Source organism: Amphiura filiformis, chromosome 5, assembly GCF_039555335.1.
Source record: "Amphiura filiformis chromosome 5, Afil_fr2py, whole genome shotgun sequence".
NCBI classification, from domain to species: Eukaryota; Metazoa; Echinodermata; class Ophiuroidea; order Amphilepidida; family Amphiuridae; genus Amphiura; species Amphiura filiformis.
The window spans coordinates 59,353,742-59,497,920 of record NC_092632.1 but is presented as its reverse complement, the minus strand read 5'-3'; the positions used below and the strand labels follow the sequence as shown (position 1 = coordinate 59,497,920).

At 36.8% G+C, this 144,179-nt stretch overlaps 4 protein-coding genes and 1 long non-coding RNA gene across 5 annotated transcripts in view; 1 reads left to right on the top strand and 4 right to left on the bottom strand.

Annotated features, from left to right (window-relative positions):
* LOC140153453 (uncharacterized) overlaps positions 1 to 4,511 on the bottom strand; it is a 6,857-nt gene extending 2,346 nt beyond the window's left edge. Inside the window, exons 1-4 of the long non-coding RNA XR_011859110.1 lie at positions 4,260 to 4,511; positions 1,445 to 1,728; positions 876 to 949; positions 1 to 487 (exon numbers count right to left, since the gene is read on the bottom strand). The exon at positions 1 to 487 is cut by the window's left edge and continues 2,346 nt beyond it. This is a non-coding gene — a long non-coding RNA (uncharacterized lncRNA). The remainder of the gene's footprint in view (positions 488 to 875; positions 950 to 1,444; positions 1,729 to 4,259) is intronic.
* A 26,750-nt stretch (positions 4,512 to 31,261) lies between these two features.
* On the top strand, positions 31,262 to 101,646 carry LOC140153459 (nephrocystin-1-like). Its single transcript, XM_072176216.1, has 15 exons — positions 31,262 to 31,342; positions 33,368 to 33,462; positions 39,283 to 39,358; positions 40,127 to 40,179; positions 42,468 to 42,542; positions 43,129 to 43,201; positions 44,086 to 44,123; positions 45,194 to 45,279; positions 45,926 to 46,002; positions 93,708 to 93,807; positions 95,639 to 95,751; positions 96,532 to 96,605; positions 97,753 to 97,797; positions 99,971 to 100,087; positions 100,832 to 101,646. The coding sequence occupies exons 1-15, from the start codon at positions 31,285 to 31,287 to the stop codon at positions 100,979 to 100,981; spliced, it is 1,230 nt and encodes a 409-aa protein (XP_072032317.1). The 5' UTR covers positions 31,262 to 31,284; the 3' UTR covers positions 100,982 to 101,646.
* LOC140153452 (uncharacterized) lies at positions 55,467 to 59,988 on the bottom strand. Its single transcript, XM_072176210.1, has one exon. The coding sequence runs from the start codon at positions 58,732 to 58,734 to the stop codon at positions 55,615 to 55,617; it is 3,120 nt and encodes a 1,039-aa protein (XP_072032311.1). The 5' UTR covers positions 58,735 to 59,988; the 3' UTR covers positions 55,467 to 55,614.
* A 5,342-nt stretch (positions 101,647 to 106,988) lies between the features above and the next one.
* On the bottom strand, positions 106,989 to 117,994 carry LOC140153451 (2-Hydroxyacid oxidase 1-like). The gene is given in 8 exon segments (XM_072176209.1): positions 106,989 to 107,396; positions 107,871 to 107,940; positions 109,467 to 109,628; positions 111,866 to 111,957; positions 112,946 to 113,238; positions 113,521 to 113,776; positions 116,398 to 116,549; positions 117,629 to 117,994. Coding segments are annotated over 8 exon segments (1,230 nt in total). The 5' UTR covers positions 117,763 to 117,994; the 3' UTR covers positions 106,989 to 107,325.
* An 8,255-nt stretch (positions 117,995 to 126,249) lies between these two features.
* On the bottom strand, positions 126,250 to 142,594 carry LOC140153450 (JNK1/MAPK8-associated membrane protein-like). The gene is made up of 8 exons (XM_072176208.1): positions 142,396 to 142,594; positions 137,884 to 137,999; positions 135,933 to 136,090; positions 135,254 to 135,336; positions 134,321 to 134,441; positions 130,007 to 130,176; positions 127,485 to 127,561; positions 126,250 to 126,873 (listed from the first exon to the last, which is right to left on the bottom strand). Exons 1-8 carry the CDS (start codon positions 142,490 to 142,492, stop codon positions 126,664 to 126,666), a joined length of 1,032 nt encoding a protein of 343 aa, XP_072032309.1. The 5' UTR covers positions 142,493 to 142,594; the 3' UTR covers positions 126,250 to 126,663.
* Between the last annotated feature and the right edge of the window lie 1,585 nt (positions 142,595 to 144,179).

The window sequence follows — 144,179 nt, the reverse complement described above, 5'->3', positions numbered from 1 at the left end:
AAGATTGTGGAAAAGCAATACTCATCTGATGATGCGCAATTTTCCCACAACAGACAAGAGTTGGGTCAAGTTTGCTGACCTCAATTCTTCTTGTCAGCAGTTTGTCAAAACTTCTGCAGACAAGATACCTGTATGCACAAGCAGATGCACCAACAAGAAAAAGCAAACACTATAGGGATGCAAGTTTTTAGGCTTGCCTGAAGGCAGTTTTTTGTAGTCTAGATTTGCACAATTTCTCTCCTTACATTCTATGATAAATGCTCTAAACAATTTTCCTTGAAGACTCCAGAAGGAGTTACATGTATTTAATGTTCTCCTGCACATTCCAAAATACAGTCCCTGTTGGTTTTAGTGATGTTTACAGGAATGTAAAAGCGCTTTGGGAAATCCTGATGGAAAATTGGTGCAAATACTGCAATTAATGCAATTGAGCATAGTCCCCTGAGCATAGTCCCCCGCGCATAGTCCATGGTCATTCCATTTAATCCTGTTGTAAAAGACAAATAGAGAAAAGAGAGACCAAGAAATAAGTAAATCGTCAAACCTTCTGAGTGAGATATCTATTGAAATTAAAAACTTATCTTACATCTAGGATATGTGATTTATTTATTTTGCTGGAAGCTCTAGATTGTTTCCATTATTGGATATCTCAAGTGTACTGTACCTCCATATAGTTTGTTACACAGTCAATCCAATCTGGTCATCAAACAGCTCAAACCATAGATCCTGATAAACCAGAATCTTTGCTCAAGCCAGGATCAAATATAGATGGTGGATAATTCACTTTGTAGAACAAACATTCAGAATATGTATGGTCAACAGCAAATTATTGCCTGATTAAAATGAGTGCTGCATGGTTTGCTGTAATGACTTACCTAATTTCTCTTGTTGCAATTACCATGTTTGCATGTGTAATTCTTCATTTGCACATATGTGTTAATGGCAGGTCCTGTGATAAAAATTTGAAAAAATGATGATGTCACATCGTTTAAAATAGTACACATACCATTTGTACATCAATTGTAGATAAATGAGTTGTTATTTCAGTGATTCTGACTGCCTGTCAGTTAGGGTCTCCTCATGGGCCCATAAGTAAATAAAATAAATAGCACCTTTTTATCAGACCTAAAAGGATTCAAAGCACTTTACCAGTTCAACTAATCTGCACTGAGCTTCTCTTTGATCTGTTTGATGCCATAGATACACTGAAATGGTAGTTGGGCCCAAATGGTAAATTGCAAACTCATTTGAGTATATTTTATTCTTTTTCACAACAGGTCAGCATTACAGTATTACTGGTCAATGACATCATGAGATGCACACCATGAAAATGTTCACTCCATGCATCCTAAAGTGACCCCTGATATATGACATAGACCTTAAATTGGGCTCTTGGGTGTCCATAGCTATGAGCTAAAAATTGGTACATGGAATTGAAACTTACCATATTCAAGAATATTGGGCATTTCATTTGGACCATTGCAGGACCGCATGAAGCCAAAAAAATTTTCAGACCTGTCCTGGTTGATGGTAGCTGGAGCAATACCTGCCTCTGGAAAAATGGCTAAAAGCTCTCTACAGTACGATTCAAATCCTATTACCATTGACTGGAGGTCAAAATAGGTCTTTGTGGAAATGAATGACTTGGATGTGTGACACAGCTCATTCCAGTCTCTAAACCAGGCCATGCTTGACTGGTTTTCAGCCAATCGTGGGTCATCCAATGATCTAGGATACAAAAGAAAGAAAAGATCCAATTTAAATATATATTCGAATACTACATCACTCGTTTTTAGGTTAATAAATGCATATCAAGTTTTATCAACTGTTGAGAGTAGGATGGCCACAATGCCAGACTATTGTTGTACCACTGCCTACATACACAAATGTATGGTAGAAATGTAACAGAATCTGCAGCAGTTGGAAAATTGTTGGGCACTTTGAATTCCATATATTTTGTCTCCTAGTAACTTCTGTGCAAACCCGACTACCTAATTAGATAGAAAATATTCTGCTCGGAATGAAGGTGAATATAGCATTTTTGTACGGTCGGTCACGCATGAAAAATTTACGCACAAAATTTTGTTTGTCATCAAATAAAACTATTTTCCCAAAGATGTGCAATTATGCAATCAGACAATTTGGTTATGTGGTTTAGGAAATACAGGCCTTTGAAGGTCATAATTGGCACATAATAGTGCCCTCAACGGTGAAAATCACACATATTTACCTTAAAAGTCCTGGCAAAAGAGTTATTTTTGTGATTTCAGCCATATTTTAAAAATGTTGTAAAGAAGAAAATATAGCAATTAAGACCCTGGATTTTTAATATTTGCATAAAAGAACATCAAATAAATAAAAAACAATATGCCTTCTTTAGCTTTATTCCCACAATTATCGCTCCATGAATATGCAAATTTATGACAAAATCAGGATTTTCCTAAAAAGGGGTAAAAATGGCCAATTTTATTAATCTTTAGAAGGCCATATCTTCGCAACGGATTGTCAGATTCAGTTGATTCAAATGGTTTTTAAAATCATTTTGCAGAAGGAACAATACTGACCGAAAAAGTCATTCCAGGGGTGGGTTTGAAATTTTCACATAGCCCCCCCTATTGAGAGTGAAATTGTACAAAATATTGCGCGCTATGGCCTACTGAGATGCGTCTAATGCACAAACTCGAAAGGGGGAGTGCATTAGACGTATCCACAACATATCAGTACATTGGTTTCTACATGCCGTCTATCACACGGAAAACGGCAGCAATCGCATCGTCACGGAAGATGCGCGTCTAAAATACTTCAACAAGATCGCAGTTCGTGCAACTAAAAGGGTAAACAAGTTTTGTTCATTTTTAAAGGGGAGCCATGACGACAACTAATTTTTCAGGCCTTGCCGTCTAGGCTAGTGGTTAATCACTCGTTAGCAGGATGCTAGGCGAGTGGTCGAAATTGCACAAATACCACTTATTTGGGTATACATAATATATTAAAGTAGAGCTTCAGTATTAAAACAGTATTTTTGTTGAAATGCGCGCAAAAGCTTTGTGACTTCTCCTCTTGGAGAGGGCACGGAATCAATGGCTGATTCTGGGATAGTCACAGCGAGCGATGTAAAGTGTCTATGGCGAGTGAAAAATCGCTCACTAGAAATAAAGTTTGGGCGGCGAGAGGCCGAGAGCGAAAGATAGCCGGGGGTACTCAGTACAAATGACCATACGGGACGTGCATAAACATTGGTAGCATTTTCAGCCTTCTGGTATATCAATGACCCCTTTTTCAAAGCCTATTTTGGTATATGAATGGGTCCTTTTTCAAAAATTTTCTCAATTTTTTCGAAAACAGCCCAATTTTTCCTTAATCTAGCCAAAATTTCCAAAATTTTGGGAAAATTTTTAAAAACTAAGACAATTTTGGGTAAATTCGGCGAAAATTTTGACTTTTGGTATATCAATGGGTCCAAATTTCTTGAAAAATTGGTATATTTATGGGTCTACTTCCAAAATCTCAGCGCACGTCCCTACCAAAACCAAACTTGAGTACCCCGGGTAGATAGCCTCAAATGGCAAGGCGTGATTTTTGCTAATTAAAACATGCTTTATTATTAAAATAATATTTAACTGACTAAGAATGAGAATAAACCAAAGGGACAAAATTTTTATCGTAGTGGATACCACCTGTGCCAGCATATCTACTACTCAAAATATTGGACCTGCTTGTTGTCTATCACGTTTGGTCTGTACGTCCCATAAAAAATTATCTAATTGGTTTAATTTTTCTTTTGAGCTTTTATGTTATCTATTTTTTGATCAATCAATAAAAAGAATAAAAAACAACACATGAAAGCCTGACTTCTCCAACACCGTACTCAAAGAATACCAACTCAAGATTACACCACCAATAACACTATATATTCCACCATCTTGGTTTGTCACTCAAAATGGAGGCTACATACCAGTATCGGGAAGGGCCCAAAATCAAACAATCATGATAATTTCTGTCTTTACTTCGAGCATTTGCAAAGATTTGCGCATGCTGCTCATTTGTGATACAACTTGTTACAGAACAAGTTTTAACTACAAATTTTTTTTATCAAAGTTTGTCAGTTGCAAGGGAAACATGATAACCCTTATATTGAATTGCCCTCAGAATGACATTTCAGGAAAAGTGAGTATAGGCATGCTAGTACATATTCAGTTGAGTATGGTCTTTGTATTCAACTCAATTGTTAAAAGTAATTCATTGAGAACTACACATACTTAATTGGAGAAGTGTTGTGGAAGTTTTTCAACAGCACAGAGGTGACTTGCAAAAGTTCTATGGCTTTCTCCAGGTCACTCTGGGTATGAGGCTGGTAGTTCTGTATAGAAGATAATAATATAGAGATTTTTCAGTGGCATGGATTATTTATAATTAAAATAAATACAAGTTCCTTAGGCCAAATGAAAAATAGATTTGTCTCATGTCCCCAGAGCGCTTTTGATATATGCTGCACATGAGACAAATCTATTAATTTTTGGACCTAAAAACAAATATGTGACCCCTCAGCACAACTGAGCCCGGATGTCGCCAATCATCATTTTTGAGATATTCAACCAAAATATTCTGCTTGAAATTAGCATTAAAATGATGTATATCATGTCTATAGTACTTGACATTTAAGTAGTGAAAAATCAATAAAACATTCAATAAATCCTTTGTTTCCTATTTATTGTTAAGTTCAATGGAGCATATCTCAATAGTGGCACTGGTGACATCCGGGCTCAGTTGTGCTGAGGGGTCACATATTTTGAATTATTTGTAAAACTGTTATTGTTGTGTGTAAAATATATTGTATTGAACATAATTCACTTTAATGTGCACATAAGTGAAATGAAATATTTATTTGGGGTGTAGATTAAGCCATGTGTAAATTAAAGCCATAATGTACCATCTTTAATATAATATGGAATATTAAAACATAAAAATTGTTAATTTTTTTCAAACCGGATTGTTTATAATATTCAAACATGTCCCAATGTACAACTGAATGGAATTAGTCAAATTTGTTATATACACATGTATTTGTAAGGTGAACAGAGCAATTTTGACTTAATGTCGTATGACGTCACGGCGCTGACAGCCTCTATTCGATAAGACGATAATAATTATACATTATGGCTTTAGACACATTATCCATATCGTAAACTTCCATGTGTACAAATTTAAGAAATATTTAGTCATGAATATTGATACTTGTATTGTCATTTTAAGGCGGGTCGGAAGAAGCACGACCAAGCAAATATTCAGACAAAAAAAGCCAGCATCAAATGAATGAATGGCATGGGTTCGAGCTAAGAGATCTAAAGGCTTGATTATATTTCTGCATGGGCTTTGATTTTTCTAAGGAGAGGGAAAATGCCCCAGAATTTGTTTACAAAACATTTTGGCCTTGATTCTAGAACCGCAGCACATTGAAATTTAAATGACATTATTGGCTTTGTTGACTAAGCAGAATTTATTTAGTTAAATATCTAAAACTGGGAAATATGACTCCTTGTCATCCCACACGCCTTAATATGTCCAAATTGTTGACAGTTCAAGAAAGATGTAGGTACACATTGACAATTTACATTGTTAGTCACAAAATGCCTTTTCTTTGTAAACAGAAAAGAAAAACATGTTTGAATGAAATGTTAATGAAATAAAACTAATAATATGAAAGCAATGAGAAATCAATTTCATGAATTGGCAATTGACTACAACTTTTTTGAACTTCTATGTGAGCCGTGTGTGCGGCCACAAATTGTGTATAGAATTAGACATTTCAACAATTGGAAGATCATGATAGGCTCTTACAATAACCATTTACTGTTCCATTCAGCATATCTAACTTTCTAGGATATGGATGCACCACCGATTGACTTCAATGACTTGAGAGGCATTTGATGCACCCTAAGCTCCTCTTTTTTTTTTTTACTGAGGACTCCCATATCAAGTTGTTAATCAGAATACAATGTGACTACAACTATATTGAATTTTAAATATTAATTGTTTGGTTTTAACCATACCCACCTGTAGGACTTCAATCATTCCATCTCCCAGGACATCATAGGCAAGATGGTTCCTCATCCTGGATGAGGAAGTCAAGTGGAAGTGGTCTGGTGTGAGTCGGTGGTTCGTCTTCAACGTGTTTGTATGTTGGTCGTGTGTGAATGCGCCTCTGAATTGCTCCCAGCATATGGCATGATCTCCAATCTTAAGGTACCTTGTTTTTGAATTGCAACCACTTTTTTCGATATTATTTCTAATTTTTTTGAAGTTGTGCTGGAATTAACAAAAATAGAATATTAATCTTCATTTACTTGTTTTTAAAATTTTACAATGTTAGTTGATGCATTCAGAAGACATTGCAACAATACACATAATATGAATAATGGTGACCTACACACAATACCCTATCAAATTTTACATGTATGTGTGAGGAAAGCTAGAAAATGTTATGTCTATTTTCGGAATATTTAATTTTATTTAAAGGTAGGTGAACTGATATATTTGGAAAATGGAATTCTTAAAAAATGATGTGTAACATAAAATGTTGTCCCTTTAAAGCATTTGTTTAAAAAAAAAACATGTACATTTTTCTTGTAAATGGGACTAATTCCCTATGGAATTGCTGACATTTATACAGTGTGATGATCATGATAATAGTCTACAATGTTATTTTGTTAATGATATTCATATAATTAATTGGTATCAAATGTGATTAACAAATAATTGAAAATAGGATTTCCCAAATTGGTGTAATTTTGAAGATATCATCAGAAACTTGTTAAATTAGTCTCAAGACATTCAAGACTAATTCAACAATTTTTTTATGATTTCTTAATAAATATACTGATTTGGAATGCCTAATTTCAATACGTCATTGAGAAATCTGTAATTTGATGGGTTAAGTGGGGGGGGGATGAGGCTGTCAATTATGTTACCAATACACCTTTAAATTTAGTATTTAAAAATAGATTTGTGTACGGATATGTTTAAACTTGGATCAAATACCACAATCTACTCACAGATGGATCCATTAAGAATATATGCGGTTCTCCTGTAACTAAATTGGGGATTGTAAACTGCTGGTCGACTGCTGCTGATTCGCTGCCGAAATGGTTCGTGATAAAACTCCGGTTGGCTTGTGCCCCATCACACACACTCATGTGTACATGAAATCCATGTTGTAGCAAAGCGTAGACTGCGTCCCAATATAACGTAAATAATGTCCCGCAGTTTATCTGAGAAGTTGGCCAATAAGCGAATGGAAAGTGAAAGCCTTCACAGCCATTAAATATAAACTGCAAGACATGAGTTGCAACCTCAGTTTTGCCATCACCTGAAATTATGAAATAAAGAGTCTTATAAATGAACTGTGATAAAGGGAAAAGAGAGAACTGTTTCGAAAATATATTATATAATCATCTCAAAATAACCTTATACCTATTGGACTTTTAATTCAAAGTGTTAACAGTTATGCAGGCCTTGCCATCTAGATTTTAAAGGCGAGGGGTTAATCACTCGCTAGCATGATTCTAGGCGAGTGGTCGAATTTTCACAAATATCACGTATTTGGGTATAATCAAGTGAGCTGGATAGCTTCGGTCTTAAAATGGTATTAACTATTAAGTATTCATGTTGAAATCCGTGCGAAGCGTGCTAAAATTTCTACGCTTGGAGGGGCACAGAATCGATTAAATGCTGACATTGCTGATTCGATGGCTGATTTTGGGGAATTCGCAGCGAGTGATGTTTATTGTTTATGGCGAGTGGAAAATCGCTCACTAGAAATCGAGTTTGGGCGAGCGAGAGCGATCACTCGCCTCAAACGACAAGGCCTGGTTATGACTCAACTTTAATAATTGTAATCTGTTTGAATACTTTTTTTCCCAAATCACAGTATAAATGTACGGCATAATTGGACAAACCTAAGCAACACAGATTGAATTTAATGCCAGAGAGAGACGTTTAATAGGTGAGATTTTCTTTTTTATTATTATATAGTTTGAAATAAAAAACATGAACTGTGTTTTAAAAAGAAAAAATATGAAGATCTTGCTTCATAGAATTTTGCTTTGACAAGTGCCTGGAATCCTGGTAAATTTATTCTGTAGGGAATAATTTCCCAGGTGGGAAACAACCGGGAAACACAGGTATAGCTATTGGTCAAAACACATCAAGGCATATTAGAAAAGGGACAAATAATCTTTCCATTGACACAAAGTCTTGAGGTTGAATGAAGAGCATAAGACAGTGTTATAATGCACCATGGAATGTGCATAGGTTCATTTGGTATAAGAAATTTGACATTATTTTTTCTCTCGGATCAGGGTTTGCTTTAAGCATTTTGGTGAAGGAGTATTTTCAAAATTTGTGGACCCTTTCAATTGTGAATTTTTCCTCTGAAGGGGTCCAAGGCATTGCTCAAGGGGGTTTTAAGCATAACTGTCACCCAAAGACCCCTCATTCTTCTCTTGGTTATATAGAAATCAAGGCATACCTTGTTTCTGCATTCAAATCATGCAATATTTGAACATGTACGGTTTCAAGATTTTGTACGCTTTGGACTCTGTACTAATTTATTTGAAGGGGTCCGTAGAAGTGCATGAACGCTTAAATACGTGTGATTTGTGCGCTAAAGTAAACCCTGTCTCGAATATAATAAAGGACAGATGCATGTTGTAAATACATGTATCCTATGCTGTATTTCAGTCGGTATTGAGCACTCATTTGCGCTTTCGTTGTTTCACATCCGGGATTATTATATACCGGTACAATAATTGTTGTGTCAATTTACTAGCTAGTCTTACCACTCTTGATTCGCTGTAAATTGTCATTTAGTTCTCCTAGCTCTACCAAACCGGCTAAAATGAATTTGTCACCATCTTTTTTCAGTTGCAGTTGACCCTGTTAAAAAGTGTTTGAAATATAAAAAACAATGAATTTGATTTATAAAATAATGAACATTAAAGAAACATGAATATGAGAGATGTGCTGTGACATTATTAAAAGTCACAGGAAATTATTACTGTATTCCACTGGTATATTCAAAAATGAGCTATAGTTAAAATTTTATCATGAATTACTTTACAGAATTTGAAAATTATTAAATAGTCAATATTAACATATTGGTGAATTGATCATCAGTAAACTTAATGTTTACTATTGAAGAGTTATGTCAAAGGTAGGATAAATGGCCTTCTCGGTACAGTAAATGCCAGAAGGTATGAGAAGAACAGACCACCATATTAAAGCAAATTAATGTGGAAGATAGTAAAACTGTAGTTATTAAAAAAATGCTGTACACCATAGCAAATAGCTAAATGGACATTTGCACAATATTTCAATGCATTTTACAAGTTATGTATACATACCTGTATTTTCATTTCATCAAATACTACAAACCCATGCCGACCTCTCTCACACACATTCTGCTTGTTAGCAATTTCTTCCATCCACTCTAGCATAGGTTTGTTTAAGCCCGGTTGCTGCTGTACCTTGTTCTTCTTGTACTGCAGTAGTCTGGTTGATGGTAGAACAAGAAACCCACTGTCTTTGAGGTCTGAATAGCCCGCCTTTGACCGGTGCCATATCTGCAGACATAGTTCTATTATCCTGTAAATGAAACAATTTTTATTTTATTATTTATTCCTGCCTTCCTGTAGTTACAGAATGAAGTTCTGGAAGTTTGAGTATTTTGGGAGCTGGCCTTACATAAGACGCGACCATACAAACAATGGTTCAAATACTACACGGTAAGGTTTTCACACAGTTTTATATTGCAGATTTCATTTATCTTTATCAGTTTAAAACACCATTCTAATGTGCGCCTTGTCAATATTTGCAAGAATACAAGCAAAATGGCGGCCATTTTGAAACTGGCTGGTTAGACCCTGCCCACATGAAATAAAAAATGTGGCAAATACTTTTTTTTTCTCTGGTTGTATATTGTACAACATATCCAAAAAAATCAATAAAACAGTCAATAAATCCTTTGTTTCCTATTGTTTATTATTAACTTCAATGGAGCATCTCAATAGTGGCACTGGCGACATCCGGTTCAGTTGTGGTGGATGGTCACATATATTAATTTATCTGACATATACTGTTCAAAATTGACACCATGGAATATAAAAATGATTCTCAGATGTGCACATTGTAGTGCTTGAGCGGTTACTGTACCATAGCTGAACCACAAACTTTTGGCAGTAAAAGTAAGGTGGAAGCCAAAGGGAGGGTATTTGGATTCTGAATTATAAAAGGACCCATAAGGCGACGAAATAAGAAACCCTGTTCTACGAGAGGACGGATGGACCTTTGAAGTAGGTCGGTCAGCCTCTTTTTAATTTATGAAAATGACCCAAAAATATAACTAAAAATCTGTAAATAATTTGCAATTTACAAATCCACCTAAAAGCATACATGCCGCTAAACAAGTGTTTTTGCATGAAATGGGCAAATCCACTGCATCCCCATTTACACAAGCGAACGCAAAATATTTCACTGGTATGTGATCATTCATTGCTGTGTGACATGTGTAATAACCCAATCAGATAGCAAAGATTACTAGTTTATTACAACTAAGTGAAACGCAACTTACTCTGGGTCCCAGCGATTTTGTTTTCCGTGAACACATTTTCGTTGGGCCTCCCATAGGGCAATTTGCTTTGTGGACAATTCATGGTGCTTAGTTGTGTTTGTGTCTATATTCGTAAAAATATCCATCATGTCTTTGTTGTCAGCTTCAGCTAGTTTAATATCCTTCAATTTGTCCACATAGTATTTTACTTTAGCTTTCATGTTTTTGATTTGTCTCTTGAGGTCTTTTGTTGTTTCTTGTTTATTGTTTGTATTTTCATGATTAGACTTTCTTGAAATTCTCTTCCGCAAGGCATCAAACACATGTATGCATTCTGTACATCTCCTGTTTCTCTGAATTGACGTATATGTACATTTGGTTGATCTGACTGTTTTCATGCCTGATGTTGATTCTATTTTGTAATTGCCACATGATTCGGCTTCAGCTAGATACAAACTTCCCTCCACTCCAATGCATATTTCAAAATTTTCCACATGATTAAGTATTGAAACAAGTTCTAAGTTGTTTTGTATGTGAGTGAAGGAAGTTTGACAGGATTCTCCTGTATGTGTCCATAACAGTCAGATTTTCACAATTGTGAGTATGTGTCCTGCAAACAAACCCCCAATGGAATGACTGTCATAAAGTGTCATATTTATTTTGTTGCGATGTTGTTCTATTTTCCATTGGGGGCTTATCTTCTCATTCGTCAACCAATCTTGAATGCCTTGCAGATCATTGAAATTTGTAATGGTATTCATAGTTGCGTCCTCTGTAGACAATGATTTGAAACGATCACAGATATCGTCGATTTCTTTATCCAAATTTTTGGACAAGTGACACAGGTCACTATATACATATGTAATACCATCGTTAAGGAAATAGCATTTACTAGAGAGTGTGAAAGAGAGACCAATTTTTTTATATTGATCATTGGATTATCATAATATCTTTCAATGTCATGTTCCATACCATGAGATGGTTAACAATTAAAGCCATAATGTGTGATTTGCTTCACAGCGACGCCCTCAATTTTACTCGGATTTCTACTTTTTGCATAATTATAATGCCCAATGGGGTACTAAAATACCACGTAAAAGACCAAGTCTGAAGTGCCTCAATAAGAGTAAAATTTAACTTTTATATTAAAACCGGTCAACCCGGTTTTATTCAGAGTTCATCGATAGACTGCTTGCTAACATCTCCAGTGGATGTCAGCTTATGTACACACGTCGAGCGCGGTCCTCCGTGTAGTATTGCACGTTACGATCAGCGAGCGTAGTACACGCATTGTAGGTGCTGGAATGAAATTGCAATTTTCTCTGTTATACCTCATTTGTTTGGCTCGAAATCTAAAGGGGATGATGTGATCAGTGATTGTGAAAACAAACATTTAAATAGGATTCTATTTTTTATGCAAATCACACTTTATTGATTTAAATTAGGACAATCCACCTTAAACACAGTTAAATAATCTTTAACATTTAAGGACCATGATGATGAAAAGGCAAGTACAATGTATGAGTGATATGATATAATTATGATTGCTAGTTGAAACACTGCCAAACATGCCCCCTAATTACTCTTCAATTATATTATTTAACTTTCAGATCACACCACCATGACCACTGTACTTCGAAGCCAATTATTGCACTTGGATCCACAAGAATGTTCAGAACATTATAATTATTGTAAGGATATTTCCTTTCACCATGAATTGTTTTCCTCAGCTTTACAACTCCAAACAGGTCACTCATCATGTTTCCAAATACGGACCGGCAAGCCATCCCACCTGCATCTTGGTATATTTTAAAGGCATGCGAGGCCTCCATGCTTTCTCCTTTCTTGATAGCAAACAATGACGTAAGCAGCCTGTAAAATGTATAAGTGTATATTGTTATCTTCAGGATCATATTATAAGTGTAATGGCCAAAATGTAATAATGAGGTGAAAGCTGGATTGTTCCATTCATTGAGCCAGGACAGTGAGTGTGTACAGGAACAATTCTTTCATCGAATGATATAGTTTAACCATTACACACTACACTGCACAGTATATAATGTATATTGACTCTTTACTTTAATATTTTCCCGGGGGCCACTCACATAAATGGTCTGTACGCATACGTGACCAAAAAAAACAAGTAAAAGCTGGTGTTTTTTAAGACAAGGCAAGTTACGCGTGTGACGCATTTAGGGTCTAAAAAACACTGATTTTCAAGAGTCCAAAAAGGGTACATTGTTTGCATTTCTACTATCCAAAAACTCATTAGGGGGTAAATTCTATATTAAATTACCTTATCAAGGGCTAAATTTGCTGGTATGGTAAAACTCGTTTAGGGGATGTTTGAAAAAAAATTGGTCACACATGGGTACACTGCCATATCTGAGTGGTCCCCCAGGGAAAATTTTAGGGGATAGTAACCCCGGATGGTAACTCAATACATGTATGTGTTTTATATCGCTCATTCATAAATTAATCTATTACTTGATATTATCTTTTTAAAGATACAATATTCATCATGTAACACCATGTTTGCCATCACACTTTTGGGGTGCACTCATAACTAGATCGTTTAGTTTACTAGGAATCAGTGCATGGCCAGTCACAAACAGTGATGGTAAAAACTATTATCACACAGAGAGGGTGATTGTGAAAATGATTAATGGCAATCAACAGCAGCTAATGAACTGTATGGAATTTATTTATGACGATATAATTTGGAAGAAGGGCAAATACAGTTACTCAACTTGAATATTATCAGTAATTGAAACAGTGGCGTAACTAGGGTTGGTAGCACCCGGGGCAAGAAACCAGAGAATTTTTAAATCTTGAAACAATTGCTGCGCGCGAAATTTTGGACAAATAAGGCCTACAACTAAATTGTGACTTTCATCATTTGGAGGGGCGCAGAATCGATACTGAATTGGTCAACCCCCCTAAGGGTGGCGCTCGGGGCATGTTTCCCTCACCCTGCCCCCCTAGTTACAGCATTTACGATCTATCTGTATAATGATTGTAATGCATTCAAGATATATTTGAATAACAGTTCTGACTCGTAGTTGTAGTGACATAAAAAATGTAGGGGAAAGTGGGGTAATGCCGGACTGTGGGGAATCCCGGACACGCCGATTGCAGCTAAACAGAGAAGGGTGGCACTATTATACTACCTTAGGGTATTAGCTACCTCAAGGTGTACCTCACATGTACTACTACCAGCGCTTTGGGTCTCGTCTTTCTTTGTGAAAATTACGAAAAAACAGAAATTGTCATTTTTGACTTTCTATCTGAAAAGTGAGTTATTACTGGGTGACAGTTAATGTGACAAGGGACACAGATTAAGTATGGATGAAAATTATGTTTGATACTTGATTGTTAGCTGGATGTATGAATTCTGGTATCTTTGAAATGGATTAGTAGAACAAGAACTGAAAAAATAAATCGAGACCGTGAGGGGTAATCCCGGACACACATACGTCTCTATACAGATGGGGTAATGCCGGACACTTGTTATTTCGAAAATATAATTAACAACAACAGCCCCCATAGTTGTATGCTTGAGGTAACAGAAGTACCTAATACATTCAGGGGATTATCATTCTACTCCACTTTCCCTCTTAGCAACAATCATGTGTCCGGGATTACCCCGTGTCCGGCATTACCCCATCATTTTTTTCCATTTTGATTTTTAATTATAACTTATTAACTATAGATGTTGAGTTATTAAAACTGGTTACTAGTTAGAACATTACTCCTACTTTGCATTGATATGATTTTCACTGATGAACTTTATTTAATCTTGTACCTGTGTAGCCTTAACGAAAGGTGCCCGGGATTACCCCACTTTCCCCTATGAGTGATTTGATACCCGACTTGGGTCATCATTGTCATATAAAATGGTTTTACAGAAGCATTAACAGTAATTTGCATTGATGTGTATAGAATGTAGTTAATATTAATGAATTACCGGAAGTAGTACTAAGGGCTCAAGAAGCCTTAAACATGTTAAAGAGTTGGGTGGGGCAGGCCTGTATGCAGGATTTTGTGTGGGTGTGGGGGGAGGGGGTGCTGATTTTGAATAAATGGACTTTTTTCCAAGAGGGCAATTGTGTGAAAAGTGGACTATCTTCACTAAATTAGGACCATTTTAAACCAAAAAAGTGTAAAAAACCTGATTTTTAAAAGGCTTGCTGTGCTCGCAAATTGTGATTTTTTTTTTTAGAGTTTCTATATATTTTGGGAAATTTAGAGTGGTGCTGCAGCCACACACCCACCCACTCTCTTACGTATGGGCCTGGTCGAGTGCTATTAAAGAACCCATCCGGTGTGCCATGATTAAACTACTGATTTTGCATGAAAAACTAGGGACAGCCCTACTTAATTGGGCATGCCACTTGGTAAAATAATGTTAAGAATGATTGACAATTTAAATGGGAATAAATGTCTTAACTTTTTACCCTTTCGCTAATAAATTAAGACTGATTTTAAGATCAGTTCTATTATTCATGATCATCTTTGTTAATTTGATATTTTGCAATTAAATATTACATTTTAGATGTTGAAGACTTTGAACTTGAAGTTTATCTTGTTTGCATATTCAAACGTTTCTGTAGTGTTTTCCTAAGCGTGTTATATAAAAGTTGTCCCGCACATGTGCGCCAATAATGCCCCCTCCAGCATGCCAACAAATCCCCACCCCAGCATGCCAACAAATCCACCACCCCAGCATGCCAACAAATCCCCACCCAATCCCCCACGTCATCCCCACCCCGTTCATAATTATTGCACAGCCCCTAAAGTGTGTGTTGCAGAAATATTCTTGATAACAAGATCAAGTTTGAATTGTCCCCCCTCTCGGCTATAAAGGTAGTGAGTTTTCTTTCATTGTACCTCATGACCAGAAACAATTACCAAGTGAATAAAATTGAACGCAAGTCGAGATATAGACATCGGAATAAAATAAAAATCAAATCAAAAGCGCATAGCCATTTTCTTGTGCATCACATACTAAAATGTTATTTGATTCGTTGACTGTTAGGGAAGAAATGAACAATTACATTATATGCGCATCAATGCAGTTCATTCCAAGATTCCATGATCAACAGGCGCTTTTTTCATACTCGCTCTCCGCTTCCTAAAGTTTGTGTATCTCATTAAAGTTAGTTCACATAATCTATTTTATAATCCGACGGTGTTGTGTCATGCATGCTTTCACTGAAGATGAATAGCAATTTGTCAGAGAAAACTTTGATTTCTGCAATTGGAAGCTTTCCAACTTTTAATTCTTTAGGTTGTGATATATTTTAACTTTCCAAAGAACATTTGAGCCAAGAATGAAAATGATTAAGTGCCTACACCTTTAGGTATGATTTTGATACAAAATACTCCTTTAACCACCAGTGCGCATTGTGTTGAGTGATCTTTCTTTTAAACTTGGAATGAAGTGAATTGACGTATGCGTTATGTAATCGCTAAATTCTTCGCAATCAATCAAACGATTCCAGTAAAATTGGCATATATGATGCAGAATAGGATGGGCTGAATGCTGATGTTCAGATCTTTGGATTTTTATGTACATTTTTTGACTTGCGTTCGAATTCATTCACCTGGTAATTTTTTTTATTGGACACTCTGTATATGAAAATTGACACCACGGAATATAAAAAGCATTCTCAGATCTGACTTTACCCATTGCGACTCTGATTATAATTATGACGAAAATTGACACCATGGAATATAAAAATATTTTTCAGATGTGGCTTTTGCACATTGTAGTGCCAGAGCGGTTAGCGCACCTTAGCTGAACCATGGACTTTTGACAGTAAAGTTATTGTGGGAGAGGATTTGCATTTCGAATTTTAAAAGGACCCTTATTGACTCGGGCCAGACTTTATACACCAATACAATGTGGCTGTGTAGGAGAAGTACCGTAAAACCCCGTCTACAAGCATATAGCGTGCTTCTGATGAAAGCTACATTAATCCAGTCGCCATTATGGAGTTTGAGCAAATAAATTACGGATCCAAGCATATACAAACAAGTATTATTTTAAGACCGATCAATTGTATTGGTATATTAACGCTTGCTTCAATTAATTGAGCTTTTATAAAAAAACTATATATGCTTGTTGACGGGTTTTAGGGTATATTGACTCGGTTTATTACGGGAGTGTCATCCCCATGGTGAAATTATTTGGATTAGGAAAAAAAGTTTGTTTTCTGTAGCGAACGCATTTCGCTTTTGACGGCTTATTGTGCGCATTTGAATTTTTGTTTTCATTTACAAAGAAAAAAGTCTGGAAAAATACAAACAAATAATATAAAACACCACTGGAGTAAACATTTACACATTACACAAACGAGCATAGTGAAAAACTACTGTAGTTTGAAAGGGGTCGAAATATTATTGAATAATTATGAATATGATTTTTCTGAGAAACTCACTGTAAATTCACATTCCAAATTTACAGCGAAAAGGGTATTTTTTCCATTTCAAGACATGGATTTAATAAAAAACGCATTTCGCATTTGACTTTTACACCTGCTACAGGAAACAAACATGTTTTTTTCTTTTGGCATTATGTTCTTACCTTTCCTCTTTCATTTTACACCCAGTGGCGCAACTAGGGGGAGGCAACGTGCCCCGGGCGCCACCCTTAGGGAGTGGCTAAATTAACTAATTCAGCAACGATGTTGCGTTCTTCCAGCAGATGAAGGCAAAATTTTGTGCGGATTTCAGCACAAAATCAATTGAAACAACATTTTATGACCGATGATTAAACTTCTAGTAACCAAAATTAATTAGTAGTAGGCATTGCGGTATTTGTCCAAGATTTCACCCGCAATTGTTTCAAGAATTGAGTGGGGTGGGGGGGGGGGGCATTGTGTATCCTTATAGCCCTGTGCGCCACAACCCCTAGCTCCCTGCCCTAGCTACACCACTGCCCGCATCTAAGGTATTCTCGGGGGAGGGGTATGGGGCGCCAATTTTGTTTCTTGCCCCGGGCACTACCAACCATAGTTACACCACTGTTTATAGCTTATTGGGATTTCGAAAAGGACCAAAAATAGGAAAATTAACACTGGCCTTATATTCATCTTGCATTCCGGGCTTGCATTTGGCCGTTCAACTTGAGGCGCACAATTGAGTGACAAGTAAACATCTACTAAAAAGTACCCCTCCCTCAGATTACTCAAAATATACGCATCAAAAACACTGTAATAGCAAAAGGAAACCAAGTTTTAATTTGCAGATTTTGATGCCTCATTAATGTCTTAATAGCTTAAAATTTGCTACGAGGACCCTTCAAATGAAAAAGGTGCGTTATTCAAAAACTTTTGAAAGTGCATCTGTTTTAATCAAGGAGTTACAGTGGCTACAAATTTTGTGCTATCAAGACAAATGAGGTAGGCCTACTGTACAGGTATCAAAATTAGCAGAATTCACCTGCGTTTGTTTTGGCTATTTCGGTTTTTAAATTTGATGCAGATTTTGAGTTTTGTCTCAGTAAAATAAAGGGGGTAAATAATTTTTGGTAGGTGTTTATATCCCTAACACAAAAACTCAGGATGCACAGGGTAAACCATTACATGAAATTGTACCACATTATAATAGGGTTCAACTCTACAAGACTGCCCTCCCCAAACCCTAAACTCCATACACGAAGACTGGACTCAAGAGTCTAGCAAGTTGCACCATATTCGGTATTCGGTAATTGTACCGAGGGCACGGTAACGTTGATTGGTCAGTTTCTGCGACTTTTTTAGACCTTTCTTAAATTATTCGTTTTAGGGATGTGTGTGCAGAAGTGGTGGACATAAACGTGTTCAAGCTCCACATAAGGTATCATAAAATAATAAACCGACTTGTCACGGACATATGGGTCCCTCCCGGTCCCTCTTATAGGAAAATGAAAGGTCATTATTTACTGCACTCAACAGGATCAGGAGGCATGCCGACTGGTCATAATATTGCACCATTGGCATGATTGGCAGTAGGAGGTGCATGTGATGTTTTCGCGGTCCTGGCGACAGTCCGCGCCACGCTCCACACACACCCGTATTCTTTGGCAAAATCATCACACTTTGATAAGTTGTGGGTCCTAAAAGCTCTTCCTCCCCCGGCCCATGGGTTAGAAGATAGAGTAACTTATTAGAAAACTAAAACTAAGATAATTGTGTGTGGGTGTATGTAGAGGGTTCAACCGATAAATAAACCACCAAAGGAAATTAACCCCCTCCCTCCTAAAACCAAAGCCAAGAAATTTTCAACCTCTTGAGCACCCATGATGAGAGCAAAATGTAAAAAAATATGGGGTCATTGGGTGAGAACATCTTTGGGTGAGAACCAAAACAGCGCCACAAAAACATCGAAAATCGAATTTCTAGTTCTATTAATGGCTTCAAAATTCTTTGTTTTGTTTTTTCAAATTAACAAAATCAGTGATAAATGAAATTTACTATTCAAATTGAACTTGTAATGGTCTGTGGGTGACATATCAAATGGAAAAATAGGGTCTTCGGTGGGTGATAGAGCATGTGTTCGTAAAAAACATGGGGTTTTGGGTGACAGCGATGCTGAAAAGGGGGTCTTAACAGCCCCACGCGTCAACTCCAAATGCCCCCGGCCATTATATTAACACTATACATGTATTAAAATAACATCATACACACTAAGGAGCAAAAGAGACTGTTTTAAATTTATTATTATTTAATAATGTTTTGATTTTCATATCACACACAAAAAAACACGTTAAAAAATACACAAATACTAAGTAGTTATTCCGAAGGACCGTTTTTCGGAATTAGTTTCCTTCTGAAGGCCCACAGAAAGCTCAATAAGCTACTCTGTAGGGTCCAATAGGGTCACTCCAAAATTCGGAGTAGAACGAACATTCAGAATAACGAGACATAATAAATAATGTACACGGTGTAACAATATAATTTATACAATTGCAGTTTACTTCTCAGGAAAAAGCGTAAAAGAGTTTTGACACAACTGTTATGCAATACAACCTGTAATATCTTGGCTAAGAGAAAATGTTTAAAGCTATGTCCCATTTAATATCATCCAGAAATCTTGGTGGGCCACTTTTGCCATGTTTGCGCATCAAGTTTGCCACCGCGTCATAATAACATAACAGAATTGTAAGTAGTGTTTCTTAACATGAACTTAATAACAATATGATATTCCTTTAAAATTTATAAATGAAGTCATCATATTTCTTACAAATTATCTATTTGATTTCTCATATCCCTGAGCTAGCAATGGTAAAACTAAGAACAGTTTTTGCAGTATACAAAACAATACAATTTTGAAATTAAGTTCAGGGCTTCTAGTTGTTTTGGAGCGACCACTATTGCCACTTTTTGCCACCATTTCTGTTGGTACTCTTAACAAATTCTACATGTATACTTCTCATAGTTATACTGAAATTGTATGCCTTGATATCGGAGTTGACGTTAAAATTACCTATCATATAAGAGCACCGACCAACTGTATTACCATGATTACTGTTCCACTCGGTTCAATTATTTTATTCAGTCACTTTTGTCTAATAATTGAAGACAAGCGTGTTTACTGACCCTCAATCAACATTGGGCCTGTAAACAGGGATATGAGACAACTGTAAGTTCATTCATAAATAACTCAAATAATATAGGCCCTCTCTTAAATTGGCCGATTGAGATATGTCAATCTTTTAACGATTGGTGATAAGAATCAATCTAAAAGATTGAAAAATAGATTGAAATAATTTTTGTGTTTTCACTCTATAACTCTCTTTATAGACTGATTTCACTTCACTAATCAAGTGTCCTAGTGTACTGCCAAATGACATGAGTTGCATATGTTTGGATGGAGATTACAAAATGTTTTAGAGTGAACATTTCAATCTTTTTTTCAACTGTAAAGGACTTGTCCCTAATTTGTCAGGGCAGAAGATTGAAAAACAATGTAAATCAATTCTTATACACTGAAAATTCAATCGAAAAAGATTTGCCCATAACTTTAATCCCATAAAAATATTGTAAAAGATTGAGAATCACTCCTTTCGATTATAAAAAAACCGTTTGAAAATTCCTAATCACCCGATTGAATACAGTCGAAAACAATTTGTTCCTAATTCGGACGGCTTGAATATTCAATCGGGCAATTTAACCTCAATAATTATTCCTCTGGTCGTAAGAATTCAGATGTGTAGTATATAATACGTCATGTGCCCATGAAAAGACCACGTTATTTTTAGCAAATCCTACACCCAATGACACCGTTTTTTCTGTAGCCTACACTGAATGACCCTTTTTTGAACAATTAGTCCTCAAGACCGAAGCTTCGGCACGCTTAGCGCGTATTTAAAAAATAAATAAACGAGTTTTGCCGTTACTTTGTACTGTAAAATTAGGTAAAAAGCTATTTTTGATTGTTAATATTAATAATCACCCCGTTTTTGACATTGACCCCTGAAATTTTTTACACTGATAGACCGCCCCCTATAATTATAGTTCCGTACGCTGCTGGGCACAGGGCTGTCACAGATACGTCACTTTCATATTCGAGTGCCCCATACGATCAGAGGTTGGTAACATTTTCAACATTCGATCAGGTATGAATTAGTTCACCTCGGTGTCATGAATTTTAAAATGGTACCACCAAAAATATTTAAAAAAACAACATTTTGACCGATAATTACTTTTAAGTATGATTAACACCACGGAAACTATATATGTACATTTGATATGTCCCTACCTACCACCGAAAAAAAATATTTTCAACAAATTGTTTTTTTCTGGTAGTGAATATCAAAGGAAAAAAAAGGAAAAAAAGTTCAAATTTGCATTGATCTTTTCAGTGTGTTGAAGAATTCAAATATCACATACTTTTAATAGGCCCTGCAGTCAGGGAATTTATCGGGAATTGCCTGTCACACATGATCGCACACAGTGACGAAGGCAACATATTGACCCAGGTCAGCATACGGCCATATCCTTCAAATTCAAATATCACATATTACTTTTGCAGGCCTTGAGGTTCTTGAGGTATATTGTAAAGAGGACTGAAACAACAACACTTTTGTGTAAAACACACATAACTCATTAACAACAATAAAATATCAAAGTTTTATTTTTAACAGTGGAAATCTCCAAAAAACAAGTTTCAATCGATTTTCATTATCTAAATCAATATATGTTATTGCAAAATAACACATTATCATAATGAGTTATGTAGGCCTACGTCTTACATAAGTGTTGTTGTTTTAACCCTCTTTTCAACATACCGTAACTCAAGAACCACTAGACCTTCAACCGTAGGCCTATATCGCTATGAAAAGATCAATGCAAATCATTTGCCAAAACCTCAGTATTATTCGCAATTTAGATGCTGTGAACTACAAAATCACAATAGTTTAAAATAGTCACGATAGTTGCTATTAAACATTGTTATATCCCTTGTCATTATTACTGGGGAAATAGATGCTCAAATAACCTAGTTTCCTCGTGAAATTCATCATGTTATATTGATTTATTTCAGCCCCCCCCCTTTTTGACATGAAAATTATGGGTCAACCCCACAGAAAAGCATATAAACTCAATTTTCCAGGATAATTTTTGGTCATTTTTTCAGGGCCCCCTTAAGAGGTTCAAAAATTTCAGCCCCCTCCCTTTTTACATCAGCCCCCCCCCCTTACAAGTGTTTGTGAACGGTTCCTTATTGATCAGTATTACACTCAAATGAGTTTAAGAGCTAGAGCATCAAGTAATTTATCTAAAAATAAAACGATACCCAATAGCGCAAAGTAAAGCGGCATGAGTTACCGGTACCATCATGGAATTGCCCGTATCATTGGCTTAAGAAGATTTTCACCATGGGGGTAGGGTGGGGCTGAAAATTAGATAATATTGCAAAAAATAGGTCAGAAACAGCCATTTTCCATCTACTTTGCCACCATTTCTTAACTTCACCTAGGATAACTGGGGGGGTGCGGAATGGTATTACAGCCCGCACCAATTTATTGAGCCCCAGCACCCCGGTTCCTAAGCCTATCATAATGCCTATACCTGTCATGGAAAAATTAAATTAAAAAAATACAATTTGGGACTGACTGTTCCTTTAAAAAAAAACAATAATCCTTATCTGACTGTTGCTTTAAAAGTTTAATTAACACCATGGATTACATAAAATTAACACCATGGATTATATATATCTTTATTAGATAGGTTCTCTACCTGCCATCGAAAAAAAAAAGTTATATATTAGGCCGTATAAAATTGATGTTTTGGTTCTCGTCCAGAGGATTTTCATGAATTGATGAGGGAGGGAGGTTTTTTTTTTTTTTTTTTTTTTTTTTTCAATGTAAAATTAGCATTGTCAGTAGTTTTCGGTCTTCTCCAACAGTGCTCGAGGAAACGATGAGGCCCTTTTTTTTTTTTTTTTCAAATGTGAGATTCTGAGGATAAACCCCTAGAGTACCACAAAAAGACTTGGAAGTGATGCTTGTTCTCTAATAAACTTATTTATATGTATGAAGCTTTCCTAAATCATTCCAAACTCTAAAACACTTGAAAAATCTAAAAAAAAAAAAAATCTGACAAATCCCAGAAATTGAGGAGGGAGGGACGAGAACCAAAATATTAATTTTACACGGCCTTAAATGTACATTCCGGTAGCGAATGTCCTTTAATAAAAAAAAAATAAAAAAATAAAACGTCCTTGATTAAATAAAAAATAAACAAAATAAAACGTCCTTGATTTGATTAAGGATCAGGGCTGTCAACTTTGCATTGGCTTATCAGATTCTTGAACGCCGTGGCGTGGCTCAAATAATCATGGCTCAAAATGAACCTTGTAGCCTAGTCTGTAAATCCAGGTGCACCTTTGTCTCACGCCAAGCAATTCCAAAAAAGGTTTTTTTTTCAAATTGATTTTTATTCAAAAACAAGAAGGAATTAAGACAATTAACAACAGATCACACATAAAAAAAAGAAGAAAAAAAAGTACCAAAAATGGTAGCAATTCCAAGAAGTTGACAGCCCTGCAACGTTCAACGATGATTCCTCTCAATGTCTCTCTGAAGAGTTCTGTGTAGCGCGCGTAAGCATATCAGCAGCCACTGCACACCATGGTTGACATGATTGGGAGCAGAGACGTAACCAGCTTTTTTGGTCGAATTTTGCCCTTTTGTTTTCCTTAATAGCCCTCGCGATTTCATCTGTTATTTTTTTGTCAGAGGGCACCTATTTCTTATTTTTTTTTTGTCGGGGGGCACATTGTGTTGTTTTCTTTCAATTATAAAAGGATACTTGACCAGAAAATGCATATCGGTAACTTATTAAAAAACAGGTGTAATATTTTGCTCAAATTGATGTTAATAGGGCACTCTAGTGAAAAAGGGAACAAAATTATTTATAATATTTAACACCACGGATACTATAAATGTAAATTGGATATACCTCTAATTTGCCACCCCAAAAAAAATAAAAGTACCGGTATTAAAAAAAAAAATCAGCTCTCAATATATGCGGGCTTACCTAGGATGGGCGTATTAACATAAATCAAGATTTTAAAGATTCTGAATCTGAATCTGAATCTGGCCTGTTTCATCCGGCGAAACTAGATAATAGTTTTTTGGTATCCTGTTTCATCCGGCGAAACTAGATAATAGTTTTTTGGTATCCAAACAAATTAGTGCTGCATTTTTCTGAAATGGGGAGTTTAATCAAACAATTTTCATATTCCTGGCGCACCTCTTGTATTTTCTTTGAAACTTTGTAACATTTTGCCCTTATGGTCAAACAACAAAATCTGAAGTATGAGGGCTGTACATTGATATGAGAGCTTCTCAAAGTTTTGGATGGGGGGGTGTCAATTATCAACTAATTTGTGACCAGATTTAAACAATTCTAGTCAAAAAGTTGAATTTTTGAAATTTTGAATTTTTTTCTATTTACCATAAGGGCAACATTTTAGGAACTTTTGAAGAAAATTTATGGGGTTGAGTTGCAGCTGTGTGCTCTGCCATGGAATGACCCATGGTGGAAGTTGTACTAAACTGCACAGTAGCCAGAGTAAATAAGTCTATACCAAGTCACTACACCATTTTTCACTCTGGCTTGTTGACAGTTTCCAGTGTTAAGGTTGCTGTACCGTGCGCCCAAGATATAGATGCGCATCATGCTTGCGTCTATGCGCTCAAGATATAGATGCGCGCATCTATGCGTTGTCTAATGTGTGTGCAGTACGCCAGCAATTGACTTTTTCAGTAAATCTCACAAGCCTTGGCGAATACACTTGAGAATTCGTCATTTTACGCCACCACGATCTGCGCCGCTGCACACATTGTTTATTGAACATACGTTACTGAACATTGACGTTAAATGATGAGTTCCTAGGTGTACTCGCAAAGGTTTATGGGATTTACTGATTTGAACATTTACACGTCGTCAATTCCTCTACGCCATATACACAAATACCACTCGTCACCACATTCCTACACCTCGCTGGCGGTCATAGCTGGGGGCCTTCCATCCATTTTACGCAACGCCAGTATCACAGGCGTGCAGAGTTTACCGCTCCTGTAACGCGGCACAAGTGCTACGCACTCCGATGCGCGCACGATAGTGGGTGCCTTAGATCGCAAAGACAAATGAACTAAGCTAGTTTGGCGCGGATGGCCCCCAGCTATGGCCAACTTAATCCTGACCATCACTTGGCTCGTCGGATTCGTCTAAACCGATTAAAAAAGAAAAAATTGGGGTAACCCGATGCTGACTGTCTTACCCGGTTAGTGAAATCTTGGCTGGTTACCCGAAAACCTGACCGAAAAAACCTGCCTTAACTGCAATCTCAGGCTAAATCACATGGCGCTGTGTATCGTGTGATACACGGCAAGCACAAACCAGTGAAACTGAGCGCTTGCCACCTAAACTGAGGTCATTGACTAAGAATGTGCCTTAAATGTCAACAACGCCGCAGAAGTACGCACATACTGACATGACTAGCACTCATTTAAAGTTTACAGCAATTTATAGTATTATTCAACTAGAGTGGGAATTCCAATTGAATGAACGCAGCTTTCAATAGCATGACGAATATTTGCGTACACTCTGTGATGTACGCAAGCGTGTGCAACTGTGCGTGAGTAACACGGAAGTGAATCCAACCATGCCAACACACTTATGATTGGTTAGCATTGTATCCAAGGTAATGCCTTCGTGTTGCAATTTGAAATACGCAATATACGATCGCTGTTGGATCGAGTACAGCAGCTGAAAGCTGCGTTCTTTCAATTGGAATTCTTTCTATAGTCCCTACAGCCATGACAGTTTGTTCAGCAGTTTGTTCAGTTTATATAAAGCGGAAATTATTTGCTTAATTGTTACTGCGCGCACCAATAAATGTGTGTTGATCACACATTATGCGTAAGCATTGCGCCCAAAAGTGTGCATACCATTCTAATTCAATACATATTTTTTTCCGCCATTAAAAGCCAAACAAACTTTAGGTCATGCGTTGCAACGCAGCTTAATCGGCGATGTGATTATGACATGACAATCAACCAATCAGAACCCCACATATGACAGTGGGGTCATATTTACGCTAAAGCAACAGCACCAAATCAGCAAAACGATGAAGAACCTTCAGACCGTGTGGAACACTAGTATACTCAAAAATTGTATGAATGAACACAGCTGCCAACAACGGTACATGATCCGACCGCCATTGTATCTGTGCATCAAAAAGTCTAGCCACAAATTTGCTCACCGATGAGCTTCACATTCAAGGCTAGAGACCATCGCATTCCAAACCTTGTCGGATTCGCTGAGGCATGTTATTGTGTAAAAGCAATGGAACTTTAGAAGTAAACACAGCCAATCATGACAGGCGATCACATCAAAAATGTTGCCAAAATTGCACTTCAACAAAATTTTGAATTCAACCGCCCCCAAAAATTATAGCAACGTACTGGTACTCCAGCATCAAATGCGTAACTTTTGTCTGCAATTCAAAGCTAGAGGTCCCAAGTAAATTTCAATATACACAATGCGACCACACAACCTTGGATACAATAATTTAAAACTATATAATCAACCCGAGTGACATGGTTGGAATTTAGCACACACAATTTTTTTGCTACACTTCGCGTTGTACGCCAGCGTGTGCGATTGTGCCTGAGTAATGCGGAAGTTAACCCATGCCATAACGCACTCATGATTGGTTAGCATTGTAATGTATTGTAGGCCTATCCAAGATTGTGTGTTAGCATTTTAGGTTGAAATTAGTACAACAAGTCATACCTAGGATATTTTCTCAATTTGAATTTTATCCTTTCTAGGTATGACTGCTTTTACCGTAAAATTTGCGTCAAATCCCAATGACAATGTCATGATATGTGCGCCACATTTTTAGGCTCCGCGATTGCAAATTACATAGACGAGAACAACTGGTAACCTGCGAACCTGTGCAGTACCGGTTGTTATTCAATTCACCTTTTTTTTGGTAATCCCATAACCTTTGCGAGTACACCTGAGAACTCGTCATTTGACGTCACACCGACTTGCAATGTGCACTAACGATGTTCCATAAGCGATGTGCGCATCGACGCAGATCGGCGTGACGTCAAATGACGAGTTCTCAGGTGTACTACCAAAGCGTTATGGGATTTACCGAAAAGGTGAATTACGTGGTGCATGGTGACATGTATTTTTAATGTAAAATGCATATAGACCTTTTTCTGATGACGTCACCTAATCGATATTGGGATCTCAGGTGTAAACAAACAACATGTGCGTTTCCCACATGCCCAGTGTGAAAACGCTAAATATTGCGTATTTTCTCCACTGTTTTGTCATCTTTCACTTTAGCCATAAAAATTTTTTTAAAGGGAACTGTATACTGGTTACCTTTGTTTCAGATTGTTTTTATACCACAAAATACACGAAAAAACCGTCATTGAATGCTATTTGAAAATTAATCTTTGTTTTGTTTCAAATGTTTGTTTACTTTTACACCGTGATGAACGAAACGCGTCAGGGCGCCTAGCGTGGCGCTAAAGTTGATCACGCCACGGTAGCGGTATTTGCGTTTGGGTGCTGATGACTCAATGCTGGACCCCAATATCAATTGATTGGTGACGCCTGAGAAAAAGGTCTATAGGCTCACGGTGATCCACCTAAAATAAAAAAATCACCATATAGATCCCTGTACTAGGTTGAAGCAATATACAATCGTGGTTGGATCGAGTACAGCTGTTGAAAGCTGCGTTCATTCAATTGGAATTACTACTATAGCTAAAATAATATTTTCTTGATCGACATGAGAGCTCCAGCCTCAATAGGCATGCAATGACAATTGCGTCCGAGTACAACGCCTACCACACACGCTTTGGGTAGCCCTGCATTTCCTGTGCGTGCACAATTGATCGCGCTATCGTGTCATTCCACTAAACTTGCCATACATGTCATACTCTCACGATCGAGAAACTGTCATTTTAGCTAGTATAGTAATTTAGTATATATGCTCAAATGTATATGCATGATAGGGCGATTGCACATCGAAAGGTCATTTTTAAGTTCAGATCGTCCTCCGTTCTGGCATGCAGATGCATGGCGTACAAACGAATCAATACCACTTTAACGGGTAATTGTAACCCATTGATTTGCATGTCCTCCAATGTCCTCAGCAGATTCAGAACTGAATTTCTGGAGGACGATTTGAACTGATGATGACCTTCCCAATGTGCAGTTCCGTCATGCCTGTGCAACCATCCTAATTAGACCTACCTTGTTTTCATATAGCCTTTTTTTATATCAACTATCGTACATGTTTAATTAACCCTGGTCCGAAAGGTCAAGGAATGAGGAATATTTACGGGTAAGCTTACAAATTCATGAAGGTATCCAGAGGCAGGCATTGCATAAAAAACCCTCAGGCCTCGCTCAAAATTTGGCAGTACTTCAGTCACCTCACATGCTCAACAATCAGAGCTCACAGCAACAATCAGTGGTGGTTTGGACTTTGGATGTAAGTCAAATGATGTATTTCGATCAGGGAAATATAAATGACCATCCGAATTTTACCTCCACAGCTTGTTTTTAATAATATTCTTGACATTTGACATGACCCCGGACGTAGAATTTTGATGTAAACATGGTAAACGGCGTACATGCCAATCTACGGGCGGACACCATGAAATTTACCGTGACGAACAACACCACGCAATGATCTTTAAAATCAAGCTCCATTTTGCATTATTTTATCACTTTATAAAATTAAATCTTCAGAAACTATTTAATTATATTACCATCGTTCTCCTGTGTCAATCTTCCGCTTTCTAATCATCTTATTCTACGTCGAAACAATACAAATTTCCCAGTCAGTCACTCAGTCACTTTTCGCCGTCGTCGCCCTGATTGCTAGCCCCGCCTACAATTTCTCAAAACTTTTTACAGATTTTTATCTGTCCAGGCTCCGACGTCACTCTGCCCTGGCGACCAGGCTGCCCTAGCGACAGTGTGACATTTTGGTCAGATAAAAACTGCCTTCGTTGCTCACCCCATCTATCTAAGAGATCAAGATTTACGGTGAAGTGTTCTGATTGGTCCGCAATGTGAATATGAATATTTATCTCGAAATGTCAATATGAATATTAAGTAGATATCATGAATACGTAATGAAGTTCGGTCGTCTTTCATCTTTGTCAGGTCGAAGTATATACATACCAACATACCATATTAGTGATTGTGAAAAGTTCGATCGGGAAAAGTGGTGGCGCTATATTAATAATTAATCAAACCAGCAGGGACGCGATATGATTATTCGATCTTTATTGAATATTTTTTATGATATTTTCTGATTACTTGTAACAAACAGAAAGAGACAAAATAAGATAAATGAACACATAATATTTTAAAGATGTATTTTATTTGACAAAACATTTTACAAACAATACAAGAATGCCTACAGCTCTTGACCTAACTTCACTTAGGGTTGCTTGATTTAAATCACATTGATTTAAATCATGGCTTAAATCGCAATTTAATTGATTTTGAAATTTGATTTTCTTTTTTATTAAAAAAAAAAAGAATACAAAATCAGCAACCCTGACTTCACTTGTGTTTTCCAATGAAGGAATGTGTTAGATAAATCACTGCTTATATAGACATAAATTTTAATCACTAATTATCTCATGAACATCTCGTAATGAAGCCTCCAAGAAGGAGACAGAATATGGGCGCTGGTGCAGGAGGGAGAAAATTTGCCATACCTCTTCCAGTAATAATGGTGAGATTGTCTATATTGGCCATGATTGATTGATGTACAGCTTGCTTGAAGATGCTTATCAGCACACATGGACACCATCCATACCCCTCCCACCCTCCCCTCTTTCCCTCTCTCCTCCCTCTCTCCCTCCCTCCACAGATGTTCCTTACATAAATATTATGTTAATAATTGTAATCGTGGCATGATTTTCCCCTTGCCTCCTTCATAACTTGTTGCAATCACATGAGTAGCATGGAGCTGGCTTTTGAAACCCTTCTTTGTTGATTTGTTCTTGTTTTTCCTCTGTTTTATGTCGTAATTGGGATTATTCCTTGACTTCCTATGTTTGCTAAGAGGATGTGGGAATGATCTTCAATTGTTTGTGTACATTAAACCTGTGAAGGGAAGTTGCATGTCTGTTTGTATTGCTGGAATGTCTGTTTGTATTGCTGGAAGAAATGCCCTTAGTTCAATTTCTCAGGTCAGACACTTGTGATAGCTAATCAGACAGCTTTGCAGCACATGATGCACATCATGTCCTGTCTGAAGTGAATGACACTTTTGATCCATCCATTTTTTCTGCCCATGTCCATGTGTGTTGGGGTGTAGGTGCGTACGTGTTTGCGGGCAAATGAGGACACACACAAGATTTTTCACCCTGATACTGCGGACAGTCCGCAATCTCAAACTGCTGCAAAAGACCTCAAATGCATGCTAAATGCTTTATAACGCTATTTGCCTGAAACCGAGGACCACACATGTAAAAACTACCGTCCGCAGTTGATGGCTAAAATTCTGTTTCGTATTATACACACAAAAAAATCCGCCATTTTAGTCCACGGTTAGGCGATGAAAACATAATACACATGTCCTCGGTTAGATAGCAAAACACAATGTCCTTGGTTGGCGACAAACACACACAGGGGAGTGTGTGGGGGGGCACAGCAAGTATCCTTGATGATCCCCTATCCCTCATCCTCTTGCCAAGTTGTATGCCTTTGGATGGAATGCTTGATATGCTCCTGGCTGCTTTCATTTCAGATATCTCCATTGGGTTTTGGTAAAGGAATGATCCTGTGTTTCTGTCATTCTCCATTGAAGAAATATCTTCCTGGTTGTGGGAAACTTTTGTGGCTATTGCTTGCAACTTGGTCTATACAGACTTGCAAGTAGCTGTGTCTGTGTTTGTTGTGTATGCGCTCTATTGCAAAGCTGATTTTAAAAGTGATCCTTATGCGATGCAATGAATCTATGTTTCCCTGTCTGACTTGTGTAAAAAACCAGTTGCTCAGATGTTCTGATCAATGGTTTGCTGTAGTGTTGTTGTTAATGTGTGCATCTGTTTGCTCAACTATAAGAAATAAGTTGCTCATTGATTTCTTTGTTTTTTGCAGACAAGTGTGACAGATGTGCTGACCGCCATGGGAGCTATTCCATCTGGATTCAGACCTTCAACAACTGCAAAACTACTCAAAGATGGTATGCCAATTAAAAAAAAAACTATACTAGCAACTTGATTATTATTATTTTTTTTAATCAGACCCATCTGAAATCATTTGTACATATACCGTATTTCGTAAAATAGTCGCGTTGCGCACATGGTCGATAATATTGTCAATAATTGGCGAAAATCTGGATCAGAAACCCGGAAGTGAGCCAGAAGTCAGTGTTTCTAGTTCACAGTTCGTCATTTTCGTGTGTGTTTTTACTTTACCTAATGATTTTAACGGGAATTATCGTTCTAAAATTGACCTTGAATAAACGCCCCCCCCCCCTTGGGAAAATGTAACGCCCCCAGGGGCGCTTATTTGACGAAATACGGTATGTACAGTACAGCAATATAATCAAAGGACATGCCATAGCCAGAAATAATCATTCAGCATTTCAATTCTGGTTTAATACTGTAATTTACAATCATCATATAGCATTTCATTGAGGATAATTGTAAAATATTTTCTTGAAGATAATTGTAAAATGTTTTTCAAAACCCCTTTTTCTCTTTGTCAAGGTATGTGTGTGCCATTATAGATAAATCCAATTTCACACATTTCTACATCTCATGGTAGACGATGGGATCCGTCCCATATTCTGACCATCACTTTGCCCATGAATTTGTCTATACCCTTGTCAATATGGTTAGAGCAATGTTGATCTGTCAGTGAGTGTGTAACAGATGTGTAGTAATGCTCAATACATGCTGTATGCTTAAGGTGGCTGCATCGGCTACGGTGTCATGCTCAGAATTCCTTGAAAATGATATAGGATGTGTGTATTGATGAGAAAACCTTACTTGCCAAGTTTTAATTTTTTCCAACAAAGCATTTTTGAGTTACGCAATTTTTTGTCATCTCAAAATCCCATTGAATTACTACAGGGAAGAGCTTTTGGCACTTTGCCAATTTCTCAAAATAGCAACATTTTTGAAAACAAAGATTTTATTAAAACTGATTTTTCTCTCCTTTATAGCAGTTGTATATAAAAGTTTTAAGTTTCATTTTGCTGCCAATATATCACAGAATAATACAAACCAAGTTTATTTTCTGACTTAGTGTTACTTAAGTATATATTTAACAGGAATGTTGGTACTTTTTTATGATTTTTTGATTTTTTCTAGAAACACTAAATTACCTAAATTCTAGGATTTTTTTAGCCAACAGGGAAGAGTGCTATGGTTACCAAACTTTCAGGGATGGTAAATAAGATTAATATCTAAATTCTCTCGTCAGTTTTTTCCAATTAAGTGTTTCTATTTTAAGCTACAGTGTTTTGAACATTCCTAAAATTAAAAATGGAAAAAAAAAATTTTTTCAAAAAGTAAACACTTAATCCAAAAAAACTGATGAGAGAATTGAGATATTAAGCTTATTTACTATCCCTGAAAGTTTGGTAACCATAGCTCCTTCCTAAGTGGGCAAAAAAAATCAAAAACTGTCAAAATTAAGGAAATTTTCAAAAAATAAAGAAAAACATAATAATTGTTACAATTCTTATAACACTTTTCTTTGTTATGTTAAAGATTTAAATGAATAGACCTGATTGATCAGACACAGGAGCTATTTTTCTGCAAGGGTGTTGTATCCGAGGCAGCTACCTTAAGCATACAAACCTGAGGAACAAATATTCAGGGATGCCAGTTTTCAGTTCGCCTGATTTCCTACTTTTTGTTACTCCAAATTTCCACACTTTTATTGATTTTCAGCCCATTTCAAGGCTTTATAGCCCAAACTTGCACACTTTTTCAGGCTTTTCCTGCAAAGTCACTTCAGGCCACTAGCATCCCTGAATATTGATATAATCACCTGCAGAGATAAACTTGGAATGTTGTGTCCTATGTCAAGGCAGATTGGGGATTGGTTGCTGACCTGCACATTGCAACATATTTCATCTGATTGACAAGACGTCAAACATTACAGTGCAAGTTTATCTCTGCCAGTGATTATAGCAGTGTTATTATGTAAATTCCTATGCTTGTTGTGATAGCAGTTTTGTTATTTTGCTTTTCAGATCAGTGCTGCACACTGTCTAATTTTCTTAAACCTGAGTTGAGTGAATCCAATCTTGCATTCAGAGATTTGTTTTGGAGCCCACATGAAAACCAGGTGAGATAAAAGGTCATACCTTGGTTCCTGTTTCATACTTTATGATCTGGAACGAGGTGACTGTTTCATTATTCATTACTTTCATTAATTGCAAATTACAATGGAAGAAGGGAGTACCAGAACCTAGATTCATGAGTAAAACATATTAACCCTAACACCCATAATTACCACAAAATACCACAATGAAAACCACTGCGCATGCGTGAATCCCAGGGTCTACGATGATGCAATCACCTTAAGTGTTAAATGCTCACAGAATTGCTGCCCGGGGCAGCGTTACCTGTGTAGCTACCGGTCCGTGATCGTGTGCTTGGCATGCAAGGGGTCTAAGTTTCGAATCCTGGGGGTGCCAAGTGACTTCTTTCTTCATCTTCTCTCCTTTTTTGTTTCTTCTTTAACATCCGATAGCAAAAAGCAGGGTTGGGTGTTAGGGTTTTAATGAACATTTGGGGAAGTGTTTGGCAGTAGTACTTAATCATTGATACCTTTTTAAGAATTTTGATGGAAACATGAACCAGCTTCAGGAATGCAAGAAGCATGTGTGATGGCATGCTTAAAATGTCCTTATTATTAACCATATGTTATGCCCCACTGATATATAACTCTGTTAAAATGATTAACATTAACAGGTATCATGGCAAATTTTCCTTCAGGACAAATAAAATAATGAAAATGTTGGCCAAATCAAGAATTGGTGCATGTGTGAAATACAAACTAAACTAGAAACCACAGTTGTGTTTGACCAAACACGAATATCTATGCCCGTGACCCCACCCCTTAACCAAGCACCCCCTTGTCCCATCATGAAAACCTTTTGAAGTGGTCCAAGGAATCAAAATCAAAATGCCTACACATTCCCTTTTAAGGGAGTTTTTGTTAAGTGATTCTAGGTCTCGGCTGCCCCGGTCTCAGCTACAACCAAACGATATTTTATACAATCAAATTATTTTAAGGCCCCTAGCTAGCCTAGCCTCCGTGACATCCCAGTGAAGGTGTAAAAATACAAATTTGTTATTGCTTAAGTGTACTTGAAGGATAAAGTCATTAAAATTGCCAATTAGATATTTTTGAAATGAAACATTTGCCCCCCCAAAAAAAACATGAGGAAAACAGCAGTATATATGGTGGACTATTGACAAAATTGGAAAATAAATCTTGTATTTTGTTTGTAAAATAAATTACACATCCGGCTTTCGGCTTTAAAACCACTAACAAAATCTGAATCTTGATTTTTAATTATCATCCGGATGAGAAAATTACTGAGTATGCCTATTTATTATTTTGTATGGTAATTTGAAGCTCAAATTCATTGCCCTATAATAGTCATGCTGGCCGGGCATGCTGGTTGTTCTTTCCCATGTTCCTCACAATATAAACAATGAATTTCTTCAGGTATTTATTCACAATCATTTTGTAAATGGTAGGCCTAAAGTCTTATTCAGATTTCATTTGACAGCTTAACCATCGCGTACGCACGCGACGTCAAGCGTGTGCATTGGACCTTGTGCAAATAATACGCGCTGGACGGCTAGCAGTACGCTTAATTTGTAAAAGGAAATCTGACTAAGACTTTAACAAATATCATGTAGCCGAAACATCATGGCACAGGGGGCCTAGCATGCTAGCTAGGCCTAGCATTTGTCGTTCCTCACCATAGGAAATCAGTCATCGTAGTGACGGAGGTGTGACGATGTGAGTAGGCTACCTCGGGTTAGGTAATTTAAGGGTTGTGTATAGCTATATCAGGTGGGTAGGGGTAAAAGTAAGATTATTGCCATTTTGACCAAAACACGTACGCATTTATGATTTGCCAAACAGAAACTAACAGAATAACACCTAAAAGTATCATTTTTGATCATTTTGCATAAATACGACTTTCCACGATTTACAAAATGTTTGTACCGGGTGTGCCTGTTGTCAAGTCGATGACAGACACGCATACCAACCTTGAATAATTATACTGAATTGTGATGTAACATTCCGTACAGAGGGTATTCAATACGGCGTGACAGAGCCATTATCATTCAAATAAAAGTCTGGCCTCCATAAGGTAACAATAAAACAGGTAATATGTATGACTGGTCGTGAAATCGATCTTGAAACCTGGCTCGCTGTCATCTTAAGCTACAGGGTGTCACTTGCATTTATTATGGAGTGCAGAATTAACTATCCATTTGTTGCGAAATCAGTAACATGTAATTGTGGACATAGCTAGTTCTTGCTCTGAGCCCTCGTAATATTGAAAACACATGAAAAGGTCACTTAATCCAATATCAAGAATTATACAGTGTTTTAAGCTCTACATCTGTGCCAAATTTGGTGTATCTCCTATGACAACTGTATGATGTCTACACATAATTGCAAAGTAGGCCTATGCGATAGTGATAAAGCAGCAATGTCTTGTGCTTATGAAGCCTTTGCGCTGTAAGTTACACACATGCAATTTTTACACGTGCAAAACATCCAGTTTTAAGAATATCAATATCACGCCACTGAAACGAATGAAGTTTTTGCAATGAAAGTAACACAATAAGTAGGTGACATTTATGCCATTGTATTTCACGTACCGTATTAAAATAAATACAATGTTGATTAATGTTTTCAAACACGGTCACGATAGATCATTCTGGAACACCCTGTATCTTAGAACCGTCCTTCAACACAGGTGACAGTATAATTGTTATATTGTTCCGGTCCATTTACGACATAGCCTTCCTGATTTTAATACACGATGATACAATAAAACACGAGCTCGGTTTGAATGGTTGTGGAATCAAACTAGAGACCTGTTCCTTTGTCACATTAATAGACCTAATAAATCAAGCAGAACGATTTCATCCCAAATCCTTTCACAGAATTGACCGTGTTTCCAGCGCTGCAGTGTTGGTATTAACTTTGGGCTTCTTATGAATTGATTGTCAATACATTACAGGTATATACATTAAAACTCAAACGGGAGAAAGAATTGCGCATACGAACGTTAGAACATATTAAACATTGTTTTAAAATTGTATATTACAATTTATTTACATTAACATTGTATCCTAAATAACATGGATGGTGATATATTGATGTAGTTACGGGCCATATTTAGTGCCGATTTGTCCCAATTTGCTTTTGACTTGCCTGGCAACACATGGCTTGTCGTGTGAAGAAGCTTGAAGACAAAGTTGGAGACCCATAAGGAATTATATTTGTTCTCAAACGGAATCATGATAAAAATCGTAAGTAAAAGTAATTAAATAACATAGCGCTATTAGCTCGCCTATGAACCTTGGTATTCGTTAGTTAAGCGGATAAATAACTTTGGCAAAACTGACAAATTTGTACCAAAATTGGCGTTAACTCGTTATTGTCGAAAATGCACAAAATATGGCTTCCGTGAATCTAAACAAATTGATATTTAAAAATTGGTTAATTGTATTACCATAAATCGAACATGGATATGCAGGATGGTATCTCTAGAAGTCTTTTTGCCTAAAAAATGGAATTTTGTTGAATTTAAAGTAACAAATAACATGCGCCAGACAGTGGTCGACGAGAGTGTAAAATCAGGTAGTATTTTGTGTATTGATGAGCTTCGAACATGCATTCGTTGCTCTCCTTAGTCGCAAAGATCTATCATAATTCTTATTTCAAGGTCCTGTAAATACCTCAGCAAAAAGATAGGGTCATCGTCCAACACGGACTGCTCGAAAAGAGTTTACCTATAAAAAACTGCATGGGCTGTTATGCGTCGTTATATGTACAGGCATATTTGAAGAATTTCCTATCAACTAATAATATTAAGATTGCTAAAATATTAATCTAAAGACTTCAATCTTTCATGTGCACCATAAATTTTGCACCTGAGATAGATATTGCTAGGCAAAATTTCACAGCAAACATGGCAGTTTTCTCCCATTTCGGAGATATTTGAGACAATACAGCTCGACCCCTTAAACCTGGAACTGTTTTTTAAATTCATTTTTAGAGCATCGTTCCATTCTATTTTTCTCGGATCATTCTGCAAGTTTGTTTAAACGGTCCTCGGTAAACGGCCGGAGGTAAAACGGTCGCGCCCGTGCAGAGCTAGACACTTGCATGCTCAAGCTCATGATGCCGGGCATGATGCTTGCTTGGGTCCTGATATTGACCAGCAATGCCAGGCTTAAACAAAATGCTCAAGCAAGGCTAAAGAGCGTAGTAATCATGATGATATAGCATGCTGGCAAATATGGAAAAATAGGGCCTACAGATTTGAAGATACAGTGCAAGGAAAATTAGAGCTCTAGGCCTATTTTTACTGTCAGCCACCGATGCGGTATTGTCAGCCTTTCTTAAAATATTGTTCAGTATTTTACATTTTCATATATAGTTTTCTACATACAAATAACATGCAAGATTATTACTTACATTTTTTTGCTGAAAATACACGCTTGCGATGAACACAGACGTAATGCATCTTGCTAGCCGGTAACACACGGTAAACAAATTCATTGTAGGTATGCCAGGCAAACCTTAATTAACACATTTGCTACTCAGCCAAATTCGCCTAGAACACAACACATATTTACATAGAAATTTAAAAGAACAGGTAGGTCAAGGAAACCTACATAAACATGTTGTCTATACTTCACTTGACCCACATATATGATTTTTTATGGTGATGAGATACTCGCACATGGAATTTTAGAGGGATTTTGATAGCAGTTCCACATAGAAAAGCTGCTATCATCATGAGACTAAGATCTACAAACACCACCGATATGCTGTTTTGTTAGCTGAATCTTTTGATGAAAGTCAATCTTTGACAAGATGTAACTTCGCTACGGAAAGTGCTATGACAAAAAGGTTTTCAGTTTTGGCTTTCTTTACTCAATGGCTTTAATTTGATATATAAAATGATGCAGTTTGATGGCAAATTTGAATTCACCTGGCATACATACAACATGGCAAGTTTATTACTTACGTTTCTGTGTGCACGAATCTCCGCTATCGCTACAGCGAACGACGCAGAAATATTCTTTTGACAAAACAGCTGACCAGCCTGCACCAATTCTTCCCCGCAAGTTCTTGATCAGTCGCGTGGGGTATGAAGAATGAAAACCAGCTAAAAGTAAAGGTGTTGCCAGTAGAAGGTGATAGCTGCTCTATACTGAGAAATGTAATAGCGGCCCTTTGTTGTTTTGCAGTTTACATTTGGGCCCCAGGGGCCCAGGATCTTTGACCTCTGTGGTCAAGGCTACCCTAGGATTTTGTAGGGCTCACGGGCATCATTATACCAAGTATGGGCCCTCGGCTAATTTAGGTCTTAAGCGCTAGGATCGCAAAGACCTTGGTCTTAACATGTTTCCAATTATTCTCACTTTTCCAAAATCGACGCGATTTTCAGTAGCTAAACAGATTTATGAGGTAATCGACCAGAATGCCGACTACAACGTGCCGCTTTCTTCTCGATCTGGCCCTGAAATGTATTAATCGGCCCTACTACTAAGTGATGTAAGAACGGAAAGGTATAATCGGCTCTTCCATTCAAATTATTACTCCCTTATTGATGACTCGATCTATGTAAAAGCGTATTATGCTTGACCTTACTATTCGACACAGGAGTGTGTATTTCAAATGCCAGTATCCGGGCCCGAAACAGCCAACGAATACAAAATCTCTGCCCCGTTCCACGGGCATAGATAAGAATCAACTTTCATTGGCCTAATGTAATAAGCTAGAGAAAAACAACAACATAAAGAAAATAAGAAGAGCAGTTGGAAATATTCTATTTTGATCCAAGAAACATGTGTATTACATATTGGTTTTTCACTTGTACTGCATTCCTCACAGATAAGAAGTCAGCCTGTCAGGATACAGAAGATGTTGTCACTTATGATGGTCAAGAATATGCCACAAGTTGGAGTTGGTAAGTGACACCAGATCTTTTATGCATTAAAATAGAGAGCAAGATCAATTCTATGGCCCTCATCGGTTATGATTATGTTCAACTCTTCAATATGATTGTTCATGTTTACTCACAGTTGATCCTGTGAAATTTTAAAGTTTTAAAATTTTATTTAGATTTTCTAAGATTAATTGTTTTAGGTTTTAGCTTTTGCCTCAGATCTGAACCATAGGGGCAAAGATGTTGATCATAAAGGGCCAAAAGTTAGTCTATTTGGCTATTCCAGTTCAAATCCATATACTCCCTGTGGAAGACATGACCTTAATCTTCCACACAGGGAGTGTGTGTTTCAAATGGGGTGACTTATATGGGTGGCTCCATTTTAAATCTACATCCCTGCATTGGAGATTAATTTCACCTGGAATAAGTCCATTTCAAACATATTTCCTTTCCAAGGACCACTATTTTGACTCATAATCAATATTAACTTTGTATCGATATACATTTTTGTTTATTATGTACTATAGGCAAAATATATAATTCTCAATCATGAGAGCCAATTTGGTTATGCACAGATATGTGTGTCGAGCATACTACGCAATTCCACATGCTTACGGCATAAGCACATCTTTTGAGAATTGACCAATTACCATCTTTAGTCATGCGATTGTGTTGTTCCACAAAAAGCACGCTGACGCAACATACGCAGAAGGTACATCCTCTCTTGATCGAGAATTAAATATTTTGCTTATAGTAGGCCCTATATATCTTGATTGTTCTTTTCTGTAGGAATAGAAATCAAAAGCCGACATGTGAGACTAGCAATATTTGATGGAGAAAAGGTAAATGATCCACTTCATTAAAATTAACTAATATTATCTGAACTAAATACATATATGTATGATACCTGGCTTAAGGGGGTACTACACCCATTGGGTTTTTTTGCATTTTGTGAAGAAATGAGAAAAAAAATTGGTCAAAGTGGTATGCAAAATGAAGGGGCAAATCTTCTCGTTCTATTGGTGGCATCGGTATCAATGTAGCTTACATGCTTTTAAAGGTAGAAGCCCGGAAGAGGTACATAGGCCTACATTCACGGAATCAAGTTTCTTTAGAATTTCAGAATTGCTACCGTGAATCCAATTACACACACATGTTAAGCATTTATGACAGACGCTAAAAGTATCAAAATGATTTTTTGGGGGGAAATTAATTAATTATGCACAGCTTTGAAAACATTCATATGCATCAATTTCATGTTATCAATGAAATTAAACTTATTTTCCACCTTCCAGTTGACAATGATATGCAAAATTTGTGTTCGCAAGGCAGCATATTTGTTTCAGGTTTGATAAGGTTGAAATTAAAGAACAGTCAATGCCTTGGTTTTTAGTATTAGGTGATTTTTAGGGCCGTCATCTAAGTAAAACACGAACATTGACATTCATTGAATATAACGTGAAACGATACGCAAGTACATGTGTTTGGGATAAAATGTTAATTTGTCGCAACTTATTGCACAAAATCAACTAAAGTGGGAACGTTGACAATGTATGTTGGAGCATAATTAATATGCCACCTTTTTTACTTACATCGTACACGTCAATCCAGTCCATTTCACTTGAAACAACCTCTGCCAGTGTATGATATTTCCGAGAAATTAAAGCGTCGCCATTTTAATTGAATTTTGCATTTCGGTGTTGGGCGATACTCTTTGACATACTTTTGACATATAGCAAAAATAAAATGTAGGCCTACTATAGACGAATCCAACGAACCAAGTCATGGTCAGGATTTGGTCGGACATCTTTGGGTAGCCGCTAGCACCAACTTGGTGTTTTGAGCGTCCAATTGTGCAAATAAAAGCCGCCTAACACCTAAAGAAGATGCAAGGATGAGGAGGGTTAATAGAATAATATATATAATAGAGATAATTCCGCAGGTAATCCCATCGCATCTATTCATACATAGTCCTTTTGTTCGCAAGTACATCAATGCATAGATACCGCGTGTAGTTAATCCGATTATTATGTATTAAGGTGTAAAACGGGTGATGGAATGCAGTTTAAAATTTCCGCCAAGGCCGAATCATTTCACATTTTGAGTGCATTGTAGCCGACGGCTACCCAACTAAAGGCTGCTAGTCAGGTGTAGGAATGTGTGAATTTAGATTTGTCTATTATGAAACGTATTGAAAACAAAAATATTTGAAAATTGAAAACAAATATAAGCAAATATTCTAATCTTTCATTCTCTATTAGCAACTTCAGGTAGCGAATAAATTTTTTGTGGTATAGTGATTTAATTCCAATGGATTGTCCCCGGGATTGTCTATGGGATATACACTCATCGGCATACCATGGCGTGATATTTCGAGTGATAGAGGTGAAGTTTATGATGTTTTTTTTTTTCAAATTTCCAATGTTTTTCACATCCAAATGTATTGGGAACTTTCATAATGATTGCATATTAAAGACCCATTCAGTGATCCCATCGCAAGTGTAAAAAAATTAAAAATTGTTTGAAGGATAAGTCATTCAAATTGTCATTTGGTATTTTGAAATGACAAATTTGGCAAAAAACGAAAAAAAAAAACCCAGTAGTACTGACGGTTGAAGCCACATTCAAATACATCAAGCGAATTTAGATACTATCAGTATCTAAATTACAGATTCGTGTAAAATGTCTTCGGCTGAACCACTCGAGGCTATGTTTAGCACATCTACATGTATGACAATGACAAAGGTACCAAAATCTGAATTTTGATGATTTTTACTATCGTCCGTCTGATAAAATCGCTGAATGGGCCTTTAACTAGGCCTATTTTATCATTTTTGAAGAAAAAAAAAGAAAAATTTAAAAATTTAAAACGATCGTACAAGGCTTTAAAAAGAAAGTTGTAAACTTGTTGCATCTAGTTGATTAAAGTGATGTTTGCTACTGGTTTTATTATCACCTGTGTTGTTTGTGTTTACGATGCGTAATCCCACGAAGAGTAAGTTTAGTTCATTAATGATTGGTCCTCTCTGCTCTGGTTTGAATATAACAATGCACGGTGTGAAGTTTCCACTTACTAAGAAATCACTGTTGATTCATAATTTGTTATATTTCTTGTATTTTTCCAATTTAGATTTTGAGCAATATACATACAGTACAAGCAACTTATAATGAGGCTGATGGCAAAACATGGAGATTTTCACCTAAGGTGAGTATAGTTTGTGCATGCCCATTGCCAGGGGGTGCAATACAAAACTGGCAACTGGCAACTCCCTATTTTTTACAGCCCAATTATGACAATTTTAATCTTTTCCCCCTGGCAACTCCCCATTTTTTACAGGGGCTGGTCTCCTTTGATGCAATTAGCCTTTTCGAAGTATGGCGTACACAAAAGGAGGGCAATCTTCAATCTAGGTAAAACCTGGCAAATTCAAAAGACTTTACCCACTTCGTGCAGCGCCATCCTATTGTGTCCACATAGCTCGAAAAGGCTAATGGAAAATACACTGTTTATATATGAACAACATGGCAATGTCAATGACAAAAATTGTAGGTAAGTCATTTTATAATGGCTTGAACTTATTTTTTTTCACAATAAATTTGCTATCTCTAATCTACAGCATATTTATCCAAATTGAATGCACATATATTGAAATGCAATGTAAAGTGTTTTCTTCTTCACTGGCAACTCCTCATTTTTACAGCCCAATTATGACAATTTTAATCTTTTCCCCTGGCAACTCCCCATTTTTTACAGCCCAATTATGACAATTTTATCTTCTTTTTTCTAACAGGTTGCAAGCATGCTGCCAAGTGCAATTGATGGAGAATGTTTTGTACGCACAAATTACACAGAGCAAAAAATAGGTGAGAAATATTTTTTGAAACAAGTTGAGGTTAAAAGTGGGTCACTGTTTGCCAATGTTTAGGTAATATGAGCCACCTGACTCAGCTATATGACCTCCCTCAGCATGTATAACATTACATACATCACAAGTTTCAAATAAAGTAATCCATTTTGACTCCTTGCATTCATAATCCTTGGTATTTTGTGATTTCTACTTGTCACCAGATTGCATTTATACCATTTTCCATCCTGATGTGGCAGTTACGTCAGTGCATATTTCATTGGGTGCAGATTCCAATTGCAAGATTGCAGATTCGTACACATACACCTGCTTAAAAATGCCGCACATATGCGAGCGCAAAACAACTGCCTCAACACATTGACGTCGCTGGTACATCAGGGTGAAAAATATGTAGCAGGGACAAGTACACTTACAATAAAGCCACGATTTCTCCGTGATACGGAAAAACAGACAAATTCAGGTTTGCTCACAGATATTTGAAAATGCCACAAAATAGTGAAAAAACTGTGTAAAATGTCTAACTTTTGTGTTGATTTGCAAAATAAGTAATTATTTAGCAGTAATCAACCATTAAACAATCCATTTTAGCATTAATTCTAGGCCTATGATGCAAGATTCTGGCCATACTACAGTAAAAGGTAAGACAAATTATGCTTTTAAAACAGGTTTGATTTAACTTTTCAGTGCTTTATAGTGGAAAACGGAAAATCACAGAAATAATCCAATTTGTAACACAGATTTTAAATTTTGTAACATGGAGAAATCGTGGCTTTACCTTACAAGCCATAAATGTATACTTTTTGTTTATGGAAAAACACTTAAATAAACTTGTTTTAAAGTATTATCAACTGATTGATTCTGATGTGTGATTTTTTATTACAGGTCTTTTGTTTGAGCTTTGTCTTTCATATGTGAGAACGGTGAGTAACTTACAATATTTATTGTACTATAGTCAGATAACAGCAAATTATGATAATTGAACAGCAAAATGAAAGTGTATGGATGTATAAATATCATTAGTTGTCTGTATGTTAACGTTGTTATTCTGTATTTTGATTGAACCATAGGCTATTATAAACCTCAATTATCATGTTAAAATCCAGAATTTTCCATGCATGTTGATCCCTATTGGCTGTTAATAATGATGAGCAGTAACCAAGCACCATACATTGATGCAGAACAATGCTTGTAAGCCAAGTTTGTGCTTTGCAGTGACTGGCATGGCTAAATTTCCCGGGCTGCGATTCTATACTCTGATCAGCTTGTAATAGGTGGAACTCATAACATTGAGGATTGATATAGAATGGCGCGCACACACAGCTTGGCGCAGCACTTCCGCGAACTGCACTTTGCATATTGTGTGACTGGCGCACACTTTTGTGAATTTATGCTGGCGTAAGTTGGGACTTTATTGACTCGCGCAGTAACAAAAACCGAATAATTCTCTGTTAAGAAAGAAGCGCCAACAAAATGTCAGAATCAGACGGATGCAAATGTTAATATTTTTGTACTTGGACTATTGATGTTTTACTATTCAAGTATATGGGCACTGGGCAGTTAGTGTGCTATGTGCGCAATATTGCATGACCCATGTGCATTGATGTATGACGTCATTCTTCAAAAACCAAAAAAAGGTTAACACTTATTTTGGAGATGTTTGATAACTGATGAGTTTCAGTAGCAAAGTTCCATATAGAGGGTATGCAATACAACGTCACTCATAACAGAGTCATACTCTTTTAAATAAAATTCTGTCCTCCATAAGGTACCACGGGAAAATTCGCATGATAATACAATAAAACATGTGATAGGTATGAATGGTGTGGAATCGATCTAGAGACCTGTCCCTCTGTCATCTTAAGTTATCTTAGAACTGTCCTCCAGCATGGCTGCCATTTCAATTGTTATACCGTTCCGGTTGGTTTATTGCATACACTCTATTGCAATCTTTTACAATTGTGTAATTTGGACTTATTTCATTTTTTTACAGAAAACTGGTGAGAAAGGAGAGTTTAGCTGTGGCTGGGTACATCTACCACTCTATGATGAAAATACAGGTGCACCCATCTTTAACAAGTAAGGATAAACCTATGAACTAAGTGTCTCAATTAAAATAATACCCATATCATGTTACTGTGTAATAATTGTTTTAAATCAAATCAGCCTTAATTTGGAAAGCAATGAACATTAAACAACACCTTTTACCAAGCCGTCATGCTTCTTGGGGATACTCAAGTTTGGTTCTGGTGGGGGTGTGCTGCTGAGAATTTGAAAGTGCACCCATCAATATACCAATTTTTCAAGAAATTGGACCCATACCAAATGTCAAAAGTTTTGACCAAATTTAACTCAAATTGTCTTAGCAAAATTTCAAAAACATTTGTCTGGATTGAGGCAAAATGGGGCTATTTTCCAAAAAAGGACCCTTCCATATACCAAAATTGGCCTAGAAAAGGAGTCGGTGATATACCAAAAGGCGGAAAATGTTTGTGGCACATCCCGCATGGTCACTTGTACTGAGTACCTGCCCCCAGGACATGCTACAACATCCAAAACAAAAAAAATCCAAGTCAAAATTTTTAAATACAAATTCTGCGTATGCATTTTGTATATTCATTGTTTTTATTTTGAAAGTAATGGACAGAAAAAAACTTTCTTTACCAATCCCAAATAATGGAATTTTAAATAGAAACTCTATATGTATTTTGTTAATTGTTTTCAGGGTATATGACTTACCTGTCAAAGGTGGGACTCCATATGAACAAGATGTAGAAGTGGACCCATCCATTAGTAGAAAAGGTAAGTCATTTTATCAGCTCTATCAAAAAAAGGTCTAGTGAAGAAGTGTAGCTACATTATCCCCGGTGTCGGGGGTGGGGGGTGGACAAATGCCACCACCCAGTTGGAGATCTTGCTTCCCCAGTTGCCTCCCTGCCTCTAATATAAACCAAAACAATCTAAAATGTACCATTTTCATGGCATTTTGTGGAAATTTCATGATTTTTGAACTCCCTGAAATTCACTTTGCCTCCATACCCCCCGCTAAACATTTGGTGCCACCACTGCCAATGTGTTAGATAATTGTGACTTAATCATCATTATCGTATATCAAACAATCATACAACACTGAAATAAACCATGTACTTGTTTTGCAATATCTCGTATATATATTTTCTCCACAAGAGGTTATGTTACAGCCAGGTTTCTCAGTGTCGAAGGTCTGTAAGCTGGTCCTTGTGACAGCTTTTAAAGACTAATATTTTGACTTTTTCAATTAATTAGGAAGAGGGTAGTTTAAAAATACCGGATAGTTATCTTTGTGTGTTTGTGTTGGGGTGGGGGAGGGGGAGGGGAGACCATGTAACCAGCTGTGTAAGTACATGGCATCATAAAAAGCCTCAAAATGTTAAAAGTGATTCTCTATTGGGGGTATGAGTGAGTCAGTGGTTGACTGGGTGCAAACCGATTCAGTCCGTGGTTTGATAGTAAATTACTGGCCATGTTTGCAGATTGTTGTGTGTTACTGTTAGTCCATGGTTGATGGGTCTTACCATTGGGGGTGTGGGTTTGTGTGTGTATGGATTGGTGTACAATTTGCATGTATTTATTTGTAGGTATTCCCAATCAAGGATATATACTTAATTTTTCATAACATAAACAATGAGGTATCTACAATGAGAGACTTATATTACAAATTGTTGACTGTTCACAGTCGCCTAAATTTTATTATTGATATGTGCTATGTTTTGTTTCTTAAGGTCTATTGATGCCAATGTTTCTTTTTCCTCTTCTGCAACAAATGCTGAATGTTAAATTCTACCATTTGATTGTGTAATAAAGCTAAAAGTAAGAAGTGTTCCTTGTAATAACATACCTGCCCACTGTGGCACTGTCCCTATTTAATAGGGACTGGCCCTATTTCTACTGAAACAAAAAGCATAAAAGAGAGCGATTTTACCCTGTGTCCCTATTTTTGCAAATATATGACTATAGTAATGTATAGGAAATTCAGGAATGTCCCTATTTTCAGATTTTTTCTCCCATTTGTCCCTATTTGTGAGATTTTAGGGTTGGCAGGTATGTAATAATCATAATCACAGTAGAGTTGTCAAGGTTGCACATGTGGTTGGAGTGATAGCACACTAACAAATGATGGGTGTATTTAGGTCTAGGCTACACGTTGAATGTAAGATAAGAGGCCAAGCCTTGCAAGATGATTGATATAGTTATGTTGTGTTTTAATATGTCTAACCCAATGCACTTGAAACTAATCTGAGAAGCGGTTTCCTCCAGTGCACTGCTTGCATCTATATGGATTATTCAGAAATTAGCATATATTACTTTGCTCCTGAGTACCCTTTGCACATTATAAGGTACCATATTCACCCCTCTTCCTACTAAGCACCCCTTACAAACATTTTCGAGTGACAACTGTCTATGTGTCCTCTTTTCTATGCACCTGTACAGCTAAATTCCATCAAATCTGAATAAAATTACCTTCTAAACCTTCCAGTTTAGGATTATGATGATTTGACTTGAACAGTATAATCTGTTTATACCATGAGGCATGATCTGATCCATTCAAACTAACTTTGGAAACAGGGTGTTAGCTAGCCAACCCGGGCTAGCCAACCATCCACCCATCAGTTTGGACAGGCAGTTTGCTCCCAGTACAGGCAAAATTAATGTCATTGACAGGAGCTAAATTCTACTAAACACAATTCTTTAATATGTTCTGTGAACTCAATTGCTAATATCCCTTGGGTGCATTGACATGTGTGATGTCAAAATATTTGAGATCAAAGGTCATCTAGGGGTCACAGGTCATTTTGCAAATATGTAAAAAAAAATTAATTTGTTTAAAAATTAATTATCCATCATGCTTTGATGGATTTCAATAGGACTTGGATATGATGACCCTTGGGTACATTGACATGTGTGATGTCAACAGGGTTGAGATCAAAGGTCATCTAGGGGTTTCTATGCCTTGTTTGGTCAAAAATGGTCAAAATTTTGGGGGAAAAGTCCACTTTTTCAAAATCCGCTCCCCTAGTCCAAAAAGATCCAAATTTGAAAAAAAGGAAAGTCCACTTTTTCAAATCACCCCCCAAAAAACATATTTTAAAATTGCTGCCTTTACCCGGATGAACTAGATTGGATTACATATATACATATGAATGCATTTCATCTATTTGAACTATGTTCAGAAATAGTACAATTTATGAACAAATAATGTAACACAAATGACACAATAAAGTTATACTTCAAGGGTATATTTTATTTATTCAACATATTTTCACAAAAGCATACTATACAAGCTTTAATATTGATATAATTTTATATCATGTGTCATATTCATGTTATGTACATTCAAAAATATACTCACAAGCCAAGCAACATATAAACATTTCACCTTGTAAGACCAGATAAAACAATTTCTTAGGGCATACTTGAAAGTTATTATACAAGTGATATATGCATGACATACCTTAGATATATTTCGTCTACAACTTGTGGTCCAGGACCACAATGTAAAAACATAACAGCTGCTGACTTCCATAGTAAAAACTAAGGGCTCATATTGAAATACCCTACCATGTTTTCACACAGAAAGAAGGCAGGATCCCCCTCGCTAAGCGCGCGCCTCAGGAGAGCTCGGTCATAAAACGGATGGATTATATGCATCAGTGGTACACCCTGCCCAGGCTTTTAACAAAAAAGGCTAGCACAGGAAAGCTGCAGGATGGCGCACACCTTCCTGTGTAAGGGAATTTCAATATGAGCCCTAATGGTGTGCCAATATAGAAGAGCACTCAAGATTCTAAATAGCATTATGTTTCTGTTGCTGACAGACTTTGATTTTTGTGTTACATACCAGTCAAATAATATATAAAATGTACATTTTACACTTAAACACACAATTTTATTAGATTCCACTACACAGTGTTTCACACAGTGGCGATCATCAGGTGAATGACACTATTAAAATATACTAATTACAAGCCGACGACAAAGTCGGCTTGTTCTGTCTTACGCCAATTCTTTCTTTCTTTCTGGCAACCAGCCTCTTCTTCTACAAACAAAATGTGCTGAAGCTCTAATTAATGCATGTTAGTCAGTACTGGCATGGGTATTCAGGGTGTTCACAGCTTGACTATTTCTTGACCTTTGACCCTGTATGCAATACAAACTAAATTTGAACAACAAGATATGTCAAGTCATAGTGCTGCATATGATAGACCTTAGTGAGACAAAACAAAAAGTCAATGGTGACCTCCTTGTACAATGTTTACTTTGGGGTCGAAAGGTCAAAATGTGTAAAATTTCAAACAACAAGGTACTGAGCAAATCTGAGTGCTGTATATGATAGACCTTAGTGAGACAAAATAAAAAGTCAATGGTGACATCTTTGTACAGTGTTTACTTTGGGGTCAATAGGTCAAAATGTGTATAATTTGAAACAACGAGGTATGGCAAATCTGAGTGCTGCATATGATAGACCTTAGTGAGACAAAACAAAAGTCAATGGTGACCTCTTTGTACAATGCTTACTTTGGGGTCAAAAGGTCAAAATGTGTAAAATTTGAAACAACGAGGTATGGCAAATCTGAGTGCTGCATATGATAGACCTTAGTGAGACAAAACAAAAAGTCAATGGTGACCTCTTTGTACTTGGAGTCAAAAGGTCAAAATGTGTAAAATTTCAAACAGCGAGGTCAAATTTTGATATTGGTCAAAATGGACCCATTAATGCAGGCGCGATCCAGGCATGGGCACACCGGCCCGTGCCCCCCCTTCGAGGGTCCTAATTTTTTAATTTTTTTTTACAATTTTGTTGAAAAAAATAAAATAAAAACCCTTTGTTTGGCTTTACATTTTTACATGTTTTATGGACGATTTAAATCGCAATTTGATCATGATAAACGGCCTCCCATGCCGTGGCGGATCCATGCCCCGGACCGTGTCCCCTTTCATGGTCCATGAAATGGCTTTAATTCGGCCTTTATTTTAAATTTTTTCCAAATATTGAGGGGGTGCATCTTCCCTCGGACACCCTCCCTCCGCATATGGATAAGGAAGTGCCCACTTCTGTTTTGGACCAGTCGCGGGGCAGGTGGAAGGGCACACTGGCCCGTCGCCCCACCCCTTTCATGGCTAAAAAAATCAGGAAAGAGAGAAGAGAAGTGGCGAAAAGCTGTGAAAATGAGAGAAAGAAAAAAAGAGAAATGAAGAAGAAGAGAAAAACAATATTTGCACGTAATTGAGTAGGCCCAAGCCTTCATATCCATGTTATCTGTGATTTTATAGGCATTGCTTGAAGGCGGGTCCTCTGCCCAAAAGCCTGTGAAATTACTGTGGGCCCGCGACGCAGGGCCCGTCACATTTTGTCACCAACATCTGTATTAAGACGACACAATGCTGATTGCTGACTTCAACATCAATCCGCGCATGCTTTGGTAGGCCTAAGTCCAATAAAGTGTGATATTTAAAATTTTGCAAATTGAGTTAAACATGTTAAAGCAATGATAATAGTGTAAAAATATGCACCAAATGACTTAAAGGGGACCTTCATTTTGCACATTATTTTCCAACTTCTGAGGGGACTTAAACTGGTAGCCGTTTTTGCTTTTGTTTTGGACATCCGTTACACTTTATGTATGTTTTAACATGTTTAAGCAATAATAACCTAATAATTAGGCCTACAGTAATCATGGTAATAGTAGTGAATAATGGTCTACGAGTGGTTTCAATTGGGCTTTCATTTTCACACATTTTTAACTCCTCAGACACCCCTGCGTATGCATAAAGAAGTTGCCATTTTCACTTCTGCTTTGGACACCAGACCCTTTATGTTTAAAGCAATAATTTACACATTAGTAGTGAAAATGTGTCGATGAATGACTTTAATTAGGCCTTCATTTCACAAATATTCGGCCTTTTCAAATTGAAACTTTACAAAATACACAATTCTTGCTTCTGAGGGGGGGGTCCTCAGACACCCCTGCGATATGCATAAAGAAGTTACCCTTATCGCTTCTGCTTGCTTCGATTTTCATTATTTAAATCAATAGGCCCCTATGTTATTGAAAAATAACACTTTGATGTTTTGCAAAAGTTCATTCTACAAATTATATACTTTGAAAACGTGCTTGATTTTGTTGTTGAGTTATGTACGTTTTACAAAAGTGTTGTTATTTCGTCAGCCCTCTTTACAACATAACTCAAGAACCACAGGACCTACAAAAGTATATCTGTGATATTTGAATTCTTCTACACGCTTGGTATGAAATGATCAATGCAATTTTGGCCAAATCTCACTACCCATAAGATGCTGTGAACTACCAAATCGCAACAGTTAATTTACACAATAATAGTGAAAACTTGTCAACAAATGACTTTAATTGGACCGTCATTTCAAAAATTTTCGGCTTTTTCAAATTAAAATTTTAGACAATAATAGTGCCAAAATGGTCCACCAAATGGCTTCAATTAGGTTTTCATTTTGCAAAAGTTTCTCACTTCTGAAGGGGGCACATCCCCCTCAGACACCCCCTGAGTATGCATAAGGAAATTACCCTTTTCGCTTCTGCTTTGGATACCAAAACCAAGAGTTCTGTTAAAACAAATTTTCACCTTTTTCAAATTAAAAATTTTACACAATAATAGTGACAAAATGGTCCACCAAATGGCTTCAATTAGGTCTTTATTTTGTAAAAGTTTCTCACTTCTCAGGGGGGCACATCCCCCCTCAGACACCCCCCTGCGTCGCGCAAGCGCGACGAACGATTATGTTTGTGCCCCCCCTTTTCAAAAATCCTGGATCCGCCACTGCATTAATGTTATATTTACTGCCGGCGGCTTGTACTCAGAATCTATTGACTCTAGTTATAATATAGTTCATATGTAATCTGCTTCATAATATATACATTACAATCTACTTCTTACTATATATCCTAGCATCCTCTTTTTATGACATTTTTCAGTAGATATCCACAAAAAAAGCCTATTCCCAAAATTTCAGTTCATACCGATTTTGCATTTGTGAGTTATGCATGATTACTGCTCCATAGGCCACTGTTGTAATTTCGTTCTGTTATACCAGAACGAAATTCAAATTTGACGATATTTTTGCTAATTAATCTGCAAGAAATATTTGGTACATAAACATGTGACCAGAGATTTCCATTGGTCTAAAAATCTCAACATTTTTTGAGAAAAGTGGGGGATGAGGCTGTGGATCACGAAATGCGCTTTTAATATATACATTTTACTACATTTACACACTAATTATAGTTCATTATCCTTAAATATACGTCTAGCCCTTTTCTATTCACAGATTATCCATTGTATTTCTTTTGTTTATGGTTCGTTGCCCCAACCATTACCTAGAGTAATGGAGGTGGCTAGCTGCCCAGAGACCATTATCAACACAATAGCTCAAGATAACGGTCTCGGGCTGCGAGCTAAACAAAAGGAATACCATGGACATACCAAAAAAGTTTTGGACCTTAAAAGAGGGGGGACCAAAAAGTTTTAGGTGGTAGGAAAGGGGGGTCAAAAAGTTTTCCGCTTTAAAACCCAAAATTTTCGCGCGCTTCGCGCGCATTGAGACCCTACATATCACTTTTAACATGGTCAAATTTGGGTTTTCAGTGCTTTTGTTTGAAAAAATGATGGCACTTAGTGTACACATATATCTATTACTTAATACAACATTAAAGTTGATCAGCAACATCTGGGTTGGTCTAAGAAATACTGACACTTTTTTATCATAGAATTTTATATCTCTTCAAAGTAGGCTACAAACATGATTATGTACCAATCTGATCAAAATACAACTAATTCAAGAAAATATTGCAAATAAATTGGATTTCTTTGCATGTAAACTGCACACTTCAGTTTACTATATTTCTCATTGCAAAATTATTTTGTACACATAGGCCCATGGGTTAATGGGTAGATTTACCATCATAGGGCAGTGCAGAGTGGGCACAAGCCCAGGTGCCACGGTCTTTGGGGCCAAAACTGATACCTGTCTACATTTGCATGACCAAATTAATCTCATATTTGACCATTTCAGCTTTTTGCATAAATTAGTTCCAATTTTAACAATATTTGACCGATCGAACTTCAATATGGCCAAATTTTTTGCGCGGTTTGCGCGCATTATTTTGTACTATCATAATAGCCATCCAAATTATGCTGATGTGCCTATAAACCTCTAAATAAATCCTCTATTTCATTTATCCCTGTACAATCAGATAAACACCCTGATTTGGGACAAGTCTAAATTAAGTATAAAATGAAAATTTCCTTGTGCTTGCATTTCATGCGCAATTGTCCCACCGAGAATGTTTCAAACATTTGCCTCCCTCAATGACATGTGACCCAGATACCACACCACTGGAAACAACACTATTAAGTTTAATGTTTGTTATACGATTATGAAGGGGGGGGGGTCAAAAAAGTTTTGTCTGTCAAAAGAGGGGGGTCAAAAAAGTTTAGCGGTCCATCGAGGGGGGGGCAAAAAAGTTTTCGAGCGAAAAATGTGACGAAGACCAGCCCCCTACCAAAGTATTAATGAACACTCCCTTATTATCATGTACATATAACATTGTTTATTGTGTCTGTGCTGCCAAATTGTTTCTGTGTTGTCAAGGCCTTGCCATACTGGGTAGTCCAGACTCCAAAATCAGATTGTTTCTAAATTGCGTTCAATTAAGGGATCTGGAATGAGCGTTTCGACAGGATTTGTTGTGGGACATGTGAGCACATCAGACATATCAAATTCCATTCTGAATACGAAGAATGTCTTTCTGATATCAAATAATTTTCATTTTTTGAAATTCATGATATAATACAAATTTTATGACAAGTTATTAAAATTTGATATTTTTCACATTTTTGATATATAACAGTCCTCGAAATAAATTTTATTAATATCAAACCACTAACACAGAGCTCTCGGTCTGTGGGTCTGTGGATATCTCTGTCTTTACTCTAGGGGAGTGACTTGGCAGAAATATGGCTAAGGGGAGTGAGTTGGCAGAAATATGGCTAAGTGGGTTATAAGGTCAGGAGAGTGAAAACTATTTATGCAGGACTTACTTCTATGTTCAACTGCAGTAGTAGTGGAAACATACCTCTGGCAGTCACTAGAGAAAGAGTTCAAGTAACACATGCATGCACCGTAATGTCTACCCAGAATTCATTGCTGCACATTATTTTTGAATTTCAAACTTTGTCCGAATGGTCTGCAAATGGTACAGATTTGTCATTTCTGTCTGTTGGTAAGGGTATGGAAGTGGTTGTGTAAGCCTACCCATAATGCAATGTGAAGTGGTTGTTTACCCATAATGCAATTTGTAAAGTTGCTCCAATCGGGTTGTAACTTCGGGGATAGACACTCGGGAGTATAAAACCGCAAAGGTCATCTAAGGTCAAAGGTCAGGTCAAATTTAAAGTTCCTCTGATCGGGCTTTAACTCGGGTAAAATAATCCCTACCAAACTGCAAAGGTCATCCGAGGTCAAAGGTCAGGTCTAATTTGAAGCTACTCCAATTGGGCTGTAACTCGGGGAAAATGATCATCCTCAACACTCGGGAGTCTAAAACCGCAAAGGTCATCCGATGTCAAAGATCAGGTCAAATTTGAAGTTGTTCCAATTGGGCTATAACTTGCGGAAAATAATCCCTGACTCCCGGAGAGTATAAACCAGCAAAGGTCATCCCAGGTCAAAGGTCAAGTCAAAGTCTAATTTTAAGTTGCTCTGATCAACAAAGCTCATCACCAGGGAACAGTTTGGAACATTTAGCAGGAGTTGTGTCAAAGGTCAAGGGTCCACCTCCCCCAACTTAATTTACGGTCTATCAGTAGACTATCACCAGGATGTGGCTCTAGTAATGATATATTCTTAAAGTGTATATAGCTGGGAGGAAAAGCAGACGATCAATTGAAAATTTTGACCTTTCATATTGAAGATATGGATTTTTTCCCAAAAAGACCAAATTTTTTGTGTGTTTTGGGAAAAGAAATTCATATCTTCAATACAAAAGGTAAAAATTTTCAATTGATTGTCAGATTTTCATCCCACCTACATACACTTTAAGTATAAATCATCAGATTTATAAAGTTTACTTTGAGTACTGTTAAGTATCAAAAATATCAATTTTTAATCATTTGCCATAAAATGTGTATTACATTGCGAATTAAAAAAGAAAATCAAAATTATTTGATATCATAAGGACATTCTTCGTATTCAGAATGCAATTCGATATGTCTGATCTAATGTCCCACAATAAATATTGTCCAAACTTTCATACCCCACCCCTTAACTGACACATTTTTGTTTTAATTATTTTGTACAAAATTGTAACATCTTATTGTTTTAAATAGAACAATAGAATAGATCTATATTATTGCGTCCATTTCGTTATAACTGTTTGGTCGTAAACGATCTGGAAAATATTTTGACACACGATCTATAATAGCATACAGATATGGATTGAGTACTGCATTGATTGGCAAAGCAAATGTTATAATCCATGGAAACCATTCAGGGGGAAGTACCATTTCTCCAGTCTGTACTAATATACCCAAAATGGCAACGGGAATCCAGCATGCGAGGTCAGTCAGCGTGATGAAACCTATCTTTATGGCATCAGTTTTCAGTGAGGAGGATCCATTCTTAACAGTATATATGAATAAAAGTATATAACACGTTGCAATGATCACACATAACAGAAAGTTAATGCCAAGAAAGAGCGCAAGTGAGAAATAGTTTCCATGGGTGGAGCCAATTAGTGTAAATATTTTGAGCTGGAGATGATCATCTGGTCTGTCGAAGTCATATGGTATTGTAACGTTTGAATACGTTATATCAACTATTTCATGTCTAGTCAGTGGTAACCCAATACACACATCAGATCGGTCATTGACGATCGTATTTGCAATACTTAATGCAAGAGCAAGAACCCAAGCAACTGTTGACAATATTATTTGTGTCTTTTGGCCAAATAACTTGGTTATTCGAAATGCCCGTAGTCTGTCTATGGCAATGAGGGTTAGGAACAGAAGAGAGGCTTCACTTGATAAGACTGCTAGAAATCCTGCTATTTTACAGAATACATGGTTTCTCCAATATTGAGCATATGAAGGGAAATACTCATTATAATATTGATCAACAGATGCAATAACTAACAAATACAGACCCATAAGGAAGTTTGCTAGAGCTAAGTTGGTGATAAAAATGATTTGGTTCACTTGTTCATCTCCTGCTGATAGAGTTTTTATCTTTTGGCATCCCCAAATGAACACTACAATGTTGGCAAACAAAATACAAAAGCCAAAAACCCATGCAAAGCATTTGACTGCGGTGGTAGGGAGAAGCTGCTTGCATGTCAGGTAAGGAGATGCCACATTTTTGGGGATACATTGTGACCAATATGATGGTTCAAGAAAGCAACATGTGGCTGGGTCTTCTACAGCAATATAGGTATAATTTTGGGGAGCTAAGCCTGTGAAAGAGGTTTTAGTTATCTTAGTCAGACTATTATTCAGAAGGCTTATATATTTCACTTTGGTTAAATTATACAGTGAGTTACTGTGAATTTGTGTCAAGTGATTGTCCGTAAGTTCCAGAACTACCAAATCAGTCATATTTGAAAATTGATACGGATTCAGTTGGGCAATTTTGTTTGATTTGATTGTTAAAAGCTGGAGCTTTGTCAGTCCATTGAAAAGGTCAGTTTGAATCACTTTTAGTTTGTTGGCATACAGATACAACTCTCGCAATTGATTAAGATCGCTGAATGCGCCTGATGGTAATGATTCAATGGTATTGTTACCAAGATTTAACGTTTGTAGCTTTGTCAAACTATTAAAAAGGTCACCTTGTATCACATTGAGTTTGTTGGCATACAGATACAACGTTTTCAATTGACGAAGGTCTCTGAATACACCTGATGGTAATGATTCAATGTTATTTTCATGCAGACCTAATATCTCTAGCTTTGTCAAACTATTAAAAAGGTCACCTTGTATCACATTGAGTTTGTTGGCATACAGATACAACGTTTTCAATTGACGAAGGTCTCTTAATACACCTGATGGTAATGATTCAATGTTATTTTCTTGGAGATTTAATATCTCTAGCTTTGTCAAACTATTGAAAAGGTCACCTTGTATCACATTGAGTTTGTTGGCATACAGATACAACGTTTTCAATTGACGAAGGTCTCTTAATACACCTGATGGTAATGATTCAATGTTATTTTCATGCAGACCTAATATCTCTAGCTTTGTCAAACTATTGAAAAGGTCACTTTGTGTCACATTGAGTTTGTTGGCATACAGATACAACTCTTTCAATTGACGAAGATCTCTGAATACACCTGATGGTAATGATTCAATGTTATTTTCATGCAGACCTAATATCTCTACCTTCGTCAAACTATTGAAAAGGTCACTTTGTATCATATTGAGTTTGTTGGCATACAGATACAACTCTTTCAATTGACGAAGATCTTTGAATACACCTGATGGTAATGATTCAATGGAATTTTCATGCAGACCTAGCATCTCTAGCTTTGTCAAACTATTGAAAAGGTCACCCTGTATTACATTGAGTTTGTTGGCATACAGATACAACTCTTTCAATTGACGAAGATCTCTGAATGCACCTGATGGGAATGATTCAATGGAATTGTTACTCAAATTTAACACCTCTAGTCCCGTCAGACCAGTGAAAATATCTGTGTGAATCATATTGAGTTTGTTGCCATACAAATAAAGCTCCTTCAACTGATGAAGGTCTTTGAATACCCCAGATGGTAATGATTCAAGAGAATTGGCCTGCAAATTCAATGATACCAGCTTACTTAACCCATACAAGAGGCCTGTTTGGATTTCTGTCAACATATTGGCATACAAGGTTAACCGTTTCAACTCATGAAGATGAGTAAACGTATTATTTGGTATGACAGATATGTTATTGTGTGACAGGACTAGTGATATCAATCTTGATCTACCATCAAATATCGTTTGGTTGAGGAGGGAAAGCCGATTGTTATTTAATGATAAATGGGTCATATTCTCAGACAGATCATTGGGAAAGCTTTGTAAGATATTTGATGAAAGATCCAACAAAAGCAGTTTGTTAGTAAGGGTCACTTGGGATAAATTGCAGTTAGGTAATGTTAAGACTTTCAAACTTTCCATTTCAGAGAATAAATCTGATTCTATTTCATTTATGGTATTTCCACCTAAATACAGTACTTGTATGTTGACTAAACCATCTAACCAACTATGCGATATATAGGTTAACTTATTTACATTTAACAGTAAACGTTTCAGTGTATACAGGTAGGAGACTGAATCAGCTTCTATACTTGAGATCTGGTTGAATGACAAGTCTAAAGTATGAATGTTCTCTAATCCTGTGAAATCATTTCTTGCAATGGTACTTATCTGATTCTGACTCAGCAATACAATGATAGCATCCGATAGATTGAAGAAGCTGTTGGATTCCATGCGCGTAAGATGTCTGTTGGAGAGATCAATTGCTGTCGATTGTTCAGGAACTAAACCAGGAGGTTCATTTACCAATAACGTTTTCTTTACAACAGGTGCATCAGGACAGTCTGTATGAAACACTTGAAAGCTCAGGTAACAGAAGCAGTTGACAGGACACTGCGAAATGCAGCCAGATACACATGATCTGGAAGTCCAAGATCAAATCCAGGCAATTCTTCTGGTTTGAAGTATGGATCACCTCCTAAAGTTATCTGGAGAGAAGGGTCAAGCTGCTGTAGTCTCGCATAGGGAATGTCATTATATGGGATTTGATAAATCTCATCGAAGATGTGGACATTGTCGCATGGGTCTTCTGTTGATGATATCTTGCTACTCTGCTGTATTTCCAATATAAACGAAGCTCTCATTTTGACATGGATGACACTGCAGTTAAGAACCACCATGCACGACTCACCGGCAAGAGATCCAATCCAGCCATAAGATCGATTGAAGCATTCTTCTCCTGATTCTTGCAGAATAAAGTAGTCATAAATAGACCACGAGGACAAATGAAGTACATTCAGGGCTATTCCTTGGTCATTAGAAGATGACACGCGAAAGTCGCAAGTCTCATTTCCGTATGTCTGAATGGTAATGGGATTATTCTCCTGGAGAATGAAGTGCTGATTATTACATTGGACAATGTCGTTGGTTTCATCCACTTCTGATGATGCTGCTACTTCTATATAGATCACCATAAGTGTAGCCAAAAGAAGGTACTGATAGGATTTGGATAGTGCCATCATTGGAACTGTCATGAACTGAACATAAAATTAAAATATGTATCTTTGGAGCTCGTCTATGGAGCTGGCATCAAAATTCTGTATAATGTTGCTTCTGCTTCGTTATTTAGTAAAAAATGACATAGTGCAATCATTTGTGGGCCAAGGGTTTTGGTGATATTACTGTTTGATGCTATATTGTCGACTGCACAGTGTTCTACCAATAGTCAGATTTAGTGTTAAAGTGCTAGCCTTATTGAGCCACGACCATCCGGTAGTCTTTGTTAAAACTTGGATGCACCACTACTGATGGAAAGGGTCGGTAGTAGTGCATATAATTGAAGTTTTCGGATGCACTGGTTAACAAGCGATACAATTGATTGATTTCTCACAACCAAAGTGAAGTCCCAGAGGACACCAGATGTGCCTTCTGAATAAAAATGCTACAGTATATGCGACAGATGAACAGTCCACGCTAAGACTAAAGAAACAATACGTACTTCAGGGTTGTGATGGCGGAATCAAACAACTCATCAGTGGTGCCCCGTATCTTTGGAGAAGCTTAATAACTTCAGCCACTTTTGAGTTCCAATGCTTCAGTAGATGATTCTAAATTGAATTGTATGATATCAACAAAAAGTCTCCTGCTTCAAAATACGTATGTATATTGAGCGGCAGGTGTACAGTAGTCTGCACGCCCAGCTTGTGCTGACAATAATAACTCACATGATTTGTACAATGTCATCAGAGGCACAACTGTTCAGCTTTGGGTTTCTCCAATTGCTTCTTTAAACTTCTCGGTAGGAAAGTCAACACATCCTTTGTGCCTGTCACTTCCAAGCTGTATGTGCTCCGATAAATGAGATATTTTGGTAGCCAAAGTGTGATTTCACACTTGTGTCAAAAAAGTCTATCAACTGTTCTCATTTGGGTATTCCCGGTAACTTTTTCATTTCCTTATATTACACAACATTCATTCTTATTGACACTATTTATTTGAATAGTGTTGGGATATCACACAAATCTCTGAATCTACATTGATTCAGATTCATGTAGATCCAAGTTGTAGTAAACCATGATGTACTTTCATATGCAACAACAAACCACATCAACCCAAATTTGACTTTGAAACGGGGGGTAATGGGTATATGAGGTGAATATCAGGACAAGTTAATGTGTACGCAACTTTGATCCAGATATCAGCAATCCAGATTAAACTGAATCTACAATGTCATAATGCTTCCCCCATAGATTGCACTGAAGCTTAAACTCCCATCACAAGCAACTTAATGGTTTACATTGACCAATGAAATGAATTGTTCTTTCCGAAGCAAGAAGAAACGATCAAGGTCATTAGTCAAATATCTAATCGCTTTTTAGTGCGACTGACATGTTTAATTCAGCCTATTTGGTTTGTTACAAATAAAGAATAATTTGCACAGTCTACCAACCACATTCAATTGTGAATGGTGATACAATGATCAAGTTCATAGGAAATAACCTTGATATGTTTCCTCATGTAACACAATAGGGCATTGTTGTTCAATACTATTCTACTAACAAAACGCATGATCATAACACCGTGCATTTCAAACTATGGTATGTCAAAACCATAAATTAGTGATATGCATGTATACTTTGTATTGTGATTTCACTGATTTTATTTTCTAATTTCCTTAGATTGCACAATATTCTTGGTAAAATAATCAAAGCACCCACCAAAGCATTCAAAATTATGAGCATGGCCATTAGAAATGATCTATTTAAGTGTAACATAATTACTAAATTTTTATCGTTACCATTCTCCAAATAATTATAGTACTTATATCTGTCTTAGTATTTGTCATATTGCTTTTTACTTTTGTAACTTATCTTTGTAATGATATAGATGGTATACTGCGCTCAGAGGTGGCGCCAGGAATTTTTTTTCAGGGGGGCATTGAGGGGGCAAAGTGAATTTCAGGGAGAGCAAAATCAACATATTTTGTGCAAAATTACCACAAAAAGGAGAAATTTTCGTAATTTTTGCCCCTCATGCCCCCTGTGGCGCTGCCACTGACTGCGCTGCATTATTTATTGTAGTAGCAAACTAAAAACTGAACTCAGTGAGCTGAAAATATCTATGCACCTGCATAATAGAACATTAGAAGTTGGTTGTAATTTTATAACTAATTTGCACCCTTTAAAGTTCATGAATACATTGTTCTCAATTAACTTTTTTTCATGTGGGTATTATTTGAAAGCCTATTTGAATATGCACTTGATGTAAGGGAGTATTCATAAATACTTTGGTGGGGGTTGAATAAGTTAAAACCTCAGACATCATTTTTTTTAGACAGCATTAAATATATTGCTGTCTACTGAAGATAGCAGATATCAAATATAATGCTGTCTACTGAAGATAGCAGGTATCACATATAATGCAGTCTACTGAAGATTGCAGGTATCACATATAATGCTGTCTACTGAAGATTGCAGATATCAAATATAATGCTGTCTACTGAAGATAGCAGGTATCAAATATAATGCTGTCTACTGAAGATAGCAGGTATCAAATATAATGCTGTCTACTGAAGATAAAAGATATCAAATATAATGCTGTCTACTGATAGCAGGTATCAAATATAATGCTGTCTACTGAAGATAGCAGGTAACAAATATAATACTGTCTACTGAAGATTGCAGACATCAAAAATGCAGTTATACTGATATCAAAAATGCTGTCTACTGAAGATGGCAAGTATTTAAATAGCATGCAAATAATGCAATGTTCAAAAATAATATCTCACAAGGTAAAATCATGAAAATGGAACAGTTTAGATGTTGGCTTATATACTTATAATGCATATGAAATGTTTTAGTAACATTCAGAAAACATTTTAGAAAACTTGTGTGTGTTTCTCTGTAACATTCGCTAGCACAGCACTCCATTTACCATGGTTATTACACAGGCAGTTTTCATGAATTAAGTGCTAAATAGGCTTTTAGGGCATCCTCAGCAAATGTTACAATATTGCTTTAAGGTAATACACTATTTTAAAGTGTTGCGATTTGGTAGTTCACAACATCTTGCGAATGGTAATGAGCTTTGGCAAAATTGCATTGCTCATTTCTTTGCGGCGTGTAGAAGAATTCAAATATCACAGAAATAATTTCAGAGGTCCTGTGGTTCTTGAGTTATGTTGTAAAGAGGGCTGAAACAACAACACTTTTGTAAAATGTACATAACTCATTAACAACAATAAATTAAGCAAGTTTTCAAATTATATAATTTGTAGAATGAACTTTTGCAAAACATCAAGGTGTTATTTGTCAATAATTTATTGATCTAGAGAATGAAAATCGCTTTTTTTGGTTGCTTCGACCAACAACACCTCGTCTACCCTTAAGACAACTTTTGAGCTATGGCCACCTGAACAGCGCCACCCATTTTTTCAGCTTGCACGAATGCCTCCTTGCCATGTCTGCTCCCGGATAAATTTTGGGTGCTCAACTTTCTTACTAGATCAAGCTGCACCGTTTTGTGATATTTTGAACATTGATCAATTGAATATCTTTTAATTTAATTTATATAATAAACAATCATGGCTAATCATCTTGCTCCCAAGGGACAGCCACTTGTTTGCAGTACGGACCTTCGTTTTGAAAAGTACTATGAAGGCTGAAGGGTTACACCAAATGCAGAAGAATTTGGTGGTGTTTTTTGTTTGTTCACTTTTTTTTTTTTCATTTTCATTTAAAAAAAAAAAAAGATTTTGGAGTTTTGACCCTTTGTTTTCAGGTTTGGACCCCTTGTTTTCAGACTTAAGTGGATTAAGGGGTCCTAGTAGCTTTGCACTGCCAGGGCAGCTGTACTCTGTACAAACTGCCCATACCGATTCCCGGGGGGGGTACTCAAGTTTGGTTTTGGTAGGGACGTGCCGCTGAGAATTTGAAAGTGGACCCATAAATATACCAATTTTTCAAGAAATTTGGACCCATTTATATACCAAAGGTCAAAATTTTCGCCAAATTTAACCCAAATTGTCTTAGTTTTTACAAATTTTCCCAAAATTTTGGGAAAATTTTGAAAATTTTGGCTAGATTAAGGAAAAATTGGGCTATTTTCCAAAAAAATTGAGAAAATTTTGAAAAAAGGACCCATTTATATACCAAAATAGGCTTTGAAAAAGGGGTCATTGATATACCAGAAGGCTGAAAATGCTACCCATATTTATGCACGTCCCGTATGGCCATTTGTACTGAGAACCCCCCCGGGTACCGATTCTGAGGACAAAATCTGTCCAACAATCACGATCCCCTGCTTTATACGCAGCGGTCAGGTCACAGTCTGTCTATGTGACAAACAGTGCAGGTCAGTAAGGGTCGGAGGTCAGTGATCTCTGCTACACCCTCTAGGTAATTAGGCCTAGTATTAGTAGTAATCACCTTTTTGTACCACTGATATGCAGCTGTCATGCACAACGAGTAGAATTACTGGGTTAAATCAGTAATAAAATAATTATAAAAACAAATCTAAATAGGTAACTCTACCACACATTTTTTTTAAAGGGTAATTACTTTAGATTTCCAAAAAGATGAAAAAAGATGTTTTTATTGCGGCGGCGGCGTCTGCCAACTAAAGGCAGCGTATGAGTGAATGACGTCATTCTCAAAATATGGTCAAGAGTCGCCTTTGGGAATGGCCGTGACAAACTCTTACACAAGGTCCCAAGCTCACACTGTCCTCACCTTTGTGATTGAAGTAGCACCTCTCTTCATTTTGTACTCATCAGGTTCACCACTAACCCTGGTTACCCTAGTCCGACGAGTATGACCTGTTTTTTTTCTTAGTTACCAACTGTACTCTAGACTATGCCATAGTCGAATTTTGATAAAAAATATGTTATTATTAATCATGATGAACGCATTCCGTTGAACTCAAAATTATACTGATGTTTATTAGAATTAAATTGTTCAATAGTAAAATGGTCATAAAGAGTTTATATAATTAGATGATTAATAACAATAAAAGTTATATTGAATGCAACATATCTTGCATAATTATAATTGCTCACTTAATATTGAACAATTCTGATTTTGGAATCTATCAGTTTATTGATCGCGAAAGCCCGAGTAAAAAATCTGACTATGTACTTTGACTTTTAAGCAGAACTTTACCCCAGGACTTTGGTCTCTAAAACACACTCTCAATCATACTTGTTTATCAATACAATTTAACCGCAAGTACCAAGCATGGTAGTAAGACACGCTAAATGTACGTCCATACACACCACTAAGAGTTTAATTTTCGCGCCAGATCAAACGTGCCGCCAATTCCATAGATAACTGTGTACGATGTAGTTAATGGTAATGGTACGTGCCCGGATGATTTAAACCATAGCAAGATCTGGGCGACCAATCACAAGCCAGATCCATTTAAAGATGCATTACATCATGGCCAATTCCTGTGTTTAAAATGTTAACTGCAAGTCAAAGTAAGTAGTCCACTTGGGAAGCTAACAAACAGAGGGAGTACGGTGACTGAAAATATCAGATGTGAAAATCTATCAATTGCACACAAATTAATACAAATCAGCAAATGGGCAAGTGGACCATAGGCGTAGATCCGAGGGGGGATGGGGGATTTTCATGACTTCCGTGTGTGTGTTTTTTTTTGGGGGGCAGCGCAGTCACTAGTATGATGCTCCTGGAGCATTCTCATTCATATATTAATTGTTTGAACTGTACTTTATGGGCAAGTAAAGCAGTGCTGTATGGCCGTGTGTCCTGAACTCGCCACCCTTAGCGTTACATGACAAATATTATGAATTTTTACACCAACCGGGTTTCTAATTAGATTATCTCGACAATCATCACCCCTAAACTAGCAATAGTATACATTTTTGAAAAGCTGAAGGCATAATCAATTCAAATATATACATTTCAACTCATTATACAGGGTGACCTGCAAGTTATACAGGGTGGAATAAAAAAGATTTTGATAAAAAATGGGTCACTCAATGCATTGCTTATTACCAACTTACAGTAATAAACTGGAAGTAAACAACATTCATTTGGTTAGAGGATATGGAGAGCCAACTGACTTTGGAAGAAACTAAAATCACAGCTGTTTGGTAATCTCGGAATATAGGGTGTCCCAAAGTATGTTAGATTTTTTTACAATTCAACATATTTTAAACCTAAACATTTCCCCCTAACCCATACAGAAAAAATATGTCCATATTTAGATTCCTCGTCAAATTTCCCTTCAGAAAATCTATACTTTGACTATGATAGGATAAGTAATTAAAATTTTACAGTAACTTTTAGATTTTGAAGACATCTGCATTACTTACTACAGTGTTTAATATGACAACAGGTAGTTTTGTATGAAAAAGTTTGCATTTTCTAGACTAAACCAATCATAAATGATTAAAAACAATTAGTAGAATTGTTTAGCTGTAAGGCCATGAGTCTTTTAGATGCTAAATAGAGTCCAAATGAAATTTACAGCCTTTACAGAAGCAGATTACGCACTAAAATACCAATCCCATAGAGTTTGTGTGTACCACATCCCCACCACCACATCCCCACCACCGCCACCCTGCCCATTCTGAATTCTATGAAGCACAGTGTCAGTATTAAAAAAGTTCAAGTATTTCTTTTTACAGGGTTGAAAGTGCATTTTATTTAGCAATAAAATGAGGCCACAAGCATGACAATAACTTCTTGCTTGACAGAGATATCATCATTTGTTTTGAGTCGACTTTGGCAAAATGTAACGTCGCCACCTTTTTTTGGTGGCGAGCTCAAGACACACGACCGTATTTCAAAAGCCAGACATTGGTATGATGCTCCTAGAGCATTCTCATTCACATCATTGTACAGACAACATAAACATGCTCCAGGAGCAGATTTGATCAAATTTGTTAAACTATACTTATGGGCAAGTAAAGCAGTGCTGTATTTCAAAAATCAGACATTGGTACAGTGGGATGCGCAGCACATTGAAAGTGGGGGGGGCAGGTTGTTCAGTTCCCCCTTTTGTAGTCTCATTAGGAGTGTAAGCCCCGGGCGAAACCAGTCATTTCGGGGGAAATGTCTGATTTCCCCCAATGACCAACAAAAGTGGGGGGGGCGTGGCCCCTTGTGCACGCCACTGCATTGGTATGATACATCAAGCTCCTGGAGCATTCTCATTCATATCATTGTACAACAAGACATGCTCCAGGAGCAGATTTGATATAATTTGTGACACGATCTGGTCCATGGGGCCCAAAGGCGGCAAATTTGAAACTGAGATAAAGGTAAAAATATGGAGTAAAAAACAATTAAAAAACATAAGAAAATAGACATCAAAAAACTTCATAACTTTAGAACCAAATATGCTAGACCTTTGGTGTTTTCAGTAAATTGACCAGATCGTGGCACATTTGTGGTTTAGAAGTGTGTAGAAACAGTGTAAAAAAAACTTTTCAGGATGTCAAAAATGTTGAAAGAAAAAATAACTTTTTCTGGAATTTCCAAATTTAGGGTCGGTATTCATTTGTACAGTAAAAAAAACAAAACTTTTTTTTCCAAATTAGGGCAGGGAACTTACTATGACGTCAGGAATTGCCTGTCACGCATGATCGCACACAGTGACGTGGGCCATAATGCCCCGTCATACTTCCATCCGTAGCTGCAAGCAGCAAGACATATTAACCAATGACAAGCTTCGTTTGTCTGCAATGCGTGTGCGTCACGTCGCTCAGCGGTAAGCGGCACAAAAGTATGAAACAAGCATTGGTCGGACCTCATGTCTAAAATAATAACTGACATAGGTCTATATCCTTCCCGACATGCTTAGTTGCCAAGTCCGTAGAAGATTATTATTCTTGTGATACACACAGTATGTACACATATACATTTAGCCACATTTTATTATACATTCTATTACCCCCACGACCCATTATTCAAAATCGCGCACTTTGATTTGTTGAAACGCGTCACGTGAGAGCCCATTATTCTGCAATAATGGGTCGAGCGCCGAAACACATTCTACGCACAGCATCACGCTTTGGTTACGCGTGCAATATTTCCGCGATACGCGTTGTCACCTACGCGTACGCGCTTGAAGTAAACAACTTAAAATATTTGTGCCAAAAATGATATTTTTCTCTTTAAAACGCACTATTTTATGGTAACAGAATAGAAATAAAGGGTGCAGCATTATCCTTTACACGCAAATAATGTGTCCTCGGCAGTTAAAACGTTTAAATAATTATTTACGTTTTTACTGCCTCGGACACATTATTTGGGTGTAAAGGATAAAGCATTACCCTTTGTTTGTTTGTTTACCCAGGTTGGTCCGTGAGGAACACATGCTAATCCATGGAAAACCATGGACCGTTCCAAGCTCATACAAATGCACAAGCCTGGATAGCCAGTGTAGGCTAATATATGCATGCTGGCCTATTAGATAGCTTTGATAAACAAAGCAAGAAATGGAAGAAAATAGCTAGGAAAAAGAGAAAAGAGAGAAGGCCACTCCCAAACACAATTGTACAATTTTACTCTTAGCCCTTACTTCGTGAGAAAGGAAACTGGAATTCCAATCTCAGGCCCCGATGCAAAGGCTTTATTTCTTAAATAAATACGAATTTATTAAACATGGTAACAAATATTCTCTAGCAAATCGGTTACTAGTATACGATCAAACTGGTAGGCAGGCATATTATAAATTCGGGATATTAAATATCTTCCTGACCAGCCAGATCTGCGCATGGTCATAGACGATTCCTTAATACTAGCCACAGGCCGTCCGCTGGAATTAGTTAGAACATAAACCATTCGTTATAATGGCTGTTGGTCGGACCTCATCTAACAAATTCAGGTTTTTCCATTGCCCGGGGCCGCCGGGCAATACAAAGTTAATGCTAACATCTAGTACATACAGTGTATGACTCTACCTGAGGACCTAGTCCCATGGGCACCAAGAATGGCTCTCCATACACAAATAAACAAATACAATGAAGGGTCGCCATTGCTCTCAATACACAAATGAACAAATACAATGCAGAGTCCGACTGCCATGCAAATGCACCAAGTGTCCTCTCAAGGTATGCTCTGTGCCTATAGTCCCCAACATTGCCCTTATGAACTCGTATCCTCCTGATTGACAGGGTCAGTTGGTGGAGTACAAGCAAACAATTTTTTTTTTTTGGCCTTATCACAGAATAGCCTACCCATATTCTGGTCTAGGCTCCCAAATATTTGTACTATTAAGTACTAAATAGATAAAGATGACTTGTGTTCTTAGCAGTATTATATCTATAATATAATATGATTATAAATTCATTGGTGTTACTTCATTCGTAATCAGACATTTTGTGTTTTGTTTAATTATTTTCATGACTTTGTTTTTATTTCATCATTCATAAGTTACAATTTGATATCTTTCTAACTTTTTCTTGATGTCACAATTATTACAAATGGAAGTGCAAAAAAAATAGCTTCCAGTACATGGTTTGCCCTCTTGTAGTTTGAGTTGAATTTTCAGCCAATAGAGGGCCTCCTACAAAATATTACCCATAGACATAGACACAGGTGGTGAGTGCTGTGCATTCTCTAAATGCAGTACATTTGCGTTGTCACCCGTGTAATTGAATGGGATTATTTTGAAATTAAAATTTTGAATATTAAAAAGTAAACACTTTATCCAAAAATCCTGCGATAGAATTTAGATTATTAAGTTTATTTACCACCCCTGAGAGTTTGGTAATCATAGCATCTTCCTTGTGTGCTACTATTAAATCAAAAACTGTCAAAATTTAGGTAATTTTCAAAAAATAAAGAAAAACATATAATTTTCAACAATTTGTTTGTCGAGTTGTAAAATTTTGTCCATATTTTTAATCATTTTTACGGTTTGTAGCACCTACATTTTCGAGTGCCACAAAAAACATCATTATTTTTATGTGTAAAAATTTTCTTGGAAGTATAATGAACCTCTTTTGGTGGGAAATTTTTTGGCATATTGAAGCTAAACTGGTTAAATACGGTACAATGTGGAATAAATGCGTGCGAAGCGCGCTGAAATTGGGTTTTTTAAACCCACATACAGGCGTCAACATTGGGGATGATTGTATGGACCACCCCCTAGCAAATATTGGGGGGATTTATCCCCGGGATCTACGCCAGTGCTCTCAATCAGTCATGTGGCCCCGGCATGTGGTACAGATTTCTATAATAATTTTGACATTGGGATGGAATTTGGTGAAAATCTGTGAAGTAGAGTGAATCAAGTGTTTTCACTCACAGAGCCGGCCCACATAACAACTTTTCACAAACAAATGCGCACAAAATATGTACCAGTTTGTAGCTAAAATAAATATTTTTTATGAAAAAAAAGGAGCAAATTCGCACGAAGCACAAAAAATTTGCAATATAAAAGATATATGAGGTTAATTTTTCTTCATTAACTGTGACAAATCTTTTTTTTTCTGGTCCCAGGTGGAGCAAATTTTTTTTTTTTTTTTTTTTGCTCAGATGGCCCAACAAAATTTTTTTTTTTTCTTCAAAAACTACCCAGCCCCGCCCTCTTAGTTTCTAAATGGTGCATCCCTTATCACAGATAGCCTATCCATATTCTGGTCTAGGCTCCCAAATATTTGTACTTAAGTACTAAATAGAATAAAACCAAGGGGGTGACACTAAATTCACGGTTGTTCTATTAGCAACGCAAAACCTATGAAAAATTCCGCTGGTTTACTAGCTAGAAAGTGAGGCCAGTTATCGATCCGTTATGAATAATTCATGTTCGACCCTTGGATCATGTTAATTGATATTGGCAAATAACAACGTTGTTAGTTTTGCGAACTTTGCCTGTTCAATGAGAGTATAGCGCCCTCAATACATCTGGGCGCAAACCAGGCTAAAACGATCCAGTTTAATGAAATGGCGGACGGATATTCCCATCAGGCACCAGTGATATGTTTTTTCAAAGAAAGTCTACTAATTTGATATGAAATGACATTTTGCAATAGCAAAGTCAAAATTAGGACTTGAGGTCAATAATATGAAGGAAATACGTGACAGAGGCAAGGTGTGAAACACAAGTAGTATTTGAAGTTAAAATAACCTTTGATACCCGACCTGACCTTCCATAGCTTTCTATCATGGCGCCTTATTCGTCTTTATGTATTTCTATATGCTCTCACGTAAAATAAAATACCAATATGCACTAAGCAGACAGAATGTTACTTGGCTCCCAGCATGAATTATTGATTTTATACGGAGGTAAAGAAATACACAGTTGCCTGCAAGCCGTGCACCATACTCCAAATACTTCGGTAAATCTGAATAATGGTCACATGTAGACATATCATGTGTTCGGGAAATCACGTGGCAACATTTTAAGATTTCAGACTTGTTTACTAGTTAAATTGTCATTTGTACTGTTGATTATTTATCTTTGTTAATTAATATATCTTTTAAATGCTGATAAATCGTGGTTGGCTGCCCATATTATATGTTAAATTCAATGTTTTATGAATATAATTCTACCACGCAGAGGGGTCACACAGCATAATTTCACACTACACGATTTAGCTAGATTTGGAGCTCAGCACTTCAAATTCACGCCAATTTCAAAGTTTATACACTTAATATATTTAATATAATACTTATTTTTTGTTATAACAAACTGGAACACGAAATGTACTAGCTTATTACCTATACAGAAAGGGATTTATACACATTCACTCAGCAATTTGACATGCCTGGCGATCAAGACATTCTCTGTCTGGATAACATGACTGTCGCCCTCAATACGCCTGGGCGCAAATTTAAATAACAATACGCTATTTACATATAAATGCGGCTTCATGCTAATTTCTAGTGCCGCTTCCAGGCCTATTCCGTGATAAAACTGATGAATTGTGATTTTAGCAGTAATATATCTATAATATAATATGATTATAAATTCATTGGTGTTACTTCATTCGTTCCTCAAGAATCAGACAATCAGTCTATTTATTACCCATAGACACAGGTGGTGAGCGCTGTGCATTCTCTAAATTCAGTACATTTGTGTTGTCACCCGTGTAATTGAATGGGATTATTTTGAAATTAAAATTTTGAATATTAAAAAGTAAACACTTTATCCAAAAATCCTGCGATAGAATTTAGATTATTAAGTTTATTTACCACCCCTGAGAGTTTGGTAATCATAGCATCTTCCTTGTGTGCTACTAAAATCAAAAACTGTCAAAATTTAGGTGACTGACCTCTCTGTGTGTGAGTGAGCATGGTATGTGCCATGAGGTCATCTGCTTTTAGACTTTTAGAGCTTTTAGCTCTATACGCACGGTTCTTTCGCAATACGCAAGCTAAAGTCTATCATATCCTTTCAACACATATATTCAAGTGCAAGGGAAGAAATATGGCTTCTTTAGAATAAAAAGAGATATTCATCATTTTCTACCCCGGTATCCAAAGATTTATCGTCTGAATATCAAATCGTGCATAGTACATAATTAAGAGAGGCGCTACATCGATCGCTCAAGTGAGGACAGCGTGAGCTCGATACCTGTGTAAGAGTCTGTTCGTCACGCCACAAATCCTGAAAGGTGATTATGAATGTGTAATGATATGAATGAGCTAAATGTGACGTAGCTACGAAAAGGCGATGTAATTGGATGTATGTGGTTCATTGGGCGGAGCCATTATGCCATTACGCTGTTGTTGTGCAGACGTCACGCTCTGCATGCATGCTGCGAACGGTACAAAAAGGTGACTAATAGATATATATTACGAATCTTGGCAGCAGACAGATGCGCTGTTCTCTGACCCTGAGAGTTTGTCATGTACTCACGTAGACATACCGTGACCTAGGAAACACGTACAAAGCAGGGGATGCGATTGTGCCACAGGTTTTTGTTTTCGGAATCGGTATAGGCAATTTGTACAGAGTGCTGCTAGCCTGATAGCACATTCATGTGTATCGATCCCGGGCATTGATTTTAGTGTCTCTGCTGAACCAAGTAACAAGGGGGTGACACTAAATTCACGGTTGTTCTATTAGCAACGCAAAACCTATGAAAAATTCCGCTGGTTTACTAGCTAGAAAGTGAGGCCAGTTATCGATCCGTTATGAATAATTCATGTTCGACCCTTGGATCATGTTAATTGATATTGGCAAATAACAACGTTGTTAATTTTGCGAACTTTGCCTGTTCAATGAGAGTATAGCGCGCCCCAATACATCTGGGCACAAACCAGACGAAAACGATCCAGTTTAATGGAATGGACGGGTATTCCCATCAGGCACCAGTGATATGTGGCAAGGTGTGAAATACAAGTAATATTTCAGTTACAATAACCTTTGATACCCGACCTGACCTTCCATCATGGCACCTTATTCGTCTTATGTATTTCTATTATGCTCTCAAGTAAAATAAAATACCAATCTGCACTAAGCAGACGGAATGTTACTGCGCTCCCAGCATGAATTATTGATTTTATACGGAGGTAAAGAAATGCACAGTGTATGTGCAAGCCGTGCAACAATACTCCAAATATTTGTAACGGTAAATCTGAATAGTGATCAATGTTGACATATCATGTGTTCGGGAAATCATGTGGCAACATTTTAAGATTTCAGGCTTGTTTACTAGTTAATTGCCATTTGTACTCTTTATTATTTATCTTTGTTAATTAACATATATTTTAAATGCTGATAAATCATGGTTGGGTGCCCATGATATCTGTTAAATTCAATGTTTTATGAATATAATTCTACCACGCAGAGGGGGTCAATCAGCAGAATTTCACACCACCTGACTTAGCTAGATTTCGAAGCTCTGCTCTTCAAATTCATGTAAATTTCAAAGTTTATACACTTAATATATTTAATATGATACTAATTTTTTGTTATAACCAACTGGTACACGAAATATACTAGCTTTATTACCTATACAGAAAGGTGATTATTAGCCTTCACTCAGCAATTTGACATGCCCGGCATATGCAGCCATTCTCCGTCTGGATAACATGACTGTCGCCTCAATACGCCTGGGCACAAATTTAAATAACAATACGCTATTTACATATCAATGCGGCCTCATGCTAATTAAAGCTGCCGCTTCCAGGAGTCCTTCCACACAAGTAATTATTAACCCGGGCGATGTCGGTGTGTCTGGTTACCCCTCTATCATTATCACAAACAGCCTACCCATAATCTGGGCTAGGCTCTCAAATATTTTTTTTCGTGAAAGGACATTCACGGATATATATCGTTGATTGTTTTATATTATGATATTAGCAACAGTATTGTATTGATATGAATATAGATTCATTGGTGTTAATACATTCCTTCCTCAAGGAACAGACATTTTGTGTTGTGTTTAATTATTTTCATGACTTTTTGGCGCCCTCTACGGAGGCGCCAAAATATAGGCATGACTTTGTGATTCTTTGTGAAAAGCTTCTAATTTCACTCTTGCTAGATTGACTTCGCAATTGTTTTGCTAAAATTATGCCCAGCTCAGAAATAAAACCACAATTTGCTTGGATTTTATTTTATTATTGTTTTCTGATATGCACAGGATAAAATGGTGAGCGTATAGTCTTTGTTTAAAATACAAAATTAGGATTTATAAAAACACCAAATAAATCCTGACCTTTGTATGGGTTCAACCAGTTTACCGTGTGCCTTAGAAACCCGATAGACGGTGACATTTGACCATACACTAGGATCCACAACATGCTCATCTATCATGGGAACAGTTCTTAAGCCCTAATACATTTGTAGGCCTACTTTCATCCTTTGAAAATTTGGGTACACAAACTCATACTCTGCAACTTGAGGTCAAATTTTGCACTATGATTATGTAATTGAGGTTATTGGACTATGCCATTGGGATGAGACTATTGTGGTCCATAGTGATAAGATCAATTAACGAGGACTCTACTGATGGCTTTTGTTTGCTAATTACCATAGAATCTATATAGCGGTTATTGCCAAAGTTGCAATATGGTGGCACAATTGGGCGGAAAACTGTATGCAAACAACACAGCATATTAATGTATTTTAAAACACTGAAGACCAAAATTGACGTTATTGCCATGATTGGATCATGGAGGTAGTAAGCCTACTACAACTCTGGCGGAAATTCGTTGCCACACCAGGGCCACACCAGCATTCGTTGCCACACCAGGGCCACACCAGCACGTTCTGGTGTTAAAAGCACGCAATCGAAGCTAAATATGGGATAGTTCCGTACTATTTTTTATAATAGTTGCAAATGCACATTCAGATTACACTTGCCCCCTCCCCCCCCCCCCCCCCCCCCCCACCCCCCATTTTCCAATGTTGGGAGACTGTAATGTAGAAATGATGACGATTTTGTCCAAATCAACATTGCAATAGGGGAGCGGGAAGGATGTTAACCAATTAACGCTCAGGTGTGGCAACATTTTTCGCCAAGGTTGTAGCTATACTACCTCCATGATTGGATTAAGTAAATAACTAAATCCTGTTATCTACCCAGCAATGTTTGCTTATCATAATAATTGTAACAAACTGTAGACAGAAAAGGCAAACAGACAGAAATTTAGAGTTTTAAATTAGAGAGTTGACAGGAAGTTGTAAGAGTTAAATTGTTATGGATATGATTGGTGTAAAAAAAAAAAAGTTGAATGTCAGATCAAAGTCATCCGAGGTGAATTAAATAATGTCAATCACAAATTGGTACAGGTCATTTGAGGTGGACTAAGTTTATATTTGGATTGTCAGAACACCTTCCCCAGTCAGACACATTTCTCTTGTTTGGCTTGACTTTGCAAAGAGCGCCTAATTTCGGTCTTGCTAGATTTACTTCGCAACTGTTTTGCTTAAAAGTATGCCCAGCTTAGAAATAAAACCACAATTTGCTTGGATTTGATTTTATTATTGTTTTCTGATATGTTCGGGATAAAATGTTGTGCGTATATTCTTTGTTTAAAATACAAAATTAATGGACTTCTTTCTATGCTAATATTACATTATTGTTTTAAAGAGAAAAAAAGTATCCAAACAGTTGGGCGCCCATTCCTTTTTAAAGGAATTTTTATTTTAAGTTTCATCATTTATAAGGTACAATTTGATATCTTGCAAACTCTTTCTTGATGTCACAATAATTACAAATTGAAACTAGGCCTAGTGGCAAATGGTGGTCATAGACCACAAACCTAGCTGGGGCATGTTGGTGTTTTGGAGGTATCTCACCCATGCAAAATGTTCCCCTGGTCATGAGGTTTATTGTCACCGAGTTTGAGTCATGTACTTCGTACAGATGTTCAGAAAATGAAATTCTAAGATTTGACCCCAGATAACCTTTGACCTGACCCCTGCACAGTGTTCCAAAGTGTTCCCATGTTCAGTAAGTTTGTTGTCGCAGAGTTTGTGCACCGTACCCCTTACAGTTGTCCAGGAAATGCATTTCTAAATTTTGACCTCTGCATGACCTTTGACCTGACCCCTGCAAAATGTTCCTCTGGTCATGAGATTTGTTGTCACTGAATTTGAGCCCAATACCCCTTATAGATGTCCCCTTAGATTATTAATACACAGATTGGAATTTTCCATGCCTGTGCCCTCTAAGCGTACTCGAATTCAGCTGACGCCGGTACAGCGTACAGACCTGGCGACATCGCGTATCTTACGTGCAAAGTTTCTTTTAGGTACGCTTTCGCTGTTTGCGCTATTTTTGAGTTTGCTCACGCGGTACCTGACTTAGCGTCGATCCCCTGAGGCAACATGCCATGTTTCCGCGGTATGGATGTCCCAATAATGCAACCTTTGACCCCAAATATGTGTACAAGTTAGAGGCACTGGGTAAAGCTGATGCATATGTGCAAGTGACGTCATTGTGCTATATAATATGTTGCATAAGCATTTTGAAGGTATTTGGTTATATACCAGAAATGCCCCTTTAATGACCTTTGACCCCAATTTCGTTTACACCCTATGGGTACTGGATATAGCCGATACATGCGTCAAAGTTACGTAATTGTAGGGCGTAACATGTAGGAGGAGAAGCATTTTGAAGTTTTGTTGGAAGAAAGAAGCGGAATCGGATAGCAATAGAGTACCTAGCTGGGGGTGTAAACCCCCCAGCTAGGTAAAGAAAGAACGGATAGAAAAACAGGACCTAGCTCGGGGGGTTGAAAAACCCCCAGCTAGGTAAAGATCGGATAGCAAAACAGTACCTAGCTCTAGGTAAGAAGAAGAAACCGCTGAAAAACAGGAGTCCAGCCGCCGCTCGGCTGGACTAAGAAAGAACGGATAGAAAAACAGGACCTAGTTCGGGGGGTTGTAAACCCCCCAGCTAGGTAAAGAAGAATCGGATAGAAAAACAGGACCTAGCTCGGGGGTTGTAAACCCCCAGCTATAGGTAAAAACCTAGTGTACAGAGCAATGTTGAAATAATTACAGTACAATACATACAGCAGAATATGAAATGGAGCTGCATTCATTAAAACATTTTTATATCTAAACCACAAAATGTAAAAAGGTGCACACATTATGATGGTTGGACTTACAGCCACTCATTTTAAATTGTTGAATTGACATATTTATGAACATCGACATGTATTGATCTAATCAGGCCCGTACGCAGGGGGGGTGCGGTCGCACCCCCCCTCCCCCAAATGTGCAAAAGTATACAAAAAGTCCCAAAATATAATAATTTTTATGCTTTTTTTTGCCAAAAAAGGTCCAAATTTTTGAGGAAAAGTCCACTTTTTACAAAATCCCCCCCTGGAAAAAAGGTCCACTTTTTCAAAATCAGCACCCCCAAAAAAATCCTGCGTACTGGCCTGGATCTATATATTTAAGTCATCCACCCAATATTAGAATTACAATGAAATCGATATAATTTTCTTACCTTGTTTGTTGCACATTCAAGATGACAAAACACAGAAAATACAAAGTTTACATCAACTAAATATGTAAACAGTTATAAAAGCAAATGCTCAAAAATTGTGAACCCCTTACTCAAAACATTTCAGATTAGGGATTACATCTATACTGAGACTTGAACAGCATACAGCATACTATATACTTATATGGTTCAAAATCTGGTTTCTATTTCAAAACCAATTTCACTGGTGACCCCGTTCTTATTTCTATTTCTATACAAATACTCAGTAAAGTTGGCGAAGCAATATCAGGCTGAGAAATAACATGGCACTGGATGAAAAACAAATACTACACTACAAAAACTACAATCTTAAATTACCTTACTCTACACCCTTAGATCTACAAGTGCATTTTTGAAACCATTAATATTTTGAATATTGAGAAGTGAAGTTGGCAATGAATTCCAGTCTAGAATGGTGCGTGGGTAAAAACTGAATTTGTAAGCATTGCTTTTGGGTCCCATGACTCTGAACTTGGCTGGATGATATTGGCAGGTTTGGGATACTGTCTGATTCTGAACATAATCCGGTATGGGAATGGCAATGAGATCTTGTTTGATTTTAAACATAAAGGTTAATCGTGATTCCAGTCTTCTTTGTTCAAGTGTGGGCCATTCAAGTTGGTGCAGTATGTTTGTCATTGTACCTGGTGATTTTTTGTAATTTCTGGTAACAAACCTTGCGGCTCTACGTTGGACCATCTCGATTTTATGAGTATCCGATGCTGTATGGGGGTCCCAAACGGAGCACACATATTCAAGCAAGGGTCTGACCAGAGCAAAATACATCTGTTGTTTTACTGCTACTGGACATCTCCATAGATTTCTGCGGAGGAACCACAATGCTCGGTTTGCTTTTGCTGTGATATTATTTATGTGATGAGACCATTTCATATTGTATGTCAATTCAACTCCAAGATACGGATGGTGTGAAACGGATTCCAGTTGATCAGATGCCATCTTGTAGGTATGCATAATCGGATTTTTCTTGGTAGTGACTCTTAAAGTTTTACATTTCATTGTGTTGAAAGACATTTGCCACATGTTTGCCCACTCCACCAAGGTATTTAGGTCAGACTGAAGAGTATCGGTATCCATTGGTGACTTAATAACTCGGTAGAGTAGGCAATCATCAGCAAATAGTCTTATTTGTGTTTCACTGTGAATACTGTCGGCAATGTCGTTAATATATATTAAAAACATGAGTAGCCCCAATACTGTTCCCTGGGGAACTCCAGATTTTACATGAACTGGTTCAGATGTCTTCCCCTCAACGACGACCTGCTGGGTTCTAGATGTTAACCAGCATTCTATCCAATCCAAGATGGGTCCTTTTATACCATAAAATTCCAATTTCCGGATCAGTCGTTGATGGGGGACAGTATCGAACGCTTTTTGAAAGTCGAGTATGAGTGTGTCTGTTTGTAGCCCACTGTCCAGGTTTGAATGAGGTTTCTAGTCAGATCTTCTACTGTTACTATGAGCTGAGATTCGCAGGAGTGTTGGGAGCGAAAACCGTGCTGAAAATTTGATAAAATGCTGTGTTTTTAAAGATGGTCCATTATGTGACGGAATAATATGTGTTCAAGTAATTTACTTGTAACAGATGTTAGCGAAACCGGTCTATAGTTGGCGGGATCACATTTGTTGCCTTTCTTGAATATGGCAGTGATATTCGCAGTGAGCCAGTCACGGGGCAGTGTTCCTGTTTGGATTGACTGTGTGAAGATGTACGTTATAACGGGTGCAAGTTCTTCGTTCAGATCTTTTAAGATTCGCGAGGGAACACCATCAGGGCCGCAGGCCTTTTTGGAATTTATCTCTTGAAGAAGATCTTTTACACCTTCAGTATCAATGATTATATCCCCAATTTCTGGGAAGAGATTGCCTTTCATTAATAGGAAAATGAGACAAATCTTCATCTGTGAAAACACTACTATATTGACTACTCAAAGCTTCCCCTTTCCCTTTGCCATCAGAAAATTCCTTCCCATCAACTAACAGTGTTCCTACCCCACTGTTGTTCTGCCTCAATGATTTTGTGTATTGCCAAAATCTTTTACCAACCTGTGGGCAAGATGTACTTCCATTACTATCTTCTGTAAGAAGGCCCATTAGGTATTCATTCTTTGCATGTTGCAACTCTTTCTGAACAGTTTTCCTAAGATCTTTAAACTTTTCTTTGTTTTGGCTGGTGTCATATACTTTGAGGGTATTATAGACACGTTTCTTTTTACGAATGAGCTTTTTTATCCGGGGTGTCATGTACGGGACATCCCATCTCTTTTGAATGGTTTTCTGTGGTACATTATCACAGGAGTTTATCAAATGTGGTGTTTTTCTTTCAATCATAAAAAGGATAATTGACCAGACAATTCTTGGGGACCATAAATTTGTTCCTTTTTTTTTAAATTTATATTGTCTTCCATCAGAGCAGTAGTGACCCACTAAAGGCATAATGGGTCGATGAACTGGTGTCATGCCCCTATTGCTTTCTTTATTTGTTAAATCAAAGAGTGTACTATATCTGGTATAATTTATTTAAATAATGGTTGTAAACGGACATATTTTCTGTACAGAGAACATAAAATAGGGCACTCTGGTAGGTGAATGTCCAAAACTTACTTTCAAAACTTAGTTAGGGACCAATCAATATAGGATTAAAATAAGTCTTTACAAAGTTTTATAAATTTCAGTCCCACAGGGATTTAAAAAAAACCTTTCAGATTTAAAGTTTAAATCTACAAAGAGCAAATGTAACAATGTAAGCTTTTTCATGGAAGATATAGTCACTGACATTGTCAATTACCATTTGGGATGCCATGCTGCAAAACAAATTCGTCCATATCACTTCATTCGCTCGCCACCACACGAAATCGCAAAAGAAAGATGGCGGCTGAGCAGTCCAGGAAAACGCACCATCGCGTTGTGATTGGTTTAATGTTTAAGTCTTAAAAAAGATTTTAAAAAAGATTTTCTTTTCCTGATCCCAAAAGTAAAATTTAAATCAAACCCCGCGTAAAATAAATCTTAAAGGAAATCTGTACCATAAACTAATCAATGGCTAATATAGTTATATACCCCTAAATTAAACATACCAGACGGTCTATATGAATTTCGAATATTCCTAACAAAGAAAAAGCACTTTTAATCCTTCGTTACTGCGATTCATGGAAGCTGCTTGCGAATCATTTCTGCCACAAGCAGTAGCGTAACCTTTCACACAGACCCACGGCGAGCAAGGTGTTGCTATGGCATTCGCGACCCCACTGCGAATTTTGGTTTTAGTGCTATTTTTACTTTTCGTTCTCAAAAGACATTGTTGATCATAAATATTACTTAAAATACATTTTTTTATGTTCTTCTGTAGTTTTATGGGTAAAAATTGTCGCGTTTTTTTTGAACGAATGTTGAATCTGAACTTTGGTAGTATTCGCCGTGTCACCAAAGTTCACGAGGGACGAGGCTTGTGGCACGGTTTCAATATCGGGGTACCGTTACAGCGTAATAAAAAATACATCGGGTATCAATATGGCCGCCACCATGGATTGCAAAATGACCGTTGATCGTCGTAAGGAATTAAGAATTTCTCCTTTATTTGTACGTATATACGAGGGGGTATCAAAAAGTTTTAGAAATCGCCCAGAAGTTAAAGAGCTATATCAATGAAATTTTGTCAGTGTAATCACTGGTCCTTATGTACACTATGGTCCAAAAATTGTCTCGTAAGTATGTTTACTTTTTTTACAGGTGGCACTAGATGCCAATAACCTGCTGCCCCAGTTACTGCGCATGAACTGCAAGATTGAGAAAATTGAGGCAAGCAGCATTATTAAGATCCTGCTTTTGAATGGTTGCAGTGCCTAGAAAATTGATGATGAAATGAAAGTTATCTTTGGTGGTGATTGTGATATGTCTCTGTCGCTTTTTGGAAAAGGAATTTTCATTTCATTACAGATTTTCTGGGCACTCTAACCCTTTAAATGGAACTTAATCATGCTGCACGCCTCAATTTTCTCCATTTTGCTGGTTATGCGGTTACATAGACAGGTAGTGACATCTAGCTCCTGTAAAAAAAAGTAAACATACTTATGAGACCATTTTTGCACCATAGTGTACATAAGGACCAGTGATTGCACTGACAAAATTTCATTGATATAGCTCTTTCACTTCTGGGCAATTTCTAAAACTTTTTGATACCCCCTCGTAAGCTTGGGACTTTTACTGTTTGTCGTTTTTATTATTACTGCAACTATATAGCCATTGATTTATTTTATGGTACAGATTTCCTTTAAAGACGTAACTAGAATTACGCGGTCCGTAAAATGGTGGCCCCCACAAAACTATAAGCCTACACCACATGAGGCCACCATATACTATCACAATACCAAGTTTGATATAATATTGGATGGTTGAGCATGATACCATAACATATCGGATGAGTCATAAAAATATCGGACAAGCCAGCGGCGAGTTCGATATTTGTATGACGAATCCGATATGTTATGGTATCATGCGAAATAAGCCATCCAATATTATCATTATTAGGTTTTCTTAACTCCTAATAACCCTGAAAACATAATAATGAAGTTGATAGGTGATTGCGTTTAAGCTGGAGAGTGGATTAATGGAAATGAAGGCACAATATGCAAATGAGCTCATTAATATTCATAAATATGCAAATAAAATGACACAAAACTATTCAGAACATCAGGCCACCATATCCTATCACTGTACCAAGTTTGAAGTTGATCGGTGATTGTGTTAAAGCTGCAGAGTGGATTAATGACAATGTAGGCCAAATATGCAAATAAGCTCATTAATATTCATAAATATGCAAATAACATGACACAAAAGTATACAGCACGTGAGGCCACCATAGACTATCACCGTAGCAAGTTTGAAGTTAATCGGTGGTTGCATTTAAGCTGCAGAGTGGATTAACGACAATGTAGGCAAAATATGCTAATGAGCTCATTAATACTCATAAATATGCAAATAATGCGACACAAAACTATACAGCACATGAGGCCACCATACCCTACCTCCGTACCAAGTTTGATATAATATTGGATGGCTGAGCATGATACCATAACATATCGGATGAGTCATAAAAATATCGGACGAGCCAACGGCGAGTTCGATATTTGTATGACGAATCCGATATGGTATGGTATCATGCGAAATAAGCCATCCAATATTATCATTATTAGGTTTTCTTAACTCTTAATAACCCTGAAAACATAATAATGAAGTTGATCGGTGATAGCGTTTAAGCTGGAGAGTGGATTAATGAATTTGCTTCCGCCCGGACAAACAAACAAACAAACAAAGAAACAAACAAGGGAACAAACAAACAGCCATCTGGATGATAACATAAGCCCCACATACGAGGGGCAGTCAGTATGTTTTAAGAGTTGTCTCGTGACGTCATTTATGGATTGTTTTCATGGCATTTCTCAATGATTACATAAACACTGTACCTTTGTCTTTCATACAACACATGTAAAAATTATATCATACACATGATTACGTAACAGCATTAGCATAAAATCAATAGTCTAGGGACACTGCCAAATCACGCAAAAAAAGGCGGGCCTTTTAAATTACAGAAAATACACGTGTTTACAATGTCCGAGAACAGCAGAAGTACAAGGTGCATATGGCTAGTTTTGGGCAGGAATAAACAGTAGGTCCTCAGTTTGCATTTGGTAAAATATGAGACTTGTCATTAAACTTTGGTGGAAATGGGACGTCTGGAAACTTCAACAACTTTAGGGCTTGAATGGAAGCGAAATTATTCTGCAAAAATGGCGAAAATGAAAAAGCAGTTATTACAAATGACATCAATTATCTCCAAAATTAAACATACTAAAATATAATGACTGGTCACGTGTGAGAGCTGGTACTCAGTGCTATGATAACTGGTGCAAATCAAACAACAAGCTGCGCATGCGTAGGTGGGATGACCGATACAACATGGTGGAAATGCACGAAAATTGCAAAATTCCATGTAAATAGGGCCTAAAATATTACAAAATGCTATGAAAATTGTAATTTAAATATTCATATGAATTTTTATGGATGATCTCAACCTGAAATGAACAGAAAAGTTTAAAAAATTAATTTCTCATTCAAACGATGGTCTCTCTCTTTGTACCACTACTTTTTGTATAAATGTAACAATGGTAGAATAACAGTTATATTTTAATCACGGATTCAAATATTTTCTAGGGAGACTCCCGTTTAAATGTTTAGAGATTAGTCAACAGAACTGGTAAAAAAATTTAAATTTCCACGTTTGCTATATTTGGCAATATCAAGATTTTTAAAGAAAGAAAAGCCTTGTTTTTGTCAAAAATAAGACATATTTGACCACGCATTTTAAATAAACTAAAACGTTTACAGCCCAACAAACATGGTTTAATGAACTGGTAGGTTGTGTTCTATTACTGTTCCAAAAGGCAGCATTTTCCATTCTTTAATTCCCGAGAAAATATAGAAAATACAACAATACCTCATTTCGGCCTCTTATTTCCCTTAACAAAAACGACTCAATTTCACCAGGTGACTCTAGACCATTGATTTTATGCTAATGCTGTTACGTAATCATGTGTGTGATATAATTTTTACATGTGTTGTTTGAAAGACAAAGGTACAGTGTTTATGTAATCATTGAGAAATGCCATGAAAACGATCCACAAATGACGTCACGAGTCAACTCTTAAAACATACTGACTGCCCCTCGTATATGTGGGGGCCAAAAATTTACAAGTCTCAACTAAGATTTTAAGTCTTTCTAATTTAGAGTGTACACCAATCACTGTCACTATTATTTAAGTTTTTTGCAATAACCTTTCAATTCCCACTGAGCCCTTCCAAAATCATATTAGTCATCAATCCTCTCATACACACATTCCCTGGGCTTGGATGACGAACAGATGATAATTGCATTTTGAGAACAGGGTATGAGTTTTTTGTACCCATTATTGTCAAAGGTTATTCAATGAATATACAAATATATTGGGGTTCAAGAACTGTGCCCAGATAGATGAGCAAAAGAACATGTGCAATTTCTTGTTGCCAGCGGAAGACCAACACAGAAGATTACAATGGTTTGTTGCCAGCGGAAGAACAAACCGAACGATTATAATACCCCCGATAATACCTAGCTGGGGGGTGTAACTTTCAAATTAATTAACGTGGCTGTGTACTCTAGACATTGTTTCTTTTGCGAAATTGAGCTTTTTTGAAATGTATTTACTTTGTTATGTGTTTTATAAATACAAGGAAAGAAAATCCAGATTTGTTAACTCCAACTGCTCTATTTTATGGATTTTATTTCACTATTTCACCACGGCTGTCAACTTTTTGGAATTGTTTGGCGTGAGACAGAGGCGTACCGGGATTTGCCGACTCCAATGTTCATTTTGTACCATGATTTTTTGAGCCACGGTGCCCGGGAATGTGAAAAGCGGGTGGGGGGGTTAGGAGCAACAAATTATTCATGACGATGCGTGAGATTTTACTCATTTTCCAGCCTTTTGCGTGAGATTTACTACCTAGGCGTGAGATTATACTACCTTGGCGTGAGACCGTGAGAAAGTGACCCAATGCGTGAGACTCACGGCCAATGCGTGAGAGTTGACAGCCCTGTATTTCACTTGTTTCCGCAATTTAAAAGGAAAGAAAATCTTTGTTGTACCATCAGGGTATACGCGCACAACAACGCATCACGTTTTGTAGACGCACAATTTGTTAACGCAACGCTTTATATCTGCATGCGCGGCGCATCTTATGGAAGCACCACAGAAGCACTGATTTCATAAAAACCTAGCGGTCAAATGGCTCCGTTTTAGCTGATAAAATGTGAATTTTTTCAAGTTCTTTGCCCCGATTTAAACATCAAGATATGAATAGATTTCGCCCAAACTTCTCAAGGGGCTGTGGATTTACCCGATGTTCACGTAATGTAAGGTAGAAAAACAAGAACTGCCGCATTCTCCTGTGAGCTTCGATCAAAGTGTAAAATGTGACCACTTTAAACTTCAACGGCATTTATTTCAATGTTCATTTTCTCGGTAAAATGACGATTTAGGTACACGATAACTCAATAAATACAGCATCTATAGGTAAGCAATTATGCTCATCATAAAAAGCATGATCGACTTAAGAAACGGTTTTCTCATTTTTTTATATTTTGGTCTATTTCCGATTTTGGGCATCATTTTATGCAAATAGGCGTTTGTGAATTTTTAAAAGTTCATTTTGATGCCTTATATGGTCGAACAAAAATTGCCAAAAACTCACTTTTTTGTGATTTTCTTCATAATTGTTGTTTTTACACCAAATCTGTATTTATATTAAGATTCATTGATGTATTGCCTTTATAAAAATGTATACTTTTATATGACTTGCATGAATAATTACAAAGTTATGGCACTTTTACTACATGCATGTCTGAGAGTACAGAGCTGCCTTAAATACAGTAAAATTTGATTATTACTGGGTAATAGTCGCTGTGACGGTTTTAAATTCACCGTGTTGGTTAGGCTCCGATCACTCAGTGTGCAAACAGGGTCATAGCTAGAAATTGAGGGTTGCCCGTCATTTGAATGAAATTGCCTGTCCTAATTTGACCTCTAAAACATTTACCAGACATCTATAGCCCATTGGGGGTTCAAAGAGTTCAAATATGTGCTGATATGGCCTTGTTCTACAAATTGGGTCTACTAAAAAGGTCAATAGCATCTCAAAACATACAATTTATAATATAGCATCTGTCAAAGGCATTAATTTTGCCCGTCCCAGGAGCAAACTGTGTGCAAATTGAATGGCGAAATTCAGTCCCAATTTACTTCCGTGTTCCGATTGTGTGGAAAGTGCCAGACGGCTATGACGTGCGATCGCTGCCATAAATGGACAAATTGACATATGTCAATTTCTTTCAGTGAAATCGACATATGTTGATTTCATCCAATAGCAGAACTTGTAATCGACATAAGTAAGCTAATTTACGTAAAATGTACATATGCCAATTACCTTGCAGAAATCGCCATATGCTTATTATTTGAAAACTAGTGTCGAATTTATTACTGTTTATTGGTTGCTGCAACCGGCCTTCCGTCTCATTGGCTGAAATTACCGCCAGAAAAATTCAAAATGTAATCGACATATGCCAATTTAGAAATTGACATATGTCGATTTCCAAATCACTGCTTTATTTGAATGCACCAAAAATACACCTCGAGTACTGAAGCGAGCTCTATCACGGTTCATGACCCTCATCAATCATTGTATGTTAATACAACCGGTCGCTTGTTACATTTTCTTATATTATTCTACAACTATTTCAACGTCTATTCCGTTCTAAAATGAGTAAATTATTATCGTTTCAATATTGAGTATTAGCTGGTATTGTTAGAAAGTAAATGGCTTAAATAAGAAGACTTGTTTTTTAAAAATACAATGTACGACATAACATGTACATAGTGTAAGAGTCTACATGGATGGAAGCTTATTTCCTGTGCAGGTCTTGGGGTGGTACAATAATGATGTGTACTTGGAGGGGGAGGGATTTATATGGGTGGCAAAGATTTTTGGGTAGGCCAAAATTAAAAGCGGTCAACGTACGTATATCGACAGCTCGTAGCATTATGCATCAACTTCTGTTGGGCGCATTGGATGTCGTTTTGGGAGTATTCTTTTCTGCAACCAATCACATGTCTTGAAATTGACATATGTCGATTTATACCTCAAAATGATTGAGACAAATGTTAACCATCAGGTATAGGGAAGCAGTCACGCAGCCAATTACACAACATAAAATTGATGCAAACAGCACAAGTGGTTTTAAATAATAGACATATGTCAATTTCCACCCTTGGAAATGACATATGTCGATTTTATGTAAATTAGCTTACTTATGGCGATTACAAGTTCTCCTATTGGACAAAATCAACATATGTCAATTTCTTTCAGCGAAATTGACATATGTCAATTTGTCTATTTATGGCAGCGATCGCACGTCATAGACGGCTGAGCAGTTTTGCCGTCTGTCTCTATCATGTCATCCGCCGCCTGCCATAGACATAATCACCTAGACTTATGAGTGCCCATCCCTTACCATAGCAGCAGGAGGTGAAGCCACATATCTATGGTGATTTTGACGGATTGAACAGAGTTAGGGTGCCATAATTTTCTTCATAAGGGTGGGTCCCATATATACGGGGGGGGGGGGTCATAAATATTTGGAAAGAAAAATAAGGGGGGTCATAAAATTTTTGATGACCAAAAGATAGGGAGTCACAAGATGACCACAGATAGTGTGTTTATTTTATTCAAAAAGACTGATTTCAATACAATGTTAGTCTGTTTTAGGGAGTAAGGTGTATTGGTGGTGAGGTGTCATAAAATTGTTGTTCCGAAATGGAGGGGGGGGGGTGTCACAATTTTATTGATGCTGACTTTTTGTAAATTTGAGACATCTATCATTATCATAAATAGCCTAGCCATATTCTGGGCTTGGCTCTCAAATATTTTAAAATTAATGTGATTATATTGTATAATGCATTTGTTGTTATATATCAAGATATTAGCAACAGTATTGTATTGATAGTATCATATGAATATAGATTCATTGGTGTTACTACATTCCTTCCTCAAGGAACAGACATTTTGTGTTTTGTTTAATTATTTTCATGACTTTGTTTTTATTTCATCATTCATAAGGTACAATTTGATATCTTGCAAACTCTTTCTTGATGTCACAATTATTACAAATTGAAATGAAAAGCATAGCTTCCAGTATACATGGTGTGCCCTCTTGTAATTTGAGTTGAATTGGCAGCCAATAGAGGGCCTCCTACAAATTAATAACCCATAGACCAGATAGTGAGCGCCGTGCATTCTTTAAATTCAGTAAATTTCCTTTGTCAGCCGTTTAATTGAATGGGATTATTTTGAAATTTAAAAATGCTTAAAATATCACAAACAAGTAGGCCTAAGCTTATAAATAATATTAATACAAGCTATAACTGTTGGGGTTCGATAATGAACCCCACAAAACTAACCTTCAAATTAATTATGTTTTTAAAAGTTGCAAATCTTTTAAAAACTAGATTGTCTTAGCATCAGGGGCTCTTGGGCAATCATGTGTATCTGGGTGCAGAGGCTTATCCCCTCATTTTTCCACTTGAATCCACTCAAGCCCACTTCAGAGTTTCTGGCCTACCTTCAAGCTTTCAAGCTATTGATTCAGATCATAGTTTAAGGTTGTTATTGTATAACAATATTGTTATACAAGACCAATTTTTGACCACTCAGTTGTCACTTTAGTGGTATTCAACCAATCAGGTCTTCCGTTCTTTTTTCCATTCCTTTGTTGTGGCCATACTTTTCTTGTGATGCACTTGCATTTCTCCATTCGATCAGGCAGGACCAAAAAATCCCACCCTCCCTCCTATTGTTGGGAAGGGTATTTCAGTTAAGGCAAAAATGTCATAGATGCTTCAATAAAATTTTGTCAAATTACTCCAGCTCTACGCTTTAGATACGTTAGATAAATGTGTTGTATACTAATGTATAGTCTCTCTGTATGAGGGCTAATGATGTATATGTATGATATATATGGAGGTTCTTCAAATCCTGAAGAATCTTGTCTGTAGATTGTCTCCACTTTCTACTGCGCTTTGTATGGAGTCTGGTCAATACCTGGCGAGACTTGTCGATAGATTGTCTCCACTTTCTACTGCGCTTTTAATGGGATATGAATGCTTTGTCTGGAGTTTCTTCAAATCCTGAGGAATCTCGTAGGTAGATTGTCTCCACTTTCTACTGCGCTTGGTATGGACTTGTATGGAGTCTGGTCAATACCTGACGAGACTTGTCGGTAGATTGTCTCCACTTTCTACTGCGCTTTTAATGGGATATGAATGCTTTGTCTGGAGTTTCTTCAAATCCTGAGGAATCTCGTAGGTAGATTGTCTCCACTTTCTACTGCGCTTGGTATGGACTTGTATGGAGTCTGGTCAATACCTGACGAGACTTGTCGGTAGATTGTCTCCACTTTCTACTGCGCTTTTAATGGGAAATGATTGCTTTGTCTGGAGTTTCTTCAAATCCTGAGGAATCTCGTAGGTAGATTGTCTCCACTTTCTACTGCGCTTGGTATAGACTTGTATGGAGTCTGGTCAATACCTGACGCGACTTGTCGGTAGATTGTCTCCACTTTCTACTGCGCTTTTAATGGGAAATGAATGCTTTGTCTTGAGTATCTATGGAGGAAAATGAAAAGCCGCGGACTTACAAAACACAAGAGGTTAAATGGCTGACACCTTTCTCATTTCGTATTATATCAAATTTTGATTACTTGGTGGCCTCCAGGCAAATGCCGACGCCAAATTCTCTAGCCGGCAAAAACCTATAGGGAAAGAGGAGAACTAAATATAATTTATTAATGACGTACATGTATATTGTATGATATTGTGGACATGAAATCGATCATTTTTATACAAATGATCAAAAAGACTACCATAAAAGTTCCTTGATAATGAAATCAAGGAACTTGCATAACTATATTTTAACTTCCAATGTACATCGTATCTGGAAATCTGTGATACGACAAGTAAATATTACTTGTTACTATGATGATAAAGAAATTAGTGTATTTGGTCAACTTGTCTCCTTGTGCGTGACCCAAATTTCATGATGCCCTGTCAGCTGATGTAATTATTTTTCAACAGTTATATACGTGACATATGGGTAGTGGTGGATGGGAACAAAATTTTTGAGTCCGTACTGAATGACGACCTGATTGAGAATGAACCAGCAAACAAAAGGGCACCGGAGGCCCCGTGCATGCACACCCATGATTGGACCTCCTGACCCGGTTACCAATGGTAACCAATAACAACATCACGTGCCCAAATGGCGAACCCATTTCAGCCACAGGGGTAATCTTATGTTTCATTCGACAGGCGAATTAAACTGCATTATACTAAATGTTCATTATTTGGGCTGGCATTATTTCTTCTTTTGGAGATGCCTAATTATTTAATTAATTAAATTTAATTGCATTTAAAATGTGGTTTTCCAATCCAATCCTCTCGGGTTGATCCAAAGATCTGTATTTGGCTTAACATAAATTATTTTGGTTAAATGTGATACAGAAGTAAACTTTTGTGTGTCCATTCTATATGGTTGGTTGGCTTATACACATTTTTCCAATAATACTCGTATTTAAATAATTTGTTGCAAGATAAATAATTTGAAAATGCTTGCTGTCGTTAAATATCTCAATTTATGTTTATGGCTTAATTTCTATGAAATTGTATCATTATTTATCTTAATCATATTTATATCTATAAAATTCTTGAATGGAGAATAAGCTCTTATTAAATGGTCCTCATGATCGTTGGAGCAATGCTGAGTCTAAATCTTTGCTTTGTTGTGTTTTCCTGATGTCTCAAGACAATTAAATACAGTAAAATTTGATTATTACTGAGTGATAGTGGCTGTGACGGTTTTAAATTTGCCGTGTTGGTTAGGCTCCGATCACTCAGTGTGCAATGGCGAAATTCAGTCCCAATTTACTTCCGTGTTCCGATTGTGTGGAAAGTGCCAGACGGCTGAGCAGTTTTGCCGTCTCTCTCTATCATGTTGTCCGCCGCCTGCCATAGACATAATTACCTAGACTTATGAGTGCCCATCCCTTACCATAGCAGCAGGAGGTGAAGCCACATATCTATGGTGATTTTGACGGATTGAACGGAGTTAGGGTGCCATAATTTTCTTCATAAGGGCGGGTCCAATATATACAGGGGGGGTCATAAATATTTGGAAAGAAAAATACGGGGGGTCATAAAATTTTTGATGACCAAAAGATAGGGAGTCACAAGATGACCACAGATAGTTTGTTTATTTTATTTAAAAAGACGTGATTTCAATACAATGTTAGTCTGTTTAGGGAGTAAGGTGTATTGGTGGTGGGGTGTCATAAAATTGTTGTTGCCGAAATGGGGGGGTGTCACAATTTTATTGACGCTGACTTTTGTAAATTTGGGACCCCCTTCCGAAGAAAATGATAGCCCCCTTCGGTGTTGGAATTAAGCATATTTATGTCGATTCTGCGCCCCTCCTAGCGATGAAAGTCAAAATTTGTGTGTGCTTCGCGCACATTTTGGGCGAAATCAATTGAAAGAACATTTTAAGACCGATATTCAACTTCTAGTAACCAAAATTAATTAGTGGAAGGCCTTATTTGTCCAAAATTTTGCGCGCGCAATTGTTTCAATTGGGAGGGGCATTATGTATCCTTAGCCCTGGGCTCCACAACTCCTAGCTACGCCACTGTCCGCGTCTAAGATATTCTCGGGTGGGGGTAGGGGCGCCAATTTTGTTTCTTGCCCCGGGGGCTACCAACCCTAATAACGCCACTGGTTGAGGGAGGGGGAAAACGCATTATGCATTGGTATTTTAAGAATTAAAATACTTGATTTGAGAGCTTTACCCATATCTGGTACTGAAATAAGTGATGGTGCATAAGTATGTGTACCCCCGGGGTAATGAATTATAGGGGAAGCAAATATTTTTTGTTTAGCAAGCTAAAAGGGAGGGGGGTAGCAATTTTAGCAGAGATATTTTGGGCAGAATTCCTATTGTTAACCCGGGATTATTACGCCCGGAAAAAGGTCTAAGAAAACATTAGGAACACGCAGTTCAAATATGCAAAATTTCCTGCTCGCTGAACTCGCATTGTATGATAAGACAAAAGGTTTTAAATTTAGGTTCTCAAAACCGTGCATGTGTAAAGGGGGAGGGCAAAGATTCTTTGGCTTCGCCAGGGTGTGTGTCCCCAAAAGAGCGCTATTATCCATAATATAAAGTAAAAGGAGAGGGTAGTAAAGAATTGACACTGAAGTCAGCACTCCCTAATTTGCAAGTTTTTAATACTGAAGTAAAACAAGTTTACTAGTCGTCGTGAATCAAGTTGCAAGTGTTTTTGTTGAACTCTTAAGGGGTCTAACTGCTGATAATCTTATATAATAAAGGGCCCTATTGTGGGTTTAAAGAGTTCAAACATGTGTTGCTATGGCCTTGTTTTGCAAATCTGGTCTTCTAAAAAGGTCAGTAGCCTTTCTCAATACCTACAATTATAATGTAGCATCTGTCAAATGCATTAATTTTGCCCATCCCCGGTGCAAACTCCCCATCATTTTAGACCAGCAGATGGGTAGCCAGGGGTGGATTTAGGGGGGGCACAGCCGGCGCGCGCCCCCTCTATTTTTTTCTAGCAAAGGCGTCGGCCTAACTTAAAAATACAAAAAATGAAAGAAATGAACAAATTTGGCCATGAACAGCAAACAATGGGCCAAACCCGTTGAGTTTTCGAGGGGGTAACCCCCTTAACACAATTTTTTCGTCGTTGACCAAAAGGCGCCCCCTCTATCAAAAATTCCGGGATCCGACCCTGGTAGCTAATACACTGGCATCATCAATTTCCTAGCAGATGCTGAAAACTGCTTGTAACATAATAACAACATCAAGTTAACTCAAGGGAGTCTGGTCCAAACACCAATGAATAAGAGATGGAGTGGGTCATGGAGTCATAGACCTCTACAGTCTATGATCAGTGATCATGGGGTAGGACTGTAACGGCTGTTCTGGCCTATTGTGTGAAAAATCGGGAAGAACTACTGTAACAAAATATACCATGTTGTAGCTAAGATTAATTATGCTATTCCTTATTCCATAGGGTTTGATAATCCAGGTCCCACAAAAAATATGTGAAAAAATAATTCCCTGTTTTGGGAGGCAAAATTTTGTTGATCCGCTTACATTTTCCACCCCCATCAGAGTATTTAGGAACACTCCCTTAATATCAATATATCAATATTTTGGTTGGAACTTCCTATTTTATTTTCCAGGTGACCCAAAAGCAGACAAGACTTGTGGTATGAGAACCGCCTTGTTATAGGCCTATTAATTATAGTATTTGGTGTGTCATGATGAGAAGGCTTGGCAGAAAGAAATATAGGTTAATGATTGACCGCGTATTACTTGTTGGGAGAGAAATTAGATAAAATAATGCATGCACGCCAATGTTGATGCGTCTAATGCATTAGACGCATCAACATCAGCAAATTGTCTGTGACATCTTGCCAGAAGTATCACGCTGTAGACAACACTTATAGACATTCGTTCCCAGTGTTTAATCAGATAGTTGAAGACCAATATAAATTACACCAAAATTAATGTTATATTTGTATTTTTGTTATTTGTGTAGCCTCTACTGGTAAGCTGAGATCTATGTTGAGTGCTAATAAGAAACCAATGTTACAATTCAAACTTGTCACCCCTACCAAGGAGCAGAAAACTTGGTTAGAGTAAGTATGTCACATGTAAACTGTACATAAACTGTATTCATCACAAATATATAGGCCTGCACCATGGCAGCTGTATGGAGTATCCCATCATGCATTGCAGTAGGCCTATATTTGCATGCTCCATAGCAATACAAAATATAAACAAGAGCCGCTTAGATATTGAGAGCTATGGATAGTGTCACAATACTTTTTCAAACAAAAGTATAAGCTCCCCAGATTTAAGCGAGTAACGAAGTGAGGGATTTTGTGTACATTTTCTATGACATGTTTAGTTCTATAGTACCGCAAAGCATAATGGAATACTCCCTTTAGCTGCTGTGGCCCTGCACATCTGAAAAATATTACTTTAATAGTACGGTAATTAAATTTGTTTATTTGATGACATTCTGACATATGAGCACTTTTTGACAAAATTAGATCAGTTTCATAAGGCCAAAAAAAAAAAAGGTTTGTCTCAAAGCTGACGAGAAATTTAAAAACAAATGCGAAATGCAATTTTTTTTTTTTTTTTTATTTTGAGAAAAAAGTCTGATTTTCGGCGATTTTTTTTGAAAAAACTAAAAAAAAAAAAATTTTTGAAATAAAAAAAAATTTCCGCATTTGTTCTTTGTCAAATCGTGGGATTTTACAAACGCGCGCGTCAGCTTTGAGACGAACCTTCTTTTTTTTTTTGCCTAATATAATCCAAAAGATCAATGACTTACTATAAATGAAAGTGTTATTGTTATGGGCTGACCACTTCCTTCCCTCCTCCTCCTCCTCCTCCTCCCTCCCTCCCTCTCCTCCCTCCCTCCCCCTCCCTGTAACTTAAGTATGAAATATTGAAAATTCAAATATTGAAAATTGCAATCTCAAAAGATTAACTTTTACCATTATTCTAACTATTTTTTTACAACAGTAATCAAACTTTTTGACCCCCTCCCTCCTAAGAAAGGACTTTCGTTTATAGGACGGAGTCACACTTTTAGGTTGTTCCCCAAGTTCATATCTAGTAGATGGCAAGAAAGTTAACTTTTACCCATGAATTAAACTGATCAGTACAGAACATCATAATACTAATCATGGTGTGTCCGTCCGTCCGTCTCTCTGTCCGCGCGCTATCGCGTTCGCGTCCGCACGGTTCGCGTTCTCGCGGTGCACAATCTCATGCTCACAGGGCGCTATCGCGTAGTATCAACGCAGAGTGCCGACAGGCGCAGTGCGTGCATCAGAAAGCATTAGGCCTACAGTATGACTAACACTACAGGTGCACCTCATCGGACCAATAGGCCTACTTTCAACACATAATACGGAACGCGTGCATTGGCCTATTTCAGCAGAACATGACTATTCCCGAGGTCCTCCAGAATGGTTAACATTATGATAAAAATAATCTGTTAATAAAATAATCAGGTAAGGCCTATAACCCGTAATATTAGGCCTTATTGGGTTGACATTTCTCCCGATTGATTTCATTACTTTAGTAACGGCCTACATCCAATCTAGATACTAATTTCGGGGTCCTCCAACGTAGTAGCAGGACACTCAAAGCTTGGAAGAGGTGAACGATGGGTTTCCAAATTATGGTAACGAAGTAAGCGTCACAGCTACAAAACAGAGTTGTGTCAAGTTGGATCATTGAGAGACGGCGAGGCCTATTATAGTAGTTTAATAGGTCAGGGCAGCTATATAGGTAACGGGTGTTGGGCAATTAGAGATAGGCCTATTACGAGAACCGCACAACCCGAGAACCGCGAAATCTAGTTCTTTATATTCATATGTGTAAACTTTACACTCATAAGCAAACTTGAAACTAAGATGTTGTTTTTGTTTTCTTTTATTTTCTATTCAGTGTACTCCCTGAGACTTTGATAAGCAGTACAGAGTATCTACCATTCCTATCTTATTATCGCATATTGTTAGCTGATGCATTACTTAGGGATCGCATTGATCTACAGAATACAGGTATGTCAGTTGTATATCTTTGTTTGTATTATGAACATTACAACAGCAAAATCAATTCACACTTATTGAAGTTTTGGATGTTAAAGCCATATTATAACATTTCTGTAAAAATAGATTAGTATTTATTTTCCATAAAATGTTAGCTTTTACTATCAGATATGTCCCCTTATAATTTTGAGCCGAACAAGTGAGGTAAAGCATAGAAAATTGGAATTTACTACTAACGCTCATGCATGTTACTCCCGTGTACGTACTGTGCATACGTGTTTGACTAATATTTCCATCGTAATAATAAAACACCGGTTACATCGTTTTATTCAAAATCTCGGATTTTGACAAAACTACAGCACCTAAAGTCTCGATTTTTGCAGAGTATCTTTATTGACTAAAGTACATTACAATCGAATCGTGTTAAAACCAGAATTAAAAAAATTCTTGAGGGCGTTCTCCTCAGCAAATGTAATAATATGTCTTTAAGTCTGTGCGACGTCTTTGTCAAATTGAGTGTGAGGTTGAAATTTGTATAAGTACAGACACTGGAAGTTGATCATCAAGTTGTGTTTTGTTTTGAACATTATTGGCTTCCACAAAAAGTGTGGTATGGACCGTAAATTAATCTGATACCGGCTCCAATGTGTTAAGCACATTAAACCAAAATACTGAAAGCCTCTAAAAGACCATAGCATCAACAGTGTGGATCCTATGATATATAACTTTTAACATTTGATTTAAAAAAACAAAAACCACATGTTTTCTAATCTTGGTTTTATTACAATACAGATCTGATTCATAGTCCACTCCTTGCTAACTTTCCTAAAGCAACAAAGTTCCCAGATATCATGGATGCACTCAGGGTAAGTTGGCTCGAATTTTGTCAAATTTTATGATAAATATTGAACAATTGAACAAAAACAAAAGCTTATCAAATATAATGTGAACAATAATCACATATTTCTGTCAGTGTATTAAAGGTGAAAGCCTGGGAGGATGTCACCAATCACAAGCCCGGCCAATCACAAGCCCGATCCATTTAAAGATGCATTTTAGTAGGCCATAAATCCGACAATTTCATCCATAGACAACCGTGTTAAACTTGTTAACCGCAATCGAAAGTAAGTAGTCCACTTGGGAAGCCAACAAACAGAGAGAGTACGGTGACTAAAAAGATCAGATGTGAAAATCTATCAATTGTGCACAAATTAATTAAATCGGAGTTTTAAGAGTATGCACAATGGCAAGTGGACTACGGAGAAGTCTAGCATGTTGCCCATGGAGGTTGGTGGTAAGTGAGGGTGCGTTAGCGAACTCGCAAATAGCGTGAGCGTACATGAAAGGGAGTTTGCACGTAAGGCTGACAAGTTGAGCGAGGTTGCCAGGTTCAAACGCTCTCCCAGCATCAGCTGAAAGCAAGCATGCTAAGAACTAGTAAGAAGGCTCAGGCTCTATTTGGAGATTAATAATCTAAGGTTAAAAGTTACGATAGGTTTTGGCTTATAATTGGTTAAAGGATTGACAATGCATCTTAAAGGCCCATTCAGTGATTTGCTCATTCGGACGATCATAAAAATCATCAAAATTCAGATTTTGGTATCTTTGTCATTGTCATAGATGTGCTAACATAGCCTGTGAGTGGTTCAGCCGAAAGCTGTGTATTTAAGACAAAATTAGACATTTTACCCGAATCTGTAATTTAGATACTGTCAGTATCTAAATTAGCTACATGTATTTGAATGGGGCTTCAACTTCGTCAGTACTGCTGTTTTCTTTGTTTTTTTGCCAAATTTGTCATTTCAAAAATACCAAATGACAATTTGAATGTCTTATCTTTCACTTTTAAGCAATTTATAAACAATTTTCATTTTTTTACACTTGCGCTGAGATCACTGAATGGGTCTTTAAATGTTAGTGAAATCAACCCCAGGACATTAAATTAATAGAGCATTTAGAGCAATAGTTTAGGCTACTTTTAGTTATCATTTTCTTTGCTTGTTAATTTAACAGATGTGCTGGATAGAGAAGAAAAGAACAATTAAGAAGAAGGAGATGGTATGTGTAATTAAATCTTTTTGATTTAATCCCATGAGAACTACCTGCCTATAGGTCAAAAAGAAGTTTTCATTATCAACTGGACCAATCAGCAATCCGGTAGTGCTCAGGGGTTAACATTAGCAATCACATTGCTATACCATTTTCACCATGATGTAGCAATGACGTCAGTGCGTGCGTATTTCATTGTGCGTAGCACACTATAAATCACCTTTTTTTTCTTATCATTCCTTCAAATTGTTGATTCAAATCATACACATCAGGTCTCAAGGATGTGGGATTATGTCATCTTGCTGTACAAGTATCAAAGCCACTTTTTTTTGTTGAATCATTTTCAAAATTGCAAAAATTGTCCCAATGACCTGCCACCAAAATTACTTTACCAGGACAAATGCGCACAAATTTTTGCAGTTTTAATGCAAAATTTTGGCCTAAAACAGTTGTGTTCGGGTGTTTCGACCTGGGGTGCATCTCTTGCCCCTCATGTTACCCAAATTTCTTGTCCCTAGTCTCAAAATGTTCCATTGGTCAAAATATTACCCCATACCAAATTTAAAATTATTCCGAAGTCGTTTAGGGGGGCCTCCGTGACGTTGAAATTGTTGGTCAATGGCCATACCATATGCATAAAGCAGCTATTTTGTTTTGCATGGTTAACATTAGAAATTACTGCTGCCTTATGTATTTTGTTCATGTAGTCAGGACTATTAATGAATCAAGATGTTAAAATAGTCCAACTCAAAAAATAAAACATAAGGGAGCTATCTACAGAGGTCAAGTTTATGTAAACATAAATGGCTGCCCTTTGCTGTATTTACTGTGTAATTGTGAATTTGCTTGATATACATATCTTTACTGTTTTCGTGCCAACTTTGACCTATTAGGCTGATACTACTACAGAAGAGTGATCGCACACTTGCAAGTTGTACAATTTCTAGACCTTGCTCAATTTGATGAGACAGTACAGCATCATGTTAAATACGTTTAAAAAAAGAATGGAAGGCTAAGGTCCTTCAAATCTTCAGACCGCAGCTCTCAGCAGAGATGATTTTGCGAAGTTGTGAATTGCATTAGTGAGCAAACTCAGAAGTTAAGTTTAAGATTCCAGAGCATTGTAGATGCTAGGCCAGATGAATGGCAAAACTTTTGTTCCCAAACTCTGCTTGAACTTGAATTGAGGTTCCAATCCAAGAACTACATGTACCTCATGGAAATATTCATAGGCCTATACAAAGGTTAGTATGTGAATCATATAATTTCAAAAAGTGCCAGTTAAATCATATTATATAAAAGAAAGTTGCAATGTAAAACCAAACAAAATGGTACACTTTGCAGTTGCATTCTCCAGTGACATTTGACTAAGTACCAACACAGGAGAAGCACTAGCTTAAACGGCAACAACAAAGACAATGTATAAAGCTGAATAAGGTAAATGATCATGCGGAGATACCCAAATCAAGATTTGAAGAACCTCAGTCCTGTGTGTGTTGTCTCATCAAATTCAGCAAGGTCTAGATGCAAGTGTGTGATCACTATAGTCTGTAGTAGTAACTATCAGCATAACGGTTCAAAGTTGGCATGGAAACAGGAAAGTTATGAATATTTAAGTAATTTCACAATTACACAGTAAAGACAGCAAAGGGCAGCCATTTATGTTTACATAAACTTGGTCCTTGTAGATAGCTCCCTTTTGTTAAATTTTGGGACATGAGCTTTTTAACATCTTGAATCATAATAGTCCTAACTACATGGGCAAAATACATAAGGCAGCAGTAATTTCTAATGTTAATCATGCAAAACAAAATAGCTGCCTTATGCATATGGTATGGCAATTGACCAACAATTTCAACGTCACGGAGGCCCCCTAAACGACTTGAATAATTTTAAATTTGGTATGGGGTAATATTTTGACCAATGGAACATTTTGAGACTAGGGACAAGAAATTTGTGTAACATGAGGGGCAAGAGATGCACCCTACGGCGCCCGGGGCAACACTGGAACTGATGATTCTCAATATACAAAGAATAAACAATAGTTGTTTGCTGAGTGATCAATTAGGTTCAAATTAGTGTTTTGTATACAAGTATCACATTTATGATCTTCAAATTACCTGTAGTCTTTTTATTATATCATACAGTGATCCTTATTTTCTTGTACCATTTTCTAACCCAGCGAGATGCAGAGTACATGAAATCTCAGTTCACCAGTGCCTTCATGGAAAGTGCTTATCCTTTACTCTTTTCCCCGACTCTACCTCAGTACAAATGGGCTGATGTTGAGGCTGAACAGGTAAGTATCGAAAAAGATGTGATGTTTCGTACATGCTGATTAGGCCAAGAAAAAAAATTGTTTGCTTGCCCTCAAATGAATTTTAGCAATTGGGTCGGTCAGTCGGGATTTCTTTTTTTTTTACTAGCAAACTCTACTGTTTGCATTAATTAAGGCTCAAAATATGAAACAAATTTTGGTGTCAAAATGAATCAACTAACATTACAAAACAACTAAAATGTTGAACACAAACTCTAAAATACATTTTTTTTTACATCTTCAGAATGCAAAAATTTGAAAAAAAACCTTTTTTCTGATTTCCAAAATTAGGGTCGGTTGGTTAAGGGCAAGCAAACATCTTTTTTTTTTTTTTTGGGATTCTGCTTTGATTTTGTTTTTAAATGTGTGTGACACATAGTGATAATGATGTCAGCAATAGCAAAGTGGCTTTAAAACATTGGCTCTGGTATATAGGACTAATGGGCTTTAGCCTGATAATGTAGGAAGCCTGACCACTAGCCATAGAAACAGGCCCTTAGAGGTATATGGTGCTACACAAAGTGGGTAAAGCCTTCAAAATTTGCTGGGTTTTTACCCACTTGAAATACTGTCCTTGCTTTGTATAGGCCATACACCAAAAGGCTAATAGTAATGGTCAAATTTAATGACGGTATTATTATAGCTTTGATTAAAACAAAAGAACTCTGTTAAGATTTGAAAATGTTTCAGTTTAATAGTTTACCCAATGTACATTTGTTTATGTAGGATCGTTGGAATGAAATCTCAAGATTCATGAAGGAGACCCAAGAAAAAGGCATCCTACATTCACTGCTCGCTGCTGGAACACAACATACACCATTTGACATGTCCGAAGTGACCTATGACCTCTTGGAAGCGTATAATGGAAAAAGGTGACACAACTCAAATACCAATGCTACATCTCTAGGTGCTTCATTCAAGAGACAATAAATGAATTACACTGTGCTGCATATTATGTGTGTTCTGTATGGTCTGCTGAAAGACCAGCAATTAGTCAGATATTTAGTTCTCCACTTCAAAATACACAAAAAACGTAAAACTAAAGGGAGATGATTGGTTTACTTAGTCATTGGAGGAACCAATTATGTGGTTGGCTTTTAGGACATATTGTGCTGAAATTATATTTTTGTTTGGTGTGTTAAAGGTGGTAAAAATTACATATAATATCAAATATCGTCCCCTTTATGCAGCTTTGTGAAAAAACGAGAGCATTTTCAGCATAAATGTGAATAAATAGCAAAATGTGCAATCCAATATCTTGGTATGCGTGAACTGCATTCTGGGCAGGCAAGCAATAACATGTGCCGTAATTCCCGTTCGTCATGTGCTGTGCGTGCCTGGTTGCACTGATCGACAACCAAGCTCCACCAGGTACACGTTCCGATAGTGACATTTTCATATACCACTCCCCATAACCGGTGTTTTTATGTTTTTAGATTTTTGTGTATAAATTATGGCATAATGGCAATAGCCAATATTGAAAGCAAAACAGAAATGCCCTGTACGACAATGCTGCAAATGCCTGTATTGAACGGAAATTTTTGTTTTTAAATCTTTTTGTACCGATTCAGAAAAAAAAAGAAACAAAATATATTTCCCCTTGCAATATATACATTTCAAATTGAATGTAATAAAGTTTGGGTTAAAAATGGAGAAGAAAAAGAAACCTGCCACCCCGAGTATTGAACCGGGTACCTCTTGCATAAGTTGCATAAAAGCATAACTCGCTAACCAACTGCGCCAATCAGCCCGCTACCACCATCTTGGATTTTTTAGAACTTTATAGTACGCGTCATCGAAATGAAGTCTCTTCAGCAGTTAGTGTGGTTCGCTCTTTTCACACAATGTGAATGATGCAAAACCAAACTAGCTATTGAGGAGACTATAATTATCTACGATAAGCCTGTCCAGAATTCAAGAAATTGGTAGCCACCAAGGAAGCTATTTTTGTGTGAATTCTCTGATTTCTCCGGAAATACTTCGACTTGGAGCGTCAAATTTCAGGATAGTAATGAGAAAAATATGATTTATTTTTCTATTTTGTGATACCAAAAACTCATTTACAATGACAAAAATGGGGGGGGGGGATGATGTTGTCAATCGGGTTACGGACCTTTAAAAACTACAGGATAACAAGGGAACAAACCAAACGATCGATGAAGCTTTTAAAACATTAATTTGGTTTCATAGCTAACCTCCCTTCCATCTCTAATGACACCAGAAGGAAATCAAATAAATAGAAAGTGCATACGAGAAATGTAATCAAAAATTTTACAAAATTAATTTTGTTCATAGGACTTCATTGATCTTTTGGTTTGTTCACTGAATGATAACTATTTTAAAAGCAGACCATTTATATGTTATTTTCACACATAAAAGCCTAATCTGTAAGTCTCTACATACCAACTCCTTCGAAGGATTGGATAATGATATGGAAATGTTTTGTTTTGTGTATTCATAGTAAATGGTAATGTATATAACGTGTGATCCAGTGGCGTAGCCAGTGGGGGGGGTGCCTGCCGTGCCCCCCCCCCACTCATCATTGCCGTCGGTTCATCTTAGGGGCCTTGGCAAAAATAGACAATTTTGTGTGTACATGGTGAAGAAACCAAGAACATGTCGCTCAAATACTTTAAATCTTGGATAAGACTTTTCCTTCTTAGCACATTTAAGGATATTGATATATAATAACGTAAAAACGCTGTGAAATTTTTTTTAAACGCTGTGAAAATTTTTTTTGGCAAAAAAAATTGGGATTAACAATTCACCCCCCCCCACCCCGTTCCGAAAACCTGGCTACGCCACTGATGTAATCAATTCAAAACTTATGTGCAATATGTATAAAAATAGTACTATGTTATATAAGAGTTATGTAATGGTGTTGTTGAGTTATTTAATGGTGTTGTTGATTTTTAAATCAACAACATATATTTCATGAATATGTATCATTCTTTAGAACCATTCCAATATAGTTAGCCAAAATTACCAATGTACAACTCCACTTGAGGATTAATTAGACTATATATAATAACTGCACGCTATTTATTTTGAGGTCATAGCGGGTAATCAGAGAAGTAATTTTCCGAGGGAGCCCTGAAGAAAAATACCGAGACCTAACACAAACCCAGACGATTTCACGCAATGACCGTAAAGAATAGATGGTGCAAAGTTATTGTCATTCATAATTGTTTTGCTCAAAAGACGAATAAAAATATATCTTCCATTCACTGTTTTAATGCGCATTTAATACGTGATCAACAAGTACGTGGGCATACTTGTGGTGATTATGTGTGCTTGTTTACATGTTAAGAAATCATACGCAAATGCATATTATTTGTGTGAGATTGGAACAATTACCAACTTTGCGGTCAATGGTGAGCTATTAATTACCTCCATGTTCATGTTTTTACAAATAATAAAATGATTGGATCACACACAGTACACATATTCACAAGATTATGAATGTGTAATACAGTGAAGGGATATATATGCAGTTAACAATGTGACACTAAACATCCAAGAACCACCACATAATTCTAAGGGAACAACCCAAAAGTTCGATGAAGTCCAATAACAAAAATCCTTTTGTTCGAAGGCTACCCCCTTCCCATCTAACATAACTGTCAAATATCGGAAAATGCAACCGGTATTCATAGGATACAGGGGCCGTCGCTATGGTGCATGAGGTTGTGGAGGAGGTGTGACAATGCTAGGATATTGATCACATTTATGGAAGGAACAAATAATGTATTTTATTTTAAAAATTTTTTCTTCATACCTTTATTTGGCACAAAAAAATTAGGACTTGCTGGATTGAAGTGTGGTACAGCTAAAGCTGCTTTAAAAATGAACTTGATTTGAAATTAGCAACCACTGTAAAATGTCAATATCGTTCTCCGGAAAATTTGAAAATGATATAATAAATCCTTAAAAAAAGACTTTGACCGATGTTTTAACTACTTTATTACAAACGTAATCGGACTTTTTGACCCCCTCCCTCCCAACGAAAGGACTTTTGTTTATAGGACTTCATAAAACTTTTGGGTTGTTCCCTAACTAAAAGTACAGCAATAATATTAATGAACTATTATCTATTCCAGCTGCACTGACACCTCATTAATTAATTTCACTGGATCTTTGGATGTATTGTAATAGGTACAGCACAGTGTCAACACCCTGTATTATAAATATTTTTTCCATACAGCTCAATACTCTGTTGAAATCAATATTCTATTATTGACACAGATAAAGAAAGTTTACATATGCATTGTGTTATAGGACTTGCACCTGGAACTTAACTGAATGGGCTAAACATATTCCTTTATACCTATAAAGTATAATTGTAATTCTCAAAATTAAATATATCACAATTTTTACTTTGGATTTCAAAATCTTTACTTATAAAATGCAGTAAAAGATATCCACAGCAAGCTGCAAGGCCCCGCTAATTAGTGTATTGCTTTTCGAGTGAGTGTACTGGAAACAAAACCCTGGTTTTACCTGAAAACAAATCGATTTTCTTGTAATAGAAACATCATATGGGGTACTAGAGCATGCACAAATCGTAATAATGTGTAGAATATAGGAACTCTGTGGTATCTCATATGATAGTCATGGTATGCTTAGCCTGAGTCGCTCGGCCTATCTCGAACAAAATCGCGATGCGTAGCTGTTGAAAAATGAGAGGATTCGCTGTACTATCACAGCAATTTTTGACACGAAGATATAGGGATGATGACGATGTGTACAGCTGTACTAGCATTTTGCTCTTAAAAATCAATATAATATGGTTGTAGTGCTAGTTTTCATGCCCCTCTAGTGAACATTGGCCTAATCCTACCCAGAATAATATGTATAAGGTGTCATTGGATTTGGAACAGATAATAGTGTTAATCAAACTGGAGTCGGATCATCATTGATTGTCCAAAATTTATTTCAAATTTCATCAGCACACATAATACATTTCAGGTTTAGTAAGTGTAACAATTTTCCTAGATAATTTACTTCATAATTTGAGCATGTATAATGTATTTCTTAATTTGCTGCCGTATAAACATTTGACAATTTTCTGCATTCTATGATATTGTAGTATAATAATGATATTGTAGTATAATAATGATATTGTAGTATAATAATGTCTATGATATTGTAGTATAATAATGTCATACTTTTAAATGTGTACAATTATTTAAAAGTATGACACCTGGCAGCTATTGCAGATGGCGCCTTGTGCTAACTACTCAAGTTGAAGAAACAAGTCTGTCAGTTGAATACAAGATGGTCATAGGTGCATAGTAATAAAAAAGTACTGACAACCTTCTGGCATTCAACTGGATTAGCTTTAGCAATAAAATCTTTCACAAACGGTGTGTTTGCTGATGGATACATATTCATCATGTTTGCACACCCATAGCGTTCCACACATAGGGATTGACAGGGTCCAAGGGGATTTGACTCATTTCAAACATATTGACTTTTGGAAGACTGTTTTCAATGCAAAAAAAAAAAATCACACACTAAATTGTACACAATATTCATTTTGGCCTATCGGCAGGTAGTTAAACACTGATTTGCAACTCTTAGAAAGTGTCACGAAATGTGGACCACAGTAACATTTAAACTCTTTAAAAACTAACAATTTGAATTTGAGTCCGTGAAAATTAATGAGGGGCATATAGATTTTCAGACGTAAGTGTCTGGCTGGCCCTTAACAATTTTGGCCTATTTCCGGGTCTATTTCCAGCACAATAGAAAATTTAAAATACAATCAATGTTTAAACAGTGCCATTTACACCAGATTATCAAGGAACAGATACAGCACAAACAGGCAAAGCCCATTTGCTTAGTGCAGAATGGATTCACATATAATTCATGAGTGCTGATTTTCATAGGACAATTGGCTGATCAATATTTACCTCAAAGGAGGGAAACAGGGAGTTCACACTGTTTCAGACAAAAACGATTGTTTTACTCCACTCGAATTCACTCAAAAAGATGTGTTCCCATCACCTGATTTCCCAAGTTTCTTGAAACAAATTGTATTCCCCCTTTTTTTAAATTCAAAAACAAGATATGCTTCCCATATTCATAAAGAAATCCGCCATATTCCCCAATCCCTTAGCCAGACTAACTAGTAATATCAGTTTTGGACCAACATGTAGCTGATAAATCAATCTTTATGCTACAATCTCTAAAAACTGACTTACATGTAGGGCTCATATTGAAATACCCTACCACGTTTTCACACAGAAAGAAGGCAGGATTCCCCTCGCTAAGCGCGCGCCTCAGGAAAGCTCGGTCATAAAACGGATGGATTATATGCATCAGTGATACACCCTGCCCAGGATTTTAACAAAAGGAGCCTAGCACAGGAAAGCTGCAGGATGGCGCACACCTTCCTGTGTAAGGGAATTTCAATATGAGCCCTTACGAGGATTTCCCTTATTTTTTGCTTGATCAAGTCACATTTACTTATATATGTTTGTTTTGTAAAATGTTATAAATTTTATAATAAATTACACAAATTTATCTGATGCCTATTTATCAGCGATTAAAAATACTGTTTGTATTGTTTTATTTCTAGCACTCTTTGTTCATACAATTCAAAAATAAATTTGAGCAACTCCATACTCATTTTGCTACATTTTGCACTTTCCCTCCTAGCTATATGTAGAAATAATGAAATTTTATCAACAGTAAACGGATAATATTATAGGATAAAATATTTTTGTGAAAAACATGCATGTTGACCCACACATACACTTTTATCTACCATTTTCCCCTCTACCATTTTCCCCTAATACATTGTTAGTTGTACAATTTGCACCACTCAAATCCAATAGTTTTAACTATTAAAATATTATGATATTTTTTTTTTATATTGCAGAATATGGGAGTTGTTCAGTTTGAATTTTACACTTCATAATTTGGCAACATAGGATTATTTCATGATCTTGGCATCCTCTTTTTATGACATTTTTCAGCAGATATCCACGACAAAATCTTATTCCCAAAATTTCAGTAAATTGCAAATTTCACTATATTTTTGCTAAACGAATTACTCTTCAAGAATTTTTTTGTACGTAAACATGTAGCCAGAGGTTTCCAGTTGTATAAAAATATCAACTTTTTTGAGAAAAGTGGAGGGATGAGGCTGTAGATCACAAAATTCCCTTTTAATATTGCAGAATATGGGAGTTGTCCAATTTTAATTTTACACTTCATAATTTGGCAACTTTGTATGGTCCTTTAACCAGCATTGAAGGCTTGATGTCAGACAACCTAGCACAACCTGAAAGAATATAAAAATAAAAGTAGAATTATTGAACGCTGATTCCAAAATTGAAAATGTTTAATGGCTGTGTCAAAATGATCATTGCTACCCAGTCCTGATATTTATTGAAAAGCTTATATCTTCCAAATTGAACAAGGGAATCTTTTGAAATGATCAGAATTGATATAATTAAGGAGCATCCATCATCATTCTGATGATGCCTATTGACCAGGATAGGCGAAACCGTCAATAGCGAGTAAATTATTTGGTTTTGTTCTGATGAAAATTTCCTTACTAACATGTTTTTGTTCATACCACCCACCACCTAAAGGAAACATATTCCAGACATAAAATTGCACTGGGATTATGTCATGAGAAAATACCAAAATCCGCAAAAAGTGGTAGAAGGAATGAGGCTGTCAATTTAATAGGTCACACGCCTGTAACATACAGATACAATAGTATGAAATAGTTATTTGACAATAAAATTACCTGATAAGGCCATAGCTAAGCTGAATTCATTTCTCAGCATTTCAAGAACTTGTTTTACTCCAGACTCGCCCTAAAAAGGAAAGCAAAAAGTTTCATTACATCAACTTAGGCCGAATAAAAAAAGATACATGTTTAGCATCCAGGTTTTTGAAAAATAAGGAAGGAGGAGGGGCTTTTTTTTCTTGAAAAATTGTGGAAACCCCTATTGGTCTGGTTTTGCATACACTACAATACCTGGAAAAAAGGTTCTGTTTTATTTTGTTTTTTCTGGTAGGTTAGGCTCCTCTAGTGATCACAAAACTTTCCCGAAATGTTTCTTATATATTTGTAAGGCTATAAAAGGATATAGAATTTAAAAAAAGTTTCAAAAAAGTTATAACTGAAATTTTAGAAAATGAAAAGAAAATTTAAAAATCTTCAAAAAAAGAAGCGTGAGGAGATGCTAAACATGTTTTTTTTTACTCAGCCTTACATAGAGAGAGAGAAATGCATGTGCACACAAATGCATACTTGTCTATGGCTCACTTCTTTTAGTTGGACCTCTGTATAAAGCTCTCTGTTATATTGTTATATGCACATATGTGACGTGTCATGTCAAAAGGAGACACTTTTGGGCAGGATCGTAAATGGAGATATAGCCAAAAATCTGCCTGGGGGTGATTTTTTTACAATTTGGGATTGTTGCGAATTTGTAATGTTATTAATGTTAAAAATATTGTCTGATAATTTCAGACCGGAATATAACTGGCATCTTGTATTTTTTTGAGACATTTTTCAAGGTAATTCCTACTCTCATCATTGTCAATAATATTTTTAAAGACCGATATCTCAATTTCCAATTTTATAATACCATAACTTACGAACTCAATATCTTCGCTTAGGAATGTCCGATTTCATTTGGAAAACGGCGTTGTGGAGCAAAATATCTCTATATTTAAGATATGTAAAAACCTCAAGAATTGATAACCTGCCCAAAAGTGTCTCCTTTTGACATGACACGTCACATATGATCTTTATAGGAAAATTATGTTTCAATGCTTTGACACCTTAATTTTCATGCTCTGATATTGATGGTTGGATAAAGTATTTGAATCAAATACCTTGGTGTTATAACCCTATATACACGATATATATCTTTTTGTCCCAATTTGAGCACTTGCTGACATTCAATGCAGAATTACACCTAATCCAGATTTGTTACTTGTCATCATGGCAAGATTAAATAGGTTGGACTGTACTTCCAAGGACACATTTAAACACCATTTTAAATAATGAGCCCTCAGAGTGCCAGTGTGTTGTTAAAAATGGCCAATGAATGAGTGTGTGTTCACACTGTCCATGAAAACATATAAATATTAAATAAATTATTAAATAGTAAATATTACGGGTGGGGTGTGTCTGTATGATTCTTATATGTGTACACCCCTAACCTACTCTATGTCATGATAGAGAAAACATATACATGGCCTTGAAAGGATCAACAAATATCTATAATACAAAAACTTTTGTTTGCAAGTACGTCCTTGGAGGTAATGTCACACAAATGCACCCCTCCCCAAACGCCGGCCCCTAAACAAAGAAAGAAACAAAACTTACATTGTATGCTAGTCCCCACACTGCTGGTCTACCAACGAACACAGCTTTTGCTCCTATAGCCAATGCTTTCAACACATCAGTACCCTTCCTCACTCCACCATCAAGGTAAACTTCTACACCAGATCCCTTTACTGCCTCAACAACTTCTGATAAGGCTTCAATCTATACAATAAAAAAGCCAGTTAAGTTAACAGATACATATTTATGGGGGCATGGTGGGGGCAGCGGTGGGGGCTCCGTGCGCATATTTTGGGGGGCTTTGGGGGCGTGATCCTTGAGCCCCCTGGGGTAAAAGCAGGGGATGGCCAAAACGCAGGGGTGGCGGAAGAAGAAGGGTGGCAAAAGAGGGGCGGTGGAAGAAGGGCGGCAAAAAGAATTAGTAAAGAAACAAGGGCGAAAAAAATTAGAAAAAGTATAAAAACTTTTGAAAAAATGGTACTATACATCAAAATGTGTTTCTTTTAGGGCCTTTTTTTTTGCTCTTCACTTTTTCAAACCACCGAAAACAAAATTGGGTCAATCTTTTAGGGCTTTTGAGGAAGGGGCGGCAAAATTGAATTTTCTTCAGCCCCCCGGGGTAGGAGCGGCCACGGTACGCCACTGGGCTCTACCTCGTAATCGGAGGGTCATGAGTTTGAGCCCTGGCGGTGTCATCGTGTTGTGCACTTGGATTACTTCATGTGTAACTGGTTGGCAGTTTTGTTTTAAACATTTTCAGGGGCCACAAACACATAGGAGGTTTTTCCTGCACAACAACGATATCAGGGCTGTCAACTCTCACGCATTGGCCGTGAGTCTCACGCATTAGGTCACTTTCTCACGGTCTCACGCCAAGGTAGTATAATCTCACGCCTAGGTAGTAAATCTCACGCAAAAGGCTGGAAAATGAGTAAAATCTCACGCATCGTCATGAATAATTTGTTGCTCCTACCCCCCCCCCCCCCGCTTTTCACATTCCCGAGCGCCGTGGCTCAAATATTCATGGTACAAAATGAACATTGGAGTCGGCAAATCCCGGTACGCCTCTGTCTCACGCCAAGCAATTCCAAAAAGTTGACAGCCCTGACGTTATATCTCTTGTAGAAATTTTGTTTGGCATTTAAATATTGCACTCTCAGGTCTATAGGTCCTTTTCTTATTAAAATACCAAAAATATCAAAATATTTTTTCTTATATTCGATACAAGATCTGTTGACCTATGAATGCAATATCTGAATTTCTTAGAATGTTTACGATAAGATTTGTGTTTTCTCAAAATGGTGCTGTGAATTTTGAAGAATATAAAAAAAATGATAAAACATTTTTTCAAACTGACTGATCCTTCAACCTTACCTTAGCTATCATCATCAACACCACCACCATGACATTATGATATCAGTAACATCAGTGTGACAAACACACACTACCGCTGTTCAACATGTGACACGATCTGGTCAATGGAGGCCAAAGTTGGCATTTTTGAAAATTTACTATAATTATTACATTAAACATAGGCTACCATTTACTGAAAGGTTTGGCATACTTAGTTCTAAAGTTGTGAAGTTTTTAGATGTCTATTTTATTATGTATTTTATTGTTTTTTTACTCCATATTTTTACCTTTATCTCAGTTTCAAATTTGGCGTCTTTGGCCCCATGGGAATAGATTGTGAAACACATTTTAGCTGCTGTCACAGTTGAGATCTTTTTTTCCAAGTATGTGTATGCTTGCATTTGTCAAGTTCTAATACCTTCTTTTGATATATACTGCGCCAATAAAGTATCCTTACACTTGGAAAAATGATCACAATTTCAAAACTGGACAATATTGGGGTAAATTTGTTTTTTAATAGATGCACTATCTAATCCTGCACATTATGACACCACATTGAATCCAATGTGACCTCAAGAAGTAAAGTTACAAGCAATTGAATAGACGAAGGTCCGGTTTTAAAAGTGACAAACTGGCCTATACAAGGCGCAAAAAGATTCCAACAAAGAGACAACACAGTTTCTTCAATGAAGCGTTATTTAAAGCAGTTTTTATTTCAGTTTTTACTTCTCTGTACTTTTCATAACTTTCATTTTCTTTGTCAGTTCTTTTGTTTCAGTTTTCTTTCGTTCCTTTTGTTTTAAATTAAAGCCAAACGCATAAATTAGCCATTCACCACTCTCAAACCAGATGTCTAGTCTGTGGAGTTTTGAATAGGCCAGTTTGTCACTTTTAAAACTGGACCTTCGTCTAATCAAATGCTTATAATTTTGCTTCTTGAAGTCACATTGGATTCAATGTGGTGTCATAATGTGCATGATTAGCTAGTGCATCTATTAAAAAAACAAATTTACCCCAATATTGTTCAGTTTGGGAATTGTGATTATTTTTCCAACTGTAAGGATACTTTATTGGCGCAGTATACTTACTGTTGATGAAACTCCATCCAGTTGTCTTCCACCATGGTTAGATACAACAATACCTGCTACACCATGCTGCAAGGCTTCTCTAGCAGTCTCAGCTAAAAACAAGAAAAATTAAACTTTAGTCAACAATAATTGAAAATTAGCTACTGTAATTAACATTAAAGGTACATGTGGTGATCCACAATCCCCACTTTGTTTTTGAAAAAAAAAGTTGTGATTTTTATACCAATGGAAACCTCCTGCTATATTCTTTTGTTTGACAAAATATCATCAACTTTGTATTTATTTTACATTCTGTTAACAACAAAAGTACATACACAGTGGGTGGTGAGGCAAATTATGTAATACACATAATCATGCATGGCTCAAAAATCAACTTTCATTTTGGAAATAAGATTTTTTCATGGATATCGATTGCAACATACCATAAAATGCCAGAATCACAAAATACTCCTCTAACTTATGCTATCTATGTCTGTCCTATTAATTATAGTCATGTTGCATACATGTACCAAAGGAATTCAGTTTTATCAATGTTACATTCTCACATATGGCTAAAAACAAAGTTGCGAGAAACACAATTGGGTATGCATTTAAAAATTGTGTGATTTTATTTATTTTCTTTATGTTTTGGGGCCACATTTTTTTGTTTTAACCATGTGATTAAGGGCTCATATTGAAATACCCTACCACGTTTTCACACAGAAAGAAGGCAGGATTCCCCTCGCTAAGCGCGCGCCTCAGGAAAGCTTGGTCGTAAAACGGATGGATTATATGCATCAGTGATACACCCTGCCCAGGATTTTAACAAAAGAAGGCTAGCACAGGAAAGCTGCAGGATGGCGCACACCTTCCTGTGTAAGGGAATTTCAATATGAGCCCTAACAACTAAAGAAAGAAGTTTCAGTAATATTGATGAGGGGTAGTATACATTCATCTATCGTTGAGTTGTGTTACACTTTATTAACCCACCTGTCAGAACTCCCTTGACTAGGGCAGGTAGAGTTGTAATGCTACACAACCAATCTACTAGTTCCCATGTTAATGCTGCTGTCATAACTGGACCCATATATCTCTACACACCTGTCAGAACTCCCTTGACTAGGACAGGTAGAGTTGTAATGCTACACAACCAATCTACTAGTTCCCATGTTAATGCTGCTGTCATAACTGGACCCATATATCTCTACCTACCTGTCAGAACTCCCTTGACTAGGACAGGTAGAGTTGTAATGCTACACAACCAATCTACTAGTTCCCATGTTAATGCTGCTGTCATAGCTGGACCCATATATCTCTTGGCGGCACTAGAAGCTTTATCTGTCACTGAAGAAATGTCAATCCCACTTACATCCTCCGATTCAAAGTTGGCGATGCTGCCGAATATGGAGGAAAAAAAACAAGTTTTGTTCAAACTCATTTACTAAGACCACTGGCTCTAGTAGTTCTCTGGTTTTTAGGACCCTGTTGGCTATTGCAATTGGTTCTTAAAACTGCAGTGTGTGTGTGTGGGGGGGTAGATTTTTGACCAAGTGTATACATATGCTTGGATTCTATACCTCTTTCTAGCGAGTCCAAGTAGGATTGCTGCATAGGTATTAACATTGAGTGCGCTAAAGTTACAAATGGATGCAGTCTACCCTCTTTATATAACTCACCGTATAAAGGATGGATATGTAAAGTTATTTCTTTCATCTGCATACTTTCTTCCTGTATACGTTGTATCAATCGTAAGCACTAATGCTTTATAGCCTGCATTCTCGGCCCTCTTTACTATATTTTTGGTGATTTGACTATCTACTGTGACATAGAGTTGAAACCATTTGATACCATCTGGTGATGCGGTAGCTATTTCTTCTAGACTTACACTAGACCAGGAACTCACAACCATAATTGTACCCAATGATGCTGCAGCTGCAATTTGTGTATGTAAAAAAATGAAATAGGCCCATTCCATGTCAACTCAGGGATGTGCACATAGCACCTCTTCAATTTTTTCTTTTTCTGTGTGGTGGTAGATATTGATGAGAAAGTAAAATCCGAAAATTTGAGCTTCATACTCCATTTACGTTTTCCGTGGCATCAATTTGAAATTTAGAGGGGTCAGCGTAAAAAATGTGTCGCAACGCGAAAGACGATGTTTGGAGGTCCATGAATGTATAAAGAGAACCATTTACAACTTTGAAAAGTATGTATCCTGATGTACTTATTTGTGTAGAATTCAAATCTGGCATCAGAAAACGTGTAACTCCTTTACTTTAAAAGATATAGGGCCCTCAAAATGCAACCGTCCATCCAGGACCAACTTTGGGGGCCGGGGGGGGGGGGGCCAGAACTCCAAAAGTAAAAACAATTTTATTGTCCATTTTTTTTGCTGTAGTCAAGCCCTTTGGTAGGACATTACTCTTAACCAATATTGTAGCCTAACTATCTTTGGAGAATGCAAACCCCAATTGTACTGATGTGTTTTTGATCCACCATCAACTCGATGTCCCAAAGCCAATATCTCTCAGAAATCTTTTGTCCATAGGACATATCTTCAACATACCTGAAGTTGATGGTGGGGCAAAATGTCTGACATTGTTTCAGGGGGGTCAAAAAGTACAAAAAATGTACAAGTTGGGGTTTTGCATGGGTAATATCTCAGCTAAAAGTATTCTAATAGGCTCAATATTGATAAGAGTAATGTCCTACCAAAGGGCTCTGACTGGCAAAAAATGGACAATAAAATTATTTTTACTTTTGGAGTTTTGACCCCCAAAGTTGGTCCTGGATGGACGGTTGCATTTTGAGGGCCCTATATCTTTTAAAGTAAAGGAGTTACAAGTTTTCTGATGCCAGATTTGAATTCTACACAAATAAGTACCCCAGAATACATACTTTTCAAAGTTGTAAATGGTTCCTTTATACATTTTATGGACCTCCAACGTTGTATTTCAAGGCTATGCACACATTTTTTTACGCTGAACCCCTAAATTTCAAATTGATGCCACGGAAAACGAAATGGAGTATGAAGCTCAAATTTTCGAATTTTACTTTCTCATCAATATCTACCACCACACAGAAAAAAAAAAAAAATTGAAGAGGTGCTATGTGCACATCCCTGGAGTTGACATGGAATGGGTCAATATAAATTTTATTTTCTCTTTTCTACATTGTTGAAATTATAATAATATTTGTACTATAATCTAGTCAAATACATCATCAGGCAATATCTTCTGGCGGTAAAAGTTCACAGGTCATATAAGGGCTCATATTGAAATTCCCTTACATAGGAAGGTGTGCGCCATCCTGCAGCTTTCCTATGCTAGCCTTCTTTTGTTAAAATCCTGTGTGATTATAACACTGCAATTAGCCACTTAAATTAGGAGCGCGCTTTCCTGGGTTGTGCGATGAGCCATAGTCAATTTGTTTTCTTCCCATTCATCATGGACCACTTCAAAAGGCAGGGTATATCACTGATGCATATAATCCATCTTTATAATCCATTTTATGACCGAGCTTTCCTGAGGCGTGGGCTTAGCGAGGGGAATCCTGCCTTCTTTCTGTGTGAAAGCGTGGTAGGGTATTTCAATATGAGCCCTAATCACATAGGTCAGATCGGTAGGGTCCAGTTGACTAGATTATACATTTTGTACAAATATATTTATTGTTTACAGCCTGGATGAATGATAATCTTCACAAACATTTTGTTAAAATTGTTTACATAAACTCGGATTTGAATTGACACCCTCAAGAAAATCAAGTCAAAATAACATATGCAAGTATTGTTAATTTTTTGCTGCTTGATAAGAAAATTCATATTTTTATTTGTTTTATTTTTCTTTAATATAAATTTTGTTAGTTATACTTGACTACAGCTATTATAGTATGTTCAGCTTATAATTGCCGAAAAATAATTGCTTATAATTGCTCAGCTTATAATTGCTTATAATTGCCGTAACAATTTGTATTGATATAGAATGGTGTGCACGCAGTTGGTTGCAGCACTTACACTAGTTATGTGGTGTGTAATGTGTGACTGCAAGCATAAGTGGGCATTTTATTGATACACACATAGCAAAATTCAAAATTATTTTCGCCAATTATTTTCGCCAATTATAAACTGAACAAACTGTAGTGCAGGTTTAACTTGCCCATTATACAATCAGAATAATTAAAGGTCTATTCAGTGATTTGCTCATCCAGACGATTGTAAAAATCATCAAATTCAGATTTTGGTACCTTTGTCATTGTCATGGATGTACTAATATAGCCTGATATAATGGTTCAGCTGAAAACCATGTATTTTTAAGACAACGTAAGGCATTTTACATGAATCTGTAATTTATATCCTGATTACTGACAGTATATAAATTAGCTACATGTATTTGACTGGGGCTTCAACTTCGTCAATACTGCTGTTTTCTTTGTTTAATGCCAGTTATGACGTACAATTATTTTAATGATTAATCCTTCACTTTTAAGCAATTTATTAATAATTTTAATTTTTGTACACTTTCACTGGAATCACTGACTGAATGGGACATTAATACCTTTAGCCGTAGCTATTTCCCCTTGATGATGTGACATTTTGTGTACTGATGTAGCCTGTATCCCAATTGGGAATGGTACATGGTAGCCAAGTAATGATGTAGACATATCTCGCACTGATACATCCCTTAAAACTCTAGGACGGATTCGGTACCTGAAAGTAACAAGGATACATATTTTTGTGAAATGTGAAATTTGAATGTTGCAGGGCTGCCAAGACAATGTTTAACACAATAAACATATGCGCCAGATTACTCAAGAAGTCTAGCGATAAATAGCTCACCGATAGCTTCACATTGAGGCTAGATTATGGCTATCAAAAGACACAAAAGACACTTCACACGCTGTCGCCAGGTCTGAATGCTGTACCGGCGTCAGCTGAATTCGAGTATGCGTAGAGGGCACAGGCATGGAAATTTCCAATCTGTTTACTTATTAATCTGAGGAAACAGTTGACTCATCAAAGTAACAATCATCATCCAAATTTGAACATCAACAGAATATTTAACATGCATTGCAAAAAATTACAAAACTGATCAGACTCTAGCCCTGAATGCAGAACTATTGTGTGCAAAGAAAAATGTTTTAAAGTACACTGTCATTAAAGGTTTTATAGCAATTTACTATAATGGTGTGGGGGGGGGGCACAGTTTTGTTTAACAAAATAAATATGCATCACACATGCTATATAGACAAATAAGACATGATCAAGCATGGCCATGAAAAACTTAGGGTAGTGCAATAATTATGTGTACCCCGGGTGGTGAATTCTCAAAATGGTCTGCCAAAACCGCTTGCCCCCCCCTTGGCCGTGCTAAAAATCTTTGCCCCCGCCCCTTTCGCAGTGCCCCCCCCATTTTGGCGTGCCAAAAAATCTTTGCCCCCCCTTACACATGCAAGATTTTGGGGAACCCGAATTTAAAACCTTAAATTGTCTTACCATATAATGTGAGCGCAGCGAGCAGAAAATTTTGCATATTTGAACATGTTCCTAACGTTTTCCTACGCCTTTTTAGGGCATAATGTAGAAACGGTGCCCAAAATATCTGTGCCAAAAATTGCTTGCACCCCCCCTTTCGACCTGCCAAAAATGCTTGCCCCCCCTTTGGCCTGCCAAAAATCTTTGCCCCCCTATAATTCACCACCCCGGGGGTACACATAATTATTGCACCATCCCTTAGTCAAAACAAAGACACACAAACACATTCAAGTTCACTGACAAATTTGTCTCACCTTTTGAAAGCTTCTGTGTTTTCCTTCAGCGTCTCTTCTTCTTCTGATCCACTCTTGATGTGGTCATAAATCAATTTTGGAAGATTTGCCTTGGCATATTCTTCAAAATCGTCCAGACTCACCAAGTTTGCCATTACCTTTGCTGAATATTCCAAATGGCAATGGTTAAGCTTATGTAAAACCGCGACTCACGACAGACTGTCAATATCACTGATTAGATAGTCAAAACCTCACGTTGTTTATAACGGAGATCTATATCTGGAAATATTTCATCCTTCATTCATAGCTTCCAAAATAAAAGTTTTCAGAATATCATAAAAACGTATAAAATGAGCTATTCTCGATTTCTTCTGTCAAATCACTTGGAAATTGACTTCCGCATGCGCTCGTTTACAGACAGCCTGTGACCAAATAAAAGTTGACCAAAGTCCAGGGCGCACACCACTAAATAATCGCCCATTTAAATAGTATTGAAATACGTTAGTTCACCACGTAAACTTGTATGGCTCAAAATTCGGACCGCTCGCCATTAACAGATGGACAGATAGTATCAGTTTGTGAATGAGGACATCGTATAAGTTCCTTGTACTAGAAATACGTGTAAAAACACCGGTTTTCTTTGCTCATTTTGAGGCCTTTTGGGCTCGTTTTAATATATTTTATGATAACCAGTCGATTGCAAATCGATGAAAGTTTAACATATGTTTCAATGTATGGCTGTCTTTCCACCTCGTTTCCCCGTTACGAGGCCGCGAACAGCGCCCTCGCTGTGTTTGACATGCTCTCAAGACTGCAAACCCGTTTCTGCCATTTTTAAATTCGCGAACCTATTTTCTATGATAATTAATAATAGGCCTAATAATAATAATAATTCATAAATAGAAATAAAATATTACATCCCAAAATGCCCAAAAAGTCCCATTCGCGAGCCCTTTTTGGTCAAAAAAGGTCCAAATTTTGAAGAAAAAAAAAGTCCACCTTTTCTAAATCACCTCCCCAAAAAAAAATCCTGGTTTACGGGCCTGTTTGCCTTGGCCTAATTTAATTCCTGCATGAATGTTTCCAATAACTGTTTCCAATAAATATCTACTGCTGATAGCAAGTAGATTTCACTAAGCCATCTACTACTGATTGCAAGTACTTTATTTTATCATCAATGCGATATCTGCTGCTGATAGCAAGTACACGTAGTTCATCAATGTCCTATTTAGGCTGATAGCAAGTAGTTCATCAATTCGCTATCTAATGGTGATAGTACGAAAGTTGTCAATGCGCTAACTGCTAACTGCTAACAGCAAATATTTCATCAATGCGTTATCTAATGCCGAGAGCAAGTACTTCATCAATGTCTTGATAGCAAGTACTTCATCAATCGCCATCTATTGTTGGTAGCAAGTAGTTTGTGAATAAGCTATCTATACTGCTTATAGCAAGTAGATTTCACAACGCCATCTACTGCTTAGCACGCAGTTCATCAATGAGCAATGTTGATAATAGATATACAGCCCATTCACTGTGACATCTACTACTGGTAGCAAGTAGTTCATCAATGCCCTATCTACAGTTGATAGCAAGTAGATCATCAATGCGCTATCTGCTTCTGATAACAAGTTGTTCATCAATGCCCTATCTACTACTGATATCAAGTAGGTTATCAATGCGGTATCTACTGCTGATAGCAAATAGGTCATCAATGCCCTATCTATTGCTGATAGCAAGTAGTTCATCAATGCCTTATCTACTGCTGATAGAAAGTAGTTCATCAATACGCTATCTACTGCTGATAGCAAGTAGTTTATCAATGCCCTATCTACTGCTGATAGCAAGCAGTTCATTAATGCGCTATCTACTGCTGATAGCAAGTAGTTCATCAATGCGCTATCTACTCCTGATAGCAAGCAGTTCATCAATGCGCTATCTTCTGCTGATAGCAAGTACGGTAGTTTATCAATGCCCTATCTACTGCTGATAGCAAGCAGTTCATTAATGCGCTATCTACTGCTGATAGCAAGTAGTTCATCAATGCGCTATCTACTCTTGATAGCAAGTAGTTCATTAATACGCTATCTACTGCTGATAGCAAGCAGGTCATCAATGCGCTATCTACTGCTGATAGCAAGTAGTTTATCAATGCCCTATCTATTGCTGATAGCAAGTAGTTCATCAATGTCTATCTAGTACTGCTGAGCACAAAGTAGTTCATCACCAATGTGCTATCTACTGCTGATAGCAAAAAGTTCATGCGCTATTATAGTGCTGATAGTAAGTAGGTCATCAATGCCCTATCTACTGCATTTTGGCCCAAATTTGACCTCACAGATGAATGTATCAAGTCTTTGCCATTCTAAATAATGCAGGCCTATACTTTATATACTTTAGACCAATAATTAGGCCCGAAAGTTGCCACTTTTCCAGGGTTAAGACAATATTATCTTGTTTTGCCAATAAGCCCAATCGCCATTCTAACTTCCAGTTTTTGAGAGCAGTTTTGGGACACTTTGACCTCTGACATATCGGGAAAATTGACGTAATTATTATTATTTTTCTTATTGTCATTATGTTGATCATTAAAAATACTAAATAATTAAAAATTAAAAATAAAATACTAATATTTTTTATATTTGTTTCAATTATTGTAAAACATTTTACATTATATTTTGTACGTACAAAAAACCCAATATTTCTGAAAGGCCAAAGTACAAATTGTCCCAAAATTGCAAAAACTGTCCCACAATGCATTGCAAACTTCCAATGCCGTTTTGGCTTATTGAAATATAGCTAAATCCTAATCCTTTATAGTTAGTTCAAGTCAAATTTTTGCAATTTGAGGGAAAATAAGCCAAAAACATGCATTTTTGCATGTTTTCTTAAAATTGTTGTCACAAAATAGTAAGACTTTTCACAAGTCCAATCGTGAGTATCAGTTTAGGCTAAAAGTTGGCCCATAATTTTAATATTTTATTTTTTACTATAATTGGTTATGAAAAAATATTACATGTAGCAAATGGTTTTTTTTCTGAAAAATTCAAATTCTTGAAATTAGTCCTTGTACAAGTCTTTGGGCTTGATTGTCACAGCAAACAAAAATGCCATAACAACACATGTTTTTGGCCCTTTTCCTCCCAAAATTGACCAAATATTAAAACTTGACTTTCATTGCCAGTTAGAACTAACTAAAAACATTAGGATTTGGCTATGTTTCATTTGGCAAAACAAGATATTGTTAATTGCTGTATTTTAGGGAGTAATAAAAACACATTTTTGGTATTTGTACAGGCAGCCTGGTGTTTCTTTGTGCTACTCTGTATACAGAGTGATAAATTGGACACACACTTATGTATTGAAGACCATAGTTAATTAATGCTGAACTATGCAAGTAAAACAAAAACACCACAATATATTCTGTTTGATTGGTTTAATACAAAACAAGTCACATTATATACAATATTTACAAATAATTTATAATTTGGTACTAAACAAATTCAAGTTTCATTTGCTTGTATTCACAAAAAAGGGATTACATGAAGCCCTGAACTAAATATATGGAAACTCAGTTTACTGCCCAATAGGTACATTTATAGGATTCTTTTTTCTTTCTGAAGAAAAACAATTTCTGGTTATTTTCAAACTATTAATGATGGACAAGTAGTAATAGTAGGTTATTAAATTTCATTGTTTATTCATTCATCAAAATGAACAAACAGTCCGCAAAAGCAATTACTATAGCTGATTCAACCCATCGTGGGACATTTTTCAAACAAATTCAGGCTACCAGGCGATCATGCGTATCACGCTAAACTAAAGACGAAGCACAGATGATTGACTTGGCAGCCTGGATTTGTTGGGAAAATGTCCCACAATGGGTTGAATCTGTATAGTGTTTTTAGAATGTTACATGCTTTATGTTATGCAGTATTTCCTTAAATAAAAGATATTATGTAGTCTTGTGTTTTTCCATGCATTTTCCTGTTGCCACAGATGTACACTTAAGTTTTGTTCACGGTTTTTTTTTTTTTTTTCCAAAAACCCAGAGGAAATCTTTTGCCACAGGTTTTGCCCTGTGGTAAAATTATTGCACACAAAAGTTGAACTAAACTTAACAAGTGATACCTGAAACCCTTTTTCTTTTATATGCTGAAATGTTTTTATTTAATTAATTGAAACTTTTTCTCGGATCATTTACCAATCTATATTTTATATGAGTGTCTTTTAATATTGTTGTAACTTAATTGTATATTGCAGGGCCCCGGTTAGAACAGCTTTAAGCTGATTCGGGCATACCCTGGGTAAAGATAATAAATAATAAAAAAATAATAATAATCTATTTGAGTAATGTTATGTTATCTCATAATTTCTGAAGCAGGATTAATTATTGAGTTGCTACAATTAAAATGAAACCCTTTTTGTAAATACAAGTTAGAATCATTCAAAAGTGTGAAGCACAGAGATGCGATTATAATTATAATCAATATCAAGACTGTATCTGTATCATATGATGTGATAACTTATAATATGTAGTACCCACCACCCAGATATTGCTTTTGAGGCAAGCGTTCAGCTTTTATACATAGGCTACCAAGATTTATAGCATTTATGCAGTGTCTATGGAGGTATTTTAAAATTACATCAGTAATTTAATGTAACCAGTCCTGTTTGGTTTTTTTTCAAATCAGAGGTATGTAAGGGCCTGTATAATGCAAACATAGCAAATGCCAGCCAAGGAAAGTGGTACAATATCATGTCATCTCCACACAAAATCTTCACAATGTGGAGTATTAATGGGTAACAGTTTAAGTAACAAGAACACAGCAATATTATACACAGACATATGGCAGAGACCAATGGGAGAGGCTTGTATATTATTTTTTTCCTGAAACTAAAATTGCAAGTAGTTCATCAATGCCTTATCTACTGCTGATAGAAAGTAGTTCATCAATACGCTATCTACTGCTGATAGCAAGTAGTTTATCAATGCCCTATCTACTGCTGATAGCAAGCAGTTCATTAATGCGCTATCTACTGCTGATAGCAAGTAGTTCATCAATGCGCTATCTACTCTGATAGCAAGCAGTTCATCAATGCGCTATCTTCTGCTGATAGCAAGTACGGTAGTTTATCAATGCCCTATCTACTGCTGATAGCAAGCAGTTCATTAATTCGCTATCTACTTCTGATAGCAAGTAGTTCATCAATGCGCTATCTACTCTTGATAGCAAGTAGTTCATTAATACGCTATCTACTGCTGATAGCAAGCAGGTCATCAATGCGCTATCTACTGCTGATAGCAAGTAGTTTATCAATGCCCTATCTATTGCTGATAGCAAGTAGTTCATCAATGTCTATCTAGTACTGCTGAGCACAAAGTAGTTCATCACCAATGTGCTATCTACTGCTGATAGCAAAAATTTCATGCGCTATTATAGTGCTGATAGTAAGTAGGTCATCAATGCCCTATCTACTGCATTTTGGCCCAAATTTGACCTCACAGATGAATGTATCAAGTCTTTGCCATTCTAAATAATGCAGGCCTATACTTTATATACTTTAGACCAATAATTAGGCCCGAAAGTTGCCACTTTTCCAGGGTTAAGACAATATTATCTTGTTTTGCCAATAAGCCCAATCGCCATTCTAACTTCCAGTTTTTGAGAGCAGTTTTGGGACACTTTGACCTCTGACATATCGGGAAAATTGACGTAATTATTATTATTTTTCTTATTGTCATTATGTTGATCATTAAAAATACTAAATAATTAAAAATTAAAAATAAAATACTAATATTTTTTATATTTGTTTCAATTATTGTAAAACATTTTACATTATATTTTGTACGTACAAAAAACCCAATATTTCTGAAAGGCCAAAGTACAAATTGTCCCAAAATTGCAAAAACTGTCCCACAATGCATTGCAAACTTCCAATGCCGTTTTGGCTTATTGAAATATAGCTAAATCCTAATCCTTTATAGTTAGTTCAAGTCAAATTTTTGCAATTTGAGGGAAAATAAGCCAAAAACATGCATTTTGCATGTTTTCTTAAAATTGTTGTCACAAAATAGTAAGACTTTTCACAAGTCCAATCGTGAGTATCAGTTTAGGCTAAAAGTTGGCCCATAATTTTAATATTTTATTTTTTACTATAATTGGTTATGAAAAAATATTACATGTAGCAAATGGTTTTTTTCTGAAAAATTCAAATTCTTGAAATTAGTCCTTGTACAAGTCTTTGGGCTTGATTGTCACAGCAAACAAAAATGCCATAACAACACATGTTTTTGGCCCTTTTCCTCCCAAAATTGACCAAATATTAAAACTTGACTTTCATTGCCAGTTAGAACTAACTAAAACATTAGGATTTGGCTATGTTTCATTTGGCAAAACAAGATATTGTTAATTGCTGTATTTTAGGGAGTAATAAAAACACATTTTTGGTATTTGTACAGGCAGCCTGGTGTTTCTTTGTGCTACTCTGTATACAGAGTGATAAATTGGACACACACTTATGTATTGAAGACCATAGTTAATTAATGCTGAACTATGCAAGTAAAACAAAAACACCACAATATATTCTGTTTGATTGGTTTAATACAAAACAAGTCACATTATATACAATATTTACAAATAATTTATAATTTGGTACTAAACAAATTCAAGTTTCATTTGCTTGTATTCACAAAAAAAGGGATTACATGAAGCCCTGAACTAAATATATGGAAACTCAGTTTACTGCCCAATAGGTACATTTATAGGATTCTTTTTTATAACAAAAGAAAAACAATTTCTGGTTATTTTCAAACTATTAATGATGGACAAGTAGTAATAGTAGGTTATTAAATTTCATTGTTTATTCATTCATCAAAATGAACAAACAGTCCGCAAAAGCAATTACTATAGCTGATTCAACCCATCGTGGGACATTTTTCAAACAAATTCAGGCTACCAGGCGATCATGCGTATCACGCTAAACTAAAGACGAAGCACAGATGATTGACTTGGCAGCCTGGATTTGTTGGGAAAATGTCCCACAATGGGTTGAATCTGTATAGTGTTTTAGAATGTTACATGCTTTATGTTATGCAGTATTTCCTTAAATAAAAGATATTATGTAGTCTTGTGTTTTTCCATGCATTTTCCTGTTGCCACAGATGTACACTTAAGTTTTGTTCACGGTTTTTGATCTTCGCTGCCAAAAACCCAGAGGAAATCTTTTGCCACAGGTTTTGCCCTGTGGTAAAATTATTGCACACAAAAAGTTGAACTAAACTTAACAAGTGATACCTGAAACCCTTTTTCTTTTATATGCTGAAATGTTTTTATTTAATTAATTGAAACTTTTTCTCGGATCATTTACCAATCTATATTTTATATGAGTGTCTTTTAATATTGTTGTAACTTAATTGTATATTGCAGGGCCCCGGTTAGAACAGCTTTAAGCTGATTCGGGCATACCCTGGGTAAAGATAATAAATAATAAAAAAATAATAATAATCTATTTGAGTAATGTTATGTTATCTCATAATTTCTGAAGCAGGATTAATTATTGAGTTGCTACAATTAAAATGAAACCCTTTTTGTAAATACAAGTTAGAATCATTCAAAAGTGTGAAGCACAGAGATGCGATTATAATTATAATCAATATCAAGACTGTATCTGTATCATATGATGTGATAACTTATAATATGTAGTACCCACCACCCAGATATTGCTTTTGAGGCAAGCGTTCAGCTTTTATACATAGGCTACCAAGATTTATAGCATTTATGCAGTGTCTATGGAGGTATTTTAAAATTACATCAGTAATTTAATGTAACCAGTCCTGTTTGGTTTTTTTTCAAATCAGAGGTATGTAAGGGCCTGTATAATGCAAACATAGCAAATGCCAGCCAAGGAAAGTGGTACAATATCATGTCATCTCCACACAAAATCTTCACAATGTGGAGTATTAATGGGTAACAGTTTAAGTAACAAGAACACAGCAATATTATACACAGACATATGGCAGAGACCAATGGGAGAGGCTTGTATATTATTTTTTTCCTGAAACTAAAATTGCAACAATTCTCAACATACATTTGAATCAGTTTTTTTGTTCACTACACCATGTTTCCTTTACAGATAATTTGATACAGTACTCTTACTGTTAGAACTGGTTTTAATTACATGTTTTCCTATTTATATCTGAGGGGGTATCAAGTTTTAGAAATGCCCAGAAGTGAAAGAGCTATATCAATGAAATTTTGTCAGTGCAATCACTGGTCCTTATGTACACTATGATGCAAAAATGGTCTCATAAGAATGTCTACTTTTTTTACAGGCGCTAGATGTCAGTACCTGCCTATGTAACCGCATATCCAGCAAAATGGAGAAAATTGAGGCATGTAGCATGATTAAGTTCCATTTTAAGGGTTACAGTGCCCAGAAAATCTGTGATGAAATAAAAATTCATTTTCCAAAAAGCAACAGTTGCAGTTTATGCGCAGTAACTGGGGCAGCAGGTTATTAGCATCTAGCGTCGCCTGTAAAAAAAGTAAACATACTTATGAGACCATTTTTGAACCATAGTGTACATAAGGACAAAATTTCATTGATATAGCTCTTTCACTTCTGGGCGATTTCTAAAACTTTTTGATACCCCCTCGTATATGTGAACTGACTTAATTTTAGTACAAGTCATATATTTGCCAATTCAAAGGGAATGTTTATAGAACAAGTGATTTATTGGAGGTAATAATTACAGTGACTTTGATAGGTTTACCCTTCGATGTGTTCAAACTCTATATGAAATAGTTCATATTGTTCAGGAAAACCACTGCCAAGCCATTAAGAAGATGTTTTCTTCAATCAGCAAGCAGGTTCCTTAGTCACCTGTAACCATGGAAACCAACCATATTTTATATAAATCTTTCTAATACTGTTTCTGCATCTGGTGGGACATGTCTCCTTCTGCTGCCCGTAGGCTGTATGTCATATGATCTGTAGCGGATCCTGGAACCGGTAGTCTGAACATCATATGCACCTCTGTGCTTCCACGTATTTCAGCTCTCATAATCACTTATCTTATTAGGTTCTGTGAATTGAGCCGTTGCTATAAAGAATATAGCAGGTATAGGTACAAGGATCAGTAGAGAAGCGTGTACAGTTGGGTTCTGTAGCCTTGTGATGGCGATGATCCCATAACCATGGATGAGCCAATGAGCTATCAGGATAATCACATTACGCTTCTTACTTAGTAACTGCTTTGGTGTCTGAAACAAACAATATAATAATAGATCAATCATGATGATTAGTGTAAATATTTGTGCTAATCTCTAAAAGTTTGGGAAGTGTGGTAGCCTTCCTCAAAAGAGTTTTTCTTGAGTGATTCTAACCTTGAATTCAATTGGGCAAACTCTGGTGGGGCAGACGATTTGACCCAGTCTCAGTCAACTGTGCCCCAGATAAATCCGTGCCTGGAAATATTTAGTCTATATTTTTAGAGTGTGGCATATATGGTTAGTGTATTTGCGAGGTACCAGATTCAATTCCTGGTGATGGTTAATTCCTGGAGTATTTACATAAGGAAAAGTCCCAATTTATTTAAACACTGCTCTCCCCATGTTCATTAAGAATTAGGAAAATGAACCATGAGAATACCCCCTCCTTCATAGGGAACATTAAGCCATACATCCTGGGTATAGAGAGTCATACCTAAACAGATATATCACAGTCAGTTTCAAAAAGAGTAGGGTGTTTGTCCCTTGCTGATTTGTTCACAGGGAGCCATGAGTCTAACACTGCTATTTGGGTACCATTTTGCTTCAAAGCAGTAAAATAAAAATAAAAAAGTAAATAAATAAATAATTTTCATGTCTCTTACATTGATTTCTGTTCTTGAAAAATGCACAGCATGAGTTACCAAAGACACAATGATGATGATATGTGGGTAGGAATAATCTGGAAAATAAAACAGAAATACCAATTAGGGCTCATATTGAAATTCCCTTACACAGGAAGGTGTGCGCCATCCTGCAGCTTTCCTGTGCTAGCCTTCTTTTGTTAAAATCCTGGGCAGGGTGCATCACTGATGCATATAATCCATCCGTTTTATGACCGAGCTTTCCTGAGGCGCGCGCTTAGCGAGGGGAATCCTGCCTTCTTTCTGTGTGAAAACGTGGTAGGGTATTTCAATATGAGCCCTTAAATAACAAATACAGAAGCATACACAATATGTGAATATCTACCACCAAATGAGTGTAATGTCACAAGTTGGTAGTTTTAAGATGTCCTGGCTACTGCATTGGTGTTCTTTGTTTCACTGTTTACTGTCTGTATGTCTTTTGTGAATGGGCGACAATGAACCATTCAAGAAGGACATACTACTTGTACAGGTGCGTAGCAAACAAAGAACATCAACTCATCAGCCAAGATGTTTTGAAACTACCAACTTGGAACTTTACCCTCATTTCATGATAGCAGGTCACAAATAGAGAAATAAACCAAGACAGTGAGGGAAAGTGGGAACAATGTTCGTGTCAAATTTGCTTTACTTGATTATTACTAGCTGGGAGCATTATTAAAGCCATAATGTGTGATTTGCTTCACAGCGACGCCCTCAATTTTACTCGGATTTCTACTTTTTGCATAATTATAATGCCCAGTGGTGTACTAAAATACCACATAAAAGACTACGCCTGAAGTGCTTTAATAACAGTAAAATTTAACTTTTTACGAGGGGGTATCCAAAAGTTTTTGACATCACCTAGAAGCAAAGGAGCTATATCGATGAAATTTTGTCAGTGTAATTACTGGTCCTTATGTACATTATGGTCCAAAAATGGTCTCATAAGTATGTTTACTTTCTTTACAGGTGGCGCTAGATGGGCAGTAGGTGCATAACCTTTTTATGATAAGATTCTCCACTTTCTTGAATTTCTTCACTGTGGCCGCATCACCCGAAAGTGATGGACGTCCACTTCTTGGCTCATCTGTGAGGGACATGTGGCCAGTTTGGAAATTCCTTTTTCAAAAAGCAACAGTGCCAAATGATGGGCAATCATCACCGTAGATAGCTTTCATTTCATCATAGATTTTCTGGGCATTGTAGGCCTAACCTAAAGCCTCCATTCTCCGTTTTACAAAATCAAAATTCCGTTTTGCAATTTTGCCATTTTCTGTGATTTTCCGTTTTACTCATAAATCCCTATAAAAACACCTTACAAAGCAAAATGACAACATGAACTTGTTAGTTATTTGTCCTACCTTACTGAAGCCGACCTTCAACATCGCCATTGAAGTATAACATAAGTAATTCCTTGGTATGTTTTTCTCTGAGGATCTCTCGTCGATCATCAAGCATGCGCCACGAGGAGGTCATACATAAAGCACGGTACGCTCGCACAGTAAACCAGTACAGCACATGTACAATGTACATGTACAGTGTAGTACACAGTGTAGTGCGGTCGATCATGAGCTGTCATGATCGACCTGGCCCAGTTATTTTCCAACCATGTGATGCAACATCAACAGCGCTCATGTACTGAGACAAGGGGTTGTATTGGGTGATTTAAAGTGAGTTGTTATGCTTGGAAATTATATTTTTTAGTTCAGCTATTTCATGTTTGACAAATTTTTGGATAGTTTTAAATATTTTTTCAAGAAAATTCTTACTTTTCTGTCAATTTTAAGCTTACTTTTTCAGAATTTTTCATTTTCGATTTTCCGTGCTCAAATTCCAATTTCCATGATTTTTTCCCGTTTTCCGTATCGCGGAGGAATGGAGGCTTTAGCCTAACCCTTCAAATGCAGGAACTTAATCACGCTGCGTGCCTCAATTTTCACCATTTTACAGGTTATGCGCCTACTGCCCATCTAGCGCCACCTGTAAACATACTTATGAGACCATTTTTGGACCATCATATACATAAGGACCAGTAATTACACTGACAAAATTTCATCGATATAGCTCCTTCGCTTCTGGGTGATGTCAAAAACTTTTGGATACCCCCTCGTATATTAAAACCGGGTCGACCCGGTTTTATTCAGAGTTCTCCGATCGAATGCTTGCTAACATGTCCCGCGGATGTCAGCTTATGTGTAAACATGTCGAGCGCGATGCTCCGTGCAGTATTACATAATACGATCGGCGAGCGTAGTACATGCATATAGGCGCTGGAATGAAATCGCAAGTTTCTTCGTTATACCTCATTTGTTTGGCTCGAAATTTAAATAGGAATCTATTCTTTATGCAAATCACACATTATTGCTTTAATAAGAAATGTTATGAATTGCTTTCCTGATGAATGAGGAGCAATATCAGATGAGCATTTTAGGGAAGCTAGAAACTGCTTATAAAAATACACTTATAAAAACTCAAGTCCAATCTTTCAAATATATACTCACAAATAAGTCCAGCACAAACTGCATGTATGACAACTAAGATAGGTAAGAAATAGAGTGCAGCATAAATGGAGTTCTTTCCCTGGTTTTTACATAGTTTAACCGATAAGAAAGGTCTGAAGAGCATCATGAAGATCAACTGAAATGTGTAGCTCAGAAAAATCAAAGTGTACCTGCAGAAGAGTAAAACAAATAGTGGATAGTATTAGTCAAATTATAGGCAATCAAAATGGATCGGTATAAGCCCTTTCGCAATTCCAGATCATGGTGCATCATGGGTAATATTTGCCGATAAAATTGGAGATAAACATGATGAGGCTACTGTACATTTTCAATGGGGTGAACTTTGACGTTGCATAAAAACGCTTTTGTACTGGAATTTCGCTGACAGTTTGGTCTTCATTCCTTCACAATATTTGTATTTCACAGGAAATATTAACATATGTAGGAAAGAATAAAATATGTTTTACAAAAATATGTTTTTGAAGGAAGTGCAAAGTTCGTCACCATTGCAAACGCACTGCAGCCTCCTCGTGTTTATCCCTTGTTGAAGAAATGTGTGACGATGTCTGAGCATGCGCAGTTGCAATTTTCCGAAATTGCGAAAGGGCTTATTGGTATCAGAAGTTCAAATTGGTTCACATTAATCACAAAATGAAAGAATTATGACATATCAAATTTTGTGGAACATCTAGAGCATGGACGCTGGACAAGCAATTAATTGGCAATACCTTTATATTACAAATTCTATACTGCAGGCTGAATTTTTTTTGGCACTTGACCTGAATTTTTGTCGGACATCTCCAAATTTAGGATGTTGACATGTCGGGATTGATATTTGTTATGTCGACATAACACATGTTGATAACAGCACTACTTATTAGAGCACTGTTGTAAAAACTATCAGTTCGGAACATTTGTCATTTAGTTCATTCTAAACACAGGTTTTGGCCACACATGCTCACTTTTATATCAAGGTCTGATTGCAGTCAACTGGCGGATGGTTCACAGTATCATTATAGTAAACAATTAAATTTGCAATTTTGGAATTGTAATTAGGCATAAAAAATGTTTCTCCAATTTCTTTTATTGTCCAAATTAGGACTGACCCAAAATGATAATGAAAAATGTGTGATGACAGTAGAATTAGTATATCGTCCTTGAGCAGGAAAAACCGCCTAGATGTGTTTTGGCCCCTGAACATGTTTAAACCAAAACCTCCTATGTAACCTATAGGAGGTTTTGCTTTAAACATGTTCAGGGGCCAAAAACACATAGGATATTTTACCGGCCCAAGAACGATATTTGATTTGATTTGTTCGGGTTTTGTCAACCCTGGATAACCCAAGAAAGCCTCTAAGCTCTATTGAAGCTTATTTCCATTGGGGTCCATTTGAACCCGGGACGGGTTAGGAACAGTCAGGGGTTTGCACCCTACTCTTTTCGAAACTGACTGCGGGATACATGTACAGGTATGGCTCTCTGTACACAGGACCGATAGCTTAACGTCCCCTCCAAAGGACGGAGTACTTTCATGATTCATTTACCCAATTCTAAATGAATCATGGGGAGAACGGATGTCTGAATATTGCAAGGAAGACGCGAGCCAGTGAGGGCGCTTCACTCACTAATACCAATCGAATACTAAGATGCAGAGGGATAAAGAAGTTTTGCCTAAGGACTTTGATAAAGGACACTAATTTGAGATTTGCCAGAAAAGGGAGAACAAATGGACTGAAAGAATGTAAAAAGGGAAAAATTAAGGATGAGTGATGACGATAATAAAATATGCCAGAGTCATGTGATCATGAAATTATCCGAAGGATTCACCATCTCGTAACGTATTAATCTCAGAGAGATGGTGAAACGATACAACAAATAGATACTCTGGCTGAATTATCATCATCACACATTTTTAATAGATATTAAATGGAGACGGAGACTTTGAAGCCTAAAGTAAAATGATACGAATCGTACAAATGAGAGTTTTCTTGGCCCATAATATTATATTATATTGAACTTTGATATCAGAGTTGGTATACAAAATATTGCACAATGTGTTTACAGGACGATGTAATTTATGAAGATGAATATTGTTGAAAAGGTATACGATAAATATGATTTTTAGTAGACAAGTGACAATTATTTTCCTGAAGCTAATACTTCAATGAAATAATCATTGAAAATTGATACTACTTTCCAGGCCTATTAAAACAAAACTCGGAACCGCACATCCTGCGGGAACCATAAAATCTCACGAAACTGAGAGAAATAAATAAATAACACTTTAAGAAAAATATTCGTCACTTAGCATTAAAAACCATTGCATTATTTCATAAATGCGTACATTTTTTTAGACCTCAATTCCTTTTAAAAGGAATTTCTTGTTTTATAAAATTTTGGGATAAAAATCTAATGCTAAGGAAAATTCATGAGAAATATCCAAAGAAATTTCTAAGAAAAATCCAGAGTAAATTTCTAAAAGAATCAGAAGAAAATCTGAAATTAATATTTGAAAAGAATCCTTAAATGAATTTAGAGATGAGTCCCAAAAGAATCAGAAGGAATCCAAATGAATCCAAAGTGCATAACCTAAATATTTTTGGGGAATTGTCACCTTAAAGTGATCAAAATAAATATAGGTGCCTTCACCTTAAACATGCACGAAAATAAGTTTGGCGAAAATAAAACTCGCCCAAGACTATATAAAATAATGTCATTTTCGACACTTGGCTGCCTGACTATCACTCGGTCAGAGGTCACTGTACGTGCACTTTTCGTGAGTCTCCATAAAACGCGAGTTTCAATACAACAATGCGGCGATGTTTACTTTGTGCATGCTCATTAAAGGACCTATTTTATGGATGCAAAACCTAAGTATTAATTCATAACAATTGTTATGAATATTTTGGGATTATTTTTGACCAACCGGTGTCAAAAATAATGGGAGAGGACATGTATAAAAGAATGTTGATGATGGCATTTCATCTCGTATTTGATGGAAGCTTAAAAATCAATCATCATTACAAAACACAACAAGGTTTTGTTGGCTGTAACTCGCCGGTGATGATTAAAATGAAAGGTTGTTTTAAAAGAAATGAAAATTTCTTTTCAGCAAGTCAAAATACGAGATGATGATCCATCATCAATTAAAAATAAAAATAAAACATTTTTGCCATTAAAACAGCAAAAATAACCATCTGGATAGGAATTCCTATCCAGAGGTTGGAATTAATTAATCATTTGTAATTAACCAATCATACCTCGTTTGGATGACCAAACTTGCTTGAATCAGTAAATCAATAAATCAGTGTCAAGATGTCACTTGAAAATGTGTGTCTTGTCCCTCTGAAGACTAGATAACAAGTGTTACCAAATTGTTTTGGAGTTCTCATCCTCCTTTGTTCCAAAACTTCTCATATGCAAATGAGGTGGTAGAAAGGTTTTGATTGGACGAGAACTTTAGGGCTCATGAAGGGATGAAAAAATAAAGAGGTATGATTGGTTGCTTCCAGAGAGAAGGTGCTGGAAGGTCTAAAGTGATATCTCATGAATATTCATTATGTCAAAGACCATGCTGAAGAAAAACAAAGGAATAAAAAGAATTAAATGGAATAACAACTCTGTCTTGAAGGCTCCTGATTGTCCAAATGGGGGAGTAGGCCTAAATTTGAAGATGGCGGATAAAACAGAAAAACAAGACTTTTGAAAAGGGTGGAAGAACTCTCCAAATTTGAATAAACGTCCAGATAAAAACGGGAGATGTTCCTAACATGACCAAAAAGGTTGGGGTAATTGTGATTTAACAAATAAATAAGAAAAAGGAATTTTAAAAGCAATTTAAATAGCGAGTTCCAAAAATGCGCAGCGCGACCTTAAGGTGTATGCAGGATCTTCGCTCTATGCACAATCGCAATATTGAAATGGCGACTTGCACAGACGATCGTGGGAAAGTATTTATCTAGTTTAAATTTGGGTTTTGAAGGCAAAATACTACCAAATGGAATAAATAAGGACATGGGATTTTGATGGAGATGTTAAATAGAAAGGTGAGCTAAGATTTGGCAGGGAAAATTGATCGCGAATGCGTGACTAAGACAAATAAAAATACGAAACAGGAAAGCTTACAAAAAAATAAAATACGGGGTGTCACCGCCGTTACAATATAATCTACAGATGTTGCCAATTAATTTCAGACATTTTTTTCCAAGTCAATATTCCAGCAAATCTCCACCGCCGGGTATTGAACCCGGGACCTCATGCACTAAAGGCAAGTACCCTAACCATGCTCTCCCTGTAAAACACCTGTTTACTTACAATGGATACACTGCTTCTTGTGTACAATGTAGCTGTGTTGTATAGTCTGGTTTAGGGTTCTTCATCATGGTATACCAGTCTGAAAGACGTCTGACACCACAAGAGTAAAGGTCTAGTTTCCCTGTCAATACAAGTGTGAAATTGGGTTTTTAGGATATCACATGTATGCATATCTGTTTGTATTTATCCTTCTTAACATTTTTATCTCTTTGCAGGACATAATCTTTCTTGTTTTCAAATAAAATTTCATTAAATAAGGCAAACAAATGTTTGCATGTCCTCGACCACCATAATTCAAGTGAGAAAATTATTTTTTCTTTAAATTGAGATTTTTATATCACTGGAAACCTCTGGCTACATAATGTTTATGTACAAAATATTTCTTGCAGATTAATTCGTTTTGCAAAGATATCGTGAAATTTGAATTTCGTTCTGGTGCACCAGAACGAAATTACAACGCATTGTCTATGGAGCAGTGTAATACACATAATCATGCATAACTCGCAAAACATAAAATCAGAATCAACTGAAATTTTGGGAATAGGCTTTTTTCGTGGATATGTACTGAAAAATGTCATAAAAAGAGGATGCTAGGATCACGAAATACTCCTTTAAGCATAATCTGTTTAGGGTCACCCTAAGATTGTTGAAGAAGCAAGCATTAAGGTTACTCAGCCATGTAAAATAAGGTCACAGAACCTTTTGATATTACAGTGCCCTAAAAATTGTGTGTTTAATTTATGAGCTGGACAGGTAGGGTCGATAAGTTGAGGACAAGCAAACAATTCTTTTTGGCCTTAGTCAAACAGATGTCTCTGGAGCATGCTTGGGTGCTCATCTCAATCGCAATCATAACGGAAGTGACTACTGTTGTAGAACCGGGAGTTGTCTGATAATAAGAATACACTAATGTGATCAATGTAATGTACTTACCGACAGGTTGTACAATCAACAGACTTATGATAGCTGCCAAGAAGCATTCAAAAAATGCTGATACATGCAAGGCGATGACAGTCCTACAATCAAAATAGATCAATAATGTTTGTTACTATTGACAAAATTCATTTAGTATGCCTCATTATGTCTACCATTTCAATATGTCACAAATTCACCATAAAAACACAAGAGGAATAATAATAACAACAACAACAACAACAACAACAACAACAACAACAACAACAACAACAACAACAACAACAACAACAACAACAAAGACAGATTTAATATAGCGCCTAAATGCAAATGCCTCTAGGTTCTTTACACAACCAGAAACAGATTAAAATATCTTAAATATCAATGCATGACAGTAATTACGATAGACCAGTGCCCTCTGGGGCTAGATGTCGTGTCTTGACCTTTGACACGACATCTAACTTCCGTCTTCTGTTTTCCCTGTTAGCCATTCTGCATCTAATTGCCTCGTGTATGAGCCAGGTGGAGGTTTTGTGTAGGGTATCAAGATCAGGCATTTGTTAATTAAAGTTCTGTTTATCACAATTTTATGTGTGCTGGTCTATCAGTAATGTATGTTTCCCAAAACCTATTTTTCTAAGTCGTTTTGTAAGGAATACTGTAAATAAATAATGTGATTAATACTTAAGATATTACTTACTTATTATCCTCTTTGAAGAAATAATCAATGAAGAAGAAATGTAACGTAAGAGACAGAATCACCATAAAGCCCAGGTATAGCCAATCATACAGTGACGGGGTGTCTCCACAGGGCTGGCATATAGACATCTTGTCAGCAGATTCTCCTCTAGGACAGGGCTATACAATACAATAAACAATAAACAGAATTTATATAGCGCCTTAGCATAAGTATGAACGAAGCGCTTTACAATGATCTTAAAAGTACAACTTACACTACATCTTAGGCTACAAGAAAATGTATATATAATATATAGAAAACAAGAAAAAAGTCACGACTTCAATCATTTGACATTTGCTATGTTACAATTCTTTCCCTTTACATGCATGCCATGAGGTTAAATAATTGACTATAAATATTAAGGTTGATTAAATATCACTGCGCTTTGTAGGCATATTGTTTTGCCTCCTGTGCCATAGACTTGTTTTTGTAGTAACTAGCACCATGGCTGGAAAGATTAAGGGCTCATATTGAAATACCCTACCACGTTTTCACACAGAAAGAAGGCAGGATTCCCCTCGCTAAGCGCGCGCCTCAGGAAAGCTCGGTCATAAAACGGATGGATTATATGCATCAGTGATACACCCTGCCCAGGATTTTCCTGTGTAAGGGAATTTCAATATGAGCCCTTATAACATACGTAAATTTGTCTCTAATAAACACCCCTCACGAAAAATTAGGTAAACCAGGTAAAAAATAAGCGCCCACCCAAAACAGGCTGAGTCAAAAAGAAGTAAACTCATGTTTGAGGGGTTGTAACTCAAGCTCTGTAAGGAATCTGCTAAAAATAAAAATTCCACTGGAAAGAGCAAATTCTACACGTCTAAATACAAAAGGAATTGTTGCAATTGCTCACAGCAAACTAAAGTTATACTCATTTGAATACAACCACCCATTTTTGTAGCTGCACACGGCTGATTGATTTCCATCCATTTCAATTTCGACGAATCAGCAAAGTGCTAACAGGATTTACTGTTGAAAAGACAAATTTTGCTTTTAACAAAGTCCATGACGGTACTATAGTTTGTTAGGGATACCAATTCAAGTCTTTACGTACGATCCGGCAGAAGCTTGATTGGGGAATGTTGGGTAAAGGATTGAGCTGATCTTTGGTCTTGTTGTAACGCATGTCTAAGTCTAGCAATGTTCATGTGTGATCTAGCAGTTTGGGGTCTGCCTGAAGCTTCCGGCTGTCTGTTCCTTAGTGTCCCATGTACTTGAGCTTGTTCACATTCTTATATACTGCTCCCTTACATGAAACCCGGTTAGGTGTAGGAAATTGGAAACGAAAAAGACTGAACTTCAGCGGGACTCTTAGTTTCATGATACTTTGTCGACAGAAACGTACGCTCCTGTGCGGTAAATTGTGGTGCCATGTTGTCATTTGGCCCGTGTTATTATAATGTACGTAGTGCAATGAGGTAATTTCATATTGAAAAGAGCCCTTTAACATGTAGGAATTATTGATCGAAACCACACCTGCCATGGAAGTTTATTTGCATTTGAATATCGCGCCTTACCAATCAATATAGGTAGGCCCCTACTTGGGAAGCGAAACCGTGTGCAGCTACAAAAATGGGTGGTTGTATTCAAATGATTATAACTTAAGTTTGCTTTAGGCAATTGCAAGAATTCTTTCTTTTATTTAGTCATTTTTAGCAGATTCCTTACAGATCTCGAGTTACAGCCCCTCAAACATGAGTTTACTTCTTTTTGACTCAGCCTGTATGACTTTGTTAAGCGCCCTGGGCGCTTAATGGAATGAATACGGTAACTAGCACCATGGCTATTAAAAGCAATACTCTCTGGAAAGATTAGCATGCTTTACAATTAATTCCTGGTATTCATTTTTGTAATTACATTGGCTGACGAACATTGTAGAAATAGTATGAATCCTAAATGATTGACTTACCCCACATTGACTGAAGGTGAAATCATTGTGATTGCTGTCATTGTAAACAGTAATGCGTCCACAGTAAAGACCTGGACAGGTGCTGATGTTGCCGTCTATCAATTCTGGAGATGTAACTGTAAATTAGATAAGAATACAATTATCAGAATCATTTGTTAAAGGCTTAATGTACGATTTCCTTCAAATTTTAAATTTGTCATTATATACTCAAAATGCTGAAATAATACTAGTAATAATGATCGGGAATGGTTTCTGTCCATTTTGAGCTGAAATAACGAGGTAACATGAAAGAAACACTGCTTGTTATTTTGGCCGTTTAACACGCAGTTCTATGGTCGGACATAAAGTCATAATTTCTTGAATTATGACTTTATGTCGAACTTTGCTCTGTTTACCTACAAACACAACAAATTTGGCTGATTCCATTTAGGTGCAAGTTGTGACATGTGTAAACATTACAAATATGCCAAAAAATCAGGTTTGAAAAAAATTAACCAAATTCATATTATAAGATCGTACATTATGACTTTAAAATAGGCAGACAAGGAGAAAAAAGTTTATCTACACTGTAGGAAATCAATATTGGGCATGGTCGTTGTACTGCCTCTGTCATAACATTTGATCATGAATGCCCCCCCAGGGGTGTACTTAGTACAAATGACCACACGTGGATGTGCCGCTTATATGGGTAGCATTTTCGGCCTTTTGGTATATCAATGACCCCTTTTTCTAAGCCAATTTTGGTATATGAATGGGTCCTTTTTAAATTTTTTTTCGTAAAAATAGCCCAATTTTGCCCCAATCTAGCCAAAATTTCGAAATTTTCCAAAAAAATTGGGAACATTTGTAAAAACTAACACAATTTGGGTTAAATTTGGGATAAAATGTTGACCGTTGGTATATCAATGGAATGGGTACACGCTAAGTACACTATATATGGACGCAACGCGCATGTTCCAGTTCGGCCAAGAAATACTTAATTTACCTGTGTATTTTAAAAAGCAATAATGTGTGATTTGCATAAAGAATGGATTCCTATTTAAATGTTTACAGTTTTCACTGATCACATTATCCCCTTTCAATTTTGAGCCAAACAAATGATGTATAACAAAGAAAATTTTGTTCATTTACATACGGTACACACTATGTAACTGTGCGCATGATTGGTCGAGAGCCGGGCATAAACAGCGTTTATGCCCGGTGTCCCGGATGTGTGATCGCCGGGTAGGAAAGATGAAGGAAAATCCGGGGGAAAATCATGATTTTTAATAATGTTACTTGTAATTTTTTGTTATTATTTTGTTGAAATAAGAATCACAAAATGTTCTGGTATATGTATGAACGGGGTTCATTCATATATTTTCATGACTAAACACATTTTCATGACTAAACAGTTGTTTATGCCCTTGGGCCACAAGTGGCCCCTCGGGCATAAACAACCATTTAGTCATGAAAATATATGAACCCCTAAATTTTATTCCAGCGCCTACAATGTGTGTACTAGCTAGGCTCGCCGATCGTAACATGTAAATGTAATACTGCACGAAGCATTGCGCTCGACATGCGTACACATAAGCTGACATTCACGGGAGATGTTAGCAAGCAGTCGATCGATAACTCTGAATAAAACCGGTTCGACCGGTTTTAATATAAAAAGTTAAATTTTACTCAGTTCAGGCTTAGTCTTTTTATGTGGTATTTTACTTTAAAATAGTACATCACTGGGCATTATAATTCCGGGTTATAATTATGCAAAAAGTAGAAATCCGAGTAAAATGAGGGCGTCGCTGTGAAGTAAATCACACAATATGGCTTTAATGCACTTTAATAAATATTTTATCAATGCAATTATCAGTACTGACTACTGCATTCATGGCATTACCTAGTCCGAATAATCAGACCCAGAACAAAATATTAATTCTGACATGATCGTGTTCTGGGTCTGAAATTCGAAATCTTGATGGCAAATTGGACAAAAGAAGCACATGGTCCTACAGTTTTTTAATCCCCTGTTCATGTTGCGTGAATCACTCTATTGTGGACCATCCTTTTGATACTTGAGTACCGTATTTGGACAAGCGGAACAGTTTTGACAGCCTTTTGTCTACCTCTCTGTAGATAAACCTCCTCGGCGAATACTGAAAGTCAGCGTAATAAATAGTACGGCACTATAAGCTAAAATAATAATTTCTCGATCATGAGAGTATGAATGTACTGCGTGCACTGGCTGCGTAAAGTCGCAAGTTTAGTTGAATGACACGATACATGGATAGCGCGATTGATTGTGCACGCTCAGGAAATGCAGCTCTACCCAAAGCGTGTGTGGTAGGCGTTGTACGCCGACACGATTGTCATTGCGTGCCTATTGAGGTCTCATGATCGAGAAACTATTATTTTAGCTTAAAGGAGTATTTCGTGATCCTAACATCCTCTTTTTATGACATTTTTCAGTAGATATCCACGAAAAAAGCTTATTCCCAAAGTTTCAGTTGATCCCGATTTTGCGTTTATGAGTTATGCATGATTATGTGTATTACACTGCTCCATAGACAATGCGTTGTAATTTCGTTCTGGTGCACGGGCGAAATTCAAAATTCTGATATCTTTGCTAAAGTAAACAAATTAATCTGCAAGAAATTTTTGTAAATAAACATTATGTAGCCAGAGGTTTCCAATGATATAAAAATCTCACATTTTTTGGAGAAAAGTGGGGGGATGAGGCTGTGGATCACGACACTGCGTCATCATCCCTATATCTTTGTGTCAAAAATTGCCGTGATAGTACCATGAATCCTCTCATTTTTCAAAAGCTACGCATGGCGATTTTGTTCGAGATAGGCTGAGCGACTCAGGCTAAGCATACCATTTACATGATATGAGATACCATAGCCCTGCCATAGAGCCTGCCGCTTAGTTTCTATTCTACGATCTGCGCATGATCAGTACCACATATGGTGTTACTATAGAAAATTCGATTTGTTTTCAGGTAAAACGCAGGTTTTGTTTCCAGTACACTAACTTTCGAAAAGCAATACACTAATTAGCGGGGCCTTGCTGTTTGCTGTGGATATCTTTAACTGCATTTTATAAGTAAAGATTTTGAAATCCAAAGTAAAAATTGTGATATTTTCAACTGTTTGAGAAATGAATTATACAAAGGAACCCGTGTAAAACCCAGGTGCTGTATCTATAATACAATGTACATTTATCGACTTTCTTTATCTGCGTCAATAATAGGATATCGATTCAATCGAATTGAATACATGTTGACACTGTGCACGAAATGCCCTTTTAAGTTATAGGCATTTACCCATGATTTACCCTGAGTAAAGATAGTCACTTGTGCTGAGCATCAAATTGGTCACTTATCGCTCACTGTTCAAAATGTGACATCTACACCAATTACAGTCCCCGAAACTGTCTACTTTTTAGCCGACCTCAATTCCGAAACATTTAGTGATAGTTAAAAATGCGATCCCCAACCCTTTTGTTACCTTTGGACGAATTTGTCGAAATCTCCGCGGAGTCTCTGTGTCTGAAATTCCCCGGTACAAACATCGAAAATGTCGCAAATCTCAGTTCCGGTGATGATACTATATCCGCATCGCTGTTTTCATACATGAATATAATATCTCTGACCCTGTAAGGTCAAAAAGCGTGGCGTTGATTTCAACCAATCCGATCCACCGTTTAATAAGCAGCTTGATACTGACGTCATATCTGAGGTGACCAGGAGGCAGGAGCTACCATTTTGGTAAATTGAACTCGACTCGTGCGTTCTTTTGGTTCACATAAATCGAACGAAATTTTCAATAACGGGTAATAGTATGATTTCAATTTTTTTATTAAAGGAGTATTTCGTGATCCTAGCATCCTCTTTTTATGACATTTTTCAGTACATATCCACGAAAAAAGCATATTCCCAAAATTTCAGTTGATTCCGATATTGCGTTTGCGAGTTATGCATGATTATGTGTATTACACTGCTCCATAGACAATACGTTGTAATTTCGTTCTGGTGCACCAGAACGAAATTAAAATTTCACGATATCTTTGCTAAACCATTTAATTAATCTGCAAGAAATATTTTGTACATAAACATTATGTAGCCAGAGGTTTCCAGTGATATAAAAATCTCAACTTTTTTGAGAAAAAAGTGGGGGATGAGGCTGTGGATCACGAAATGCCCTTTAATGAAGTTACTTGTAGTTTTGAGGAATGACAAAGTTGTTTTTGGAAACTTAGATGTTTGTTTCAACTGATGATGTAGGATCGCAAGGTGAGTGAATTCGTGAAGAGATTTGCTTGTTTGAGTGATACTAGTAGGATACGGGATCTAGGCTAGTCCTCTGTGTTTGACCGGCTCCGACGTCTCAATTCACGACGTCTCAATTCGTACCTGCTTACCAGACAGCAATACTGCGTAGGCCTATTGCTGTATGGAACCAGATATACCCATGATTTTACTGCCAATCAACATCAACATGATCAAATCAATGCATGGATACTTACTTGGTTTCAATGGATCATATACGTATTTAGATCCATTTGACTGCACCCAAATCAGCATCAGAAGATACACGAGAAACTCAGCTTTCATCCCAGCCATTTCCTTCTGACTTTAACTTATTATACATGACACAAGAAATCTTTTTTCAGAGTAAAATCTCCGGGAGTCTGGTCGATTTTGTTATGTTGAACTTTGACCAGCTAGCAAATTTCATTTCCGGTTGAGTCCACATAAATTTGTCTTTTTACATATCAAAGAGTCTGTAAATAATTTCATTAATTATTTTAAACTTAAAGAAAAAAAATTGTTGGGATTAAAGTTTATTTAGAAGGGAAGATGAACAAAAATAACTTGCCATGTGTCAAATTTGAAATTTGTCAAAAAGTAGCAACCATGCAACAATTCCTGGAGTGGGCAATCTCTAATTAGCATGTGCCGCATTCTTATTTAAAGGAGTGTTTCGTGATCCTAGCATCCTCTTTTTATGACATTTTTCAGTACATATCCACGAAAAAAGACCATTCCCAAAATTTCAGTTGATTCCGATTTTGCGTTTGCGAGTTATGCATGATTATGTGTATTACACTGCCCCCATAGACAATGCGTTGTATTAAATTTCGTTCTGGTGCACCAGAACGAAATTCAAAGTTTCACGATATCTTTGCAAAACGAATTAATCTGCAAGAAATATTTTGTACATAAACATTATGTAGCCAGAGGTTTCCAGTGATATAAAAATCTCAACTTTTTTTGAGAAAAGTGGGGGATGAGGCTGTGGATCACGAAGTGCCCCTTTAAATTAGACAATTTATAATTCATATGTTATGGGGAGCACTTTACACCACCACGTTGGCATGGTTGGGCAAGTCATAAATAATTTAGCATTGTGAAGCCAAATAAACTTATTATTTCCCAGTTAAAAAAAAAAAAAAGTAGACAGAAGTTGTAAAGCACTGTGTAGGCCCCCTAAGCACTATACTAATTATAAATAGGCCAATCAAATTAAAAAATCACCAACCACATCTTTGGACATTTGTATCGGTTCTGTAGCATCCTAAAATTAATGCCATGTTCCCGGCTACCAGGCAGCTAGCCATGTTTTGTTCTGTCTTTTTTAGGGACCTGATGGTGGTTTGCAAATGCGTGCGTGGGGTGAGCGATATATGCAGGTTAGTTGAGAAAGAACTTTCCTGGGGTGGCGTGAGACAAGCGGCTAGGGGATGCAGGGGTAACCTTGTCACCCCCAGTTTGCCGGGGGGCACTCCAACTTTGGAGGTGACGCGTATGTAGGGCTGTTAAGACTCCCCTTTTCAGCGTCGCTGTCACCCAAAGACCCCATATTTTTTACGAAGACATGTGTTGTCACCCGAAGACCCCCTATTTTTTCATTTGATCTGTCACCCAAAGACCCTTACTTGTTCAATTTTAACAGCAACTTTCATAAATTCATTTATCACTTATTTTGAAAAAACAAAGAAATTTAAAGCCATTTAGAACTAGAAATTCGATTTTCGAGGTTTTTGTTGCGCTGTTTCGGCTCTCACCCAAAGATTCCATTTAAAAAAAAGGTCATGTTCTCACCCAATGACCCCATATTTTTTACATTTTGCTCTCACCGAATGCCAAAAATCATGCTCTCACCCAATGACCCCATATTTTTGACATTTTGCTCTCACCGAATGCCCCTTAGTGCGAAAGTGCCAGCCCTACACCTATATCCATTTCAAATTGAAGTGCCCCCAGGGAGTTCCCCCCACTTTTTAGGCAAAACCCCAAAATCACATAA

Bases quoted from the DNA above. Each gene is read 5' to 3' on its own strand.
- LOC140153452 (XM_072176210.1), bottom strand. From the start codon at position 58,734: ATGGAATCCAACAGCTTCTTCAATCTATCGGATGCTATCATTGTATTG.
- LOC140153450 (XM_072176208.1), bottom strand. From the start codon at position 142,492: ATGGCTGGGATGAAAGCTGAGTTTCTCGTGTATCTTCTGATGCTGATT. The intron at 138,000-142,395 runs GTAAGTATCCAT...TCTAATTTACAG, and splicing joins ATATGATCCATTGAAACCAA to TTACATCTCCAGAATTGATA. The intron at 130,177-134,320 runs GTAAGTAAACAG...ACTCTTCTGCAG, and splicing joins CAAGAAGCAGTGTATCCATT to GTACACTTTGATTTTTCTGA.
- LOC140153459 (XM_072176216.1), top strand. From the start codon at position 31,285: ATGGGAGCTATTCCATCTGGATTCAGACCTTCAACAACTGCAAAACTA. The intron at 39,359-40,126 runs GTAAGTGACACC...TCTTTTCTGTAG, and splicing joins TATGCCACAAGTTGGAGTTG to GAATAGAAATCAAAAGCCGA. The intron at 45,280-45,925 runs GTAAGGATAAAC...AATTGTTTTCAG, and splicing joins GGTGCACCCATCTTTAACAA to GGTATATGACTTACCTGTCA.